The sequence below is a fragment of the Eumetopias jubatus genome, unplaced genomic scaffold, assembly GCF_037043125.1.
Source record: "Eumetopias jubatus isolate StellerSeaLion01/CBP00866 unplaced genomic scaffold, mEumJub1_p1.0 scaffold_7, whole genome shotgun sequence".
NCBI classification, from domain to species: domain Eukaryota; kingdom Metazoa; phylum Chordata; class Mammalia; order Carnivora; family Otariidae; genus Eumetopias; species Eumetopias jubatus.
In genome coordinates, this window is record NW_028274813.1 from 46703028 (window position 1) to 46824923 (window position 121896).

General features: G+C 42.6%; 2 protein-coding genes across 4 annotated transcripts; one reads left to right on the top strand and one right to left on the bottom strand.

Moving 5' to 3' along the window:
- Window positions 1-46617: 46617 nt before the first annotated feature.
- NID2 (nidogen 2) lies at window positions 46618-104662 on the top strand. 2 transcript variants are annotated; one of them, XM_028118566.2, is made up of 21 exons: window positions 46633-46872; window positions 47515-47823; window positions 55429-55661; window positions 60346-61067; window positions 70436-70585; window positions 71027-71272; window positions 72468-72668; window positions 73939-74169; window positions 82591-82734; window positions 83434-83562; window positions 84444-84587; window positions 91973-92092; window positions 92846-93076; window positions 96542-96763; window positions 97362-97531; window positions 99761-99890; window positions 100333-100504; window positions 101167-101324; window positions 102588-102711; window positions 103600-103712; window positions 103997-104662. In XM_028118566.2, the coding sequence occupies exons 1-21, from the start codon at window positions 46633-46635 to the stop codon at window positions 104005-104007; spliced, it is 4200 nt and encodes a 1399-aa protein (XP_027974367.1). In that variant the 3' UTR covers window positions 104008-104662. The 2 variants fall into 2 exon arrangements, with proteins under 2 accessions (XP_027974289.1, XP_027974367.1); XM_028118488.1 differs by lacking the exon at window positions 103997-104662 and having other exon boundaries at window positions 46618-46872; window positions 103600-103720.
- Window positions 104663-104769: 107 nt separating this feature from the next.
- On the bottom strand, window positions 104770-120834 carry RTRAF (RNA transcription, translation and transport factor). 2 transcript variants are annotated; one of them, XM_028118696.2, is made up of 8 exons: window positions 120667-120834; window positions 119009-119133; window positions 116030-116129; window positions 110735-110821; window positions 109753-109841; window positions 107485-107553; window positions 105204-105252; window positions 104770-105089 (listed from the first exon to the last, which is right to left on the bottom strand). In XM_028118696.2, the coding sequence occupies exons 1-8, from the start codon at window positions 120725-120727 to the stop codon at window positions 104935-104937; spliced, it is 735 nt and encodes a 244-aa protein (XP_027974497.1). In that variant the 5' UTR covers window positions 120728-120834; the 3' UTR covers window positions 104770-104934. The 2 variants fall into 2 exon arrangements, with proteins under 2 accessions (XP_027974497.1, XP_027974577.1); XM_028118776.2 differs by having other exon boundaries at window positions 105031-105105.
- Between the last annotated feature and the right edge of the window lie 1062 nt (window positions 120835-121896).

The window sequence follows — 121896 nt, forward strand, 5'->3', positions numbered from 1 at the left end:
TGTGCTCTCTCTCTCTCAATCACTCTATCTCTCAAATAAATAAATAAAATCTTTTTAAAAAAATAAAATAAAATAGGAAATGAGGAAATGAAGTAGTTACCTATCTGTGTGGACTTTCCCCACTCTAATGCAAGTATTTCCCCAAAATTGCTTTTATTTGGGAAAATAAAGAAATGTCTCAAAATTGTTCCTACTGTATAGAGTGTGCCAGTTTAGGAACGGACGGCAGTGTGAAGAAGGGGAAAGACAGGTTGGTTGCCCCAGAAGGAGGAAGCCGGGTTCTCATCCTTAAATGCTATTTTCATTGTTCCACTAACTTCGTTTCCTCCTACATACGTTCTTCCACTTCTTTAGTTCATTGTCTCCCTCATGAAGGTGGATTTTCTTGAGTACTTCCTATACCGTGGCTGTGGGCTCATCTGTGTGGTTGAGATTCCCAGTCAGATTCTCTGTCACATCTGTTTGCATGGTCTGCCTGGAAGAGAGGCCAGAGTTGTCCTGGTGACATGCTTGCATTCTGGTCTGCTTTCAGGAAGAGGGAGGGGAGGATGCGCCTCCTGGCAGGACACCTTACTGGTTTGTTAGAGGTTAGTGCTCACCACTCCCCACGAAGGTCATCGGCCACCTGCTGCTCCATCTCTGATCTGATGGAGTCTGGAGGCAGACACCCCATGACTGCTGCCTGGTTGCTGTCACTCTGACATCTATACCCTGTCTCTTGCCCAGGACCCCCTTCTGCCGCAAGTTTAGACAGCCTCCATGTGTATACCCCCTTGGTGGGATTCAACTTTTCTCAGCAGTCTCAGATGAGTCTTAACTACAGATTTCCCTTTCAGTCCAATCTTCTCAGTTTTTATTCCTTTTTCAAAAGGATTTTATTTTTAGGGGCGCCTGGGTGGCTCAGTCGGTTAAGCATCTGCCTTCAGCTCAGGTCATGATCCCAGGGTCCTGAGATCGAGCCCTGCCTGGGGCTCCCTGCTTGGCAGGAAGCCTGCTTCTCCCTCTCCCAGTCCCCCTGCTTGTGTTCCCTCTCTCACTGTGTCTCTCTCTGTGTCAAATAAATAAATAAAATCTTTTAAAAAAATAAAAAGGATTTTATTTTTAACTAATCTCTACACCCAACATGGGGCTCCAACTTACAATCCTGAGATCAAAAGTCCCATGCTCTACTGAATGAGCCACCCAAGGACCCCTCAAGTTTTGTTCTTTAAGTTATTTGTGACCAAAGTCTTATCTAGTTTTTAAGCACAATTATTTCTAGGAATTTGGAAGAAACTGCAACTTGTACTTGGTCCACCATTTTCAAATGGAAGTCTCTGTTCTGGGTAAACCACCCACGTATCTCAGAAGCCAATTTTTGACGGTCCCTGGGATTTGTGTTTATTCACCCATCTTTGCTGAAATGAGCAGAGGACATGCAAATTTGGTTAGAAAGCAGGAAAAATGTATTTTCTTAAAGCTGATTTCTTACTGATACTTCAATGGGAAGTTAGAAGTTTGTATCCAAAAGAGTATTTTTTGGTTATTGGGTCACTCAAAGTCAGAAACACAATGTCAGAAAAACATCTCTATTTGCCTTTTGGAGTTTGGAATTATATACTCTCCAAATGAGTGAATTTCAAGCCCCTGGAGCTGGCAGAGCGGCCTCCTCTAGACTGAGAAATGGTTTGGTTCCAGGCAGCTGGGGAATTTATGGACATCTGAATCCAATCCAACTGAGCAGGAGAGAAGCTTGGGGAGGAGCCAGCCAGGTGCACGACGAGATTAGGGCTACAGCTGGAGAGAGGGAATTCTATGAGGGGGAGGGTCAGCCTCAGGGGCTGAGTCATCTGTACAGAGAGGATTCCCAGGGCTCGGGAATTCTGGTTAGGCATCGGTGGTGAAATGAAATTTCGGCTTTGATCCTCTGGGAAGGGGCAGACCCTATTGAAAGAGATTCCCATCAGAGGCTACTCTCTATTTCATGGAAAAGGGAAAAAAAATTGCAAAGTCCTGAACAAAGAAAAAAAGGTTTTCATTTGCTTATTTGTTTAGAAGTGTTTTAGTCTATTCAGATACGATGTAAACAGAAGCAGGATTTAGTAAGTTAGTTAAGAAATCGTTGCTTTGTTTCCTTTCAAGAAACTGGATAAAAAGATTCAGGACCACCTGACCATTTTCTAAAATTTATACGAGTGTGGTCTGCAAAGGGTGGGAGCAGGATGTGGTGGAGAGAGGAGGGGACTTCCATGGAAGTACTAAATGTGGTGCTTGAACTTCAGGGCTCTCACTGGCAAGGACCTCTTTCAGGGCCCTGACAATGTGTTCACTTGGTCATATGCTTTTGTGAAATTTGCAAAAGTAAAACCAATGTCTCCTTCTACCCTGACTTCCCTCCATCACCGTTCTTTCATATCATGTGGCGGCTAAGGGTATTTCAGGATCTGACCAAAGGGGTGTCAAAGCAAAGATACAGTGAATTTGGTTCAGTGTGATGTATTTACATAGTTTGCAGGCACTTCCTGGTATAGTGATTTCCAGCTGTTTGTAGGAATTGCTTTCAGGAATGCTTTGTTTTTTGTTTTTGTTTTTTTTTTAATTGAGATATAACTCCTTTACCATGAATCTTTTAAAGCATATAATTCAGTTATTTTAGTATATTCACAAGGCTGTGCAACTGTCACAACTATTGGATTCTAGAACATTTTCAAACCCCATCCACCAAAGAAACCCCATAAGTCACTCTCCATTCTCTCCTTCCCCCACTGCCAGCCAGCTCCTGATCTCTGAATCCCCTCCTAATCTACTTTCTGTCTCTATGAATTTGCTTATTCTGAACATTTCATATAAATGAAATCATACAATATGTGGTCTTTTGTGTCTGGCTTTTTTTTTTTTTTTACTTAGCACAATGTTTTCAAGATTCATTCATGTTATAGCATGAATCAGTACTCTATTCATTTTTATGGCTAAATAATACTTCATTTTGTTCATTCATTCATCAATTGGTAGCCATTTTGGTTATTTCCAGTTATGCTCCTCCCGACCAAGGTGTGAACTCAGCTAACATAAAGCTCCAGGGCCGGTGGTGGTCTCAAACCAGGGAGATGGCAGGGTGCCGGATGTTGGAAGTGTGGAGGGTTGTGGAGAAACACTGAAATACAGGTCAGAAGCTATCATGTTAGAGGAATGACTAAATCTCTGTCTTCTCCATATAGAAGTGATACTACAAAATTATTGTCAAATAAAGAGGTTTTCAAAATTTTTGCAACCAAAAAATGTAGAAAGACATGGTACGTCAGGTAGTTAATTAAAAAAAAAAAAAATATATATATATATATATATATAGGATTTTGGTACATTTTTGTTGATGATCATTTTTTTCAAAACATGTGCTTTAACACTTTTAAAGTTTATATTTGTAATTTTGATTTCTTTTCTCAAAGCCCCTAAATCCTAAACTGTAAGCCCCTCAAAATCAGGATCCCCCTTGCCATTAAGCAATACTTTTAACTCCCTCGCTTTCTTTCTTTTTTTTTTCTTTTTTCTTCTTGGTAGTACTACTTCGAGGTGGCCAGGAGCTTGTGTGAGAGATTTCGTTCTAGGGAATGATATAGCAAGTTGCTCATTTTGTTGCTTCCCACCTTCTTCTTGTCCATTCTTTTCTTTTTCAGCTCAGGAACACTTTCAGGAAACACTAGCTCAGGCAATACCTTATTACCTCATTAAATATGCAATACCCTGAAGAGTTGCTGTGATTGATTGAATATTGTTCAGCAAATATTTACCTCTAGTCTCCCGCTGCTTTTGGGGCAGAGCCTACTTCCCCCGGCTTCCCTCGGTGGGCTTGGCCATGTGACTCGCTTTGGCCAATGGGATGTAGACAGAAGTCCACACGACAGTTCTGGGCCCCAGAAGCCCGGTTAGATCACATTGTGGAAGCCCGGGTCCTTCAGCGTGGGTCCTGCGAGAAGATACGCATAGAGACCTGCATCCTCCTGAATCAACGTTGAGCCTCAGAGGAACGCTGGAGACTGTGAGTGAGAAAGAAACATTTACCCTTGAGGCCCTGAGCTGGGGGTTATCTGAAACACACTGGAGCTACAGCAGGAGCTGACTAATACAGACGCACATTTCCAACCCGAACAGCAGAGCCAACATCGTTTCTCTCTCAAGAGGCAGCTGAGCTTGGTCCCAAAGCTCAAACTTCCGAGATCTCCAAGGCCGGTTCCCAGTACACCACCTTTCTAGGTTCCTAATTTAACATGCTTCCCCCTTTCAAGGAAATCCATTTCTGGGTTGAGGACCTGTCTCCTTATCTCCACCTCCCTTCAGCTATAATTTTAAGTACAAGTTATTTCATTATTTCTCCTCTCTGTAATAACATTTTTGTCACTTCCATTAAACTGCTTCTAAAAGCAGCCCACAGGACTTCTCCTGCCCTCTAATCTAGAGTTTCAGTTTGACACCCCAGTCAAAAATAAAGAAAACTCTGGAACTCTTTGATCAAGCAGTTGCACTTCTCCCAACGACTTGACCTGACGACCCCTGCGCACGGCAGTTCCCCAGGACTCCCCCAAAACCCACCTTCCCAAACACTGGCTTGTTATGCCTAAGTCCTCCAGGGCTCTTAGAACAGGCCTGAAAACAGGGCACATTCTCAAGGAGAAGCAAAAGAATGAATGAAAATGTGACTCCTGCCACGCACAGGGCTTGGCATCTCTAAGCACGAAGTGAAACTTGAATGGTCCCTTATAAGCTTAGCTGTTGCCTCTCCTCCCCCCGCCTCCTGGGCTGCACTGTTGCAGGAAAGCAGGGTGGAGGGACGTGATTCCTTTGGATTGGGTTTCACTGGGACAGGGACAAGGGGGTGGGGAGAGAGAGACTAGGCAGTGACATCAAAATGGCATCCTGTTTTACTGTCCAATTGACATGGTTGTCATTTTCTATGCTGGTGTCTTTAAGTCTTTTATCTACGTGTGATCTGTGGTGCTATTTATAAAAATCCCTTTAAGAACAATTAAAAGCTTAATTTAATGGCTGTAATATGTAGAAAGGAATGAGAAAAGGAAACTCCAGATCCTGAGAAATCTTCAAAAAAGATAAGCTCTGCCTGTACTACAGTGAAAAATAATGCTTTGAAATTTCCATTATAAGAGCATCCGTGCATATTAAAGAAAATTTAGAACACATGAAAGCACAAGTAGGAATCACCAAAGTCCCACCTTCCAGCCATGATGACTGCTTCCATTTTGGTTGGATTCTCCCTAAGGTCTGTTTGTGTGTGTGTGTGTGTGTGTGTGTGTGTGTGTGTGCATGCGTGTATTTATGCAAATGGTTAGCCTTTTGGCTAAAAAAAAAAATCTGGTATGTTTTATTTGGCCCATGCAATATATTTATAATCTAAGTTAGATTTTAACCTGCAAAACTGAAGAGATTTTTACATTAAATCCAGATTTAGTATTTTTCTTGAAAAATTGAACCTGGGGGCACCTGGGTGGCTCAGTGGGGTAAGTGTCCAACCCTTGATTTCGGCTCAGGTCATGATCTCAGGGTTGTGGGATTGAGCCCCATCTCACTCAGCGGAGAGTCTGCTTCTCTCCCTCTCTCTCTGCCCCTCCTCCCTACAAATAAATAAATAAATCTTAAAAAAAAAAAAAGAAATATTGAACCTGTATTTTCAAATGGCAGGAGCTGAGGAGAGTCACCTTCAAGTGGAACGCATGTTTGCCAATGTGCCATTGTCCCAATGCAGTTTCTTTGTTTGTTTGTTTGTTTGTTTATGCTGCCTATTTGGCTCCTGTTGGTATTTCAGTTTGATGCCCTTAATATTTTTTTAATCATTGCATTCATTTTGCATATGCAATTTTGTGTTCAGCCCTTTTCTTTTCTTTTTTTTTTTAAAGATTTTATTTATTTATTTGACAGAAAGAGACGGCGAGAGAGGGAACACAAGGAGGGGAGTGGGAGAGGGAGAAGCAGGCTTCCTGCGGAGCAGGGAGCCCAGATGCAGGGCTCGATCCCAGGACCCTGGGATCATGACCTGAGCCGAAGGCAGACGCTTAACGATGGAGCCACCCAGGCACCCCTCAGCCCTTTTCCCTAAGCATTCTATCACTAACCTTTCTCCCTGACTATTCCAGTACTGTACATGTTTTCTTCCTGATTATACTAGTGTGTATACAAGAGGAAATATCAAGTACATGAAAGTATGAAGAGTAAATTAACTATTATTTGGAATTTTTTTCTTTTTTTCCCCTATGTAAATATCCTTTTAAATAGTGGCAATCATACTGTACATACAATTTTGTGTCCATCTTTTTCACCTTTTCTTATAAACACTAACATTCCTCATCAACTACATGCAGCTTAGTTAACAATAGTCTTCCCCCATGGTTGGACATTTAGGTTTTCCTTTTTCTGTCATCATTATGTTATAATGAATATCTTTCTGCTGAAAACATTTTTCTCTATTGAGGATTCTTCTGCTAGGATATATTCCTAGAAATGGGCTGTGCAATTCAAGGGTAGAAACAATTTTAAGGCTCTTGATGTATGTTGTCAAATTGTATCCCAACAGGGCTATTCAAGTGTTCTGATTTGAACATGTACCTACATTATGTGAGACTTTGCTTCCTGACACCTTTAACAGCATCAAATATATATATGTATATATATTTAATATATAATGTATATATATGTTTATGTTTATATTATATATTCACTATTGATTTGATACAGAAACATAGTACCTTTTGTTTTTAATTTGCATTCTTCTTGTCCCCAAGAACCCAGCTTTGCCCTTTGGAAAGGGCAGAACACCAAGGAAAGGGTCTCCCTAATTCAAAGGGACAGCCATGGCACAGACATGACAATGGAGGTGGAAATGAGTGTTAGAGGCAGAGACCCAGAAGTCCCCAGCCAAGGTAGAAGAAGCCAGGAGCAGAGGCACCTGAGAGCAGAATGAGGCAAAGGAATGGAGACCACAAGAGTCGGCCCTGCAAAAACCAGGAAGGTTTAGACAGCTGCCTATGATGCAGACCTCATCGCTAAAGCCCCAAAGAGCTAACTCCACAGGATACAAGTTTTTTGTCTTCTCGTGTGTGGTGTTTTTAGGTCCAAAGGCCAAATGAGGCCAGTAGTCTGGGAGGCCACTTCACAGTTTTTACCACCGGTAATTTCCCCATTTCTTTATCTTTCTTCCCCGTTCATCCTGCCAGCTTGAAATTCCTCTTGAGAAGGGATTTCTCCAGAATTTACTGTCCCGAATCCAAATCATTTATTTAACTTACAGAAGCATGTAACTAAGCTAGAAATCAAGTACCTTGGACCTGGACTGGGAGGACTGAATTAAAATCGCTCAAGACGGGAAGAAGTCAACATGGCCAATCAGACTTTGGACCCACAGGTGACATCAGGAGTAGCCAGTGTTCACTGCCTGGAGCTATTTATTATTAATGTGGAGTCAAAAATCTTTTCATATATTTTGTCCTGTGAACACTTCATAAAGCTGAAGTTTGAAGGGAAATATGAAAATCTGAAACCTCATAGGAATAAATGAATATTCTTAGCTACAGTAATATGGAATTAAACTTGAAGGGAGCAGTTGTTTCTAGATTTTAATTTCAAATTTATTTCATCGAAGGCATTTTGATTAGTTTTTATCTCTAGTCTTTAGGATTTGATTCTAGTGACTTTACTGCCTGAGAAACTGAGAGTAGGGAGCATGAAATTTATCGGTGTCCCTAGCTCACAAAATGTTAATATAAGCATTGATCTCCACATCAGGGCCAACAAACCTTGCCAAACTCTGGCCTGTTTTTGTACAACTTGTGAGCTTAAGAATACTTTTTGTTTTTATTTTTTTATTTATTTATTTTAAGATTTTTATTCATTTATTTATTTGAGAGAGAAAGGAGCAGAGGGAGAGAGACAAGCAGACTCTGCGCTGAGCCCAGAGCCTGCCGCAGGACTCCATCCCAGGACCCTGGGATCATGACCTGAGCCAAAGGCAGATACTTAACTGACTGAGCCACCCAGGCGCCCCTTATTTTTAATTAACATATAATGTTATGTTAGTTTCAGCTGTACAATATAATGACTCAACAATTCTCTGCATTTCTCAGTGCTCATCACAAAAAGAGGACTCTTAATGTGCTTTATCTCTTTCGCCCATCCCCCCACCCACCTTTCCTCTGGCAACGTTTTGTTCTATTTTTCAGTCTAGGTTCTTTTGTATCTCTTTTCTTTGTCCGCTCATTTGTTTTGTTTCTTAAATTCCACATGTGAGTGAAATCATATGGTATTTGTCTTTGTCAGTCTGACTTATTCCACATACCATTATACCCTCTAGATCCATTCATGTTGTTTCAAATGGCAAGATCTCATTCCTTTTTGTGTCTGTGTAATATTTCATTATCTATATTTGTATCTAAATCTCTGTATATACACAGTACATCTTTATCCATTCATCTATGGATGCACACTTGGGTTGCTTTCATATCTTGGCTATTGTAAATAATGCTGCCATAAACATAGGGGTGCATCTATTTTTTAAAAATAGTATTTTCATTTTCTTTGGGTAAATATCCAGTGGGGGAATTACTGGGTCCTATGGTAATTCTATTTTTAATTTTTTGAGGAAACTTCATACTGCTTTCACAGTAGCTACACCAGTTTGCCTTCCCAACGGTGCATGAGGGTTCCTTTTACTTCACATCTTTGTCAACACTTGTTATTTCTTGTGCTTTTGATTTTAGCCATTCTGACAGATGTGAGGTGATATCTCATTGCAGTTTCAACTTGGATTTCCCTGACAATTAGTGTTGTTGGCCATCTCTTCATGTTGGCCATTTGTATGTCTTCCTTAGAAAAATATCTATTAGGGTCCTTTGCACTTTTTAAATTAATTAATTTTTTTTCTTCTGCACATTTTTAAATCAGAATATTTGTTGTTTTTTTTGATGTTGACTTGTATAAGTTCTTTATATATTTTGGATACTAACCCTTTATCAGATATATTTGTCATTTGCAAATATCTTCTCCCATTCAGTAGGTTGCCTTGTTGTTTCATTGATTGTTTCCTTTGCTGTGCAAATGTTTGTTATTTTGGTATAGTTCCAACAGCTTTATTTTGTTTTTGATTCCCTTGCCTGAGGAGACATATCTACAAAAATGTTTTTGTAGTTGATGTCAAAGAAATTACTGCCTTTTTTTTTTTTTTTCTAGGAGTTTATGGTTTCAGGTCTCACATGTAGGTCTTTAATCCTTCTTGTGTTTATTTTTATGTATGGTGTAAGAAAGTGGTTCAGTTTCATTCTTTTGCATGTAGCTGTCCACTTTTCCCAAGACATTCTGTTGAAGAGACTGAAGAGACTGTGTTTTCCCCATTATTTATTCTTGCCTCCTTTGTCATAGATTAATTGAATATATATGTTTAGTTTTATTTCTAGGCTCTCCTCTGTTCTATCGATCTATGAGTCTATTTTTGTGCCAGTACCCTGCTGATTTGATTACTACAGCTGTGTAGTATATTGTAAAATCTGGGATTGTGATACCTCCAGTTTTGTTCTTCTTTCTCAAGAGTGCTTTGGCTATTCAGGGTCTTTTGTGCTTCCATACAAATTTTAGGATTGTTTTAGTTTTATGAAAAATTCTGTTGGTATTTTGATAGGGATTGCACTGAATCTGTAGATTATCTTGGGTAGTGTGGACTTTTTAACAATACTAATTCTTCCAATCCATGAACATGGAATATCTTTCCATTTGTTTGTGTCATCTATAATTTCTTTCATCAGTGTTTTGTAGTTTTCAGAGCCCAGGTCTTTTATCTTGGTTAAGTTTATTCCTAGATATCTTATTATTTGTGGTGCAATTGTAAATGGGATCATTTTCTTAATTTATCTTTCTGCTACTTCATTATTAAAGAAATGCAACAGATTTCTATATATTAATTTTGTTTCCTCCAACTTCACTGAATTTGTTTATCAGTTCTAGTAGTTTTTTTTTGGTGGATTCTTTAGGATTTTCTGTATATAGTATCATGTCATCTTGAAAGAGTAAAAGTTTTACCTCTTCCTTACCAAGTTGGATGCCTTTTATTTCTTTTGGTTCCCTGATTGCTGTGGCTAGGACTTCCAGTACTATGTTGAATAAAAGTGGTGAGAGTGAACATCTTTGCCTTATTCCTGATCTTAGAGGAAAAGGTCTGTTTTTTACCACTAAATATGATGTTGGCTGTGGGGTTTTTCACAAATGGCCTTTATTATGTTTACATATGTTCCCTCTAAACCCACTTTGTTGAGGGTTTTTATCATGAATGGATGTTGTACTTTGTCAAATGCTTTTTCTGCATCTAATGAGATAATCATATGGTTTTTATGCTTTCTCTTGTTAATGGGATGTATCATATTGATTGATTTACAATATTGAACCACCCTTGCATCCCTGGAATAAATCCCACTAGATCATGGTGAATGATTTTTTAAATGTAGTGTTGAATTCAGTTTGCTGATATTTTGTTGAGGATTTTTACATTGATGTTCTTCAGAGATATTGGCAGTTTTCTTTTTTTGCAGTGTCTTTATCTGGTTTGGGTATCAGGATAATGCTGGTCTCACAGAATGAATTTAGAAGCTTTCCCTCCTTTTCTATTTTTTGGAATTGTTTGAGAAAAATAGATATTAATTCTTCTATAAATGTTTGGTAACATTCACCTGTGAAGCCATCTGGTCCTGAACTTCTATTTGTGCGTTGTTGGTTTTTTTTTTTTAACAATTTTATTTATTTATTTGAGAGAGAGAGAGAAAGAATGAGCAGAGGGAGGAACAGAGGGAGAGAGAGAGGAAGAAGCAGACTACCCACTAAGCAGGGAGCCAGATGCAAGGCTCAATCCCAGGACCCCAAGATCATGACCTGAGCCAAAGTCAGACACTTAACTGACTGAGCCACCCAGGTGCCCCTTGTTAGAGTTTTTTGATTACTGACTCAATTTCATTGCTAGTAGTCAGTCTGTTCAAGTTTTCTATTCCTTCCTGATTCAGTTTTGGAAGGTTATATGTTGCTCGGAAGTTACCCATTTTTTCTAGGTTGTCCACTTTGTTGGCATATAATTTTTCATAATATTCTGTTACAATCCTTTGTATTTCTGTGATGTCATTTCTGATTTTATTTGAGTCCCCTTTTTCTTTTTTCTTGATGAGTCTGGCTAAAGGTTTATCAATTTTGCTGATCTTTTCAAAGAACCAGTTCCTGGTTTCACTGATTTGTTCTATTGTTATTTTAGTCTCTATATCATTTATTTCTGCTCTAATCTTTATTATTTCCTTCCTTCCACTGGCTTTGGGCTTCGTTCTTTTTTTTTTTTTTTTTTTTTTAGCCCCTTTACGTGTAAGTTTAGGTTGTTTATTTGAGGTTTTTCTTTTTTCTTGAGGTAGGCCTGTATTGCTATAAACTGCCCTCTTAGAACAGCTTTGTTGCCTCCCAAAGATTTTAGACTGTTGTGTTTTCATTTTAATTTGTCTCCATGTATTTTTTTAATTTCCCCTCTGATTCATTTGTTTGCCCACTCATTGTTTAGTAGCATGTTCTTTAGTCTCCATGTATTTATGTTTTTTTCCAGATTTTTCTTGTGATTGATTTCTAGTTTCATACTGTTGTGGTTAGAAAAGATGCATGATATGATTTCAGTATTTTCAAACTTATTGAGACTTGTTTTATGGCTTAAAATGTGATTTATTCTGGAGACTATTCCATGTGCACTTGAAAAGAACGTGTATTCCATTCTTTGGATGAAATGTTCTGAATATATCTGTTAGGTCCATCTGATGATCTAATGTGTCATTCAAAGCCAGTATTTCCTCGTCGATTTTCTGTCTGGATAATGTATCCATTGATGTAAATGGGGTGTGAGAGTCCCCTACTAGTATTCTATTACTGTATGTTTCTTCCATACGTTTCTTAATAGTGGTTTTATTTTCCCTTCCTTTTATATACTTTTTCCTTCCTTTTTGCTCCCATGGTGGGTGCATAGATATTTACAGTTGTTATATCCTTTTGTTGTATTGTTCCCTTTATCATTGTGTAGTGTCCTTTGTCTCTTGTTAAAGTCTTTGTTTTAAAGTCTGTTTTGTCTGGCCAAAGTATTGCTACCTTGGTACCATGGCTTTCTTTTCACATTCATTTGCATGGTAAAGTTTTTCCATCCCTTCACTTTCAATCTGCATGTGTCTTTAGGTCTGAAGTGAGTCTCTTGTAGGCAGTGTATGGATGGGTCTTAGCTTTTTTATTCATTCCGTCACCCTATGTCTTTTGATTGGAGCATTTAGTCCATTTACATCAAAAGTTATTATTGATAGGTATGTACTTATTGTCATTTGTTAGTTGTTTTACAGTTGTTTTTGAGTTCTTTGTTCCTTTTTTCTCCTCTTGCTCTCTTCCCTTGCTTTTTGATGGCTTTCTTTACTGTTATGCTTGGATTCCTTTCTTTTTATTTTTTGTGTATCCATTATAGTTTTTTGATTTGTGGTTATCATTATGTTCATATATAACATGTTATGCATATAGCAGTCTATATTAAGTTGATGGTCGCTTAAGTTTGAACCCATTCTAAAAAGCACTTGTATTCCATCCCCCATGTTTTATGTATAGGATTCATACTTTACATCATTTTATTTTGTGAAAGCCTTAACTAAATTTTGTAGATATAATTGATTTACTGCTTTTGTGCTTTAACTCCCACACTGGTTTTACAAGTGATTAATCTACTACTTTTATTATATACTTGCTGTGAAATTTTATCCATTTCCTAATTTTCTTACTCCTGATTATGGCCTTTTCTTTCCATTCAAAGAATTCCCTTTAACATTTCTTATAAGGTTGGTTTAGTGATCATCAAGTCCTTTAATTTTGTTTGTCCGGGAAACTGTTGATCTCTCTTTCTATCCTGAATGATAACCTTGCTGGATAGAGTATTTGTAGTTGCAGGTTTTTTCCCTTTAGCACTTTGAATATATCATGCCCCTCTCTTCTGGCCTGCAAAATTTCTGCTAAAACCTTAGCTGATAGGCTTATGGAGTTACTTTGTATGTAAATGTTTTCTATTCTCTTGCTGCCTTTAAAATTCTCTCTTTTCACTACCATTTGCCATTTTAATTACTATGTGTCTTGGTGTGGACCTCATTGAGTTGATCTTGTTGGGAGTTCTCTGGGCCTCCTGGGTCTGGACGTCTGTTTTCCTTCCCCAGATTTGGAAAATTTTCAGCTATTATTTCTTCAAATAAATTTTCTGCCCCCTTCTCTCTCTTTTCTCTTTCTAGGATCCCTATAACATGAATATTATTATGTTTGATGATGATGCTGAGTTCCCTTAACCTAGTATCTTTTATTTATTTATTTATTTATTTATTTATTTATTTATTTATTTATTTATTTATTACTTTTTTTTATTTTGCTGTTTATCTGGACTTCCTTTCATTACCCTGTTTTCCAAGTCACTGATCCATTCTTTTGTCTCCTCTAATCTGCTATTGATTCCCTCTCGTGTATTTTTTATCTGTTATTGAGTTCTTCATCTCTTACTGGTTCTTTTTTATTTTTTCTATCTGTTTATTGAGGGTCTCACTGAGGTCCTCCACTTCTTTTTTCTCAAGTCCAGGGAATGTCTGTATAACCATTACTTTGAATTCTTTATCAGGCATATTGCCTATCTCCATTTCATTTAGCTCTTTTGCTGTGATTTTGTTCTGTTCTTTCAACTGGGACATATTCCTCTGTCTCCTCATTTTGTCTAAATCTGTGTTTATGTATTAGGAAAGTTAGCTATGTCTCCTGCTCTTGAAAGTCATGGCCTTATGAAGAAGAAGGCCCTGTAGCACAAGGCCCCCTGTTCACCAGGACCAGGCGCTTCAGGGGTGTTTCCTATATAGGCTGCATATGCCTTACTGTTGTTCTGAGTTGCACTTACCTTCAGTCCAGTCAGCTGCCATGGTCCACTTTGCCTGCTGTGGCTACACCAGGAAGGGTTTGGTCCTTTGTTGTTAAGGCCAGTCTGGGGTACTCTGGGTTTGTAGTTGGGCAGTGTCAGTTGTCAGACCAAAAGCCTGCCCTCAGCCCATTAACTGAGGCTGTTGTTACACCAACCTGTAGGGCACTCTCCCTGCATTGTCCTCTAAGAGGCTTTCACTGGTGGGTGCACCAGCAGTCAGACCAAATGCTTGCCCCAGTTCAGGGCTGCAGCTGCACTGATCTGCAGGTTCTCAATCTGTACTGCAGGTTATTATAAGGTTCAGCTCTTGGGACTATGGGTGCACTGGTATGTGTGGTTATCTTTCCCTCTCTCCAGTGTAGGAGTCACTATCGAGTGACACTGGTCCCTGCTGGGGTTGCTTACAGGGTGTGTTGGGGCAGCAGTGGATTTGGAGAGATGCCTATTAGTGGGGCAGGTTGGATGGGGTGGATCTGCAGGATAATGTGGGGGCGGGTTGCCTGGTGTTATAGAGATAGGTGGGGAGTGATCACACTGTTTCCCCTAAGTGTCCTGCTCTCTAGTCTGGGGGGATGGTGGTTGGTGGGGATATGAAAAGAAATGACACCAGCCAGTACTTTTGTTCTTGGAAAAATCTCCTAAATATTCCTGCCCCTCCAATGTGTGTTCTGAGATAGTAAATAAATCTCCTTCTCATAAACCCCAGGCACTTTTCAAACTGCTGCTTCTATGCTGTATCTGGAGGGGCTGTTTGTTATGCTAGCTCTTTAAGGGTAGGGACTCAGTTTTCTATCATTCTCCCGCTCTCCCTGAGCTAAGCCTGCTGATTATTTAAAGTACTCAGAGTTAAGCCCCACTGATTGTAAAAATTCACAAAATTAAGCCCCACTGGTTTTCAAAGGCAAAATGTTACAGGGAATTTCCAGTACAGGTCCCCTGAGCCTGGTGTGGCTGGTGTGGGGTCTGTTCTACTCCCTTCTTATGGTATCCCTCCTCTTTGTGATTAGACTTGCTAGGGGTTTGGTTCCCAACAGTGCCTCTGCCCCTCCTATCCTTTTTGATATATATATATGTATTTTAATATATATATTTATATATTTATTTTGATTATATTTATTTTTAATATTTTAACACTTTCCACACAAAGTGTTAATTCCCTAAAAGGAGTGCATCTTCCTTTTTTATGTGTCCTTTAAGTTCATAGTAATAGTTAACAAATGCTTCTTCAGTAAATGATGACTATCTATATATGTAATATTTATCAATGTATAAATAATATTGCTTAGAGTAGACTCAATTACTTTGGGCATCTAAGATTTATAAAGTATTTTATTTATTTATATTTCAATGGCTTTTCATAAGAATATATCATCTAGAGTACATACCTGTATATAAAATTAATAGAATATTTAAAGAAGATAGTAGACTTGTTTTTCTTTTTCCTTTTTCTGGTTTTATTGAAATGTAAATGACATGTAACATTGTATTAGTTTTAGGACTAGAGCATGATGATTTGATACGTGTATGTATTCTGAAATGATCACCACAATAAGTTTAGTTAATATCTATCACCTCACATAGTTATAATTTTTTTTCTTGTGATAAGAACTTTTAAGATCTACTCTATTAGCCACTTTCAAATACATGATACAGTTTGTTAACTTTAGTCATCATGCTATCTGCACTTTACATCCCCAGAACTTATACATCTTATACCTGGAAGTTTGCCTCTTTGGCCACCTTCATCCACCCCACCCACCCCCACCTCTGACAGCCACCAGTCTGTTTTCTATTTATAGGAGTTTGGTTCTTTTAGATTTTAGATGTAAGTGAGGTCATATAGTATTCATCTTTGTGAGCTATTTCACTTAGCATAATGCCCTCAAGATCTATCCATGTTGTAGCAAATGGCAGAACTTCCTTGTTTTTTTATGGCTCAATAATATGCCTCTGTGTGTGTGTGTGTGTGTGTGTGTGTACACCACATTTTCTTTATCTAATTCATTTGTCAATGGCCATTTATGTTGTTTCCATCTTGGCTAATAAAAATAATGCTGCAAGGAACAGGGGGATGCAGATATCTCTTCAACATAGTGATTTCATTTCCTTTGGATAAATACCCAGAAGTGGAGTTGCTGGATCATGTGATAGTTCTATTTTCAGTTTTTTTTGAGGATCCTTCATACTGTTTTCCATAGTGACTGCACCAATTTATATTCCCACCAAAAATGCAAAAGGATTCCCTTTTCTCCACATCTTGGTAATACTTACTATCTCTTGCCTTTTTGATGATGGCCATTCTGACAGGTGTGAGGTAATATCTCGTTGTGGTTTTGATTTGTATTTCCCTGATGATTAGTGAAGTTGAGTACCTTTTCATGTATCTGTTGGCCATCTGTATGTCTTCTTCAGAAAAATATCTATTCAGGGGCACCTGGGTGGCTCAGTCAGTTAAGTGGCCGACTCTTGGTTTCAGCTGAGGTCATGATCTTAGGGTCCTGGGATCGAGCCCTGCATCGGGCTCCATACTCAGAACAGAGTCTGTTAACATTTTTCTCTCCCTCTCCCTCTGCCTGTCCCCCTCCCCCTCACATGCACACGTGCTCTCTCTCTAAAATAAATAAATAAATCTTTAAAAAAATAAAAATGTCTGTTCAGTTCCTCTGCCCATTTTTTAATTGGATAGTTTGGGAGTTTTTTTGTTATTGAATTGTATGAGTTCTTTATATATTTCAGATATTAACCGCCTATAAGATATATAGCTAGCTCACAATATGTTAATATTTAAGTATTGATCTCCATATCAAGGCTACCAAACCTTGCCCAATCCTAGTCTGCTTTTGTACAGTCTATAAGCTAAGAATGATTTTAAAGTTTAAATGGTCAGAAGAAAATTGAAAGGAAAATAATATTTTATGACATGTGAAAATTATATGAAATTCAAATTTTAGTGTCCATAAAACAAGCTGTATTGGAACACAGTCATGCCCATCTGCTTATATATTGTCTGTGGCTGCTTTTGTGCTATAATGGCAGAGTGGAGTCATTGCAAGAGAGACTGTATGGCCTGCAAAACTGAAAGTATTCATCCTCAGGCCCTTTGCAGAGAAAGTTTGTAGACTCCTGTTCTAATGCATTTAGAGACATAGCCTTACACAATTGAATACCCTTACAGAGGGGTTCTGTCAATAGTAGAAGATATAAGAGAGGTGTCCCACATGCCTTGAAATGAAGTTTTGAACTTACGTTGGCTAAATTTGTAGTCCTGCTAAATCAGGCAGGAGGAGGAAAGAATTGTTAGTCAAATATCAGAAAAAGTATTAAAAATAAATATGATAAATGACTAAGTTGAAGTGGCCATCTAGGATCTAAAATGAAATGCTACAGGTACAAAATAAGGAAAACCTGAGGGTATGGCATTAACAATTTGATGAATGTTGTCAAATTATAGTGTTAAGTAGTAATGCCATATTCTCAAGAGAAGCAAACACAGGTAAGGTGCTTATAGGGGGTTAATATCTGAAATATATAAAGAACTCATACAATTCAAAGCAAACAATGACATGCTTATCAATTTGAGATCAGTACTTGACTCACGCCCTGGGGCTGCACTTTTTAGTGCTTTGGATCCCCTCACAACACACTCAGTCCATAAAGACTATTGACACATGACTTGATCTATATCAGGGTATCAATGTTGGATCTCCAAGTGCTAGAAAGACATGGGACTGATGGTTCTACAAAGATGATTTTAAAGTGGGGAGAAACAGATGTACGAAAAATGCTCAAATAATCTGGCATGTTTAAATGGGAATAAAGAAGGAGCAGCTTTAATGCTGTAGAGCAAGGACACTGTGAAAGAAAGGCTTGGTCTCTAATGCCCAGTCTTGCCACTTCTAGTCACGTACTTTAACCCAGCTAAACTTTTTTTATCTAAGTAATAGAAATAATATCTCCTTAAATGATTCTTTAAGGAATTAAGGAAGATAATATTAAAAGGGCTTTGTAAATTCTAAAACACAGACAGATGTGGGACAATGTTATTGCTAGGAAGCCAGGCTGTGATAATGACTATCCTTGAGTACTGATGAATTATTCTATACAGTTGTAAGGTTTGCACACTGCACAAAGGGTTGCAGCCAAGGAAGCCAATGGGGGCTGGCCAATCTGCTCTGGCTCAGGCAGAATTCATCAGTAAGAGGAGCACCTTTTTCTCATACCATGGCATCTTCGGCTCACCAGAATATATGCACCCATTCAGAGGATATATCTTTCCTCATTCATTCTCATGAAGGTGTAGTTTTTACATATTGATATATAGATATTCAGTAGCAGTGTATATTCTGACAGTATTTAAGGGGATAATGCTAGATAGTTGTTTTTCATCTCCTTAAGAGGAGATGGAATATTTGCTCAACTTGCAGCAACAAAGAGCTCAGCCAGGCAGAGAAGCTGCCTGTTGATCTAAATTAAGAGCTCAAACATTAGACCATGGGAGATGAGAATCGACTATTCATTTTTGCAAAATCTTTTAAGACAAAATAGAAAACCTTCCAAGTGTTTGCCTGACCCTCCTGGTTCTCTGATTCTCACATTATCCTGAGATTAAAAGACACGGAGCCTGCCTTATGCATTCCCTGTGCTTCACTTGCCAGAAAATAAAACTTTTTCTTAATGAGGTTTGCATTTATCAAACACCAGACTGTACTGCATGATGATAATAAGAAAAACAGAAAATATTTGAAAGTTTTTGGAATCTTTATAAATATCTTATGTCTGTGCATTTATCTTATTTACAATTTTTTTTCTGACATTTATTGATTCATTCAATGTTTAACCTATTCTGTAGAAATGTTTCCTGTATGATGCTTCTGCATTAGCAAGAAGCTGAGGGTAACAGTGAGCAATATCGTCTGTAGGCATCAGCAGCAATAATACTGTCTGCTCTGAGCCAGGAATCAAAATAAAAGCAAACAGGTAAGCTGTTTGCCTGAGCCAGATGTAGCTTTCAGTGATCCCAGCATGCTTTATTTCTCTTCCACTTTTGGAAATCCTGAGGAAGTTGTAGCTGAATCTTTCTGAATTGTTCTGCATCTTTATGCAGAGGACTCTTTGCTTTCAATATATTTTTGCAAAACAATGACCTTGTCATCCGTATAAATTTGTACCATAGAGGACCATCTGTTTTTTTCAGTGATAGCAAATGGCCCACAGCATAATACTGCTTAAAATGCATTCCGGGACTGAAGGGATGCTAGAACACTTTTGATATAGAATCTTTTACATTCTAAATGCCTTTCTAAAATTATATAATCTTTTATAACAACTCTGTGTGACACAGACAAATATGATCCTTGTTTAGTTTAGCAGAGGAGGAAACACATTTGGAAAGAAGTTAAATATTGGAATCAGAATCGTACAAGAAGTCATCAGCTAAATCAAGTTTGACCCATTAGTCTTTCTTTTTTTTTTAAAGATTTTATTTTTTATTTGACAGAGATAGATAGCGAGAGTAGGAACACAAGCGGGGGGAGTGGGAGAGGGAGAAGCAGGCTTCCCGCTGAGGAGGGAGCCCGATGCAAGGCTTGATCCCAGGATTCTGGGATCATGACCTGAGCCGAAGACAGACGCCTAACAACTGAGCCACCCAGGCACCCCTGACCCCATTACTCTTGTCAGGTTCTCTTTGGGCTACTGTCTTTGAATAACAAGCAGGAAAAAAGAAGCTTATTTTTGGCTATACTGGAAGATAATAAGCAGATACTACCACCAGATCACATTGGATGTTAAATTATATTAATCTAGTCAACCTCCTTGCTGCTGCCTTTTCCCATATCACAGGGCTTAAAAATTATTTTCAGAGGCCTTATGAGTAGAGCATGGGATAAAAAAGGAAGATCTTGACCTGCTTTTAATTGTTCTTCATTTCTCTAGACTTAAACGTGTAGGGGTTATTTTCATTCCATCATCAATCAATAAAACTCATTCAAGTTAAATGCATACCCTTGAGAAATTTACAATTGAGTCAAGGGGGCTGATTATACATATTCAAAATGGAAAATATAGGTGTAATCCTAGTGTCTAAAGCTGGTAAACACAACTGTGGTCCCATTGACATACATGTCCACATCTTGATGGCAGTCAATTACCAGAGGTTCAGTGTCTTACAGTGTCTTTCTCACCAAATAAATCTCGGGATTCCCAAGCCCCAGTCTTGGTTATTGAAGCAACAGTGGGTGACAAAGCCAAGGTTCTGAGCTCCTGGTTCTGACAGCCCCCAGAGGTGTTTCTGCTGATAGGGGAATACTGCTCGCTCTGCATGGCCACTGACAGGCTCTACATGTGGTCCCTACCAACATGCGGCTGGGCTGTTCTTCCAAGTGTTGAGAATACTATATTGTCCTCCATCAGTGCGGGAGAGGGATACCTATTTATTCAACAAGTTCTTATTGACCATCTATTACATGCCAGGCACTGTTACACCTAGGCGGAGGGTACAGTGGTGAAGAAGACAGAGTCCCTCTTCTCATGGAACTTATGTTTCCAATGGAAGAGAAAGACAATAAACAAACAAGGACACAATCTTGTCAAAGCAAACTCCTAAAGAATCAGTTTTCCTGAGGGACTTAGTCTCTTTTTGGTGCAGTGTCATCAGTAAAGAGCAGAACAAGGCAAACATATTTGAGGATAATTACAAATATAAAAAAAAATTGGAACCTGTTTTGCATTCGATTTTTAGTCAGTCTAGGCCTAATCAGGAGAGTAAGTCTCAAAGGATTAGTTTGCTTGGTTTTAATTAACCAAGTGACTATTATCCCCTTTGTTGATTGTTTTGTCTTTTTTGATCTATTTACCCAGTTCCAGAAAAATGCATTAAATATTATCAGGCAGCATCTTGGCTGACCAGGAAATAGACCAGGGCAATTTATTATTTAGGACTATTTTAGCCAATAAATTTAGACTAGCCTCTTAAGCAACTCAAGATTGAGTTCTCTTATTTTATATTGGGGGCTATCATCAGGCATAAATTATGAATCTCTGTTCAGGAATCTTTGTGTAAACCAACAAAATCTATATTGAACAACTCTTGGTAACTTATCATGTAAAGCTCTCAATAAAATGTGAGTAAATGAGGGGCGCCTGAGTGGCTCAGTCGTTAAGGTCATGATCCCATGGTCCTGGTATCAAGCCCCGTATCGGGCTCTCTGCTAGGTGGAACCCTGCTTCTCTCTCCCCCCGCCCCCCGCCCCCCCACGCTTGTGTTCCCTCTCTTGCTATCTCTCTGTCAAATAAATGAAATAAAAAGTCTTTTTAAAAAATGTGAGTAAATGATAGAATGGTTTTAAATGCTTGGAAAGACCAGATTATCATTTCCAAAAAACAGATGATATTTTAGTATGGTAAGGACAAAAATGCTGTTTTGTTATTCAGGAAGAATAGACTTAAGAGCATCGAGGTGCTTGTTTAATGAGAATATGTACTAATAACAATCTGATTGTAATTGGTCTAATTGTAGAGGACAAAATCCTAAGAGAGTCGGGGTGCTTGGGTGGCTCAGTCGTTAAGCATTCTGCCTTTGGCTCAAGTCATGTTCCCAGGGTTCTGGGATCGAGCCCCGCATCTGGCTCCCTGCTTGGCGGGAAGCCTGCTTCTCCCTCTCCCTCTGCCCTTGCTTGTGTTCCCTCTCTTGCCATCTCTCTCTCTGTCAAATAAATAAATAAAATCTTAAAAAAAAAATCCTAGGAGAGTTAAGAGAAAATCATGCAGTGATTCTTGCACAGTTTTATGGAAAAATAATTTGGACCAGTTTGCATAATTAGTCACATGTCCCTTATTTTCTAATATCCTTGCATCCCTTTGAAGCTCTGAAAAATATCAGTAACAACAGCCAATTGATGGGGATCTAGAATCCCACTGAAGTATAGAAATGTTTCAAAGTTAAAATGTATATATTTTAGTGAATTTTGATAGATTAAATTTAATATTTAGAAAGTTTGGTGGTCACTGCAATTCTTTGAGAAAGGCAAATTTAGTTCAGAGAATTCTATAGGAGAGGAAGTAGTTGAAAAGAGAGCAAAAGAGATTAACACAAAAGGAAGGAAATAAAGAAGAGACAATAAGTCTTAAACTCAATGATAAGTCCTTTGACCAATCATAGATATTCATCCAAAGGTGTTGAAAAGAAACTGTCTATACTTAATGTCACCTTTTTCATCCATAGAGGGTTGGGAAGTAAGCTAATGACTTCCAGAAGTTGTCTTGCTCCTGAAGGACTTTTAGTGAGGCTTGAGTCAGATATACAGTGGTCTAGACTTTAGGATACAAATGGAGGATTCTAAGTATGTTTACTGGCACACGTGTGTCTACAATATATGTCTTAGAACTTAAGAAAAGTCTTTGTGGTTAAGAGTACCTGAAATAGCCCTTTTTGGTGTAATTTTTTTTAAAGTAGGCTCTACACCCAACATGGGCCTTGAACTCAGGACTCTGAGATCAAGAGTTGCATGCTCTACCAACAGAACCAGCCAGGCACCCCAAAATGTATTGCATTGCATTTTTTAAAGTAGACTCCATGCCCAGCATGGAGCCCAATGTGGGGCTTGAACTCATGACCCCGAGATCAAGACCTGAGCTGAGATCAAGAGTTGGACACTTAACCGACTGTTCCACCCAGGTGCCCTGCATTTTTTTTTCTTAAGTAGGCTCTACACCCAACATGGGGCTTGAACTCAGTGTAGTTTTAAGGCTGACTTTCATTGGGGTCTGTTTGAATATACTTGGTCTCCTAAATCTATATCATGTAGTGATAAATTCAACTATGTACCTTTTGTAATGGCAGTTCACATCTGTTGGACCTATGACTACATATCTACCTGATCATATCTGACAAAACCAAACAGAATCTGCCAAGGGAAGAGTCAAGCTGAGTCTCACAGGGTTTTATGCAACAACTTTATTTACAATAGTTTTTACATTGCATATTTATGGAGGTTTTTGACAGATCCCATTAAAATGGAAAACTGGGGCACTTTTTGTTGTCAGGTACCGTTAGCTTATTTTATGTTCATAGAGTTTCAGGAAGGTTATGTCAATAATATATATTTCTTTAAATGTTTCTTCAAATATTTTAATTGAAAAGTAGATTTTTTAAAAATCATCCAGTTTTTCCTGGATTATGATAACTATATATGGCAAGACTTGATCATCTGTTGAGTCTGTCAGGTAAATTTTTTCCCACTCAGTTTTGTAAAATCTGAACCAGTTTGGCCCTGCCACTGTTGCTTGTGTGTGTGTGTGTTTTTTTAATGTGTAAGTATAAAAACTTAGAGATATGGTTTGGAAAGACATCAAGGGATGTGAGAAAATTTGGAATAGTATCTTTTAAGTGGAGAAAATTGTTATTTTTTTCTTTTTTTTTTATTGTGTTCAGTTAGCCAGCATATAGTACATCATTAGTTTTTTTATGTAGTGTTCAACAGTTCATTAGTTGTGTATAACAGCCAGTGCTCATCACAACACATGCCCTCCTTATTTGAGGAAGTCTGTTTTATTCAGAAATCAGATTGAACCACTGTATTTTAATGGTAGTAACACCAGCAAGGGGTGTTTGTATAATTGCAGAGTGGTCTATTTTCTTTTAGAATGGGCACCAGTCTGAATTACTGAGACTTCCTTTAGATATTAGATTGTTCCAATAAGTAGACATTAATTTATTTTTTAAGTTTTTAATTGGAGTTCCCAAAGAGGTTAGAAAACCCCCTTTTCTAGAACATGTCAAAATCATGCAAACCATCAGCTTAGACCTGTCTTAATTGTGGCACACTCATGTCAGAGCTATCTGAAGAGAATAAGCTATTGATAACAGAATATCTAGAATCTATTACTCATGCAGCACAAAGTATACATTGATTATTCGTATGATGGGAGCAATCACCAAATATATCATTGTCATGAGGGTTGAATATCAGTCAAATCAGAACAGAACATGCTTAGAGCAGCTCTTTGATGTCATGAGATTCTCTTATATTAGGAAGAGAATGGGGCATCTGGCTGACTCAGTTGGTAGAGCATGCAACTCTTGATCTCGGGGTTGTGAGTTTGAGCGCCACACTGGGTGTAGAGATTACTTAAAAAATTTTTTTAAAAATCTTTTAAAAAAAGGAAGGGAAGGTAGGGTTACTGGGTTTAGATCAAAGCAACGTTTAACTAGTGTGTTGGAAATAGACAACACAGGAATTTTTTTTTCAACACAAGAATTTAATAGGCGATAGATAATCAACTGGCCTAGAGTGTCGGTTATTGTTGGGTTGCCTGCAGCAGATAAACAAGGTGTATAGGCCTTAGATGACGGGTCAAGAGAAACATAAGCAATGGGCTTATGAAAAGTTCCTGGTTTGGAATAAGTACCCTTAAAATATAATCTTGTCCTTTATGCACAAATTGTTAGAAGGGTTTAGTATAAATCAAAATGTCCAAAGTAGGGAGTTAGTCTAGTTTTTGCTTAAGAAAGGAAAGGCTCATTTGGTATCTGGATCCAGAAAGCGAGCAATGACACAATTATTTCAGTCACTCGTATAGCTGATAGAGCTACTTAAAATATAAAGAGCATGAAACATCCCTTATTATTTTAGCATCACTCCTTTTATAAGGTGAGGGGATAAATCCTTTTAGTTACCTAGGGACCATATAGAAAATTTCAAAGATAGTTTAGGTGTAAAAGAATCTTCACAGAAGATTCATAAAATTTGAATTGGGGGTTTAAATTTAGGAAAGAGTCTCTATTATATCAAAAACTAGTGATGTACTATATGTTGGGTAATTGAATTTAAATTTAGAAAAAAAAAGGAGTCTATGCATTTAGGAATAATGATGAAGCACCTGTAGGATGATTTGGAGTGGAGAAGGCCTGAAGCCAAGGAGATTAGTTAGGAAATATTGCAATAGTCTAGCTATGAGGTAATGAGGACCTGAACAAGAGTCTGTCTTTGAGAATGGAAAGGAAGAGAATGATGTGCAGCAGAGAATGAAGTGAGAACTGGTAGGTCGTAGTGACTGCCTGAGAGAGAAGGCACAGGAGAAGCTGAAGATGAGAAGCTCCACCTAACTTTGATCCCAGGTCACTGGGAGAAAGAAGGGAACCCAAGACAGAAATGGGTTTAGAGTACAGTGGAGCTGAAATTTGAAAGGCAAGGGAAAAGGCAGGTGTAACCTTGTAAGGGAGGAGATAGAAGGAGAGTTATGTGTGTTTTCATTCATTCAACATTTCACCTTATTCCACTATAGATCTGAAACCACTTATAAAATTACATAGAGTACAAATAGATGAGAGAATTAGTGGGCGAGAGAAATAAACCCAGGAAGTATCAATCAGATGTGGTATGAGCACATAAGTTTGCATGCTAGAGCACTACAATGCATGTTACTAGGGTTATAGTGTAAATGTGGCTGTAGACTTCTTAAGGACCTGTGCAGGGACAGAGGCCGTACCAGTGGAGGATTTCTAGTATCCATGAAGACAAATCTACTGTTTGGTCGGAGCACAGCTTTTCCTGCTACTGACATATGAATATTTCCTTGTGTTCACAGAAAGAAGCACAGTGATGTAATAGATGATGTACTCTCACATTTAATCCCTACAGGGACTGATGATGGTGCAAATTTATTAATATATGAATGCTGCTGGCCTTCCCTTCTCCCTGCTCTTTAAAGAATGTTTTGGTTTTGCTCACTAAGCTGCTTCTCCCCCTCCACCAGTTGAAGACAGTTCTGCTTTTGCAGACTTTTTCCCTCTGGATTTTGTTGATGACTAATTGGGAGGAAAGGGAGAAAGATGGGAGCCAAGATATGTGTAAACTGAGATTGGGAGAGAAACCCTCTAAGGAGTTTTGGAGGAGTTTTGGCTTGAAGAAGCCATGAGGCATGAAAGAAACACAGGAGAACAAAATGTTGTGTTTTTTTTTTTAAAGATTTACTTATTTATTTTTAGAGACAGACAGAGAGAGAGAGAAAGAGAGAACAGAGGGAGGGGCAGAAGGAGAGGGAGAGAATCTGAAGCATGCTCCCCGCTGCGTGCGGAGCCTGATGAAGAGTTCAATGCCAGGACCCTGAGATCATGACCTGAGCGGGAATCAAGAGTAGGACGCTCAACCGACTGAGCCACCCAGGCGCCCCAAGAACACAAACATTGCTGTTGATTACGCATCGCCCTCATAGCGTTTGAGAAATATTAGTCAGGGATTGCTTCATTTAGAAATCTTAGTTGGTTGCTGCAGCTTTTTCTGTGGATGTTGGCACCACTCTGAGACTGATGGATGCGAGTCATGGTGTCATTATGGATCCACAAGGGGCTTCAGGTGGGATGGTGGACCCAGGTGCTGGACTGAAATCACCAATGCAGACAAGAGTCAAGAAACAGTTTCACTCTGATGGTTAGGCCAAGAGCACAGGTGGTCTTGAAACATTGGAACAGAAGCCAAACAAGACTTGATCCATACTGATTTGCAAACTAAGGGATAACGCAGTGGTGTGTGTTCACTTAACCCATGTTGTTTCATTAGAAATAAAATGAGGGGCGCCTGGGTGGCTCAGTCAGGCAAGTGTCCAACTTGTGATTCTGGCTCAGGTCATGATCTCAGGGGTTGTGAGGTAGAGCTCCTGATTGGGCTCCCTGCCTAGTGGGAAGTCGGCTTGAGAGTCTCTCCCTCTGCCCCTCCCCCCCATTCGCATGTGCATACTCTCTCGCTCAAATATTTTTTAAAAAAGAAATAAAATGAAAACAAAACAGGAAGTCTCAAGAAATGACTAACTTGAAATTGTTTTTTATGTCAATATATATGAATGCCTCCTTTTTAAAAGAGCTCCCAGAAGAGGTATAGGCCAGATTCACGTTCTGCGTGATTGTGATTGTTCCAGTAGCACATTTAATTATAGGACATTTCTTAGTGAGGGCTGCAAAAAGTGAGGGTTCCTAGCCTCTCCTTCATACTTCTGTTGCTCCCCAAAGAAAATTCTGGCTGTAGGTAGTGAGCTTTCTTCCTCCTGTCCTGTTGTCTAAGCAGTGTCCTGCCTTTAGTAGACCAGTGCTTCTGAGGCTTCATGATGAAAAATCAGTAGGACAGGGGGTAGGATGGTGAAGGACAGTGGGTAGGCAGGATAGGACAAATCCAGAATTTTCCTAGAGATTTAGGAGTAAAAGACTCAGTAGGAACTATAGAGTAAGATGGTTGATGACAGGTGGCATTTTTTTCCAGTAGCTTTATTAGTTTTTACAACTTCATTGAGATACAATTGACATCCAATAAACTGTACATATCTAAAGTGTACCATTTGATGAGTTTTGCTATGTGTAGATAGTCGTGAAATTATCATTACAATCAAGATAATGAACTTGTAAAAATAAAGAAAACCATAATGATCAAAAATGGAGTCAGGAAGCCCTGAAGGGGGAGCTCTCACCAACTACCATTCATACTCCAGCAGGAGGGGAAGAATTTCTCCTTGTCCAGCAATAGTCCAGCCAATGAGAAATTGCTACACTCAGCCAGTGAAGAGCCATTACCCGAACTCTTGGAAGCAGTCCCTCCTAACTTCCTCCTTTCTTCCGTAAAAGCAAGCCGGTCTCCCCGTTTTCCAGTCTTGCCTGTGTTTTGCCATAATTTGCTTGTCCCAAATTGCAATTCTCTGGTATTCCTAAATAAACTCATTTTGCAGCTAAAAGAGCTGGGTTTTTTTTTTTTTTTTTTTGGTCAACCAACATATAGATGACATTTTAGGAAATATTGCTACGACTGTGTATTAACTTTGCTCTGTTTAAGAAACACAAGTTAAGAGTCTCCATTATTTTTAAATTGCCTTTTGGCTGCTGGACTATGTTTCTTTGACTAGGACTCCACTCAGATTCTGGGCCATTGCTTCAGTGGGGTTACATATAATACAGAATTTATATGGCTGTTTGAGATTCTTCAGTTGAAAATAGAATTTAAAAATATAACTTTAAGGGAGGAGAGGAGGCCTAACAGTACAGCCATGTTTGCTGGACAGTCTGCTTGAGCTAAGGGCAAAATTTCTAATCTCCAGCAGAATGATAGATCATGTGCTTTTGTCAAGCTCCAATTTTGTAGTTGAACTTTGGATCCATCTCGGACCACAGAGAGTTGAAAGTTATAATATTTAGCAAAACTTGGAGTGGGGATATTCTGCGTTGCTAATTAAAACCAGATCCAAATGCTTTGACAATCAGTGGAGTCAAGGGTAAGATTATGATCCTCTTACTGAAATTAAGGAGCCTGACCAGGACAGTTGTTTGGACAGAACCGTGGCAGAATGGAACTCATCCTCAGGAAAAAATTCTGGGTCCACTCTAGCTTATAGATAAGCAGTCAAGACTCCAAGACTCTGAAGTTCTGTGGCATGTAACAGATCATTTTTAAATTGGAAAAATTTTTAAAGAAGATACTGTTAATTTCCCACCGAAGTCATAGAAAAATTTAAATTCCTATAGAAATTCTGATTTTAAACAGTGTGCCTCTCTGGTGTGCTCACCAGTATAAATTAATTGTAAGTTGCACAAAAGATACTTGAAAGTGAAAATGATACCTGGTTAGAGAGCATCATGAAGGCAAGGAGTCAGGAAGAGGGTATTGCTCTACAATCTCCTGGCTGGCTCTGTGACCTTGAACAAATGACAGTACGTCTTTGGATCTCTACTACCTCGTCTCTAACATGGACATAATACTTTACCTACCTGAAGGCAAGGCATAGGCCAGGTGCCTTGAAGCACCCATTAATTTCTGAGCATCAGTGATCTTGATTCCTTCTGTGTAGAATGAGAGCATTGAATGACATAATCTTTAATTTGTTCTTAATATGCTGTAATTCAGTTCTCGAGGCTTTTCAGAGAAATAGGGGCAGGAGGACTGTGAAGAGGACTGGGCAGGGAGAAAAGCCCAGCTCAGTCTCAATGATGAATGCTGACGTAAGCATACGGAACGATGAACAAGAGGGTTCTTAGTAGCACTTAGGGCCTAGCTAAGGTTGTGTGAACCCAGCCAGGCCCAGCAGCCTGAGATCATAGTGGGAAAAGCTGAGGACTGAAGAGACCCAGACGAGGCCGATTACACAGGGAAAGCTATGAGCCAGACCCTGGGGTCCAGCCTCTGCATGCGGAGAAGTGAATCCAGAAGCAGGTTGGTGTTCAAAGCAAGTGGACTGGAAGGGGTATTGCTCTGTGGAACTTTGGCTCAAGGTTAACCTAAAGAAGCAGAATTCGGAAAGTCAATTCAGAGAAAGAGACTTGAAGTTTAAGGTCTTGGCGGTGAAAAGCTGCTATCACTGAGTAGCCTGGGAAAATTGCACTTGGAGGAAAGTAAAAAAAAAAATATATATATATCTGTGCTCTAGGCACACGGTTAATAAGCTGTGAACCTCAGAAAAAGGATTTCACCCCTTGGAGTCCTATCACTAGAACAAGGTGAAATTCTTAGTCCTGTTTGTCTTTCTGGCTTCCATAGTAATGGGGCAAGGGTGGTACAGCTCATGGTTCACAATAAAGAAGCAGCTGTCCATAGACAATCTTGATTTTACCCTGCTATATATTACATGTTCCCAACGGTCCCTCCAGCGAAAGGAGGAGGTGGATGGCGGAGATAAAGAGGAAGTGGTAGAACTTCCCCAGAACACTGGAGGCCCTGCAAGGGACCATCCTTTCTACATCCTTCCTTCACCAGCTTCTAGGGTGTAACTTCCAGAACTCCACCAGTGCTCTTAAGTCATGTCTGCTCTCTCCTTTTCCTGCCCCACCCTGGCATGCCCTGGCAACAGAGTGAAAAATGAATGGATGACCATTCACCCAACTGCCCAACTGGACTGCCTTGAGTTATGGTGCCTCCACCAAAGGACATCAACAGGAGTGTGACAAGCTACTACTTTAATGATGTGGGAACTGAGAGGAAGGCTTGGGTGTAGACAGGAATCCAGCCCTGTGGTTGTCTGTATTATTCTACAGTATGGCGAGGGGAACCTCAGGTCCAGGTCCTTCATCTACATGCCTCTGAACCAAAGATTTTTATATACTGAATATTTATTTCTCTGGGCTCTGTGCATTTGGATATTTTGAAGCTTGTTACACCCAAATTTTTATCTTTTTTTTTTTTAAAAAAAAGAATAACAAAAAGGATGAGAGCTTTAAGATATTCTGAGGAGGAAGATTCTCTTGTTGGCATTATATCAAATTCTTTTCTCTGGGGGAGGCCTGGTGTTGGGGCAGGGTGGGGTGGGTTCAAAAGGGTTGTAACATATTCTGGCTTTGGGCCCAACATTGTTGAAAAATGCTCAGAGGAGACTCAGAGCACTTAGATGTTTGGCTTTAAAACTTTCTTTGTTTAGATGTTCAAATTTGTTTAAATATTTTCTGAAACAGAAACAATAAAAGAACTTGAATAGAAATTTTTTTTCCATGAAGCAAATTCTTTCCTGAATTAAACTAACAAGTTCACTCTAAAATCACATTCATGTCTTTATTAAGTATCATGCAAAAGAAGTGAAATATATATAGGATTTGGTAAGTTTTAAACTACTCGACTTTCCACAACAATAACAACCACTATCAATTTCTATTTGATGTTATGTCCTAGGTCCTTTTCGAAGTGTTTCACATACCTTATCTCACTTCTCAATAGTCTTTAAACTCAGTAGTACTATTCGCTTCACTTTAAGGGTCGGAAATCAGAGAATCGTGGCTCCAGGAACTTGCCTAGGGTACATTGGGAGCATCATAATTTAGGTTTGGGTGCCAACCTAGATTGATTTGACCTCCAAGCCTGGTCTCTGCCAGTGGTGTGCTGATGAACGTTCAACATCCAGCTCTCTGGTAAGGAGGGGAGGTCTGCCTTATAGTGCTTGCCAGTTTCCAGTAGTATAAATATTCACCTACCACATGTTCAAACTACCAAACGTTCAAGCCACCAACGTGACCTCACTGAACACAGAGTGGGGAAGAAATACACAAAACCAACTCTCGCTGCTCTCAGTTCTATCAGCTGCCCCCAGCACACCACAGCTTACCTTGTAGATTATGTTGTCATCAAATACATTTTAGAGCCTGGAGCAAACCCATGTCACTCACCATTGAGTGGCAAGGTCCGCAGTCTTCTTACTCCTCATATTCCCACACACTTACTCTTGTCGGGTGCTTTCTTGAGCCCTGCCCCTGGGCTCTTCACCTGGCCAAGCACTGCCATAAAGGCTTCCCACGCAATTTTCTCATCTGATTTTCTCTGTAGCGGTACATAGCTGTTGCTCTCCTTTCACAGAATGAGGAAACAGAGGCAAGGGTTTAAGTACCTCGGTGAAACTCATGTGAAAAGAATGTGAAGGAATTGAAGGGTCTGGATTGAGTTCACTTTAGCCAATGGATAGATGATGATCTCACATGTGTCCCTTGATCCGTCCTGGCTTTGATGATCTCATCTCTAAAATGATTGAATAGGCATCAACTGAGGCAATTTAAGTGAATGGCGTTAATCATCCAAATGTTTATATAATATTAAGTTTTGGTGTTGAAAAGACACTGCTGAACAAAACTTCCTTTTGATCACAACTTTTGAGCTTTCAGGGAAAATGTTAAAAATTGAGAATTAGAGGCACCTGGCTGGCTCAGTTGGTAGAGCATGCAACTCTTGATCTCAGGGTCATGAGCTCGAGCCCTACGTGGGGCGTGGAGCTTAAAATAAAAAACAAGTTGAGAATTAGATCAATTATTGTGTAATTTGGGTTTTGATGATAGAAAAAATGGTACATTATTTTTTAATCTTCGAGAGCTTTAAAGAATATGTCCAAAAAGAGTATTTTTAAATGGAACTAAAAAGTTGTGAATTTATGGATGAATATCTGGAATCAGTCTTCTCCAGGGGAACTTGATCCAGTTGTTTTATTCTGTGTCTTAGACCTTTTCGTTCTTGCTGATTTTAAAGTTAAGATAGAAAACCACCTGAACCTAGATGGACTAAACTGTTGTTCCAGGTCCCTTCTTAGGGCTGTCTCTAAATTCACTTTGCAGAGAAATGGTAAGTGAATCTAGACACAGGCTTATGAAAGTTTTCTCAGACATTGATACAGGCAAATCACAGGCAGTATCAAGACTTGATGCTTAAAGAATTAAATCCTCTACATTCCCTTTTGACCAGAAGGAATGTTGAGAAAGAAAAGTATAGCTCTGTTCCCTCACAGATGTGATAAAGTCTGAGCCTTGCAAAAGAGCTTAAGTAGTACAACTTGTGTAAGAAGAATTCTTTGGGTGCAGTTAGTATAAACAAAGGGTCCTTGGCATGAACAGAGAACTAAGCAGCTGCAAGAGATTTGCTTTAAAAACCAAAAGATTAAATACTCTTAGGAGAGAAAGAGAGGAAATACCCACTAAGGTCTCTGATATTTCCTTTTCCTTTCCTACTTCTGTATAGCCTTCTAGATTTAAATAATGCCTATCCGTGGTTAAAAAGACCAAAAGAATCTTCTACTTAAGAATGACCGTATTATCAGCATTTTCCCTTTATCTCTCTCAGCTTAAGCAAGCATAGGAGTCTAAGGTTAAGTCACAAGAAATAAATCATTTACATTCCCTTGCCACCATATCTATTCTCTATGAGATCATCAATGAAAGGATAGTGATAGTAAGTTTGACCCCCATGAGAATATTATGAGTAAGTGGGAGTGATTGATGCAGAAAGTAATTGCCTTGAAATGAAATAATTAAAAGTACATGCCAGAACCAGTTTATTATGGAAAACCCTGGTGAGCAATAATACAGTGTAATAAATTTCTTCGTAGTCTTGCTATTCCTTATGATACAGCAACTACTCATATGCCAAGTTTCTTAAGACATAAACATGAAATTGACTAGACTTTGTTTCTTATTTCCACACAATTCAACTGATCCCATCTTTCTAAAATAGTTCGTATTGTTGCAACATAATTCTCAGTTCAAAGCTGGGAAACGAGCAGTGTATAATTTCATCAGGAAGTTTGTACAACTTTAAAGTTTACTCGAATATACTAGAAAGATAATGGCTATTACATGGGAAGCATATGGAATTGTGAAAATGTGATTTTTTTTCTGTTTTATTAGAAAATATAATACATTAGATGATTGAATAAAGCATACAACTGAATGCCATGATGTGGAAGGTTAGTCAAGATTATCGTTAAGTGATAAAAGCAAGTTTTCAAACTGTACATTTAAATGCCACTGTTTTTGCACTTGTATGAAACTATACTATATACATAGTACAGCATATACATGGAAACTATATGGAGGAATATACAGCTAAGCTATTAATTGTAGCTATAAATAGAAAGTAAAATTATTTATTTTATTTTATCTTATTATGTTATGTTAGTCACCATACAATACATCATTAGTTTTTGATGTGGTGATCCACGCTTCATTGTTTTCATATAGCACCCAGTGCTCCAGGCAGTACGTGCCCTCCTTAATACCCATCACCGGGCTGACCCATCCCCCACCCCCCTCCCCTCTAGAACCCTCAGTTTGTTTCTCGGAGTCCATCGTCTCTCATGGTTCGTCTCCCCCTCCGATTTCCTCCCTTTCATTTTTCTCTTCCTTCTCCTGATGTCCTCCATGCTGTTCCTTATGTTCCACAAACAAGTGAAACCAGATGATAATTGACTTTCTCTGCTTGACTTACTTCACTTAGCATAATCTCCTCCAGTCCCAACCAGGTTCATGTAAAAGTTGGGTATTCATCCTTTCTGATGGCTGAGTCATATTCCATGGTATATATGGACCACATCTCTTCTTTATCCATTCGTCTGTTGAAGGACATCTCGGCTCTAGAAAGTAAAATTATTAAAGGAAACTTTGGTATTCGATATAACATTTCTGGAACATTTTAATTTTTTTAATAATAAGCATGTATATCGTGTTTGAAATCAGATAAAGTGTTTTTTATAAAATCTGTATATACAGCTGGCAAATAAGCATATGAAGAGCTGCTCAATATCATTCATAATTAAAGAAATACAAATTAAAACCACAATGAGCTACAATTACGCATCTATCATAATGGCTAAAGTGAGAAATTGTGGCAAAATCAAATGCTGGAGAGCATGCAGCAAAAAACAGATCATGGATACATTGCTAGTGGGAATGTAAAATGGTACAACCATTCTAGAAGACAGTTTGGCAATATCTTATAAAACTAAACATACACTTAGCATATGACTCAGTAGTTCCACTCTTAGGATAAAGGAAAGAAAAACTTATTTTCATGCAAACACCTGTACATGAATGTTTGTAGCTGTCTTATTCATAATCATCAACATCTGAAACGGCTGAGTGTCTTTCAGCTGGTGAATGGATAAACTGGTATGCCAATAAAATGAACTACTCCAGCAGTCAAAAGAAACAAGCTCTTAATATATGCAACAACATAAATGAATCTCAAATGCATTACACAGAGTAGAAGGAGTCCAACCCAGAGAGCTGTGTGATTCCATTTATATGACATTCTGGAAAAGGCACCACTGTGAGTGGTATCCAGGGATTAGGGGTGGGGTGAGGGACTTGGAAGCACTGGGCAGGGTGTTAGGGTGCTGCAACTGTTTGGTTTTTTTGTTTGCAGTGGCAGTTATATAACTCTAAGCATTTTCAAAACTCCTAAACTATACACCAAAAAGATGACTTTTATTATATGTAAATTTTTAAAAAATTTTAAATGCTATTTTAAAAAGATCTCATTAATGTTTTATTTTTATAAGTCCACAATTCTTGATTCATCCTATAAATTTTCTGGGTAGAATTAGGAGAAACTGCTTTTAAATGGACCAGGGTGCTTGCCAATTATAAATTAACTGTGATATTCTTGCTACTTGAGGAGAGATTGGGAGTTCAGGGCCATAGCTGGTAAACTCTCTGTATAAGTGCAAACTGTATGAAGTGTGGGTCAATACTCAGTCAGGAGTAGACTGTACAGATTGTGATGCTGTCCCTTAAGGCTTTAACCCCCTTTGCACTGGAGGGTTGCCTTGGCCACCCATCAGTTAGATGCAAAAAATCGTTGATCACATTTGTCTCAAATTCCTATGCTGCTCCTTCCTTTTACCCAAACCTCGAGTGAAGAAGGCCCTTGAGGGCCAGAACAAGCAAGGTTCTCTCCCCTCTAACGGTTTTGTGGATCCTACCTGCATATACTGCTTGGGCTCCAAAATCTATGTAATGCTTAGTGGGCAACATTAGAATAATCTTTAGCAGTTAGCATGGTATTTGGCAAAATAAAAGCACTGTTTCCAATTATATTTTCCCCTTAAGTTTGTGTGTCTTGTGGAGGGGCAACAAAAAAAATAAATAAATTTTTTAAAGGGGAAAAAGAAGAAAAAGGAGATAATAAAATAACAAAATCTGCCAGCCTAAGGCTAGAAGCCTGAGCTTTTCTTGGTCACATCCATTCTACAGCTCAGCCTAGAAAGGAAGCCTCCCCTTTTCACATGGTTTATTAATGAGTCAGGCTTGACAAATTTGGGTTTGTTAATAGAAGAGGCTGAAACAGATGGTTCCATATAAATAAGTCTTTAAAGTGGCACCCTAAGTAATGGTTATGATGCCCCAGATGTTCTTAATGAAGTGACCGCTTCACATAACAGCGTGCCCAAGTGTCTACACTGAAGGAAGTGCCCTACCCCAAATGCCTGTCTATCGTTTTATTTCCCTTCTTCTAATAGAACATCTCCTCCAGCCCCCATCAGAAAATAACAGTGGGACACTAGCTTGCTGCCTATTTGATTCTCTCTGGTATTCTGTTTACTGTGGCTCCCAGCTGCTTCAAGTAGGTGCTAAAAGGAGGTCTTTTTAGCCCAGAGCATCGAGTTAATGCTTCCTTATCTCAGTCAAGTGAACAGGGTCTTTGTCTTTGACAGGGTAACAGCCAGAAAGCTCAGGAAAGAGAGTCTCACTGCTGCTTGGAACTGATCTGAGAGAGGGTGCTTCTTCTGATCATCACTGTTTATGCCCGGCATGCCTGCGCTGGGGCCGCAAGGCCTGGAGCTCTGGCTCAGTGATTGCTAGCCTGGGAACTAGGCTTGATTTGTTCCTACTGGCGCTGTGATGTGTGAACAAGTAACCGTAACTTTCTGAGTCAGAGTTTTGTCACACTAAAACAAGGAGATTAGATGACAGGGTGTCCTGGCCCCCTGCCAGTTCTAAGAGACCATGAGTCTATGAAATAAGGGGAAAAAAGGAGATCAAATCAGTGGTGGGGCTCAAGGATACATAAGGCCTAGGATTCTTCCTGAATCATTAACTCCCCTGTGTAGGGGTTTATTACTCATTCAATATGTAGAATACCCAAAGTCAAGCGGCGGCAGTTGGAGACAAGTGACACTACGAGAGAAGGACAATTTGGAAAGATTGGGGATGTTTCTCAAGTTCTAGGGCACATGGCATAGTGATGTTAGATACTCAAGTTTTCGAGTCAGCCTGCCCAGGTTCAAGTGTTGGTCTCAGTACTTGGTAGCTGTGTATCCTTAGCCACATTTCTTTCTTTGGGCCTCTATACCTCAGACGTAAAAAGTGATAACAAAGGTATTCTCCTTAGAGAATTGCTCTGAGGATTAAATAAAATAATGCCTGCTGGCGTGGATCGTGACACATTTGAAGTCAGTTACCAACACCACTTCTGCTGCTGCAGCTACGTACAGTTTGTGTTGAATGACTCACTCCAGAATTCCACGGAGCAGCGGATGGGGTGGGGGAGGGATGACTGTGGTGGAGTGACTCAGGCACCAGACTTGGCCTCCAAAGTCGGGTTTTAGTTCAAGATAACACAGAGACCAAGAATGTGCCCACAAACAAATTCCATGGTATAAATTACGTTAGGCATGTACAGCTACTTTCTAGCTGGGTGACTTTGGCCATGTTGCCCAACCTCTCCGATCCTTGGTCTCCCCATGAGGGTACACTAATGCTTATCCCCCAAGGATGTTGGAAGGAGCTAGGTGAGGCAAGGTATGGGAAATCATACATTGCCAACCACAAACTGCTCTGCAAATGCAAGGATTCTTAGGAGCTACTGAGATTATGAATGAAAACTCAGGACAGAGGTCTTTCTCAGACAGATTGAGATGACTTGCAATTTTTTTGGATGACTCAGGGTTATCTTCCTGAACATCTATTACTGGCACAACGTACCTGCCTTTTGAGTTTTATCATTTTAACCTGCGTTCACACAGGCAACTTCCTCCTGTCCCCACTGAAAGGCACATAAGCTGTTTGTCCGCATCCTGACCCCATGCTTCGTTCTCATCGGCATCTTCCTTCACAGCTGCCATGGTCTGACCCCTGCTCCGGCTTCTTTTCTCTCATACCACATAGTTATTATTGGAAGCAGATGTAAGAATCATATCAGACATTCATCTCGAATGCTAGGTCAAGGGGAGCCTTTGAGTAAGGAAGGGGCGTATTCAGGCGTTTTAGAAAGCTTACCTAGCAACAGTTGATTTAACAGACTGGGAGATGGGGACTGGGGTCAGAACAGAGTCTTGTTATTTACTGACAAGGAAAGGTGGGAAGAGCCTGTACTTGAATGATGGCAGGCAGGAGCAGGAGGAGGGAAAGACTAAAGAGAGCAGGAGGCAAGCTGGCAAGGCTAGAGAACGTTATTCACTCAATAAATATTTACTGAACATTTACCCTGTGTCAGGGACTGCGCCAGGGAATACATCAGTAAGTAAAATAGGCAGAATCTTGATCTCTGTGAAATTATGGTCCATTCCACTTGTCAGGTAACTGGAGGTCAGCGAGAAGGGAAAGGGGGAAATCCAGCAGAGGGGACTGAGGTTTCCAGTTTGCGTATCTGGGGAAATGCTGGTGCAATTGACGGCAGTGGAAGGCAGGAGGAAGACTGGGTCAGTGTGAAAGATGACACATTCAGCGCTCAGCACAATGAACTTGAAGAATTGATATCTAATTAAAATGCTTTCGGGGCGCCTGGGTGGTTCAGTCGGAAGCATCTGCCTTCGGCTCAGGTCATGATCCCAGGGTCCTGCGATCGAGCCCCGCATTAGGCTCCCTGCTCGACGGGGAGCCTGCTTCTCCCTCTCCCACTCCCCCTGCTTGTGTTCCCTCTCTCGTTTTGTCTCTCTCTCTCTCTCTGTCAAATAAATAAATAAAATCTTTTTTAAAAAATGCTTTCCTAAAATGAAATGAGCTCTGGCTTCAACTCTTGGGTTTTGTGACTTGCACCAGGTGATGATCTATGTGGAGTGGTATAGTTTCTCTGTGTCTGATCAAAGAGACATTCAGATTGGGACTCATTCCTGGTCCCAAATTTTAGGAGACTTTTTTTTTTTTTGGAAACCTAATATGAGAAAATTCATTAACATAGACAGTAAGTATAGTTTTATAAAAAGATACTAAAATATATGTCAAGTTGACTTTTCCCATAAAGACTTTCTATGAAAGTTGAAAGCATAAAAGTAAGTCTTAACCCAGTCAAGGTAGTTTGTGGAGGCAGCAAGACAAAATAATCCAAGTACATTTATTTCTAATGACATAAGTTAATATAGGGATAGAATATAGAGAATATGTCCTGTAGGCTGTGTTTCAAATATCAGATGTGTCTAGGAAACTGTTGCCAAGGGTGGATTTTGGTTAATTTTTGGCCACATTCTCTGCCTGCTCCCTAATACAGCAATATTCACTGTGGCTCATCAAAAAGAAAGCTCTGTAGACCACAGATATATACCAACAGAGTTGACATGCTGCTGGGAAAATTTAGAACCCTTACTTTTTTTATTCTTTCCCAGGCCAGAGATCATTCTACTTCCTCACAGAGGTGGGCCACAGAGATGGTAAGATCATCGTTTTCTCCAAAAAAAAGTATAGTGAATCTGCTCATACTTCTAAAGGATTTGTTTAAACCTTACTGCTTTGTACCACAGCTATGGAAGAGACCATTTTATCTTGAAAAAAATACTAAGAGTAGGTTCAAACAATCAGTGACTTGTAAATAGGTTTTCCTTAGGTCAAAGCAGCCAGCATAAGCTATTTATAAGGAATCTGTAGAACAGTGGTTTTCAACCTTGGCTATATTTTGAATCACCTTGAGAACATTTAAACATACTGATTACCAAGTCCGACCCCCAGGAGCTCTGTTTTATTCGGTCTTTGAGAGAGAAAAAATTTCCCCGGTAATTCTCACGTGCAGCTATTGTTGAGAACTATAGCTGTAGGACACTGGGCTTGAGAGTAAGACTGTATCCCAAAGGGTCTTGCCAACATAAGGTGGCTGAAAAATAAGGTCCAAAAAGAGATACTTATTTACTATGACTGTGTGCTAAAATAGTGCTTTTCACTTTGATGTACTTCACTTTGGCAGTAGAAATGCACCCTGGCCAATTCATGGAGTATCTTTATCAGGTTACATGTCCACGGTAGAAACAAAACAACAAAAAAAGAGGGCAGCCATGGGGCATAACCCACTGTACATCATTTAGAACTTGAGAGTTTGTTCTCACTCATGCTAACCTTGGTAGTAGTATTACATTATAAAGAAACATGAGTAGTATCTGATATGGGCGTGCTACTGCTTGGGGAATCTATCAATACATTAATGGAATCAAGCACTGAGAAGATTTTGTAGCCTTCACATGTTTGTCTTTTCTTCATTTATTTGTTGTTTTTGTTATTTCTGATATTTATGCTTGGAAAATTGCTGGCTCATTTTAGTGCTCACGGTCATTCTGTATGACTTATGCACCAGGTTCCTGTCACCAGATGCATGGAACAAAACTTTACTTACATTTGGTGTGCCTGCTGGGGCCATCAGATCCTAGCTCAGCTACTGCTAGTTGTTAGAGCCTGAGCAAGTCAGTTAAAGCCTCAGAATCTCATTTTCCTTATCTTGTAGGGTTGTTGTAAGGATTGCAAATAATATATTACAGTGTCTGTTGCATAATAAATGCTCCATCAGTTATAGCTATTATTATCTCCAAATCTAGATTGCAAACTCATTAAGGGTATTGGGTCATATTTTCTCTATGAAATTTAGGTATTTATAATTCCCTAAACATGCATGAGATGGTTTTCAATAAAGATAACACAATTCCAACTTTATAAATGATAGGGAATATTAGAACGAATTACCTTTATCAGGCTTACAGAATTAAAGGTACTATCTATGAACATGTTACTGGGCAAAGTAACTGGTCTACCAGGGAATCAGATCCACAGTCTTCCAAGGTTAAAAGCTTGGGTGCTGGAGTCAGACCACCTGAGTTTGAATTCTGGTTTCAATTCTTGCTGGCTGAGTTTTTGATCAGGTTGCTTAATCCCTCTCCGCTCGTTTCTTCGTCTGCAAACTGGATATGTGGAATGGATTAATGAAATAATGTATATACAGTCCTTAACTAGAACCTGGTACAATATAGAGGTTCAGTTAAGGCTTGCTATTATTATCTTTGGCTTTATTAACATTGTTCTGACTCATGCACTAACTTCTAGAGGAAGGGACAATGGCCAGCAGGTCACATGCAATAGAAACGAGGTGACTCAATTTGGTAAGAAGCACAGGATGTCTAGGAAAGAAGCACAGATGAAGCCAAGGACAACAGCCTTTGGAAACACAATCACAGCCACTACCCAACGGAGACAGCGCACACTGAGGTCACTCTTGGGCAGTCACTCAACTCATTAGAAGTTGACCAGCCCTATTTATTCAACATTGTGTCAGAGAGTGGTGGGAGTATTTAAAGGAAGTGAAAAGTAGACCTTTTGAGGAACGTATAGTCTGGGTGGGGAGAGAAGTCTTTCTGAAGAAGATGGATGCTGATGTTAAGTGCTAACTTGTGAGGTTCAGCCTGTGCCCGCCAGGGAGTTACAAGAAGAGAGAGAACAATTTTGGCCTTTCCGTGCCATTCTTTCTAGAGGAAAATAATGCCGTTAACCATAATACCTTCAAATATAATTAGTAGTGAAGGTATCCTGGCTATCAACATAAAAGCCACATCTTTCAATTCCTTTTATTCCACAACAATCCAGAATATAACCAATATGTGAAAAATCAGGGAGTAAGTTATTCAGGAAAAAGTGTGGGCATTATGGAAGATTTCTTTTTATTTATTTAATTTGGGGGAAGATTTCTTTACAACACTTGTTCCCAATTCAGATCAACAGCGGTTTCCTAAACAGCCCAGAATGTTGTACCAGCTACTCTCCTAGACCTGTGATGTTTAGGATGAGGAAGATATGGTCCTGTCTTCAGGGCTGGTTTGCATTTTAGTGACCTATCCAGGCCTGTCTCTTTCTCTGTGCTCAGGCTTGTGGTAAAAATGATCTGAAATAGATGTACCGAGTCCATAAGAGTGCCTGAGAAGAAAAGAAGTCTAAAGTGTGCCATTATATGGAAACTACCCTGAGGCCCTTTTAACCAGTTGAAGGGACAGATATAAATAGACCACTTCGGTATTTTTGGTGAGGACACGAGGCGGGAGTGTGCCCAGGCGTTACAACCCTCAGAGCCTGCCAGAACTCTGGGAGGCTGCCCATGTGAAGTGATGTCTGAACTGAGTCCTGGAGGCAATGAGAGATCATCAGAAGATAAGAAGGGTGTTCCAGGCAAGGAACAGAATAAACAGGGCACACTGGAGTCAAGCTATCAGTGTGGATGGGGAACTACCAATAGTTCAGTTTTGCTAAAGGTCTAGCTAGGAAAGGGCAGGAGGTGACAGAGAGAGGCCACGCCTCAGGGCCTTTCCAGCTCACGGTTCAGCCTGCAGGTGAGGGAGGATCCACCTAAGGGTCCTAGACAGGAACATGTGGTGGTCAGATTTGTGTGTTAGACTGAGGTAGAGAGAGGAGTGAGCCAAGTATCAGGATTAGGTACTGCTGCGCATAACGTGGCTTACACCAACGTAGGTTTGTTTTCTCACCTCACACATAGTCTGGAGGGAGGCAGTTACTCACCGACTAAGACACACTCATCTCCTACCTGTCTTTTTGCTTTGCCAGGCTTTTGTCCTCAAAGTTGTCACTTTACGGTCAGAAGAGGATTGTCCAAGCTCAAACCAACACATCCACAGGTAAGGCAGCAAGAATGGAGAAGGATACAACCATCCCCAGAAATCACCGAGTTAAGAGCAAATCACCAGCCTTTCCGCACACTGCTAGTGGTTTGGCCGGGACTCCACTAGATGGTGACTCTAGCTGCAAGAGAACCCGAGAGAGCACCACTCATCTCCTTCCGTCTGTGGTGGATTCACACGAGGGAGGAGATTGGGAATATGAGTTGGGTAGCTAACCTATTGTTTCTGCCACAAAAGCCTAGTGGGTGAGAGCCTGACGAGGACCAGAAAGCAGGGCAATGGTAATCAAGAAGGAGTGGCTATTGCTGCCATCAGCAAACACTGAAAACTCAGAAATTCTGAGTAGTGGATCTAATTCTAGAAGTAGGTTTGATATGTCATCCCACCTGGGGAGGGATATAAATGAAAAGCTCAAGTGAAAGCCTACGGCTTGGGATATATTTGGAGGTCGTTAGAATGTAAAGGGATCCCACCAAATCTATCCCAAGCACTACTCAGAACTTCTAAGCAGTGCATGGTTTTTCTTAGGCCTAACAATTTCAATTAAGCCTAAGTCTGCGGAGATGTGCTAATTTGCACAGCCCTGTTTTTTTATCTACATGCTAATATACCCACCCTGGAATTTAATGGATAGTAAAGTTATGCAAAGAATCACTGTGCGCAACAAGAACCAGAACATTTTCTGCCAAGCCCACCTCCAGTACAAACACACACACATACCAGTCAGGGCTATACATAGAACTTGCTCTTGAATCCCCACCTCTATTTGTCACACTGTGGAGCAAATGTGTTTTCATTCTGTTGATTAAAATAACAGGAAGTATCATCATTCTTGAAGTCTCGGTATTTCTAACAGACATATAACCACACACACAAAAATATAACTGTGGAGACTCTTGACAAGGTCTATTGGCAAGGCGTCTGGTACCATTCCTGGCTTGGGATAAAAAGTTCTGTTCCTGAATCATCTGACCTCTCAACTAATGCTCGGAGCTACCATGCAGATGCAATCCAAGAGGACTAAGATGTCTACAGAGGTCCTCTTAGAACTGCCAACCCCAAAGGGGCCTCTGCCTCTTCAGCCAGTCTGGCAAGTCACGGAAATTCTACTCTGGGACTGGATACAAGAGAAGTATTTCCCCAGTATTTACTTTGACCGGGGAAATTACTATGACAGATTTTTTCTTTTCCTGAAGACACAGAGTGACGTTTTAAGGGAGAAACCACTGGGTGCCATGGTCTTTTAAAAATAATATTAGAATAAGAGCTCAAAGGAATGTCTGCTCAAGCACAACTGTCTATAGCCTCGTATTTCAAGAAGAATTCGGCCACTTTAAGCAGCTGGGGAGCCAGCACTGCTCATTTCAGCCCCTGCCCTATCGGATCTACTTCGTTGTACTCCGCGTCCGATTCGGAACTGGTGACACCCTCTCAGGGCGATAGCTCTTTTTGTTTGTTGTGCTGCTAAATCTGTGCTCCGTTGTGACGTGGCTGCTTTGTCAGATTATTGCTTCGTTTCCCCCCTCCCCCACCAGCTCAAGAGTTTCTTGAGGTCAGGGGTCACCCATTACACTCCACTGTGTCTTGCCGAGTTATGTTTGTCATGGTAAACTTGCAGGAAATAGTTGTTGGATGGATGAATGAAAGAATGACCCAAACTGGAAAACAGTGGAAGGGGAGCTGCTCTGTAGCCTGGTTAAAGAGGAGTCCAAAACTCAGGTCAGATTAGCAGGAAAGGTGGTGTCGGGGGAAAGAATGTTTCTTTTGTGTCAGCAGACATGGATCTTAGCCCCAGGCTGGTTTGCTTGCTTTCACTCATTCAACAAACATTTCTCTAGTTTCTCCGGATGAGCCAGGCAAGCATTGCGGCAGGCCCCGAGTAAGACAAAGTCCCTGCCCTCAAGGTGTGGCGGTAGGGGTGAGGGAGACATGGGGCAGTCAGGGATTAGGGGAGATACGGTGGGATTGGCAATATGATAACGGCACACACAGGACACATGGGGTTCTCAATCTGACTGTGGTTTCCAGGAAACTTCTGGAAAGAGAATGATTTTTTATTCAAGTGTTGAAGGATGAATGAGTGTTGGCTAGAGGCGACTGATTGGGAAAAGCATTATAGGTAGAGGGACTAGCATGTGAAGGTGTTCTACGCCATAAAATAGAAGGTTGCATTTGAGAACTAAAGTCGCAACTGAAACGGTAGCTGTGGCCAGAGCTGAAGTTAGAGAGGCAGGCTAGAACAGCCTTGCAAAGGACCTTGTGGCAATATGATTTACTGCTTCAGAGCAGAGGTTTAGAAATCAGACAGATTAGTTCAAATCTGAGTTCAAATCCCAGCTCTGGTACTTACAAGTCATGTAACTGACTGATTTTTTTTTTAATTCCTCTAAGTCTTGGTTTCCTTAGCACAGTGTCTAGCTGTATCACTTATCTATTGCTACATAAGAAATTATCCTAAACTATAATAGCTTAAAACAACACACATTTATTAAGTTCTCACAGTTCCTGTGGGTCCAGATCTGGTCTTCTGCTTCAGGGTCTCCCACAAGGCTGCAATCAAAGTGTCAGCCAGAGATGAGGTATTATCTCAAGACATGACTGGAGAAGGATCCATTTCCAAGCTCACTTACATGGTTATTGGCAGAATTCGGTGCCTGGCTGGCCATTGGCCAGAGCCGGCCCTTAGTTCCTTGCCATATGGGCCTCCCCAGCATAACAGCTTGCGTCATCAGTCAGTGACAGAGGGTCTGTGACCAAGACAGATGTAGCCTAATCACTGAAGTGACTTCTTGTCACTATTGCCACATTCTATAGGTTTCAAGTCACTAGACCAGCCCACACTCCAGGGAAGGGGATTATACAAGGGAATGAACACCATAAAACGGGGACCTTTGGGAGTCATTTTAAGCCACTAGCCTATCGCTGGTAGCTTATATTAGTAGCTGATAGCTTATATTACCACCACATAAATGTTAGCTTTTTAAAACTATGCTCAATTGAGAGACTGGGAAAACCTAGAGAAAGTCAGTGCAGGATTTTATATCAAAGAGTAACTTTAGGTGACCTTGGCTAGGTCAAATCACATCATGTCTTTGAGCCTTCATTTCTTCCCCAGTACAGCGAAAATACCTATCTCCCATAGAAATGAGAACATATATATGCAAACAAAAATACACTTTTGTAACAAGCATGCAACTCTTCACACTCGGAGGAAGCAAACTGCTTTGGGCCAGTTTTCCATTTTGTGCTGATACTGTGAGTCTCACAATCTGGTATCTTCAAAGTTTTCAGGGCTTGGCCCTGTGGGCCCAGAAGGGTTTGTGTTACTGGAATAAACACCCACAAAAAGAAATTTGTCTTTTGAACATCCCTTAAGGCATTTCCACAGGCTTGCTTTTTTTCCTTCTTTTTAAATACCTTTGCTTCCAAGGACCCCATGGGGGCTAGAGAGGGAAAACAGATGATCTGGGAAATTTCAAGCTCTTGATAATAAAAGCCGTAATAAAATCTCCTCTGGCTCCTGATGCTTCACAGAGGGGTTGTTGGTGGATGGGGTTCCCCCACATCTAGCAGCTGGTTTCCAGTCCCAGGGAGCGGCTCAGTTTACCACCCCCTTGCCCACCGCAAGGGCAGCCCCAATGCCCGCAAGGCAGCGGGTGAGAGACCCAAGGTACCCCCACCCTGGCGCCTCACCCATTTCCGCTTGGTGCCCAAATGGGATGCTTCATTCCATGCCCCGCATGGAGCCGATCATACACAGTAGTGTTTCATGGTCCTTCCAGGTCCCGTTTTCCCTGGGAAAGGTACACAGCGCTCTCTTGACCCAGACCCAGACCTGTGGGCATTTCGGCGGGTAGCCCAGTCTTCCCAGGCGGTAGTCTCTGGATGGGGGTCGGAACTTAGGAACTGGACACCCCCCCTCCCCCCAATCATTCCGGCTTCATACAAAAGCGCGCTTCTCGGCAGGGCGTCTCTGGGTGGAGCAAGGGAGCTGCGGCTGCGACAATGCCTCCAGAGCGAGGGGCGCCCGGGACCCCGCCACCACACCCTCGCCCTGCCAGCCTGGCGGGGCGCGTCGCGCCAGCCAGCACACGCCGCTGCGGGGTTCCCCCTTGGCGCTGAGGTCCTCTCCTGCCGCGTCGCTGCCCTCGGACTTCGCTGGCAGTTTGGTCCCGGGGGAGGGGCTCGCCGACCCCGCGGAGCAGTCCCCGCAGGAGGGCAGGAGCGAGCCCGGCCGCTCTCGGACTGCGGAGGCGGAGGCGGAGGCGGAGGCGGAGCAGCACTCCGGGCAGCCCTGGCCGGAGGCTTCTACCTCGCCTGCCCCGCCGCTCCGGCGACCGCTGCCTTAGAAAACTTTTAACAAGAACCAGATGTGGCCGCGGCTGTCGAACTTTCCCCGAGCCGGTGATTGGTCCCCGGCCGAGGGCCGCAGCCAGTCAGCGCGCTGGGAGGGCCCGGAGGCCCGGCAGGCCCGGGCGCCCGCGGGGATCCAGGTTGGAGGCTGGCGCGGCGCGGCTAGTGGGCTGGCGGGCCGGGCCGGGACGCGCTCTGCCGCCGGGCAGCCCAGGAGCCGAGCCAGCATGCGAGGGGACCGGGCAGCCCGGCGACTGGCGTTGCAATCGCTGCGGCCGCCGCCACTGCTGCTGCTGCTGCTGCTGCTGCTGCTGTCCCGGGCCGGGGCGCTGCACCCAGACGAGCTCTTCCCCTACGGGCAGTCGCGGGGGGACCAGCTCCTGCAGGAAGGCGACGACGAAAGCTCAGCCCCGGTGAAGCTGGCGAGTCCCCTGCGCTTCTACGAAGCCCAGTTCAGCTACCTCTACGTAAGTTCAGTCCCCGCTTGGTGTGGAAACCGGCAGAGTTCTCGCAGCTTCTTCCCACGGGCCGATGTAGTGTGGATCTCACCGAATCCCTGCCTTCCAAGGGGAGGAAATAGTCCTCACGCCGGGCTGTCCCCGAGCGCCCCTGGGGTGGGACGTGGCTCTGCAGCGATGCTGATGTCTGAGTTGCTTTTCTTTACCTCGAGAGGAAGAGCGAGAATTCAGACCCACACATTCGCAGCTACATAAGCGGCCCCGACAGAAAAGGAGGTGGGGATGCTGGGGCGGCCAGTGGGGTTTGCAGTAAGGACGGCGAGTAGGCTGTGCACGTCTGCAGAGCTAGTGCGTTCCCTCCTCGGACCCGGAGGTTTTCTCCAGCGTTGTGCGGGAAGTGAGAAGATACGTGAACCAGGAATTTTAGGGCTCCTGGACCTATCGCACCGCTCTGTGGAGTAGGGGTGGCGGGCGGCAAGCTGGCTGAAGTTGTGCTGGTCGCCCTGAATCGGGAATCGGGTTCCCAGCGGGTAGGAAAGGGGCAGCTTCAAGTCCCGGGCGGTTCCCTTCCCTCCATGCGTAGCCGGGTGGCCGCCCGAGGGCGTCCTGCCGCGTACGCGACCGTCACCTTTTGTCCCTCTCCTCCCACAGGTGGGCACCAACGGTATCATCTCCACTCAGGACTTCCCTAGGGAAACCCAGTACGTGGACGATGATTTCCCCACAGACTTTCCGGCCATTGCCCCCTTCCTGGCGGACATCGACACGAGCCGGGGCAGGGGCCAGGTCCTGTACCGTGAGGACACGTCCCTGGCGGTGCTGGGCCTGGCCGCCCGCTACGTGCGCGCAGGCTTCCCGCGCACCGCGGCGCACTTCACCCCCACCCACGCCTTCGTGGCCACCTGGGAGCAGGTGGGCGCCTACGAGGAGGCCAGCAGCCGGGTGCCGCCCTCAGGAGAGGTAACTGACCAGGGGTGCTTGGCCGCCGAGCCAATGGAGGGATGGGTTTGGAATTCTGGGCTGGAGCCCAGGGACTGGCTTGGAGTTTCTTCTGAGTCGGCTCTCGGGCTGAACCTGATGTATCCTTTGGTGGCACCAGGGCTGACGTGGCTTCGAAGTGAAGAAGGCTGTTTTCTCCAGGCCGTCCTCTAAGGATCTGAGAGATGGCCACTTCTAGCAAGGATCGGGTATGAGGGCCCCAGTGCAGATGCGGAAGGCCCTCAGAACACAAGGCAGTTCACTGTTTGGTTGTTTATTTTTAGAATCACCTCTAAGTATATGAGAATTATTTCTAATTATATGTTCATTGAAGGGAAAACATCAGCAAATACAGGCAATTTAAGAAAGAACACTCACTCATTTTCCTACCACTCAAAGATAATCCCTGTTAAACATTTTCATTTATATCTTCCAGAGGTTTTTTTCCTATTAATATCTGTATTTATCTGTCACTGTCTATTAACACTAATGGGTTCGCACTGCACATACTGTTTTGTAAACTTTTTTCACTCAGTAGTATATTGTGAATATGTTTCATTGCCACTCAATATGTTTCTACAACATCATTTATAATATCTGCATAATATTCCACCCAGTGAATTTACCACTGTGTCCAGTGGTCATTAAGGTTATTTCCAATTTTTTATCATTATAAATAATTTTGTGAAGCACTTTTTTTTTTTTTTTTTTAGCTAAATCTTTCCACATGTCCTTACTTGATATTCCAGGAAGTGGAACTGGTGGGCCAGAGAGGATCTACTTTATAAGGTTCTTGATAGCTTTTGCCAAATTGCCCTACAAACATCAGTTTACATGCTCCCTGGGTTAGAGGGGACTGTCCTCCATTTGTTTTATAGTCTCTACTTGAGAAAGTAAAACAACCCGAGCTCCCAGCCCTGTGGGCTTGGCAGCAACATTTAAAGAACTCCAAATGGACATCAGGTGGGACCAGGGTGGCTTGGCAAATGGTAACCTTCTTCATTCCTGGAGTAAGTAAGGGCTTCCTCCTGTGAAATAAGACCTGAATTTAAATTTCATACTCAGGGGCACCTGGGTGGCTCAGTCGGTTAAGCATCTGCCTTCGGCTCAGGTCATGATCCCAGGGTCCTGGGATCGAGTCCCACATCGGGCTCCCTGCTCGGCGGGAAGCCTGCTTCTCCCTCTCCCTCTGCCTGCGGCTCCCCCTGCTTATTCTCTCTCTCTCTCTCTCTCTCTCTCTCTCTCTCTCTCTCTCTCTCTCTCTGTCAAATAAACAAATAAAATCTTGAAAAAAAATTTCATACTCAAAGGGCTGAAACTCTTATAATTTATCTCTATTTCACTCATCATAGTGTTTCTTCGCTATAGAAAGATGGCACATATCCTCCCTGAAAGATTAAGCAGCTTACCCGCTCTCACTGAGTAGTTCAAGATGGTGGCCATTCTTGTTTTGTGTTCTGTAAGAGAAATAGTCCCAAAAGGCTATTCAAAGAAGATCTGGAAATAAAAGATATTTGAATTTTTTTTTTGACATTCATTTTTTGTCAGGCAGCATTTAGTTTTTGTCTTGAGTAATTTTTTTTACAGATGCGGGTTTGATATTTCAGTGATTCAGTTCATCAGAATACATTCAAGTCAAACAAATATATTGGCCTTCCTTTGTGTAGGGCATTGGGCTAGGTGGAGGGTTGGAGAAAGATGAATTATGTTGCATTCATTAATTCACTCATTCACTCATTTTTATATAAGGTTAAAAAAACTTATTTAAAATCGGGCGCCTGTGTGGCTCAGTGGTTAAGCAACCGACTCTTGTTTTCCCCTCAGGTCATGATCTCAGGGTCCTGAGATCAAGGCTGGTGTCAGGCTCCCTGCTCAGCAGGGAGTCTGCTTCCCTCTTGCTCCCTCTGCCCTGCGCCCCCCCCCCCGCCCCGCCCAGCTTGTGGGCTCTGAAGAGAATTCAGCTGCATTTGTCTTACTGTTTTAACAGAATAAGGATGAAGTTGAGTTGAGTGAGATGAATCGGAGATGAGCAGTTACACAGACATGCTGGGATGGTGAAATCACACTAGAGCTTTAAGATTCCATTTTTTTCACAGCTTATTTGAAACCAAAAATTATAAGACAGATACGGTGACTTTGTTAATTGCTGTTTCAATTTCATCTGTAGCATGGGAATACCACTCTTTCATCCAACTTTCAGGGTGGTTGTGAAGACCGTGACAATATAAAAACATTTTGAAAGAAGATCTGCATTATGAAAGGTTATCCAGTGACTTTGGAAGCAATGACTCAGCCTCATTCTTATTTCCTAACCTGTAAAATGGGGGAGCAATGCCTACCTTACAGGATTGTTGTCAGAATTAACTAAGGTGGCATTTTTAAGTAGGGGTCACTGTATTCTTTTAGACCTAGTGGGTGTGGATGCTCAGCCAATCTGTGCTCCTCCATGTTGGCTTGATAGGAAGATTCTGGTTTTTAAATTTCTCTATCTTGTAAGGACACTGATGTAAGGCCTTTGCATAAGGACCCTTTAAATACTAGGTTTTCTGAACTACAACTTCCGTCTGGTCTCTTTTGGGTGGGAAGTACAGGAGGATTTGTAGATTCCATCTCTCTTCTAGTTAAAATCGTTCTTCAGACATTGCCGTATGCTGAGTTGGCTTCAGAATTTGTTTCGTTTCGAAAGGAGATAGGGTTCTGTTTGGAGAGAGGATGTATTTTCAATTACCCACGTTGAAGGTTCTTCTGAATACTTTAAAGAGCCCTGTGATTTGAGTTCTTATTTTAATAATTCTTTCGAGATAGATTTTGGCAAACAGTAATCTGCCTTGCGTGAAGGGCTGTGTGAGTTCTTCGTGGCTTAAACCTTCACACACTAACCCTATGTTGCAAAGTTACTGGAAACTTGAAGATGTCAGCGGAATGGCATCTTTACCACTTAAAACTCTTTCGGTTGTTGCCCTTTCTCTCCATGGATATTCATGATGGGTATGACAGGATGTTGTATGTGATGTTGCAGGAATGGCAAAGTGTAACTACAACTAAAAAAAAAGTGAAGAAATATGGGGTGCCTCGGTGGCTCAGTTGGTTAAGTGTCCGACTCTTGATTTGGGCTCAGGTCTTGGTCTCAGGGTCGTGAGATCTGCTGTGTTGGGTGCCTTGGGCGTGGAGCCTGCTTAAGATTCTCTCCCTCCCCCTGGCTTGCCGGGGTGGGGGGCAGGGTGGTGCACTCGCTCTCTTAAAAAAAAAAAAAAAGAAGAACAAATAGTGTTTATCAGTTCAGTTAATCTGAGACTCCTCAGCTGTCATAGGTACTTTATCGGGCAAAGAAGTCATGGTATTGACCTTCAAAGAACTTGTTGACGGAGACATAAAGAGGACTAGTGTTTACTTCAGCTGTGGTTTTTGGGGGAGGGGGAGAATTGTTTTGTTGTTGTTTGACGGATGGGAGCTGTGGAGAACTGGGTCACACAAATCTGTGTGATATGGGAGATGTTTTTTTTATTTTTTTGACCTGGAATTTAAGTTGAGCCAAAAGGGCTGAAAGAATGGATCTTGAGAACAAGGCAGCAGGAGAAATTGTTCTGAGCAAGGCCTTGTCCTGGGAGCAGGCTGAGAGAGCTGAGGTAGGAGACATGGATGAGGGGAGTCGTGGAGCCTCAGTGTGGGGACTAAGGTGTGTTGACTTATTTCAAAGGACGACTGTTGTTGACGGAGGGGGGCAAATCCACAGAGAGGAGGAGAGGTAAAAGAAGGACTTTGTTGTAGCTTTTTGACTTCTGGAGCTCAGGTCCGGAAGAGGGGAGGTCTGGGGTCCATCTGAAGACGTCTAACCTGAGGCTAAAATATACTATGAAGCTGTACTGAATAGAGACATATATGGAAATTGGTTCATGAAATGCTTAAGTTTCGCTAAAGACTAAGTGTCAGGAAGGATGTTACCTTAGAGACTAGAGCACAGATCTTTGAATTTGGGGCAGGATCTGTAGGATTTAGGGCACACCAATGAATGAGAGAAGATCAGGCCTGTGACAGTGACCTACAGGGGCTGGGAGATGGGGAAGTGTATTAAGGAGTGGAGGTTAGTGCTCAACCCAAACCCTGGCGGCCAGAAGTCAGTGATATCACCACGGTGGAGAGTATGTGATCCCAAGGAAGACAGGAAAGAGAACTTTGTGAGCCCTGTAAGAGTCACCCTACTTCTTCATTTTCTCTGGAGGCAAACCCGTTTGGGACAAGGCTGGCACTCTTCTGTTTCTTCGCTACATGGCTGAAGTTAATTAAATGAATTGCAAATTTAGAAGCTTGTAGAGGGGCATGTTTTGTATCCATCAGCCTGGCTCTGCCGAGTGTCAGGTCAGCATTGCTTGGTGATGTCCCATACGTGAGAGGGAGAGTCGGAGCCTGCCTGGTTTCTGCTGACAACTCTGGCTTTTCTCTCTTTCGGATAACAGGATGGCAGAAACCTTGAAGCCAGGCAGCCCCTGGCCCTGATCCTTTCTGTGCTGTTCATCTTCCCATGGAGGCCCCTCTCTCCTCCCTGGGATCCTGAGGAAGTTGGGAACCGGTGACCCTTTTGTGGGGTTTGGCAGCCCATCTGAGGGTTTAAATTCAGAGACAGAGCATGTGTGGTTCTTGCAAAGGCGCTCGTCTCCAGGAATGTGAAGACCTTTCCGGTCTGGAAGCTAGTCGAGGAGTGCTTTGGGAGGAGGAGTCCTTCAGGACTTCGTGAAGTGTGCTCTTTAGCAGTTAGATGTAGAATTTTGTAGAGCCAAGGGAGAGAACTTTAAAAGTGATCATTTGGTGTGTGGGTGGTTTTTTTTAAACAGCCAAACTCTTTTGGCCTGGACTTTGGGATCATAAATTCTATCTAAAATCCTCCTTTTTGCCTATGTCAGTAGAGACAAGTAAATTAAATAAAGCCTTGCCACCTGCATAGTAAGTGCTTGGCTCAGGGATGGCATATAAAAGGCACTGAATAAATTTTCATCGAAATGAATTTATTGACTGACAGAATGAATAAAATAAAGTGCTAAATTCCCAGACTCCACAGTAAAAGCCAGACACTCCCCTTCACAGCTCTGTTTATTTTCTCCCTCCCCTCCTCCCCCATCCCCTTCAGTTCCCTCACAATCTGTGGGACCCCCCTCCTTATCTTAACAGAATTTCTCTAAACTTAGAACCAGGATTCTTCCTATCTTACATTTGTTGTAAGTAATCAATGCCAGGAGCTTTGAAAGCCCAGCTTGTTACATACAACAGGTCCTTTCTCTTTGCTCAAGTACTTTCCTTCCCCACCCCTCCCCCCCAGCTGAACTTTGTTGATTCTGACTAAAGGAGTACTCTGACGTTATGGAATCAACGTTAATCGATGATGTAGTATATATTATGTATAGACATGATGCAGAAGAGGCTTTGTTTACATTTGGCAGAAGTTATGGTTTCCTAGTTTGAGAAATTCTAGAAAACATCCTTTGCCTTTTGTTTCTGGAACAGGCACTTTGCTGATGAAACAATCAACAACTGCAAAAATAACAAATATACTGCCCCCCAACCCCCGCCATCTTGAAGTGTGTGAGCTTCAAGAAAGAAAGCAGGGGTGCCTGGCTGGCTTAGTCAGTAGAGCATGTCATTCTTGATCTCGGGGTTGTAAGGTCGAGTCCCATGTTGGGTGCAGAGATTACTTAAAAATAAATCTTTAAAAAAGGAAAAAAAGCGAAATAAGGTAAGTGTTTCTATATTAGCAAAAAGAAAGGTTGTGTGCTTTTTTTCCTTGAAAAGCATTTAACACCTGAATTAATTTGTGTTATCAGCCAAGTGTCAAAACTATACTTTGCAATTAAGCACTGAAAGGAAGAATAAACATTGGAAGAGTCTGAGCACCATATGGGGAAGGGCCCAGGACAGAACCAAATGCAGGACATTTTCCTGTTGTTTGCTATTTTATTTAGTAAGATGTGATGTTCTTCTCTGTGCCTACTTTTGCCTGTCTAGCAAAATGGAGAAATGATACCGTTTACCAGTAAATAATATTTCTAAGAGTCACATTATTTAGGAAGTAGTAGTATTTATAAATAGCTCCCAGTTCCCTACCAAATTATAAAAAGAGGGGGACTTAGAGAAGAGTTCTCAGGCTCCTAAATATAATACTTTTTTAAGATAAGGAAGTACCACTAACAGATCATATGGGGGTGTGGGTGGAGATAGCATTACGTAGGTAAAGGCAAAAACTATCTGGCTGAAAATACAAGAGTAAATTGAACTTTAAGGAGTGATTCTATGAGGGCCTGGGTGCTGAGTTTGCGGCTAATTCAGACTCCTGGTCTCTCACTCTGGTCTGCTTGGCTCCTCCTGTGTTTATGAACGTTCACAGGCCACCTCTGTGGGGACGCCTCCACACCTAAGCCTAACGTCTCACACGCCCTTCTCTGGCCTCCACTGTCTTCTCCACCAACTCTCCTAAATGCCAGCCACGGCTGTTCCCTTCTAAGTGTGAGAGTCTCCCTTCCTTCGGTCCCTTTTCCTTCGGCACCAAGCATAATGTCTAGCTTAGTAGGCACTTGGCTGAATTAAGGTGCAAGTGAATTATTAATAAGTGGAGTTTACAAACACTTAAACAGCTAACCAGGCAAAATGAGGTGGATGGTAACTGGAACGGTAACCAGAAACACCCGGTGTTATGGATGGTCAGAGAACAGAAATAAATCTACAGGGAATCATAGAATACCTCAGAAGGGCAGCATTAGAGGGTGAGGAGGGTTTCCTGGCACAGGGAAAAATGAGCAAAAATACAGAAGCATTAAAGTACATGGCACGGGGGGTGGGGGGGAATATGACATAGTCTGATGAGGATGCAGTGGATCTAAACCCGGGAGAAGAGTTTGGGGCAGTTATAAACCACCTTGAATGGGATGCTAAGGAGTAGTTGGGGTGGACTAGCAGTGCGGGGCATGGACTCTGGAGCGGGCTGGCCTGCCACCATGTACCAGCTACCTGACCTTAGGCAGATCTGTTAGCCCCCATGTCTTGTTTCCGGGTCTGTGAAAGGGGGGTTGGATAACTCAGGTGCTGGTGTGAAAAGGCAGATGAAAGAGAAAAGAGAGCAAGACTGTGAGAACAGTAAGGAGGCCTTTTGATCAGCCAATGGCTAACACCGTGCCTGCCCATAATAGGCGTTCAGTAAACAGGTGAATGAATGAATGAATGAATGAATGAATGATCCACATGAGTGCCCAGGGCAGTAAACTAGGGCAGCGGCTGTGGGAATATACAGGTTAATTTTGGACTTGCTCTTAGCTCTTAAAGAGGTTTGGATGAGAGAAGTTTGAAACCTTAAAAACATTATTTTTGTAACCTGTGGTTCTTACCTACGCATATTTCAAGTATTAAATGATAAAGGAGGATTATGATAATATGGCTTACACAATTACAACTTGAAGAGGAAATTAAAAAGAATAAAATATATAAAAGCAATTTGGAGGAGTTCTGAGAAGGGGGAAGACCCTTGTACTTTATGATGCTTTGCTTGCATTCTGTTTTTTCTTGTTTGTTTTATTAAGATTATTTCCTATTTTTTGTTTTTCATAGTTGAACACTTTCCAGGCAGTTTTGGCATCTGATGAGTCTGATACCTACGCCCTCTTTCTTTACCCTGCCAATGGCCTTCAGTTCTTTGGAACCCGCCCCAAGGAGTCTTACAACGTGCAGCTCGAGCTTCCCGCTCGGGTGGGCTTCTGCCGAGGGGAGATCGATGACCTGAAGAGAGAGGGACCCTATTTCAGCTTGACTAGCACTGAACAGTCTGTGAAAAATCTCTACCAGTAAGTAAGCCCTTCCCTGTCTGATGTAAGGACCCTTCGGAGCTACCCAAACTCGAGTAGCCATAAGACCATTAAATAATATCTTGGTGGCTTCTAAGGTCAGGTCAAAACCACACACCACATTAGACCCTGAGAGGAGCAAATTCACCAAAATATAAAAGACCCTTTATTCTTCCTGCCTTATTGGGTATAGATACCGGAAACAGAACAGTGTGTATATGTTTGCACAGCCACTGAGGCTTGCTATGAAAAACATTGCTCTTGGAGCCACATAAAAATATCCAGTAATATAACTGCCCAGAGTGAGATTTTTCCAGGTTAATCATTTCACAAGGAGATGTTGTGAATTAGTCTTTTAGACAGATACATGTTAAAAGTTAAATCAAGACTAGTGTAATTTGGGGAAAAGGGAAAACCAGACACATGGGTAGCATTTAAAGGTCTCAGGGTTTCTGTATGGCTTCATTAACTGAAACCATACTGGTTGGTTTTCCATGAGGTAGCCAGCACATTCCTGCGACCCATCAGAGGCTTACCCTGCTAGCATAATAATAAGCCCCTTTTGCTGTTTGTCAGTCCACATAGCGCCATATCTGGGTTAGCACCAGTTGAGATTTATTAATTTTAGGGCTTGTGAAAAAATATCTTTGCTTTTATTCCTTTCCCAAATCCTGGTCTAGAAGCCAGGCAGAATACATTGGTTACTTAGCCTTGCTTAACTGCTTCTCCCTTCCATTACATTATTCCTGGGCACTGGAAGCCCTTACACTTTTGCGTGCCATCTGCTTTGCTCAGCGGCCAGGGAGCAGGCCCTACCACCAAATATGGTTACCTAGAGCTGACATTTATTGAGAGCTTATTATTTGCCAAACACTGTGTAAAACACTTTCCAGAAGTTATCTTAATTAAAACTCACAAGAATCCTAGGAGGTAAGTTCTATTGTTTTCTCAATTTGACAAATGAGTTTAGGGAAGTTAAGTTGCCTGTGACCTCGAAGTTACTCAGTGGCAAAAATTCAAGCACAAGCCTGAGAACCCAAACTACTTCTTTTGTGCCGAAGCCTGGTCTCCTTTCCCAGTCTTAGGACCCACCTTGGGCATCTTTAGGTCTCCTTCCAGGCTGCCTTTAAGTCCAGGTGTGAGAAAACTGAGCTCCTTGCTTTCTCTCCTCTGGTTCCACTTTCCTCTTCCACTCTGGAGCCCCCAGATTCTCTACTCCTCAGACGTTATTGAGAGATCACAATGGGCCAAGCACTTGAAATACAAAGGTATCTGAGGCACAGGCCCCGCACATGAGCTGCCTGCACTCCGGTAGGGTGGACAGATGAACGGGTCACACACAGCACCCCCATGTACCTTCCTCCGTGCCTGGATCCGTTTATCTTTGATGCTTCCTAGATACCTCTGAGTTGCTTGACGAGGACAGAAGACATGGGACTGACAGAGGGATTTTTCCTTAGTATAACCCATGCTTATCATAAAAAAGAAAGCAGAATAATGCGAAGTAAAAGTACGAATTACCCACCATCACCACTTCAAGTGCTAGCCGGTATTTGTAGTCATTCTAGAATGCAAGAACTTTTTAAAACCAATATGGTTCTTTTGCTATACATGTGACATTTTCCCACTTATCACTTAGAGGTATCATTCAGGAAGATGTTTGTTTTATTATCTTAAGGCTACAAAACATCGTGTCATATTTATATACTATTAAGATAATAACTTATTGATGAACGTTTAACTTGTTTTTTTATTTTCTTTTTATAAATATCATTGCAGTAAACAGCATAACACACATTGGTCGGATTCTCATTTCCATGAAAGATAACTTCTTGAGAGTAGAATTGCCAAGAAAAGCTATACTTAGTCAAACATTTTGACAAACATGAACACACTGCCCTTCAGGAATGTCCAGTTTATGTTCTCACCAATAAGATAGAGCTGTGATCGGCAGCTTCTTTTCTTTTCAGTATTTGTGAATCTGGTTGGTGTCAAATGTTCATACTCTCACTCTTAATTTACTTGATTACTAGTGAAACCAAACACCTTTTCATATGTTTAATAGCCATTTATCTATCTTCGTGACTTCTCTGCCCCTGTCCTTTGCTGTTTTCTGTCCAGGTGTGTCCAAAGAGCTCTTATAAATAAGAAAAAAATATAGTGAGGAAATTAATCCTCTTATACGGTGTGAATAATTTTGTCTAGTCATTCATCTTTAAAGTTTCTTACCATCTACAAGCTGTAAGTTTAGGGTTGGCAAAGTTACTGCTCTTTTACGATTTTAGATCTTTGTTATTCTTGGGAAGGTCTTCTCTACCTCCAAATTGTAGAAATGTTCCCCAATTTGATCTTCTGTTTTACTTTTCACTATTTAAATTTTCAAAAGTACACAGAAGAGTGGAGGGAATAGCTGAATGAATGCCCAAAAGCTCAACACTTAGATTTAGAAGTTGTTGACATTTTGCCAATATTCATCATTTTTTTTGCTTAAGAATTTTAAAGTAAATTACCAACATCATGCTCATACGAAATACTAGATACTTCAGTGTGCATCTCTAAAGAATAAAGTTATTTTTCTAGTCAACAGAATCTTTGTCTTCCTCATATTTGTCTCATAATTGTAAGCTTAAAGGTAATAAATTATGTAATTCATAGTGGATTTGGCATAACTCCTCTTCTGGCAATTTAAATGTGAATCTACCCATTTGTATTTTTCGAGATTATACTTTTCTATCTCCTCGAAGACAAATTGTAATTACTGAGTACTAATTATGTGCAGAGCCTCATGCTAGGCATTTTATGTGGCTTTCTTACTTACTCCTCCTAACGACCCAGGGAGGAAGGCACTGTCATCCCATTTTGTAGCCTTGTTTTCCTTTCTAGAAAATAAATTCTATCACCAAGCTTTCCAGATGACCTCGGATTTTAGGATAAACTCAAATTGGTTACTTCTCCATCACGCATGATGACAAAAGCCAAGGTAGTGATTTATATTTCATTAGAAGGTTATATTACTTAGTTTCTTTCTGCCAGAATTTGTATTTTCCTACTCTTTGAAGCTTTAATAGTTTTCTCTAACCTCAAGAAGAAATTTCACAGCTGCAACACCGCTGATGTGATAATAAAGGCAGTATCTTCAGATCTTCAGGACTCTCTCTTTTTACTAAAGTGTTCCTTATTTGCTTGCCAAAAAACACCAACATTAAATCTAAGAACATACCAAGTATACATAGCATGTTGCACAAAGGATCATGGTTTTGCTTTCTCTGCTCCTCTTTCCCCAAAGTAACTATAATAGCAGCAGAAACAACTATATGCGTGCGCATGTGCACACACATACGAGAGAGAGAGGGAGGGAGAGGTGAAGAGAAGAAAGGAGGGAAAGGGACATTCTCAGAATTGTGTTGAAAAATACTACTGCTATAGGAATCCATGTGAATGTGATCAGTACCTACCCAAATCAGCAAAAGTCTCTTGTTCTTATAATGCTTGGATAAATTTCTTATTATCTTATTAGTCTTTAACTCTTACACTTCACTGACTGACTTTTGAGGAAATCCCAGATGGGGGACTTTGAGCCTGGTATTTTGCACATTACCAGAGAAGTATAGAAACTGGTGCATTCAAGCTAGCCAGACCCTTGTTTGTTCAAAGTTTATTTTTTTAATTTTTAGAAATCTTATATGTAGTTGTTCTCTTTAGAATGTATCATTGACTAAAATAATGCATCACTGGAACATTTGGAAGACTGAATGGGGTCCATGTTCTTTTCTAGTAAAGAAAATGCATGAGCTCTCTGGTTCCAGATGTTTCTGAACACCTCTCACCTATAGCCCATGGCATTTTGACTAAACTGCCTTTTTATATTCCCCTTAACTTTGTTCTGACTTGCTCAACATTTTTTAGACGTGGGCTTTTATTTTTCTTTGAGTTGTTTTTTTTTTTTTTTTTACATCAACTCGCCGTTGTATGTCACTTAGTTAATTGATTAATCCATGTGATTGAACAGGGAACTGTCTGTAACATTCTGTAGATCAATGATAATTCAGATGCTGATAATTCAGTATATTGGTTTTTTTGACATAATGTAGATGTTTGGAGCATGGGCTTTGGTGTCAGTGCTGAATTCAGGTCCAAGCTCTGCCAATTATTTGTTGTATGACCTTAAGAAGATTGGTTAGCCTCTCTAAACCTATTTTCTCCTCCGTAAAATTGGGCACGATCACTGCCCCTACCTTGCAGATTGTATCGAAGAACATTAAGCATTTGGTACATGACTAAGTCTCAGAAGTATGTTCTAGTCATTATTGTTTAAGTGTTTGGCAAAGGTTTTTAAGCATACATTTTCCTGAGTGTGTTAAAAGTAGAGAAAGTATAAAGTATTCCCACATTCCCTATTTGTTTTCAAATAACCAGATTTTAGACAAAACGTGAATTTTAGAGCAGATTTCTAATTTGATGGTCTAGCATTCTGAAACCTAATGTTAAATAAGAGGTAGTTTATGTCAAAATTCCAGTATACTCCTTTTAGTTAGCATGTAGGCCTGGTTTTTATTTGGTTTTATACTAGTGAAAACTCTGAATCTGATCTTAATAGCCTTTCAGTTTTATGATGAATTGCTCACTGTTGTGGGATGGTGGGTAAATGGACACTTGTGTCATGCACTGTTTCCTTTTAATTTAGACAGAGCAACGTGGGGGTTCCTGGAGTGTGGGCTTTTCATATCGGCAGCTCCTCCCCACTGGACAATATCAGGCCAGCCACCTTTGGAGGAGACCTTACCAAAGCCCACCCTTCACCTCCCCCGGAGCAGTCCTTCGGCCCTACGGCAGCCCCAGGAAGTGACTACAGTGAGGACAATCTGGATTATTATGATGAGAATGAGGGAGAAGTGGAATACTCCCCAAGTGAGCCAGAGGACGCCTGGGATGGCCACAGCAGGATTGATGTTTCCTTCCAGCCAAAAGCTGAGCCAAGACCTTTAGGAGGTGGGATATCTCCGTCGGAATCTGACCCAGCCTCCCCTTTGCCACAGCTGACCACTAGTGATCGGCCCCTCTACCCTGAAACCGAATCTGCCACCTTCGACCCTCAAGCCAAAGAGGGGAGAGCTCTGGGCGGGGTAGATGCCCCAGGTTTAAATGGCCCGGTCGAGTCTTGGGAACAGCGGGGGACCAGAGGCCCGGCTGCATCAGAGATAGAAGGAGATTTGCTGGGTCCTGCCCGGGGAGCCCCATCTCCCTACCCAGAGGGAGGGGCACCACCTTCAGAAGAGGATGTTCCTCCAGTCCATCCTGAGGGAAAGGCCGTTCTTCTAAATTACCCCGCGCCCGCTCACACTCCACTGCTGGGCCCGGGAAGGCAAGTGCTAGGCGTGGAGGATGTCATCGGTTCCAGCACTGAGGGTAAGTGCCTGACGAGACCGGGTGCTGGGGTTTCATTTTTAAAATGCTGATTTGCACAGAGTTGCGCTTTTTCTCTCAAGTGAGATGGCGCAACGTTTAGCAAAACGAAGATTGGAACAGACTTTTTAAACCTATGTTTCAGGAGATGGAGTATGTTTCCTTTGCCAGATAAATCTTGGCAGGCAAATTCTGTTGGAATCTCTTGACCATTAATAATGTTTTTTTACAAACGGGCCTCATGAAGCAAGTGCGGAAGAACTAGGCTGCTTGGGCCAGCTACGCTCTCGAGTGTAATGAAGTATTTCAGTTTGAAAGTTCAGCAAAGGTGAAACATTCTGAGGTTTCATATACATTACAGGGATGGAGGGGTTAAGGCTGTAGTTTTAAGTGGCTGGTTGTGCTGGCTCAGATGAACATTCCCGATTCGTTCTCTGTTATGGGACAACGCTTGTGCTCCCCTTGCTTAGAGATGCATCGGTGGTGTGTGGGAGCAGAGACCCACAGGGTAAGAAAGTTGCTAGCCACCTGTGTCTTGTCATTTCTGGTTCATGGCTGTGCAGCTGTGGTATTCACCTCCCTGGAGTCCCGTCCTCATTCCATGACTCACTGACCAGAGTGAGGGGCCAGAAAAGAAATGCCGGGAGGAGGCAGTGGTTAATTAATACAGACATGGAGCCATTTTGCCTTCTCCTCCCAGTTGAGACTTGTCACTTCAGTTCTTTCTTCCCGGTCAGGGATGTAAACACGTGAGTGGGAAACTGAGCAGGGATTCATTCCATTTGTTCCAGGGACTGCTCATCTGACCTCTAATAGGAGGAAAGGGGCCAGAGGTGAAAGCACTCTTCAGGACGTCTTTCCCCCTTCACCCCCCCCCCCCACCTACCTTTTCTGTTTCCCATTCTTTTGTAGTAAAGACATGTTGACCCAGCAAAGAGGGCCTTCTGTGTTCTTCTGCTGTGGTAGTGATCTGTAAGAATATGCTTGAAGAAGTGCTATTTTAGGAGGAAAGAAACTATTTTGTGATGAAAGTGGCATCGTGTCATGATTAGAGGGAGAGCACTGGTGTCAAAGTTAGGTTTGAATCCTAGCTGCCTCACTTGCTTGCACGCTCGCTTGCTGGGTGACCTGAGGCAACTCACGGAACCCCCAAGCCTCTCGGATTTCTCCTAAATTTGCTGAGGGGACTAAATGAGATAACAAAGTTCTCAGTGTCTGCACCGGTTGATCCTTTATAAATGGTGGCTGCTCTAATTATAGGAGATTTAAAGAGGTAGGAATGGGGTGGGGGATGGCTAGAGACTAGCCAAGAGGCTTGTTGAGTCACCGGGCCTTGATTTGTGCCAAAGGGCTACATTTCTGTCAGATCCAAGATGTGAATTTGATTGGAAGGCTTCAGAACCTTCACACCCTTCTGACAACCTCCTGACTTTTCAGTGAAAATTCCATATATCTAAAGAAAATGTAAAGCCAAGTATCAAAGATTTTTAGTCAAGGGATTTTGAAGTGAAGATGGAATCCTAAAATGGTCTTTTCGCTTGTGCTTTCCTGCCCTGGGAAGAGGTTGGAATATGAAGAAGCAGATTTGTGGAGTGCTTTATTAAAGAGTTCAGAAGAAGAGGCTGCACAGCCTGCTTTGAGCTCTGAGAGGTTGAGCTCACTGGAGTGACAGGGAGGAGGCTTAAGGAACGTTGAGAACAGAGACGGCAGCCATCATGCTTCTGGGGCATGAACTCTGATATTTAGCAGCTGCTGGAGGGCGTCCACTCCTGACGTCTTAGGGATGGCAGAATGCATATGAAAAAGCTGGTTAATACACTAAGACATTTTGAAAAAAATAACTGGACATTTTTGAACCTTGAAGGACAAAAAAAATCAGCAACCGCATGTTAGCACAGAGGGAAGACTTTAAAACCTGAAAGGAGAGAGGGAAAATGGGTGAGCTTCTGTTTTCACCTCAGGCTTTAGGAAGACTGCGTGGATTATGGAACCATGCAGTTGTTAGATACTTTTTTTTTTTCCAGATGAAACATTGGCACCCCAGAGGTCCGTCAGGCAGAAGTGGACTTCCTCTGGGACAGCTGGTGGGTGGGGGTGTCAGAGACGCACACAGAACATTGCCTACAAGGGCCCAGCCGTGAGCCATCCTGCCTGGCTGTTTCTACTGATGGCATGGAGAAGGAGGGATTTTGGTATTAGGTGGACTCGAGCTTGATTCCCAGCTCTGCTGTGTGGTTTGGGGTAAGATGTATACTCTGTTTGACCCTCATTTTCCCCAGCTATAACATGGAGGAAGTGTAGACCTCGTGAAGTAGCTGTGAGAACCAAAATTGAATATGGGAAGCTCCAAGCCCCATACTTTAATTTCCCTTTTCAACTTAGAAGTCATCTTGCCAAACAAAGATCTTAAGATTTAGCTAAAGAAACCCCAAATATCTCTCCCTTTCTTTTCAAAAATTTTTTTTGCCCTTAGGGACTCTTTTTACAGACTTTTCTTGTTGTTGAGAAATCTAGATTCTTTTCAGAACATGTGTACGCCACGCAAGAATGTCCCAACCACCCTCCAGTTCTGGCCTCAAGTGTATCATTCGCTTTGGTCTGTTTTCATAGAGCACAGAACCAGCCATGAAATGGAAATGCAAGCATCCTCAGTCTGAGGTGTCTTGTTTCTCCAGGGAGCTCCAGGAGCTTGTCGACAGCCCAGAAAGTTACGTGCGCACCTGCCACGTGTCCTCTGACCGAGGCACCAGTAGAAGTTTGGGCTGGCATTTCCTGCATTCCCACCGGGACACTCAGTGGGAACTTGCTTTAGTTTGTGCTGTGACGATCGCTCTTCTGAACTGCCTTATGAGGTAGATACTGTTAGTCTTCCCATGCTACAGAGGAAGAAACTGAAGCCTGGAAATACTGACTTGTCTGAGTAAGAGGCAAGGAAGCCATGGAAGGACTGGCCCCAGCTGTGAGCTGACCCATGTGTCCCTGCAGTTTGGGAAGTCTTCGTGGAGGAGGAGGGCCTTGAGCCAGCCCATGGGGTCAGAGTCTGAGTCCAGAGAGGGAAACTGAGGAAACAGTCCGCACAGAGGACTGACGTGTGGACATGGAAAGAGGGAGAGAGTCAAGGGGGCGGGTGAACGAGGTGAGGACGACAGCTGACCAGGACCACCTGTGTGGTGGGGAGCAGGGATGATGACTTCCAGAGCTCTTAGCCATCCTTACGCCTGCTGAGGTGGTGCTACAAGGAGCGGCATCCTGCCTCCAGCTGCATGGTGAGTTAGAAAGGGGGAGGGACACCTGGCTTTCAAAACCTCTTCATACTCCATTGTTGGATCCTCGTGTTTCTCCTTAGATGGCAGTCGAGCCAGGAAAGCCCAGGGTGTCACAGGGATTTCCCTGCGGCTTCTAGTCCCACCATACTTTTGGCTTTGGGAAAGGCTGCAGGAATGTGTTACTCAGGCGGCTTCCACCCCGCAATGGATTAGAGCAGGCTCTGCCTCCCCACCCCGCCTTCCAGACGAGAAAGCCTCTCTCCCGAGTACAGCTCCAGGTTGCTCGGGGTCTGTGAACACCAAGGCCTCCCATACCCGTGAAGACACCTGCATGGCAGAGCCTGCTGGCGTCATGGTCCTAATAACTATTTGCCCAGCCAGCATCACTGTACACTACACACAGACACACACACCAGGAATAAACATGAAAACGGGAGGAAAAAGCAAGCCACTGTTTTTCATTAGAAAGTTAGATGTGGTTTTTCTTACTAATCAATCATTCTTCAAGGCAGGGAGACTTGGGAAGATCTTTCCTGCAGTGAAAGTGTGGGTCCTTTTCTTTAGTAAAAGCTGTTAAAAGTAAAAGTCACTCCAGCTGCCAGGGGCAGCCCCACGCTGGACACCCTCCATCCCCTCTGTGCTCCCACACTGTGCCTGGAACACGCCCGCCTTCCCTTTTCCACGTGGCTGGGCCAGACCCTTAACAAAGGAGGGCAGGCCCAAGGCTGCAGACAGGTGCTTAAATGTTGCTGGCAAAATGAAGACTGAAGGACAGATCAAATCTGGTGCAGTTTTCCATTTTCATGAGTAACTCCCAAATAGGACAAATCCTTGGCCCTGCCTTTGCTTCTTTTATGTACCCATTTTTCTTTCTATTAAGGATATGAGAAGAGTAAAAAAGCATTAAATGGGAAAAAAAAAGATCTAAAAGTCCTCATGTAAAGACTGCTTTACCCGCTGTCTAACCACAGTTCACAGAGCCTTTGCAAACTCAGTGCTTCAAACCTGGCTGGCCTCCGCCCTCCTGCTGTGCCCTGAAAAGCCAGCAGACTTGTCTCTACTGTTTGAGTCTCTGTGACAGGTGCTCTCGGGCAGAGTGGGTCCCAGGAGGGTCTACGAAAGGTAGCCTCTGGGTAAATTCAGGAGAAAGGAGGCCATGGAAGAAAAAGGATTTCTCAGGGTGAGCTCTAGTTCACTTGCACCTGACTCACCTGGGGCCCTTCTTTTTAAAATGTGGATTTCCACACTCCTCCTCCACTGTCTGAACCAGAATCTGCATTTTTAAACCAGGTCCCCTGGTGATTCCAAAGGCCACACATGAGTACTGCCCCGTGTAATGGAAAAAGCATGGGATTTAGAGCCAGAAGGCCATTATCATGTCCATGGGCCTCTTTTTTCTCATCCATAAAATGGAGATAATATTTCTTTACCAGACTAGGGAGAAGTGTGTGAAAATACATCCAGAAGTCTGATGTGAAGAGGCATATCACTGAAAAAGAAAATTGCCACTTTGTTTTGGGATGAGCTCATCGCACGTCTCATCTAGCTGGGATTTCAGACACTGATTCTACGCCTTCAAGTAGTGCAGCATCTTTGGATCTCTCTGCATTTCCCATAGAAATTTGAGAGGGCCCATTGGCCAAAAGTCTGGCTTTTCTTGCCTGGGATTGATAGCTGCATGTGGGATCTGTTTCTAGGTACAGTTCTGCCTCTTCTTCAGGGAAGGGTCTGGCTTCTGGGCTTCCTCCACTAACGGATCTTCACGTTGCTTGCTTGTGGCTCTGGGCCCAAGTGGGCAATAAGCACTGAGTCCTGTCGCTCAGCCGGCCAGGAATGAATGTGAGAGCATTCTCTGAAATCCCACCACCCTAGGAGCTGCTGTCAGATGAAATTCATTAACTACGTTAACGAGCATTCCCTAGCTCAGAAATGGAAAGTTTACAAACGTCCTGAACATCTTCACCAGTGGGCGTAAGAACCACCAGGGCAGTGGCTCAGGTGCAGATACCGGGGATCCACCCCTAGAATGTGGATTGGTAGCGCTAAGGTGTGCCCTGGGAATTAATGTTTTTAACAGGCACCCCAGGTGATTCTGATGCAACAGTCCCCCCTCCGCAGCCCACGGAGAAATGCAGCTCTCCTTCTGCGTGGTTGAATGAGGCCCTGCTGAGGCTATAGGTCCTGTCAGAGGGGGCAGAGCTTCCCTGATGCCTCCAAGCCGTTGCTGGAACTGATCGCTCACAAACCTCCGCCACAGCGTCCCTGTCTCCGGAGATGGCAGTTCACCAAGATGTGAATATCACGTGGACTTCTCTTTCTCTCTGCTCTGTCTTCTCTCTCTCCCTCGCTCTCGCCTTCTCCCCCTTTCTGCTCCGATTCTCTGCTCCCTCCAAGCCATCAGCAAATCCTGTCTGCTCCATCTTCAAAATATTCTGTATCTGGGCCCTTCTTCTCCAACGGCACTTCCAGCGGCCAGGACACCCGCTTACTGGCTCATTCTCGAGGTATCGTAAGTCTGATGTCATCACTCTTCTGCTCCAGATGTCCCAGTGGCTCCCCTTCTCACTCAGACCGAAGCCCAGCTCCTTCCTGTGACCTGCAGGACCCTCTGCCAACCGGCCAGGACCTCCCCAGTCTTCTCCCGCTGCCCCTGCTCCTCTTGTGTCCTGCTGCCTCTGCCTCCAGGCCTCTGCTCCGAGGTCACCTTCTCCCAAGGTCTTTCCTGATCCCGCTGTTTAAAAGAGCGAAGTCCCCTCCCCTGTCAGCCCTCTTGACCTTCCCTGATTTAAGATTCCGTATAGCTCTTAACGACAACCTCTGTACTAAATCATTTACCTGTTGGTTCACTGCTGCCTAGGAGAATGTAAGCTTCGGGATAGAATGTTTGCCTGCTCTATCCCTAATTCCTAGATCAGAGCCAGGCTCATAGTGAGTGCTTCCATTATTTGTTGAGTTAACAAATGAAAGAAAAGCACAACAGGCGTTTACCTCTTTCCCCTGACAAGCTGATGTTGTAAGTTTTAAGTGTGTGCGTCTGCGAGCACACCTGTGTGAAGGCAGGCACGGAAAAGGGATCCTAAGGGGAGCCTGTGATGCCCCTGTTAGGAGCGAACCCATCTTCTTTCCCTGTGTAGTTGTCATGGGGCTGGAAGGCTGAGCTTCTGTTTGTGACCCGATAAGCTTCGTCCAGAGAATGCAATATCCCACAAAACTGCTTATGAATATCCCTGAGCAGCTTCCCAATAACCAGTAACCTGTTATGATTATAGTTTCAGTTGCCTAATGGCCTTTCACGCGAGCCTAACCACTGTTTTTTGTTGTGAGAAAAATGCAGTCCGTATGGCAATCAGCTCAAACTTTGGCACAGCTGCCTTTGTAAGTTGCAGGCTGCATCGCTGAGCTTCTCTCCGTTTGCCCATAGGAAAGCCATGCCTGTGCCTTTTAGTTAAATTAACCTAACTCTCCCTATCAGTGGTCTTCCTGCATTCCATCTCTCCCTGTTCCGATGACCCACTCTTGCAATGGGGACTGAGTGCAAGTCTTCACCAAATAACAAATACAGGGAATATAACACAAACCCACCATTTCTTTAATTCCAGAGAATAGTGTTTAGAGTTTGGTTTTATTTTTTACTCGACTTCACCTGAAAATGACTATCCTTTAGGCCTGTATCAGATTGCTTCTTTACCTTGGTACTCAGGGTACGTTCAGGAAAAATGTGACTTCTGGCAATGGAGGTGTGGAGGAGTGTCACCCTGATTCTAGGAGGGAACAGAGAGTGCATTTCTGCGGTTTGCACAGAGCCACGGGCACGGTTGACCTCTGGAGGTGGGGGGCACCCTGTTCTCCCCACACACCCACGTCCCTTCCCCCGCCTTGTTCTGGAGGTGAGTCCTGCCTGAGCACTTGCCCCTGGGTCAGGTCCTCCAGGCGCTGTTGCTTTACACTTAGCTGTTACCTTAGGGGCTGGAGACACCTGAGACTGACAAGTTACATTGGTTTCTTTTTTTTTTTTCATTGGTTTCTTTTTACTCAAACTGGATCCCCCTGGACTTCTTAAACCAATGGTAGACAGTGATGCATAGTTTTCTTCACAACAGTTTCTGTAATATCCACTCTGGGTTTTTTGGGGTGAGGGGGATGTGAGTTCTGTATCACTTTCCTATTTTAAAAAAAACATTCAGGGTTATGCCTAAATATCTATTTTTATCAAACTGAAATTTTTCAACTGTGTCATCAAGGTGCTCTCCTGACTTCATTCTCCCGCTGCTCCCAGACGTTCCACTGGAGACCGTATTACCTGTCCTGCCAACCCCTCAGCCTGCCGCTTTCTCAAGAACCCGTTAGCATCAGTCAGGGATTGTCCTACTGTCCAAAAGCTAATGCTCTTCCTGCGCTTTGCCCCCAGCGTGCCGTAAACCCCATCTGGATTGTCTCAGCACTCTCCTACCATTCGTTAGGCTTGATTTATAAAGTATGCCTCAAATCTGACCGGCTGAAGCCTATGCTGATCAACCTCAAGCACCTGATCAGATCCTTAACCCAGCTCTCTCGGTCTTAGTACTTGGGTTGCACTGGAGTACAGCTCCTAGGAATCTGGAGCCAGACCTCCTGGGTGTAAATCCCAACTCTGCTACCTACTGCCTCGATGACTTCAGGGAAGTCCCTTTAATCTGTGCTTCGCCTTGTTTATCTGCAGAACTGGAATAAAAAGGGCCCGTGCTTGCGTGCAAACTGAAAGCGTGAATAAATTTCATAGAGCAGTATCTGGCATAGAGGAAGCACTATTTAAATGTTAACTGTGTTCTGTTTTCACTGGTTGATAAGTCTCTGGCTGGGTGTTAACTTAACGTGGTGCTACATCTTCCCTCCCTCGGTTTCTTTTTCTGTTCTTCCCTGGAATCCTGTGTCCCTACCTGTTGATCTTTCCATTTCTTCCTTGCCCTCCGGTTTCCTCCTCCTCAGACCTAGATCTGGAGCATGGCTGCCAGCTAGGTTCACCCAGGGGTCGGGTATCTGTCTTCCTCGGGAGCTGACCCCTTGCAGCAGTCCAGCACTAGGCTTCTGTGCTGTCCCTGCTTGCCCCTTGTGCTCCCGGAGTCTCCCCCAACTGCTGCTCCCAGGGAGGTGGAGGCCAGGTGTGCACAGCCACTTTGCCTCCTGGCGGCCACGCTCAGGATTAGCATCATCCCTGGTGTCCTGAGAAAGCCCCCTCTTCTCCATTAGAGCCCCCCAGCCACGCCCCGCTCCCTTGGCCATTTCTTTTATGGACAATGGCATCTGCTCCAATTCCTCTGTTTCTTGGTAGTACAGATGGCCCTCTTTTTTTTTTTTTTTTTTTTAATGGGCCGAATAAGTGGGAGACAGAAGGAACCACTACTGGTCCACATGGGTCTCCCAGAAGAGCTGTGATTGTGGCCCCCTCTCTTATACTGCGTGGCAGTCTGCTTGTGCGATGCCCGCCACCAGAAACCCTTCAAAGGCACAGGGCAAACAAGAGCTGGCTCCCCTCTTCCCTCTCCTCCCTCACTCTCCATAGACTTTCCTTAGGGGGGGTTGTGTGTGCTCTTGCAGGCCCTTCTCACAAGAAAACCTACTTCCCTGGGCAGTGAGACAAGCTACAAGCTATTCTCTCTAGGTTCAGGGTCCCCCTAGAAGAGAAGAATGCTTGGACCCAAGACTGCATTCATTATTTCTCTCTTCAGTCTTCCTCTTGGGGTCGTTCCTTTCGGGTTGAGCCACATAAACCTGCTATTTGACCATTGTAGACCCACAGGACGGCAGTTTTGTGCAGTTCAGCCTAACATGTGCTTCCTGGTTGGCCTTTCTGTTCCTGCACTCACACCGGAGTGGTGCAGCCTCCTCCACCTTCCCCAGCTCTGCACTGAGACCAGATGGGAGCCGTCAGCAGTACTCCTTGCCAGAAGACCAAGCAAGTTAATTCCCTTGGGTTGAATGTTGTTCCTGTCTCTTAAACATCAAAAACCCATTTGTTTATTACCATCTAAGCCGATTTTATGGCGCAGATGTGGTGTCCATAATGAAGCTTGACAGCAACGATGCTGGAATCTGTCCTTTTAACGCAAGTTGGTTTCTGCTTTCCAGTCTTCACGTATAATGCTGCCAACAAGGAAACCTGTGAGGACCACCACGGACAGTGCTCCCGGCACGCCTTCTGCACTGACTACGCCACTGGCTTCTGCTGCCATTGCCAGTCCAGGTTTTACGGAAATGGGAAGCACTGTCTCCCAGAAGGTAAGGAGTGTGCACTTGACCGGGCTGGGGGCTGCGCCCTGTATGATTTTGCTGCTCGCTGGTTTGCGACTGGGGCTGTGAACTCTGCTTTACGGACCACGCATCTCCACTGCATGCATCCCAGCACTGGCCACTTGAAGGTGCTGGATAAATGTTTGAGAAATGAACACATTTGGGCTCCTTTCCCAATTTGAGGATTAGCCAGAAGGCTTTCGTCCTTTTTGCCAGCTCATTAGAGTCAAAGTGGATGGGAGAGTGGGAGGATGGGAGAAAAAAAATCGAAGACAGGTCTGTTTTGTACCTAGACAGTTAATCGGTCGGTTACGGAATCATGAGAATGGCCAAAGACTGAGTTTTGGGAATCGTGAGTGGAATGATTTTCCACGCGTCCATTGCCAACCTGGACGATGGACCTAGTCGACTGGATTTGCTGTCTTTCAGGGGTACCTCATCGGGTCAATGGGAAAGTGAGTGGCCACCTCCATGTGGGCCACACGTCCGTGCACTTCGAGGACGTGGACCTGCATGCTTACATTGTGGGCAATGATGGCAGAGCCTACACGGCCATCAGCCACATCCCTCAGCCCGCGGCCCAAGCCCTTCTCCCGCTCACACCAATCGGAGGCCTATTTGGCTGGCTCTTTGCTTTACAGAAACCAGGCTGGGAGAATGGCTTCAGCTTCACAGGTGAGTAGGATATTTGAAGGGGCCGCTGGTCACTGGCCATCACACTTTGGTCTTGATATTCCGTGAGTAAGGATTGGCTTGTTCCGTGTTCCAGAGCCTCAGGGGGTCTCGTTTTCTGTGGGGGTGGTAGTTGGGAATGGTTTGGTCTCACAGGACTGTTTTTGAAAGACTGATTCCTTCCACATGTTCTTCACATTGTCCTGAGGAATAGGATGATTCCCTTTGGAACATGTAGGTCCTTTCACCCGAATGGGTTGAAGCTTGTTTGTCAGGCTGTGTTTACTTGAGTTGTTAGGCGCAGATCTGTCAAATAGGGATGCACAAATGGTGATCACAGGGTATCTGGAGAGGAGTTTACTTCGTGAGTAAACTTCCTTCCTCCTCTCACCCCAACAACTCTGACCGATAATGGTACAGACCAGTCCTTCTCAGACTCTAACCTGCACACAGATCAACTGCAGCCCTTGTGAAAAGGCAGATTCTGGCTCTGTGGCCCCGGGGTGGGGTCTATGATTCTGTTTTCCTAGCAAGCTCCCCTGAGATGCTCATGCTGGTCTAAGGACCATGCTTTGATAGCAAGGGTGTAGAGGATACTTTGGGGCACTTTCCTCCTTACGTGCAAAGGCTTGTTTCCTACTGGATTTATCTTTATCACAGAGAAAGTACTGAGAGAAAAGTTCTTCCCCCCACCTTCAGCTATAGACTCAAGAGCTATTCTGGGGATCTTGTTTTTCGGCAAATTTTGAATAAAACAATCATCTTCTGCATAACTTAGTAAAAGTATGTGCCAAATGTTGTATGAGATGTATTCTGCTAAAGTATATTCATTATTTATCTGAAATTCAAATTTAACTGGGTGTCCTAAGGTTTTTTTTTTTTTTTTTGCTTGTTTGTTTTTTAAGTCTGGCAACCTTACAAAGAGAAGGGTCAAGATGTCCCCAGTAGCTTCTCACAGAAAACAAGCTGTTAGAAAGAGAAGCAGTGTGAAAGGAGGCAGGATGAAACCATACCGTTTAATAGAAAATTTGGGGAACTGATGAAATCAACAGCTAATAGTAGTTAGTCTTGGATATCAGATGATCTTCTTAGGCACCATCTCCAACAGCAGTAGAAATTAAGAAGTATGCACTGGTAATTATTACTGGAAGATGCTACCTCATCCTAGCTCTGTGCTAAATTCTTTCTTCCTCTCCAGGTGCTACCTTTACCCATGTTATGGAAGTTACTTTCCACCCAGGAGAAGAGAGGGTTCGAATCACTCAAACTGCCGAGGGACTTGACCCAGAGAACTATCTGAGCATTAAGACCAACATTCAGGGCCAGGTGCCCTACATCCCAGCAAATTTCACAGTCCACATAGCTCCCTACAAGGAGATTTACCACTACTCAGACTCAGGTATGTATAACCAGTTTTGACACCTATAACATGGGGATGGTACATATTTTGCGAGATATTTGTGAGGATGATGAGCTATTACATGGCATGTCCTTAGAACAGCGTGTGGTACATAAAAGGAGCTCAGTATCCTTTTTATTACTCTTATCAAATATATAGTATAAGTGAGAGAAGTGTTGGCTGCTGCATAAATGAATATCAGTGTCCCCATCCCAGTGTTAATGTAATGCCAGTGATAAGGTAAGAAACAGCAACCTTGTCTTTGGGGGTATGTAAGGGTTGTATGAGTACATACAGTTTTAAACCATCTGGACCACAGGAAAGTAGGGATTATTGGAATTTTTACTCGTTTCAGCCTGTTTTAAAATGAGATGCACAGCGTTGTAAAACGATTTGGAGTCAGAAGATAGGAATTCACATCACAGATTTGTAGTTGAAAATATATGGGGATAAGGTCACTTACCATCTGACAGCCTATTTTCTCCTCTTCAGAATGAGCATAAGAACACCTTTTCTCCTTGCTTTCCGTGGTTGACATGTGTCAATCCTGATGAGTTCTGGAAAACCACCCGAATGCAAGATGTTGGCTTAGTCACAGTTGCTGTCCTGCAGCAGAGTGGTTTGCTTGGAGCTGTGCCTTTCTTCCTTCTGTGGTGTGGGAGTTGGAAGCTGGGCAGGAGACGAAGGGAGGAGAACGGGTGGTGGAGACCCAGACAGTGAACAGAACCCTGGTCCAGGCTTCCCACTGCACGCTCAGACTGAGAAACAGCCCCTTCCTTTGCCCGAACCCTTCGGGCTTAAGTGCAGGGTGTTGGGAGCAGTCACGTCTATGTCCTCTAGAGCGTGGACTGGTTGAAAACTTGGGGTATAGAGTCAGGCTGACTTGTGTTCCAGTTCCAGCTCTATCACACGTTGGCCTCATGTCTTAGGCTACTTCTTGACCTCTGTAAGGCTCCCTGCACATGATCTCGGGGCTCACCTCGCTGGGATGAGGCATGAAGAAGGCCATGCTTATAGAGCGCCTGGCGTAGCTGGCACATGGTAGCAGAATTTATTCTTTGCTAATAATGACAGCAATGACAGCACTTTGGCTTTGCATCTACTCAGATTCCCGGAATTGCCTTGCGGGTTTTCCATATAAACTCAGGAATTTCCCAAGGGAACATGCTCCAGGCATTAGGTGAAAAACCCTACAGAAAAAATCGACCCTACATGAAACTCTCTAATATTTTAAACGTTTACCGGTTGGGCTGAATAATGTCTTTTGCAGCTGTGACCTCCACAAGTTCCAGAGACTACTCACTCACCTTTGGTGCCATCAACCAAACACGGTCCTACCGCATCTACCAGAACATCACTTACGAGGCCTGCAGGCACGCCCCCAGACACCCGGCCGTCCCCACCCCCCAGCAGCTGAATGTGGACCGGGTCTTTGCCTTGTACACGGATGAAGAAAGGGTGCTTAGATTTGCTGTGACCAATCAGATTGGCCCAGTTGAAGGTACATTTCCTTCTGTTGTTTTAGGCAAAAATTGAATCTAACATTGCTTCCTTTTTGAGTCACCTCAGAATGATTCACAGAGGTTCCTAAGGGTTACTGAGTGCCAGGCTCTGTGTTAGGTGCTGAGGGTAAGGATGAATAAAGCAGAGTCTTGTCTTAGAGATGGAGACAGAGGTAGAAATGGAACTTTTAGAACAGTGTCCCTGCCAAACAAAGGAATAGAGTACGATATGTGAAGCTGATCTGTAGTCAAACTCCGTATGTGTGCCAGTCTGTGTTGGGGAGACACCTGTGAACAGGTGAGGCCAAGTCAGGAGGGAAAATGATGCTGACAAGTATTTGTTACAATTGTGATGAGAACAGGGTGCTATGAGCCTAGCCTGGAGGTTCAGGGAAGAGGTCCCTAGAAAGTGACATTTTTAGCTAGAACTTAAAGGAGGGGAACGATTTCACCAAGTTAAGGTAAGACAAAGAGCCAGTGCCTGGAAAAACAAAAAGAACCGCATGTAAGAAAAACCCAGGTTAACATCATACTCAACGAGGAGAGACTGGATGCTTTCACTCTAAGATCAGGAATTCGACAAGGGTGTGTTCTTGCCGCTTCTGTTTAGCTCTGGATTGGAAGTTTTAGCCTGGGCAATTAGGCAAGACAATAAAAGGCATCCAGACTGGAGAGGAAGAAGTTCCCCTGTGATGTAATCTTATATGTAGAAAATCTAATTCATTAAACTATTAGAACTAATAAGTTCAGCAAAGTTGCAGGATATAATTTTTGTATTTTGATCTTGTATTTCTATATAGTAACAGTGAGCAAACTGAAAAGGAAATTTTAAATGATTCTGTTCCAAAAATGTTTAGGATTAAAAAAAATTTTTTAGTATAATTCTTTTACATTAAAACCTATAAGGCATTTTTGGAAAAAAAAAATTGAGACCTAAATAAAAAGAAAATTAGAAGACTGAATTCCATGTTTATGAATCAGAAGACTTAGTGTTAAAATGGCAGTGCTTCCTAAATTGATCTATAGATTCAACACAATCCTATTAGCTGGCTTTTTGGCAAAAACTGAGAAATTGATCCTAAAATTCAAGGAAATTTAAGGAACCCAGAATAGCCAAAACAATACTGAAAAAGAACAGAGTTGGAGGAATTCCACTTCCTGATTTCAAAACTTAAGAGTAATGAAGACCGTGTGTCCCTAGCATAAGAATGGATATACAGATCAATGGAATAGAAGCAAGAATCCAGAAATAAACACAAACACATTTACAGTCTGTTGGTTTTTGACATGGTTGCCAAAACAATTCAGTGAGGAGAGAGAATAGGTTTTTTAAACAAATGGTTCTGGAACAGCTGGATATCCACATTCTAAAGAATGATGAGGGACCCCTATCGCATACTATATACAAAAATTAACCGGGGGCGCCTGGGTGGCTCAGTCGTTAAGCGTCTGCCTTCGGCTTGGGTCATGATCCCAGGGTCCTGGGATCGAGCCCCACATCGGGCTCCCTGCTCAGCAGGAAGCCTGCTTCTCCCTCTCCCACTCCCCCTGCTTGTGTTCCCTCACTCGCTATCTCTCTCTCTGTCAAATAAAGAAATAAAATCTTAAAAAAAAATTAACCCAAAATGGGTCAAAGATGTTAATGTAATATAGCTAAAATTTTAGAAAAAATAAGGTATGAATTTTTGTGACTCTGCATTTGGCAATGGCTTCTTTAGAGGGGATACTAAAAGCATAAGCAACAAAGGAAAAAATTGGGTGTCATCAAAATTAAAAACTTGTGCTTTGGATGATATTATCAACAAAGTGAACATACAACCCACAGAATGAGATAAAATATTTGAAAATCCTATACTTTTTAAAAGATTTGATTTATCTATTTGAGAGAAAGAGAGCACAAGCAGGGGGAGCTGCAGAGGGAGAGGGAGAAGCAGATTCCCCGCTGAGCAGGGAGCCTGATGCAGGGCTCCATCCCAGGGCCCTGGGATCACGACCTGAGCCAAAAGCAGATGCTTAACCTACTGAGCCACCCAGGAGCCCCTGAAAATCCTTTATTTAATAAGAGACTTGTATCTAGAATATACGAAGAACTCTTACAACACAATAAAAAGATATTTGGATAGAACATTTGTCAGAAGATAAACACCCAAAGCACATGAGAAGATGCTCAATATCATTAGTTATCAGGGAAATGCAAACACAATCAAAACCATAATGATGCTACTTTACATGCATGTGGACAGCTACAATAAAAAACAGATAATAACAAGCATTGGTGAAGATGTGGAGAAACAAACCCTCATACACTGCTGGCAGGAGTATAAAATGGTATACCTACTGTGGAAAACAGTCCAGTTTCTCAAAGTTAAACACAGAGTTACCACTTGCGCAATTCTACTCCTAGCTATATAACCAAGAGAAATGAAAGTTTATGTCCCCACAAAAACTTGGACACAAATATTCATGGCAGCATTATTCAGAATAGCCAAAAGATAGGAACAACCCAAATGTCCAGCAGTTGATGAATGGATTTTTAAAATGTCCTATATCCATATAGCAGAATATTAGCAGCACATAAAAAAGGAATGAAATACTGATGGGAATGAATTTTGAAAATATGCTGAGTGAAGGTAACTAGTCACAAAGGACAACATTTTGATTCTATCTAATGGAATATCCAAAAGAGGCAAATCCACAAAAACAGTAGATTAGTGGTTGCGTCGGGCTGGGGCATAATAGGAGGGTAAGGCATGGATAGCCAAAGGGTGCAAGTTTCTTTTGTGGGGGGATTAAAATGTTTTAAAATTGATTGTGGTGATGGTTATGTAACTGTAAATATACTAAAAAACATTGAATTGTGTACTTTAGATGTGGGAATTATATGGTTTGTGAGTTCTATCTTAACTGGAAAAAAAAAATAATTGTAGGGGGGAAAAAAAACTAAAGCAGTGTTTCTCAAACTTCAGTTAGAATTAACCATACCTGTGAAGCTTGATAAACATGATGGTAAAAATGTTCTAGGCTTATGAAGCATTAAGGACGTGAGTAACCCGAAATACACATTGCTAAGCAAAAGACGCTGGTCTGAAAAAAGCTACCTTGGTGTGATTCCAACTACAGTTGACCCTTGAATGACATGGGTTTGAACTGGGCAGGTTTACTCATATGTGGGTTTTTTTTTTTTTTCAGTATAGTACTGAACATGTATTTTCTTAACATTTTCTTTAGCTTACTTTATTATAAGAATACAGTATGTAATATACAAAATATGTGTTATTGGTAAAGCTTTTGGTCAACAGTAGGCTACCAGTTTGGGGGGAGTCAAGAGTTATACAGATTTTCAGCTATGCAGGGGGTCAGCACCCCTACCCCCCGTGTTGTTCAAGGGTCAACTGTATATGACATTCTAGGAAAAGTGAAACTACAGAGAATAAAAAGATCCATGGTTAGCAGGAGTTCAGGGGGAGGGAGATGGGGTGAATGGGGAGAGCATGGGATTTTTAGGACAGTGAAGCTATTCACTGTAGATGTGGATACATCTACCGAAACCTACAACTGCATGACACAAAGAGTGAGCCCTAATGTAAACTAGAGATTTTAGGTAATACTATATCCATCTTGGTTTATCAGTTATAAATGTACCACACTAATACAAGAAGCTAATGAACTGCAAACTGGGGAAAGGGGAGGGTATGGAAACTTTACTTACTTCTCAGTTTTTCTGTAAACCTAAAACTGTTCTTTAAAAATCTTGATTAAAAAAATAAAAAATGTTTAGGTGAGCCAGAAGATGAGCTTGCAAAGTCCGGGAACCCTAGCAGGTAGGAAATTGTCAGATGGAAGGGACCTTTTATTTATTTTTTTAAAGATTTTATTTATTTGAGAGAGAGCAAGAACAGAGGGAGAGGGAGAAGCAGACTCCCCGCTGAGCAGGGAGCCCGATGCAGGGCTCGATCCCAGGATCCTGAGATCATGGCCTGACTGAGCCACCCAGGTTCCCCTTAAGGGACAGTTTAATTCTGAAAGCCAGTAGCTAGTGCTTTCCCCTAGAATGCGAGGGGCACAGGAGGAGAAAAGAGAGGGTCTCCCACACATGGCTCTATACTGATACTGCTGAGGCCGGAATTGGTGTCTCCGAGAGATGATTCTAGGACTCAGCATTGGAGAGGAGGGCTCCGGAAGCCTCCTCACGCTCAAGGTGCGACGGTCACTTCAGCAATATGATACCGAGATTAAGGCCAGAGGGCTGGACTCTTCAAGGATGCAGAGATGACTTGAAAGGAGAATCCAGAGTTTGCTGGTGCGGGGCGGGCGGGCAGTTTGGTTTTAGGAAACTTGCTTGGGGGTGCAGGCATTGGGAGCCCAAGGATTATAAGGTATTGAATTAATAGCATGAAAATGTCAGTTGATTTTAGAGAAACGTGTATCGGAAGAAGGGAAAAGATTATTGTCTCTTTCTCAAAAGATTTGAGCAAAAACAAAGGAAAACCTCCTTCTGCCCTTTGCTGGGTGTAAGGTGTCTGATGTGTAAAAACCAACGATTAGCGGAGGAGCCTCCCAGGCCAAGGAATCCTGCTCCGATTCTAGAAGTATGTGGGGAAAAGATAAATCTCTGGGTGTATTTTTCCTGGAGACCCACCAGATGGGAGTAACAGAAAGAATGCCAGTAAACTGTCAGGTACCAGGCTGCTAATTTGTCTTTAGAACTTTATGTGATTTTCCCTTCCACGCAAGTCACATCCTAACACTAGCAAAGGATGGTTTACTTGGTGCCAAGCCCTGTTCTGAGTACTTAGTCCCACACAATCCCCTGCCCAATAGGCCGATCATCAGCCCCCATTTTATAGAGACTTGCCCAGTCGCAGCTACAAAGTGACCAGCTGGGACCCAATCCCGGGCACCAGCTCCAGAGCCCACCTGGTCACCTCGCCTGGCCCTGCTTTCCCACATGGACTCCACTGGCCTCAGGACGCCTCAAAATTTGGGCCGAATTGCAAGAGGGAATGTGTGTTTTAACCCTTTGTGTCTGCACCCTGTTGCATCCACCCCTATAGAACACTGCAATACGGGTTACGCTCCCTGAATAGGAGAAAAACGGGGCAAAAGAAAACAAGTAACAAAATCCTTCCCCCACACCCCCTGCACCCCCCTCTCGCTGCCCTCCGTGCACAGTATTATCATCTTGAGTGTTTCCGTCTCTCCAGAGGGAATGACGGTCCGGCTGGAACGTCTGGGACACAGCATGGCCGCCCCAGTCGACGTGGGCGCGCCTGGCTTCCCAGGGCCGGTGAGGCCGTGCTGTCGGGGCTGCGTCCGCCCCGTGAGCCGTCAGAGCCTGGGGCCCGGCCCAGCCGCAGCCCCCGCACCTCGCCCAGTGTTTGCGCTTCAGCTGCGGGTCGGCAGTCTCTCCTGGGCTCCTAGAACCGGACCCCCTGGCGCCCACTTCAGGGCTCCTTCTGGCAAGTTGAGGAGACTGGGCAGAGGGCCACGCGGGGAAGCGGAACGGACTGTTCCTTGAAGGAAAACCGCTCTTCTCTTGATTAAATGAGTAAATTAGTTCCAGCTCTCCTGTCAGAGAGTCAGGCTGTTGGAGAGGGTGAGGGCGAACTAGAACTCGTCGTGAGGAGGATCCTGTTGTTCGTGCTGCGATAGGGGGAGAGCGAACATGCCAGAGAGCATGCATAGCTATGTGGTTTTAGGAATGTATTTTTAAAACAAGGGTTTTGGAAACCGAATTCCGTGAGCAGGGCCTGTGTTCAGAAGGACTCTACACTTGGTTTACTGCTCCGCTGCTGTCCTCTTGAAACTCTTAATTTTTGAGCGAGGGCTCCACATTTTCCTCTTGCACTGGGCTCTGAATTATGTGGCCTGCCAAGTCAGTGAAGCATATTTTAAATCAGTGTCCTGTAATTATGGACATTATTTTCCCCTTAGTTTCAGGTAGGCCAGGGTATCCCATCCAAGTCTGAAAGTCAGCTTTTGGACTGCATTTTTTGCGTGCCTAGCTGGGTGGTAAGCTTTTGACATCTCTGCATACTTACTAATCTTTGCCAGAACGTGCCACAGTGCAAATTGGATGCTGGAAAGTACGGAGCAAGAAGATTAAGCGTTAGTGTTTACAAATTAAATCATTTCAAAGCTCACTTCCCCCTTTGGCTGGGTAGGCCAGGCATTTTATACAGAATCTTCTCCTAAAATGGAGAAATAAGAATTGTCTTGAGTCAGGCCTTCAATGAGGATATGACTCTATTGTTCTTAACTATAACCATGCTGGGGACTGTCTCAGGAACTTGGTCTGTACAACTCTGTAACCCCAGGATTGTGTTTCCATCCTGTCCACCAGGAGATGCGGAGGGAAGAACGAGGAACGTGCAAGGGTGTCTGCTTGCTATTTGGAGCTAGGCTCACGTTGACATCCTTAAGTTCATCAGGTTTAAAAAGTGCCGGAGCCATTTGTTGGTCCTTTTTTCTTGGCAAAGATTCTGTAACCTTCTCCAGCCAGCATCATTGAAGCAATCCAAGGATAAATGCATGGACCTCCTTTTTTTCTTTTTAGGCCATAATATGGGAATAAGAATATTCCCCTGCAAGAGCACATGGTGGGGGTGTCTTCTAAGGCAATGGGAGGAATTTACCAGAATGCAGGGAGGTCCCTTTGGAGACTCAGCCAAGGCAGCCCAGTTCACAGCAGACTAACACAGAATAGTGGAAGGGTCCACGTGGGTAGTGGGGCAAGCTGTGGGGAGGTGTCTGGACATCCTGAAGGACAGGGAGGGAGTCCAGTCTGACACAGGTGACAGCAGCAAGCACTTGGGTCTAGACTAGGAGTTACATGGGCAAGGCCCAACTGTCTGAGGTAAGAGCGGTGAGGAGATGTGGGTGAGCTAAAGAGATGTGAGAGGGAACCTAGGAGGAAGTGGTACTAGGAAGTTAAGGTAGGCGGTACTGCCACTGTGTCCACTGATGCCAGGATGCTGGTCCCTGGAGCCGTGAGAGCGAGGCAGGACTTGGGGTGTGCTGAGCTGGCCGTCAAGACAGGCACTCCGGCATAGGCAGAAATCCAAGGCAGAAGCTCAAGTTATGACTTAGACGAAGCCCCATTGGTAGCTGGGATGGCTTGATGTGAAGCCTGGGAGGTTTGGGTGAAGCTCCTGAAACCTTTGAGATCTAAGATCAGAATTAATTCTAGGGACTGAGACAAAGCTGAAACCAAGTGAGGACGAGCAGGGGTCCCACCGAGGAGGAAGAAGGAACGTCGTCCCTAGGGACTGGGTAGGCCTGTCCACAGGGGGAGTTGCCTCTCATATATATCATGTCAGCGTTTCTTTATTTTCCTCAGTTTTAGCAGATATGATCATTATCTTTATTCCTGTTTTACACCCGAGGAATCAGAGGAGTGAATGGAACTGCCCAGTGAATGGATTCATTGTGTCTGGGGTCCTTTCCCACATCACATCTGTGCCCTAGGCTTAGCTAGCTTTATGAAGTTCCTTTGGTGGTGGCCGTAGCAAAGTGGCGGAAAGCCCAGACAGCCTGGCTCTTTACCCCTGCTCCGCCCACCTCTTCTGACTGGGTGACCTTTGCCAGGTCACTTGGCCTCTATGTGCTACAGTAAAAATGAAGACAGTAATACCTTCCTCACAAGTGCAGTCGTGAGGATTTAAAGGGATGGTATATATAAAAGGTTTTAGAACAGTGCCTGGCAAACAGGTTTGCAACAAGCATCACTACTGTGCTCTATCCAGAAACAAAACTTTTTAGGGAAGATTTCAGATGTTAAGCATCATCAATACCTAGTGGATGGATGGATCTGTGGCAAGGTTAATCCTAAAACGTAAATACTGCAAAAATCACCCCTCTTTAGTCTTCCAAACCTTAAAAAAGGCAAGATTTTCCCAGTAATTAAATTTTGACCTAGGAAATAGTGAATTTCAGTGAGAGACTGCCCAGTTTAGAGGCAGAAATTTGAGGTGTGAGTTCTTGCTGTACCGTTTCCTGGCTTTGTGAGCTGGGGCAATTTTTCCAGTGTCTCTCACTTATCTGTGAAAATTACCAATCATGGGTATGACAGCCCACCTCACAAAGTCATCCTGAGAATCACACGAGGTGATCGAGTGAGAGCGCTTTACGATCAAGTTATGCCATGTGATGTGTTCATTCCCTGAACACAAGCCTACTGTAAGCAAGAAAACGTTACTCGTCTGTAGGGTAGGCGAGAGGAGGCCGTTGTGGAATTTAATACTGCGACTTAAATAATCTAGCCCGGCTCGGGGTATTAAAAATTTAGCAAGGTCGCCAGGCGCGCCCCCAAACAGATGAATATGTGGGCCATCCCGAGGAGTCCTCAATCTCCCATCGGCGCCGTTCTCTGTAACAACCAGATTGTGCTTGTGTCATCTATTTCCTCTCTACTCATGCAGGGGACTCAGACCCCATCCGTGTGAATCCTTGCTACGATGGGAGACACACATGTGACACGAGGGCTCGTTGCCACCCAGGGGCAGGGGTAGACTACACCTGCGAGTGCGTCTCTGGGTATCAGGGAGACGGACGCAGTTGTGTGGGTAAGTTGTGTGCGCCCTGTTCGTTCGCGGGGTCCTCCAGCTCTGTGTTAACAGAAGACCAGTGCGTCTGCTTAAGGATCTCTACTGATGCACGAGACACGTTTAGCAGCTGTTAACCTAAATGCTCCTATTTCAATCCTAGAGCACACTGAGAGGATAGGTTGGAGGTGGGTATTTGGGGCTGGGACTGGGAAAAGAAGACATGTATTTGCAATTCCTGCATATTTCGAGTTCTCAAGTTTGGTCATTTTAACCCTGTAGTACTTCTTATATTTATGAAAACATGTTTTCTGGTTATCTTTAGGTTTCAGACCTTGTGTTCCTTTTACCCATGACATCCCCACAAGCGACAGAAATTTCTTTACATTTCTAAAAGAAAAATTGTTAGTGTGTTTTTCTTTTAAATGTTGAGTGGGTTTTATTTTTTACTGTTTAAAGAATTCTCAGAATATTCAAATATTTTCCCTGTGACTTATATACTTGAATGACTTGAGATAAAGATTATCTGAAGGTTATCCTGCAACATGCATTCACGTCTGATGCTTAGAAATACTACATTTTGACATATCCCCCCCACCCCCCACGAATTTATTTGTTCTGTTGGAGCATCATGGTAGTGAGAAAACATTGGGTTTTCAGACCTGCCACTTGGGGAACCGTTGATTTAAGCAGTGCTTTTCTGTCCTTATTTCTTCTTAGATGTAAATGAGTGTGCCACCGGCTTCCATCGCTGCGGCCCCAACTCTGTGTGTATCAACTTGCCGGGAAGCTACAGGTGTGAGTGCCGGAGTGGTTATGAGTTTGCAGATGACCAGCACACTTGCATCTGTGAGTGCTAAGGCGCTTCTCTTTTGGGCCAAAGTGGCGTTGAGCCTTGTTCTCTGATTCATTAATGTTTCCACTCTGACCTACAGAAGTTCTGCCATGTGGTTTTAGAAAACAGTTTACGTTGAAATAACCCGAAGCTGTGGATCAGTTCAGCCCTGTGTTGTGGTTTTCCTCTAAATAGATACTTTTGGTGTTGAGTTATTGAAAGGTGTTCACCCAGTTGGGATTCCCGTGTGTCTTGGTATTTGGCCCAATCATGTAGCAAGACTATGAACCTCTAATACCACCAGTTCTAGATAGAAGTAAAATATTTCTCAAATTTAAATGGAATGGATTATAATTCAAAGATGCTTGTTCCACATACCCAGGTATAGAATACCCTCTGTAATAAAGCTCTTTCTAGGGTAAAGAAAAAGACATCTTTGGACCTAAAAGTAGATCCAAAAGAACTAGGATTCCAGATTCATCCCATTGGTAGAGCCAGATGATAATAGAGAAAATACACTTTTTAACCCACTGAGATGAAAAAGTAGCCGTGATCATAGAAACTGTGTGTGTGTGTGTGTGTGTGTGTGTGTGTGTGTGTGTGTGTGTAGTTCTGGTGAGTTATAAACTTTAATCAAGGACTATTTTAATGACTGATCTCCATATCTAGTGTTTTAACAACAAACCCAAAGCAGCACTTCTCAAACTTTAATATGTATACAAACCATCTAGGGATCTTGTTTGAAGTCAGATTCTGATTTGCTGGCTCTGGGATGGGGCCTTTGAAGCCCTCAGATGTCCTGATGTTATTGGTGTGGAGATCACACTGTGAGGATCAAGTCTCACCCATTCGCAGGTCTGAACTCTTGGACGTCCTTGCCTTCTTCTCTTTTCAGTGATCACCCCACCTCCCAACCCCTGTGAGGATGGCAGTCATTCCTGTGCTCCTGCTGGCCAGGCCCGGTGCATTTACCATGGAGGCAGCACATTCAGCTGCGCCTGCCTGCCTGGTTACACGGGCAATGGGTCCCAGTGTACTGGTGAGTACCTTGTCAGCCTCAGTGACTCTGGAAAGTTGCCTTGGATGCAACACCCTCACATAGCCAGAACCTTTCTCAAAAGGACTTCTCCTTTGCTTGACTCACGCAGCCTTGGACTTGTCTAAAGAGCAAGAGAAAAGCTGTCCTTTGAGTCAAAAAGCAGAGCCAAGGGTGATTTCCCTTGGACTAGACTGTTGAGCATATATGGTTGTCCTTGGTGGAGACGTTCCTGGAGCACTAGGAAGCCACTGCCAGCTTGTAACCTCCTGTTCCTGGGAGCTAGTGTAGGCTGGAGGAACTTTGGGAAAGCCCACTCACCTGTTGGGAGGTCTCCATCCTTCAGTGTCTTTGGTTAATGGCTTAATCTGGCACTTCCAGTCATGCCTGACTTTTAGTTGCTATCCCGCTGGTCGAAGTGGCATTTGAAGCAATCTGTAAACATACATGCAATGCTTTCTCTCTAATTTTTTCCCTTCCTCCTCTCCGGGGAGAGAGAGAGAAAGAACTCTACCATTCTGAAAGAATAGTAACGCATACCTAAGCACTCACAGCTTTTCTCCCAGAATCTAAAGACGTTTATGATGGTTAAGGCTTGATACAGTATTTAATAAAATCACTAAACTGGAATGCGGACTGTTAAAATTTAACCTGGTTAAATAGTAATAATGATGCAAGACGTTGTTACTAAAGTAGATATAATTCTCTGGGTATATATGTACATGAAACCGGGATTAGTAGTACTTTAATACAGAGATTATTTAGCAAATCTGCATAACCCACTAAAGGTTTTCAAAATGTATCCAGTGACATGATGGAATTGAAACTCAATTTCATGCTGTCAGTAATACCCTCAAATTATGGTAAAATGAGACACTGGGAGAGAATGGTGGGGAGAGGGTCTGTTTGGAGATTATGAACCCGAAACACAGGCTTTCCCCCCTTCTCTTCAAATTGCTGCTTGCATTGGCCAGGCCACCCTACACCTGGGCACCCTGAGTTGATTTGCTAGAACAGCTGTGTAACTCCTGGGAGCTTTACAGGAGCTTAAATAGCACACCCCGCCCTCCTTTACCACATGTTGGCTTCTCATCTTCCTCCCACGTCGCCTCCCTTCGGTTTCCTTGGAGAGGCTGTCTGTGAACCAGCAGACGGAAGCCATATGTTATGGACAGAACAAATGTGTCCGGGCAGCCAGCCGTCCTCTCCTTCCCAGATGTGACTGGCCATTTGGTATTGTCTGAACTGTCTCTTTAATGTTTCCACGTCTGTTGTACAGAAGCTCTGCTGTAGGGTTTTCTTAAAAACACAGTTTATACTGAAATGACCCAAAGCAGTGGCTCAGTTCAGCCCTGTTTTCTTTTCTTTTTTTTTTTTCCCCTCCTAAAAACACCCCCCTGCTTTAGAGCTCAAGTGTTTCTCCAGTTAGACTGAGGTAGATTTGGAATTCACAGATGCTTCTCTCACTTGACCAGCCCAAGAGCTCCATCTGTTACAGGACTCTCCAGAGAGAGGGTAGCCTCCACAGGTGTGCGGGTCAAGGTGTGAGGTGCCCTAACTCCTCATTGTTCTGTTATTTCTCACAGTGGGAATAATATTTTTTCCACTCTCATGGAACTTTGTCATTCAGTTCTTTTTCTTTCTTTTTTTAAAGATTTTGAGAGAAAGAGTGTGTGCATGGGTGTGCATGGGTGGGGGGCAGAGGGAGAGGGAGAAGCAGGCTTCCTGCGGAGCAGGGAGCCCAATGCGGGGCTTGATCCCAGGACCCTGGGATCATGACCTGGGCCGAAGGCAGGTGCTTAACCAACCGAGCCACCCAGGTGCCCCTGTCATTCAGTTTCATTTAACACACTACTGGCTCTAAGAAATGAGACTACATGGAGAATCAAAATCTTGTCAGAATTTCATATTTAAATATCTGGCTGCTCGGGACAGCAGAGAGAGTGCTTTCAAGGTATTTAACTCCTCAGGTCTTTGGTTTAAAGCTAACAAGTTGAAATTAGTTGCAGCCTAGATGTGATGAGTGTTAATAATCAATGTTAATTGAGTTGATGTTTCTTGCCCTAATCCCTTCTGAATCATTCTCTTTTCCTTCTTTTAACTTCTACTTGTCCTGTAAGACTTTGATTACCTTTGGGGTCATATTAGGACCCTGAAACTGGCCATTTTTCCATGTTGAGGACTTTGGAATAATGCCATTCATTGTTATTACTGCCTTCTTGCTGATTTCTGCCATTTTTTAATTGTCCCTATTCAATCTCTTCTTCTCTACTTTTGGGATTTTCTCTGGAACCCACAAACTTGAAAACATGCCAAACCCATCAGTTGCCTCCCTAGTGTATTAGTTATCTATTGCTGCATAACAAATTACCCCCAAGTATGGCAGCTTAAAACAATACACATTTATTGTGTACAGGTCAAGGGCCGGAGAATGGCTTAGTTTGGTCCTCTGCTTTAAAGGATCCTACAAGGGGTGTGGTAGACTTGGGATCTCATCTAAAGGCCTAACTGGAGAAAGATCCTCACATGGTTACTGCAGGATTCAGTTCCTTGAAGACAGAGAGCCTCGGGTCCTTGCTAGCTGTTGCCAGGAGGTAACCTGCAGCTTCTTGACACATAGACCTTGAACAAGATAGCTTACTTCCTCAAAGCCAGTAGCAGAAATTCTGCGAGCAAAGTGGAAGTTAGATGCAAATTACTCAAGGGAAGGAGATTACACAAGGTTACAAATAGTAGGAGGGAGGGATCTTTGGGATTCCTTAGAGGCTGCCTCCCAAAATCAGTTGCCATTTAAGCTTTTCAGACTGGAAGAGTAGAAAATGAATAGTCATTTTCCTAAAGACCTATGCCATGCCTAAATCAGTCTGGGCTAATCATGAAGGCGACTTGGAGGATAAGTATGTTAAGAGTGTGTGTGTGTGTGTGTGTGTGTGTGTGTGTGTATGCGTATGCACATATTTAAAGGCATGCCACAGTGTGCATGTGTCTCTGACCACAGAGAGAGAGAGAAAAGAGCAAAATCGAGAAAAATAGAGATAAAGGCTCTATTTTGTGGAAAGCATGCATTCTTGAAGCACACGTATTTTTCTTTCCTCCATTAAAGTAGCAATAAAAGGGTGTGGGGGTTTGCTCTAGCCAGTTTGTCAAAAATTGAGTTCCCTGATCCGAAGGGGTACATGCATCCCAACGTTTATAGCAGCAATGTCCACAATAGCCAAACTGTGGAAAGAGCCAAGATGTCCATCAACAGATGAATGGATAAAGAAGATGTGGTATATATACACAATGGAATATTATGCAGCCGTCAAAAGGAATGAGATCTTGCCATTTGCAACAACGTGGATGGAACTGGAGGGTGTTATGCTGAGTGAAATGAGTCAGTCAGAGAAAGACATGTATCATATGACCTCACTGATATGAGGAATTCTTAATCTCAGGAAACAAACTGAGTGTTGCTGGAGTGGTGGGGGGTGGGAGGGATGGGGTGGCTGGGTGATAGACATCGGGTAGGGTATGTGCTATGGTGAGCGCTGTGAATTGTGCAAGACTGTTGAATCACAGATCTGTACTTCTGAAACAAATAATGCAACGTATGTTAAGAAAAAAGAAAAAGAAGAAGATAGCAGGAGGGGAAGAATGAAGGGGAGTAAGTCGGAGGGGGAGACGAACCATGAGAGACGATGGACTCTGAAAAACAAACGGAGGGTTCTAGAGGGGAGGAGGGTGGGGGGATGGGTTAGCCTGGTGATGGGTACTAAAGAGGGCACGTTCTGCGTGGAGCCCTGGGTGTTATGCACAAACAATGAATCATGGAACACTACATCAAAAACTAATGATGTATGGTGATTAACATAATAAATGGAAAAAAAAAACTGAGTTCCCTGGAGAGACTGGACTTGGCTTTGGGCTCTTAGTCTAGTCTGAGTCACCAGCAGGAATTACTTTTACCAGAGTAGAGTTAAATCTTTTCCAGCTTCCCTCAATCAACCCCGGTTTCAACGGTTTCAGGGTTGATTTCAACCTTGTATTGGAGTGAGCCAATGTCTCTCAGGCCTGTTGGTCCTCCTAGATCTTGGTGACTTTGCTAGATGCAAAAGCAGATTGTCTTGAGTTAGGATCTTTCCAGGGAGGAGCAAGTGTGAGTTGAACAGGTGGGATGTCACTCAGAGCCCTGACTGCTCAGGAGGGACATGAGAAGAGGCACGTGGAGTAGTCTTTCTCAGGTCTCCTGTTCTAAGAATGGAGAGGTTAGGTAAGGTATGGTAAAGTCTGTGCAGCTGCAGGAAAAGAGAGCAGGGCTTGAAAGGAAGGAGTCTCTTACACTCACGGGTCCCAGAGAGAGGGTCACCGCATACCACACGGGGGCACAACCAGTCAGGTGCTTGATTCAATAGGTGGGGAATGAGAACTTGTGGGTGGAAGCCTTTACTGGGGTCTGGAAATTTCACTGGATGGTTTGGAAGCAAAGGGGGTGGGGTGGGATGGGTTGGGGGGAGCCAGAATCTGGTAATCCGGTGATTGGATTTGTTTCAAAGGGACTTCACCTGGTTTTGGGTGTGGGCAGAAGGAGGGCAGTGAGAAGAGTGTTGAAACACCAAAGTATGAATTCAAAATGGAGAATTTTAACACATTTTCCATACAGTTTTTTTTTTTTTTACCAGTTTAATAGGTAATAGAATGGAGAATTATGCTGAGATGGAGCCATGTTTCATCATCTGAATAGCAAAGGAGCTCTACTATGCCTTAAACTTTGTTGTCTTGACCTCAGTGTCCTGACAGCTCCTAAAGACCCCTGACATTGATAAGCATCAATGGCAGCTCCCTCCCCCAGTGGTACAACAAGGAGTTTCTCCCTTGCCAAGGGGCTGAAAGTCTTTATGCTTTCTGTCCTGACACTTGACATCCTGTGACATAGGGAGGAGCTCCCCTTCTTTACTCAAAAGCTCCAGTTCCCGCCAAACCCCCACACAGTGTTAGCACTCCTGAGGAGGAGTCATAGCCTGCTCTGAGCTCAGGCCCTGGAGTGGCTGACAGGCTTGTTTTCTGTCACCCTGGGAGGTCTGTCTTTTAAGGAGGCATCAAGGACTGTGCTTCGGGGAGACTTAACCTCCTCCAGCCCTTAGGGGATGGGGGCTCCTCACTTGTAATGCTTTCCATCTCCCAGTTGGTCATCTATACCCATTACTAACCCCCGCCCCTGCAACGCTCGTATCTGTGGGGAGGATCCCTGCTCTTTCACTCTGATCAGAATTCCTAGGCCATAGGCTTTCTGAACATGAGTTAACTTGGTAGTTCTGGGGCGTCCCCTCTCTCTGAGTTCAAAAATAATCTCAAGAAACTGATCCCTGGGTTCTAGAATTAGGCCCTGTGTCTCAGGAATTCCTGCTTCCTGTCATTGCCTGGGGTTCCTGTTAGCCTGAGAAGTACTTTTAGCATATGTATTATGAATAGCTTTAACTTCCTGCATTTACTTTCCTGCTGGATGTTCATTTTTACAGCTTTGGTTTCACAGCGTTTTGCAGGCCCAGGGAGCTGGGTCGCCACCAGCTTCATCCCGCTAGGTACTGGGGTTGTCCTTCTGAAGAGACAGCCAAACTCAGGGATAATTAAATACGACAATAGAGAACCCATATTGATTAGATCAGAGATAGGGTTTTTGTTGTGCTTGGTTTTGTTTGGTTTCTTTTGGTTAACTGAGGAGCTAACCAGAAAACCTGGTTTGTTTCTGACTTTGCGGATGAATGTATAACTACTTTCCCACCTTTGTAGGTGGACAGGAAGGTAACCGGGGAGGCCAGCTGCTCATCTGGGCAGAGCCTCTCTGGGTGGCATTGAACTTGGTTGTGTCAAGCATTCAGGATTCTTTTGGACTTAAGGGAAATCATTTATTTCGACCAAACTTTCCCAAGACTGAGGACACACAGAATGTGAATTTGCTAATTACAGTGTCAGAGATTCCTCTCCTGTGAACAGACATCTGGGTTTCACATCCAGCATGTCCGCTCACCAGCACCTGGGAGAGGAGCTGAGCCATGGCAAAGGGGCTCGGTGAGAGCATGGTCCTAACAAGGCTGGTACCGACAGCCCTAGAGCAGATTTCACCGGGTGCATGGGAGGCTGGGCGAGGAGCCACCTCTGTCCCCAGCTGATTCACGTCACATTCAGGCCGTCTCTCCGGCATCCTGGGTTCTATGTGTCTGCTGCGGGCTGTAGCAAATGGATGCAATTCACTTCTGGGACTTCTAGGTTTCACACTGATCATCGCAACCCACATTTTTTCCTATTCACACTTTTTAAATCATTTTTGGGGTATCTTTGTGGAGGCGACTGCTTTCTTTTATTTTCAGTTGAGACTTGATCAGACCTACACCCTTTATCTTCCTTTTACTCTGGAAGACTTCCTGTCTTTGCAGATTGCTTAATCATTGGCCATTGCTTTTGTTTTATGCATTTTTTTTAAGAATTCTTTTTTAAATTTTGAAGTAATCTCTACACCCAGCGTGGGGCTCGAACTCACAGCTCCGAGATCAAGAGTCCTATGCTCCACCGGGCACCCCTGGCCATTGGTTTTAATAGTTTGACCCTCAGAGGTTTTTTGTGGGGAGAGGGAGGAGAGCCTTGCTAATGTCGGCACATTCTGATTGCAGTAAATAAAAGGACTATAAACTGGCATTTGAAGTTCCAGGATGTTGCAGTTTTGAGAATTATGAAAATCTTCTGGTATTGTGTGGAGGGGGGGTGCTGAATTGTTGACAATGATAAGCCTAACAAATTTAGATTTTTTTATGTGTTGTTTCAAAACTACTGATATTTTTCTTACACCTATTTCTTCTAAAGGTAGAAAGTAGAGAAAATTTCTGATTGATTGGGCATTGTAGATAGTAGGACCCTGATTGCATGAGACTGAACGTGCTTCTACCTTAGTTGAAAAAGCCCTGGAAGCCTCTTCCGGCTGCTTTGCATCTGCATCTCCATGCTAGAGGGACAGCCTAGCCAGCAGGGCAAGAACAAAGCCATTGTTACACACATTCACTGCTGCAGGACGGAAAGGAAGTGAATGATTTACAGTCTAAAGGCTAGTTCAAAGGTGATGACTTCCTGGAATTCACTGTGGATGAAAGATGCTCTAGAAATACACTGCAGGATATTTTTTTTCTGGAAGTAACCACACTGCACATTCTTAACTCCCATCACCCTCAACTTTGTACATTAAGCTTGCCTTTAGCTGTCGTCATAGTCCTGCTCATGTCCAGAGGTCTTCTGAGGTTGACCCCTTGCCACTGACCCACGTGTACTAAGGCCGTGTAGTAGCCCCAGTTGTGTGCAGTGAAGTCACGCCGTTCCCTCCTCCCTCCCCCACCCCCTCATCCCTGTTCCTGCCTCCGCAGATGTCGATGAGTGCTCGGAAAACAGATGTCACCCCTCGGCTACCTGCTACAATACCCCTGGTTCTTTCTCCTGCCGATGCCACCCTGGCTACCATGGGGATGGACTTCAGTGCACACCAGGTAAGGTTTGGAGAGCCAGACAAGGCACAGAAAACCCTGACTCCTTCAGTGCGATTTTTCTACGGCCTTCAGTCCCCTCCTATTGCAGACCAGGGCTTCTCCTGTTCCCTCTAGCTGCCTAGTTTGTTACTGAGAGCTCACTGGTTATTAGCGTTCTGGGAGGCCAGGAGTATGACCCATCTGTTGCCCTACCTAGCGTCCCACCCGTTGTGGTCAGCTCCCTTTGTGATGGGCTTTGCCTCAGTAAGTGTGATTGAGATAAAGTACTGAGATCAAGCTTACTAAACAGGAGCCGTATGCACTAGTGAGTTGGTAGTCAGCCCCCATGACTGTTCTAGGAGGTCTTGGCCAGCACGGTGCAATCTAGTGATTGCCATTGACTCGGAGCTTCTCAAGACTTAAATTCTGGACTTCAGGGGCTGAACAGAGTTTTACTTATTTTCTCCCAAGTCTCTTGGGATGTTTGGACAGAAGCCATGGTGGTTCTTCATTTTACCCAGACAGCAGTGGGGAGTCAGCTCAGGACAGGGTGAACTGTGAGAATTAGGGAGATAGTGACAGAACTAAAAGAATCCGGGAGTTCAAAATCTCAGTACCTTGCTATTTTTCCCCATGCAATGCTATTGTCCAAGTACATGAAGGGAAAAACAAAAAACCCCTTGGATAGGAGCTTTGAAGTTAGCTGGTAAAAGTGGATGGGTTGCCGTGTCTTTTATTCCTCCTTTGTACATCTCTTTACCCCGGCCTCGGAAGACCCCTCCTCAGGGCTGAAACCCTGTGAACAGCAGCAGCGCCACACGCAGGCTCAGCACGCCTCTACCGGCAGCCGGCTGCACATTCCTCAGTGCGATGAGCAGGGTCGCTTCCTGCCACTGCAGTGTCACGGCATGACCGGCTTCTGCTGGTGCGTGGACCCCGACGGCCGCGAAGTCCCCGGCACGCGGACTCCCCCGGGCTCCATGCCGCCGCACTGCGGACCACCAGGTGAGCCAGTCAGGGAAGAGAACCGCTTCCAGCCTCGGCCTGGGGCTCGAGAAGCAGAACCGTGCTGACTCGGGGGGGGGGGGGGGGGGGGCAGATGATCACCCCTGCCCAGACCAAGCAGACCCTGGGCCGATGTCCGCCCTGTCATCGGCTCCTTCCTCCTAGGAACACTGGAATGGTCTGTGCACACCTGTGTGCACGTTGCTGTGACAGGGACGGATGGAGGTACACGTGATCACTGCCGCACGCTGGACTGTGGCCTCACGCTTGTCCAGGACAAGCCTGGAAGTGGAGACTGAGCGTGTAGGTCAGGCTGAGGCCACTGCCCTGCATCTGTTACAGCGGCTTCGGGAGGTCTTGGAGTGAGATGATCTTGCCAGACGGGCCTTTCGTCCAAAAGGAAGGCTGCCTGCCCATATTCCTATTCCTTTGCTCCACCTTCCGACTTGCAGCAAACAGTATGAGGGCCGTTTTAGTACTGATAGGAAGAACAGGTAGGACACCTGGGGGTGGGTCTAGCTGGTTTGCTCTAAGCCGATCGCCCCAGCTGTCTCCAGCCAGGCCTGGCATGTGGATGGGGAACATGCCAGGCCACCTGCCCCGGCCACCGTCAGAAGAGGTGCAGGAACCTGTTGTGTTAGCCCATGCGGCCAGAGATGCTCACAGTGAACTCATCTGTTACTCTCTGAGCGAGCACTCCCCGTCTGGGTGGGGCCTGGCGGTCAAGTGCTCACGTTTCATGCCAGGGCGGACTTGTGTTCCTTGCTGAGTTGTTCAGAGTGGGCAGAACTTTATTATGAAGAACATAGGACTGATTTGATACCATTTTAGACAAAATAATTCCTAAACCATGAGCTTGCTATTCAGAGGTCCATTTTTACTACTGACAAAGATAAATACTAATTTTGGCTTTTCACATATAAGAGTAAGAAGAGCCGGAGAGTTACCACCAGTTTTGATCCCTTCAATAATATCGTTATGGCCAGCACATTAGTGCTTCTAAGATGCATATAGGTAAAAATTGGTAATGCTTGATTCCGATGTATGTCCCTGTTTCCACAGTGACACTGCTAGTTCCTCTCTGTCCCTATTTTTAGGAAAAGATTTTGTAGGTCCCAAAAAAAAAAAAAAAAAAACCCACCCATAAAAATCCTGTTTCACTCCTGTCTACTCTTTAAAAAGTCTCGGTTCTAACTCCATCTGGGATTTAAAGAAATCAGATGGTTGGGACACGCCTTAGGGAACGGTTCAGAGTTCTGTTACACTTACTAAGACAAGCCTGTGTTAAGGACAGTGATTCAGAAGGAAGCCAAGAGAATGAGAAGTTAACGACCAAAGGAGGGACATGTTCTCTTGTGCAGACTCTTTCTCCATGGCCCAGACTTCTCTCTTGGTACTGGATGGGCCTTGGCTGCCATTTCTGACTAGTCTCTGCATTAATGGGGTTTGCTTGAAGGGAGGGAAAACACTCTGTGTCCAAGATTTCAAAATATTTAAAAACCCTGCCAACCAAAAACAGAAAAGAGCAAAATCTGTGGTTGAATTAAGAAGGAGCTCCAAATAGTAAGGAACGAGAGGGAGGCACACATATCAGTGATGTGAGGTGCCCATTTCCCAGAAGCTGGGTGTGCTGTGTGTCTGCATTCCAGACAAAGAGCTTTGCCTTATTGGGTGGTCCTCTGAACCAAGAACGTACCCTCCGGGTTTGCAGTGTGGGCCTGGGGTAGTGTTGGGAGCTTCTGCAGGGAATCCCACCTTGAGATGGATGGCTAGTGGTTTGAGGAAGCGACATTTCCCCATCTGGGGTCTTTGAGACACACCTGGGGAAGGAAGTGCGAGACTCCTTCTCCATGAGGTCTTAAAAAGAGCTTGGCTTTCCAAGGGTCATGAGCTATAGAGATGACCTGAAAAGCATCCACTTCCCCCAAACCCGATGAGTCTTGTAGTTGAGCTAGTTGGGTTTGAACTCTGAGGATTTTATTTACCACCCTCCCGCTTTCCTAGAGGTACCCTTTGGTACTAGAACCAAAGTGTAACGTTTCCAACTTTGTTCTTTGAAGCCATTGGAGGTTTTGACCAAAGGAGTGCCATGAAATGATTGTTTTAAAGGGACCCTTCCTGGCTGCTGGTAGTTTACACTGGGGGGCAGGAAAGGGAGGGAAAGCCACGGAACGAGTAAGAAAGCTTTGGTAATAATCCTAGCAGGAGACCATGGGGCTTGGACCAGGCTGATAGGGGTGGATGAGGTGAGAAGTGAAGATTTTCTGAATGTGTTTTGAAGGGATGGCTGACATTTTCTGACCTATCAGATGTGGAAAGCGAGAGAAAGGAATCAAGGATGATTAGGCCTGAACAATGGAAAGTGGAGGTGCTGTTTACTGATAGGGAAAAGTCTAGGGCAGAGCAGCTTTGATGGTGGAAAGGAGGGGCCCCGTTTTTGTTCTGAGATGGATGTTAAACATCCAGGTGGTGGTATCGAGTAGGTACTTGGCTGTATGATTCTACAGACCACAGGCTTTCAGTTGCAAGAATTAAAAAAGAAGCACCTTCTACTTGAGTTCCTTTAGATAAGCCTATGCTAGATGAGTGGACGAGTTATTTAAACATCCTGCAGCAGAGTCCCTGCAGACCAAGAACCGCTATGTTTACAACAGAGTGACAGCCCTTTGGAAGCAAGGCTGGGAGAAAACAGAGAAACCACTCTGCAAGAGCACGCAGGAGGTTGAGCCTGGTGGGGAGCTGGGAGGGGTAGCAGAGAGGGGAGGATGCTGGAGAAGGGAGGGGGCAGAGCTACATGGCGGGAAGCTGGAGCCTGCCGAAATAAAGGTTCAGCTCTGAGCCAAACGGCTTTCAGGCACTGGAGTGTCTAACGGTCAGTATGGAGTTGTTGGCCACCACCTCTGCTGTGCTCACGGATGCTAATTACAGCAAGTCTTACTGCATATAGTTTTCCAGTGAGCAGACACTGAGGGCCACATCAATAGAGCACTCAGGGAGTTTCTAAAACACATGGCCAGTCTCAGGATTGCCCTTGGGGTGTTAGGTCCTGGAGCTTGAACCAAGTGGGAAAGAATAAATATTACCTTTAATTATCGTGTAGGCCACTGAGTTCCCGATGAGGGTCCCCACCGAGTGCTCTGTTAGCAGAGGCTCTGGGCCCAGGCGGAGTGGTCCCCGTGGGCCTCTCGGCCTGAGCATGCCTTGCACCCCTGATCTGACCTCCTCTTGCTACCGATGTGGCTGGGCCTTGATGACAAATCCTCTTGGCCCAGGAGTCTTACTTTCTCTGGATTCCTGTGGAGAGCTTCATAGAGCACTTTACTGCTTTGGTTCAGTGTCTCGGGGCCCGGCCGAGGCCTTGCTGGCAGCACGAGGTGGAGGGAGGCCAGGTGTGGGGAACTTCAGCTACATGCTATATTCTGTCCTTGGCTCACCATCAAAAGCTTTTTGTCCCCATCTGCTCAGAGCCCACCCAGAGGCCCCGGACCGTCTGTGAGCGCTGGAGGGAAAACCTGCTGGAGCACTACGGTGGCACACCCAGGGACGACCAGTATGTGCCCCAGTGTGATGACCTGGGCCACTTCATCCCCCTGCAGTGCCACGGGACGAGTGACTTCTGCTGGTGCGTGGACAAAGATGGCAGAGAAGTGCAGGGCACCCGCTCGCAGCCAGGCACCACCCCTGCCTGTAAGCACCCAGGGACCGCCCCCATTCACCGCATCTGCTCGGAGGGTTTGCTGGAGGGCAACTGCCAGCTCTGGGTGAAGGTGGGGAAATGGGGGGTCCCCAAGGCCAGTGAAAGAAGTCACTAATATGCCATGTTGATTGGTAATCTGGTCTACCCGAGATCCCAATTTGGATTTCATGCTTGGTTTTGTCATTAGCAGTTTCTGTAATTAGAACATCTGGAACTCAGCTCAATGTGCAGTTACCCCTCCTCCCCAGCCCAGGGTGAAAGGAGACACGTGTCACCCTGGGGGCCCAAAGAAAAGCGGACACAATACTGGCTAGTTTCTTTCCCTTAAAAAGAAAAAATCTTTTGCTTTGTTCTGAGGGGAAATGTTTTGTTGTCTTCCTCCCTAGTAATTGGCAGTGTTTTACATAATCCTTGGGAAGAAAAAAACCCTAGAAATTAGAATTTCCTTTAAGGAACATCTGGAACACATCTGTCTAGGGTAAAAACCTTTTCATGTTTTTGGAGGTTCTGTGTGGAAAGTTAACTTCTTCCCCTCTCCCCACCTACCCTTGTTGCCTTTCCTCTGTTCTTCGTACTTTCCCATGGCAGGTATCCCCACGGTTGCTCCGCCCACAGTCCGGCCCGTGCCGCGGCCTGACGTGACCCCTCCGTCTGTGGGCACCTTCCTGCTCTATGCCCAGGGCCAGCAGATCGGTCACTTGCCCCTCAACGGAACCAGGCTTCAGAAGGACATGGCCAAGACCCTGCTGTCACTGCATGTAAAGTGGATTTCTGCCGTGGGGGCGGGGCTGCACAGGGCTTTCAGATCTGGGCAAGGGCCGGAGGTAGAGGGAGGTCCTGGAGGGTTTCTGGGCTGGACTCCGACTTCCTGAGTCTGACACTGCTCTCACAGGAAGTGGGGGCACTGCTGCCGGGAGTTCTATCTGACCCAGGCTTTCTCCAGTGGTTCATGGGGTTTTGGATAAGTGGAAATGGAGTTTCAGATCTGTCAGGATACTGAGGCAGTATGGTGATCCAAGGCAAAAATGACAGAACCTTAACCCGTCTCTAGGGTGCTCTCCATGCCAGACTCTCCAGAGGGTCCAGGAGGACCAGCGAAAGGGAGTGGTTTCTGTGGTCAGTTAAGAATCCCAAGTGGAAATAAATTAATGACTGCATCATTGTTGCAGCCCCCTCCCCTCCCATTCCGGTTCTGTGGATCAGTCTCTTCTCTCTTTCACAGAAGATCTGGGTGGAGGGGGAATGCTGGGAAAGGAGTTGACAAGCTTTCCCTACATGCCTGTTGCTTCCTGCACCAGCAGCATCCCTACTGTCAAGGCACTCCATTTTGGGGGAGGGATTTCTTCCCTAAAATGGAGAAAAGAGAAGGGAGTTCACCAGAAAGGCACTGCCACTTATAAAGGAAAGCCATCTGATTCCATTTCTAAACCTCATGCAGCAGGTACTTGCTCATCTAGGATAAAGAACAGTACAGTGTCCGTGTTTGCCTTTACTTTTGTTAATGAACTAATGCCTTACCAGATTCCAAAGAAAGTGCAGAAGCAGCCAGTATTCAGAGGAAGATGTTTTTTCTTAAGATTTAGGTTTTGTAGTCGTGTTGGCAAACACTAGCAAGCTGTTGTGTAAGTTTCTCTAAAAGATGTAGAAACTAAGAAATTGTCAACACCTCAGTCTAACCACCCAGCCAAGTCTGACGGCTGTACCGCATTTCTGAACTTGCCTCTCCTAGGGCAAGCTGGCGGTGCTGCTAGTGGGACTGAAAGAGAATGGAACATGGGTTCTAAGCACATCTTTGGGGAAATTTACTTAAAATGATTTATTCTTCCAAGAAACTTTGAAGTCAATACTTGGGTTAACAGATCCCATGATTCCCTAGGTCAACGGAAACGGACATGGATGTGCATTCCTGCCTGAGACAGAGGACTTCTACTTTTCAAGTGAAACTATACTTTGACCTTCAGATCCTTCCATATATACTGCCCACTTTTTCACAGGAGCCAAATCCGGCTTTGTTCAGTATTTTTTATATTGACTCTGCTCCCAGAGGCATGTCAAGCCAGCCCCAGAAGGCTCTGTTAGGCAAGCCAGGAACTGGTGTGATCTCAGGGACAGCCAGATGGCCCCTAGATGTTGGCTTTGCACATCTGTTCAGTTTCTCAGACCAGGAGTCTGAGTTGGAAATTGAATGAAGCAAGTACTGTGCAGAGTTTTGCAAAGAAATATCACAGACTCAGCATTAAAAAAAAAAAAAAAAAATTATTTTATTTAGCAATGAAGAAGGGAAGACCTTCCTAGCCAGAGGTTTGGTGACCACCAGTCTCCAGTTCCTTAACCCATCCAACTGGAGACTTTTACTTACGCGTACAACCAAAAAGTTTACTTTGTAGTAGGGAGAGAGATGGGGTGAGGGATGACACCTCGGGGGAAAGACTATATTCACAGGGGGAGGGGAATAGATTTTGTCATTATATGTTGGTGAATTTTAGAAAGGCTGTTCAAAAGTGCAGATACCATTTGGAAGGAATAACATATTTTTTTGCCCAGTAAAATATTAAGAACTTACTTTGCTAATGATGTTTGTCCTTTAATCATTAAAGGGGCTGGTTTTCCATGAGATCATTTTAGTAGTGCTGGCATTAGTAGCGATTAGGCACTTGCTATAGACTAATGACTGATTAGGACACTGTGGAAGAATTTATGGTGTTAATTTTTAGAGCAGCACTATAAAATACATACTGTTATCTTCATTTTGCGAATGAGCAAACCCAGGCATAGAGAGGTTAAGTCGCACAGCTAGTCGGCAGCTAAGCCTGGCCGGGCCCCCAGAAGTCCGCCTCCAGGCCCACTTGTGTAACCACGCTGCTTAGCTGCCCCTAAGACTACGTTACGGGGTGTTCACTACAGCCATGCGAGAGGCGGCTGAGCGCGAGCTCCAGGGAACCGCAAGGAGTCCTAATTCTTCCAATTTCATGTTTTGTTCCACAAAGGGCTCCATAGTTGTGGGAATTGACTATGACTGCCGCGAGAGGATGGTGTACTGGACAGATGTTGCTGGACGGACAATCAGCCGTGCCAGTCTGGAACCAGGAGCAGAGCCTGAGATGATCATCAACTCAGGTCAGAGACTTCCTCCAGAAGACCCCTTTGTATTTCATCTGACTCTACTAAGTGCAAAAGGGGAGGTCAGGTGCCATACGAGTCACTTCACTGAGTGGTACCAGTACCATGCCAGCCCCGCCCCTCTGTAAACACACATTCATAGGTAAGAAACGAGGAGGTGATTCTTACTGAGAAACAGGGCTCCCAAGAGAACTCAGGGTGGCCACAGCTGACGCTGCCTGGCCCCGCACTGTGAATATGCCTGGTGCCATCAGGCCGGTGTGTTTGTCTAGAGGAGAACCAGAGGTGGCAGAACAAGTTCCTCTGTTAACCTGCTCCTTGCAACTGAGAGCCTCTCAGGACTTTCATTTTTAAACTTTTCAAACCTAGAATCTCTCTCCACTTCAAGTTCCCTTTTCATATCGCAAATGCTCCAGTCCTGCCACTGTTCTATTTCCAGGTCTGATAAGCCCCGAAGGACTTGCCATCGACCACTTCCGTCGAACAATGTACTGGACGGACAGTGGCCTGGACAAGATAGAGAGGGCCAGGCTGGACGGCTCTGAGCGCCAAGCCCTCTTCCACACGGACCTGGTGAATCCTCGGGCCATTGCTGTGGATCCAATCCAAGGGTCAGCTGGGCTTCCTGATTCCCCTGCCTCCTGTAGATCTTAATTTGAAGCCCTTGGATTTTAAATGCCATGTGGGGAGGGTCAGAACAAGAGCCTAAAAGCTCCAATGTGTGAATTTAACAGTATATAGGATCTACTGGGTGTAGACACTGTTCTAGGCAAAGACAAGGTCCATTCTTTCATGACTGCTTGCCCTTCCCCACACAAGCACTTGGTATACTTTTTAAAGTAAAAAGAAATTTTACCTACTGTTGAAACTGACAAACTTAGTAAGTGAACAAAAGGTTTTCTTTTTTTTGCCAGTATTAGGACATTTTTAAATATCTGTTGCTTTACTAGTCAGGCTGGTATGCTGAGGACATTCTAGGAGGAAGGAAGGTAGTAAACTAATGAATAAACTAGAAAATTATTAAGACTGTGGTACAACACACAGAATTCAGAGACTATGTGAGAGGGACTGGGGACTGATGCGGATCAGATGATCAGGCCAGGCTGCCTAACACTTAACCTGGAATGAGGCGGGTCTCCTTCAGCAGTGCATTAGGAAATCCTAGTGTTGAAATCCTAGGTTTATCTTCATTAAATGGTGAAAGCAACCAAAACTCTGAAACCGACACTTATTTCTTGGACTGCATTTTCACTATATTTAATTTATCCCACAGCAACTTGTACTGGACGGACTGGAATCGAGAAGCTCCCAAAATTGAAACATCTTCTTTAGAAGGAGAAAACAGAAGAATTCTGGTGAATAAAGACATTGGACTGCCTAATGGTTTAACCTTTGATCCCTTCTCCAAACTGCTCTGCTGGGCAGACGCAGGTATTACTGATGGCAGTGAACACACAGCACTTCATTACCCTAAGGGCCGTTCTCTACCTCAGAGTTTACAACAAAACCAGATCCCATCATGTAGAGCTTTTGGCTTAAATTTTTAACAGTATAGCACAGAACTTACTCCTTTTAGTAGGTGTATAAACTGTTAAAGAACACTTTGTATTGATACTTATAATCCTTCCTGGGGTTTTGCGGGGGGGGGTGGTCTGTGAATTAGGTGGTAATTTGAGGGCTAGTACTATGTCCAACTCATTTTTATAATGCTTGCCCTTCCCCCACACAAGCACTTGGTATATTTTTTAAAGTAAAAAGAAATTTTACTTACTGTTGGAACTGACAAACTTAGTAAGTGAACAAAAGTTTTGTTTTGTTTTTTTTTTTGCCAGTATTAGGACATTTTTAAATATCTGTTGCTTTACCAGTCAGTAGGCTAGTATGCTGAGAACATTCTTTGGAAAGTGATGTGGCAAGTAGTAAGTTCGGGTTGCCAATACCCAAGTTCCCTCTTTCTGTAGTGTGATTTCCTTATCAGAACAATTTGAAAAGATGCTATATATGTCTACTTACATACTAAAGAGTACAAAAAGGTCCATTCTTAATTTATAATCTAATAAAAAGGACTAAAATGCAGATGAGTCATTATAATCCAGTTGGTCCAAAACAAGTTACCTTTTTTTTTTTTAAGTTACATTTTTAAAAACTATTTGAAATTTAAAGCCAGGTTCCATAAGAAACTTGTTTAGGTACTGCAAAATTTTGAAGACTGCTTCTTTTACACTGAAAAACATGAGCCATGTTACCATTTTAGCTACTTTTAATTCCTATCTAGGAAATAACAGGTCTTTAAAAAATATTTAAGGATTTTAGTTAAAAAGCATTATACATTGCTTATGAAGGGCAAGTATTTATCTAGATGTTATGTTTACAATTTACGAGGTGACACTTGAAATTAATTAGAACAAAGTTTATCTCTAATGTCCTACTTTGGGAGAAAAAAATGCAATCCTGTCTTCCAAGAAAGGATCAAGAGTCTAAATTCTAAAAACTAGACTGCTATTAAACAAACTGAAGAGTGATAATAGGAAAATTTTAGTTTCTAATTTGTATCACTGTATATAATTAAAGCGTCTTATTTCCTATTTTACCTTTGTTTCCTTTCAGAAGGCTTCTACCTGCCACAATTTTTGGCAAAGTTTTCTTTTCTCATGGTATGAAAGATCTCATTTTCCCTCTCTGGTGTTTTAAAAGGAACCAAAAAACTGGAGTGTACACTACCTGATGGGACTGGACGTCGCGTCATTCAGAACAACCTCAACTACCCCTTCAGTATTGTCAGTTATGCAGATCACTTCTACCACACAGACTGGAGGAGGTGAGCCTGACACACCCTGGCCAAGCCTGAAAAGGCAAACTAGTCTGGAAGACATACCACCGTTTATGACCTTTTACCTAATGTCACTAATGACTTTAGTAATTAAGCTTTTCACTGAAGTTTTCATTATGTCTTAATTAGTAGATAACATTGTTCAAGCGTTACTGCTCTTAAAATCATACTTAATGGTATTGCTCACACGCTGCTCAAAAGTGGCAGAACTGATACTAAACTATCCAAAAAAGGAAGTACATTAATCTAAATCTGATCTTCAGAGAATAAAAGACTATACTTCAGTGGTACCATGAGCTCTATTAGCTGTGTGATTTAAATTGATTTTTAAAAAAATGACATTATGGACATATTAGTTGTCCACCTGGGAGAAGGAAAAGTACTGTAATTTAGACTAGTTCTCCAAGGAGGAACATTAAAAACATATCTAGATGTCTAAGCCCTTCTACCCCATCCCTTGCAGTCTTGATTTAATTGGTCTGGCAGGAGGCCCAGGCATCAGTATTTTACTAGATCCTCAATTTGTTCAAGGGTTGAGAAGCACTGATTTGCACAAGTGGTTCTCAAAATTTTAGGGTGGCATCAGAATCATTCCAAGGGATTGTTAAAACAGAGTGCCAGGTCCCATCCCATAATTCCTGATTCAGTAGGTCTGAGCTGAGGCCCAAGAATTTGCATTTCTAGCAAGTTCCCACATGATGCTGGTCTGGGGACCACTTTGAGAACCAGCGATAGAGAAAATCTTTGAATCTAAATAAGTCAAAACACATTTGGTTAAATTAAAAAAATACATTCTAGAAGGCTAGCTAGCTACTGAAAGTGACTTCTCTTTCCCACCTTAAATCCTATGAATTTACTCTTCCTTTCTGTTACCAGGGATGGTGTCATATCAGTAAACAGAGACAGCGGCCAGTTTGCTGATGAGTATCTCCCAGAGCAGCGATCTCATCTCTATGGGATAACTGCAGTCTATCCCTACTGCCCAACAGGTAAATAAAATGCTCAGGCTGCTCCTTTGGACCAGGGTAGAGAAGGCTGTATCTGGTAACCAATTACCTCTGGCCCAAATACGGCTGCCACTGAGAGCCACTTTGAATGGAAAAGTTAATGGCCAACACATAGGGTACTAATGATTGTTCACCCCTAAGTCTAGTCTACCTAGCTTAACTATACACATAAAAGGTCAGCCTATTAGGATATCTCCCCTTAACCGTACTTGCTGTTGCAACTGGTTATAAAATATTCACCCCGTTCCTTCCACCTCTCCTCACAGGAAGAAAGTAAATATGGCATCACAAAGGACTTGGGAGTTTACAATCAGAATCTGGACCCTAAAGAACACTTACTGCAAACAAAGGTGAAGAAAGTGAAAAAGGAATTGGACTTACAAGATGAACACTTTCAGGACAAAAAGACTATAAAACTTGTGAAAAGTTTATACCTCAATCTTTACTACTGTATTCTGGAAAAGCAAGTTACCCCAAGTTTTAAAAAGTAACAATTTTAACTGCTGCTGATTAAAGCAATTTTTTTATAAACATTTCTATCATATTTAAAAGGTTAAGTTCATTCAACTAAGAACCAATTAGAGTATGTGACAACCCTAAATCTAATTTTTTAAATCTAATTTTCTGGCCAAGAAATCAAGCAAGGTTATCCATGTAAAGACAGACACAATCCTAAAGACCCTAAGCCTTGACCTGGAGAAGGCTATGCACAGCTGGTGGGGAAAAACAACTTATTTATAGTTTTCCAGCGAAAGTTCTAAGTTTGGTTTTTTGTTTTTACCTCTGCATCACTGCATTTCTATTTATATTAAAAGGTGCTAGACTGTTTCAATTTGTATCTTCTCATTCTGTAAGTCCCTCTATAGTTACCCACAGAAGTTACTACATTTATAAATACCAAAGATGTAACAATTCTCAAATTTTCTAGATTACTCCAATAAAATATTTTGTTTTCCTATGATTTGAGTATCTGTATTGTCTCTGTAACAAAGCTGGGGGTCGGCATTATAGATACATAAACATAACAGTCAAAAAAAAATCCATTTCCTGAACTTTATTAAAGAAAAAGCAATGATGGTAAATCTCGAGAACAATTTTCTAGGATTCTTCCTTGAAAATGTGACATTTGATTTCCAAACACATGCCAGAGCGTAAATGGTTCCCAACTGTACTAAGTAGGTGAGAAGCTGAAATCCTAAAATGTTCATCTTCCAACTTTCCCCAGTCTGTGGTCTGTCTTTGGATCAGCAATAATTGCCTGAACAGCTACTATGGCTTCATTAATTTTTGTCTGTAGCTCTCTGAGCTCTTCTATATGCAGCAATCGCAGAATTTGAGCAGCTTCATTAAGAACTGCATCTATTTCATAAGAAAACTGCGTTAAATCAGTATTCAAGACCATTTACTTGCCCATGTCTCCCCCAAATATTCACCTAGTCTCTAAAAAGTTTGAATTCAAACAAAATCACTCACCTCCTGTGTCAAAACCAAGAATATGTTTGTCTAAAGCAACAGGCAAGCCCTTAAAAAAAAAAAAGACAAAATAAAACTTTATAGTTAAGAATCATGTTCTGTTCTCATCTGTAACTGAATTAAGCTAGCTATTCTGTTAGCCCTTTGAGCTGCAGTGGCAAGGGGGTGGAGAATTCTCTCTCTAGATTTGCTTTTTGATGAGTGCAAGAATGGCCCCTGCATGTAGTGGGAAGCTAGTTCCATCACTCATTCCCTCCTTTAAGACTACGCATATAAAACAGTAGCTCCTTTGACGGCTAGGCTCTGTCGCGGCTGCTATGGAAGGGCGACTGAGCGGGGCTGCTCTGTCCTCTTTCAGCTACAGTAAAGCAGCAGAGTACAGGGCAATGGAATAGGATTACATCAAATTGTCTTTATACAAAATCTAAAACATCTATTACCTTTTTTTCAGCTAACATGATTACGAGATTACCTATATATAATTTAACTTTCACTAAGAGTTCATTTGGAAGTTACTCTGAAATCTAGGAAACGGAACAGGTTCTAAAGCATTTAATTAACCCGCCAGCAGCTCTCCAGAGGTACGCCAAAGATGGTGACCATGATGCCGAACTCTACGGAGTTCACAGTAACAACAAGAAAAGGCAGTCTAAACTCTGCTGATCGTATACTGTATAAAATCTACACTTTCAATGTTACAAAATGCTAAGCTGTCACTACTCAGTTCTTGCCTAATCTATTAATGCAAATCTACCTAGGCTCCAACTGCTTTCAAATACTACATTATGTAATGAAGAAATAAACGGGTATGTAAATTCAGCAATCAAAGCTAACAAGTAGAATTGCACTGAGTGGCTTTCTATGTCAGTCTTGTTTTCATTTTATTTGCCAACAGACCACCAAGGAACAGCTACCCCTAAAGATCCTGACCAAATGCTAATTATGGTTATAAACAAGAACACTAACTGTAAGAACTTCTCCTCTGTATTACTATAGAGCATGGTACCTTGAGATGATCTAAACTTAAGACTTGGAGCACTGAAAATAAAATTTTACTTTGCAAACAAGAGCAAAAAGATCTGGCTATGCCCTTATTTACACTGCCTTCAAACCTAAGGCATAGTTTTGCTGAATGAATGAATGAATGATTTTATTATGCCAGAACAATTTACTGACTGTTCTACAGTGTGGGTGAAAGAAGCTGATCTTTAATCCAACTTCCAGTGGCCTGATTCATACATAATTAATAAGCAATAAGAGCCTTTAAAACAAACAGTGTCTTTCAGGGGGGACTACACTGCCCTGGCATTAATAATCTTTTCACACTGCTGGGCCCTGCTAAAGATGAGATCAGAGGACAAAAGACACTGGGGAATTAGGGGAGACAAAAAAGGACCAGAATCAAGAATGTCCCTTGTGCCCAAGGCACTCACTGCGGTATCTATGCACAATAAGAAGCGCTATCAGACACCCGCAGCTGCTGCTGCTAACCCCTGAGGACATTCTGTGCACTGTCCAGACAGTCAGTGAGACTCGACGGAGTATTTGGATTTCTAGTGCACTTCATCTAAAATATCGCAGAATTAAGGGAAAAATAGTTACGGTGTGTAGTTTCTGCAGCCCACAAAGCAGGACTGAAAGAGGACAGGTACAGTCTAATATAGCCTCTACGCCCCTACCCCTTCACGTGGGGTGGTCAACTAGCTCATGCAGGCCTTCACACAAAGACCTCTGTCCCCAACTACCGTAAGAGCACTTGGCTCTTCAATCAGACTGCCTGAACTCAACCACTTACCAGCTAGGTGGCCTGAGGTAAGTTACTTTCTCATAAATGATACTAGGAAATGTGAATAAAATGAGAACAGATTTCTCTGAAGAAACAAAAGAGAAAGGACAGGATTTAAGTCAAAAGAAGGAAATTAGTAAGAAAGACAACGTGTGTTCTATTTTCCAGCAATGAGTCAAAATAACCCAGTAAATTTTACAAGGTAAATTCTCTTAAATAAACCACTGGGCATGTGCAGTGGTTTGTGCTGGTAGACTGTGGATGGGCTATTGATAGCTGCTTTAAGGTGTGAAGTGAGATAAGTTTTTCACTCAAAAATGGCTACAATTTGCTTAAGAACCAAATTCAATCCCACTGAAATAAGCTACCCTTTCTCTGGGCAGTTCTAACAAAGAATGGTTATCTTAAGCAGATACATACAAAATTTAAACTCATGACAATACCAGAAGAAACTTTCATTAATAATTTAAAATTTATTTAAAAAATAACGCATACCTCTTTCGTTTGATTTGCTTTAGCAACTGCATCCTGGGTCAGGCGCTCCTGGACCAAAATGCGAATTGCCTAAGAAACGCAAAAATAGTTTTTTGACTTTTTATTGGCTGTTCATCTTTTCTGCTCTGAGTCTAGAGAATAAGGATACCCGGTTTGATGAAGTTAGAATCACCTAGTTCATTAACAAAATTCACCAGTAAATTAAAAACAAAACTGCTAATAGAATGAAAGTTTTCATTTTAATACTTTATAATGTGGAAAGATGCTCACAACAATTAAAAACATTTTTTGGAATAGGTAATTTATACGCACGAAAAAAATTTTTTAAACAAAGGATACGTGGTTTTAAAAAAAAAAAAAAAGGGTCTCCTTCCTACCCAAGCCTCAACCATCCCTCCAGACAATCACTGGAACCAGATTACTATGTATCCTTACTAGGATTCTATTATATTACAAGCATGCTCAAGTATAAATGCACACACATGTGCAAATTTGACACAAAGGGTAGCATATCATACACACTATCCTTAATTTTTTTTCACTTAATTATAGTAAAATGTTTTCAGATCTCTCATACGACACACTGTTTTTCTTCATCACCAAGGCATTTTATTATGGCAGACACAAGTGCATTCATGCACACTCAAAAAATAAGATTTTTTAAATGGAATTTTAATTAGTGGATAACAATTGTAACTCAAGTGCAAAAACTTGAAAAATTATTACTAGAACCAAATGCTACATTTAAAAAAGAACCATTAAACCAGTCTTTAATAGGAGTCACAAATTTATTAATCAGTTCAGTTGCCCAATAGTCAGTACATTGATTCTCACACGTGGCAAATTATCAAGATGTTTTCCATGCTGTCGTGGATTGTTTGAATGCTACTTAAAATAACTCCAAACATGCAGCTTACAATTTTATAAAGCTTTTGATTATTGCTGATTTATACTTTTTTCCTTTGGGGTTTTAAAGTCTAACAAAAGTAACCCAAATATGCTAGTCTATTTGTCTTCTCACTCAGTTTATGATTAAAGGTGACACGACCACTGCACAACTGTTCCAAAGCAATATACATAACTGCCTGAGCAAGGAACAAGCCTCTGAAAGAGCTAAATTTCAATAAAAACAACTTTTTGTCTCTTTTTAAGAAGTTTTTATTCATTTAAGTAATCTCTACGCCCAACGTGAGGCTCAAACTCATGACCCTGAGAGATCAAGAGTCACATGTTCTACCAACTCCCAACTTTTTGTCTCTTGGCATCCAATCTGAGTTGAGAAAATCTGAGTTAACATGCAGACTCAGTATAGAGAATTATAATAATCTAGAAACAGTTTTTCTCATGTTACAACTATCATTTAGTACATACGATCCTAAAAAGAGTAGGATAAGTTATGGCTAATCTCTGGTGGGTAGAATGGAATTTAACTATTAAATTTACTGCAAAGTAGATTAAGGTAATTTACATGTATAAGGTATAGTCAAACGCTCTTCAATTTCTCATAAAATCAGTAATAATTTCTAAGTCTGGAATCTTTTAATTATCTTAAATACTACTCCTTCCCCCCCATCCTGGCCCACTGTACTATCACAATTACGTTACACAATCTTCTGAAGTAGGAGTATACTTTTCCTCTTAGAAATAAGATATCTCGTTCAGATCACTGGGTTACCTTAAGTATAGGTATGAACTGAGTGGCCCATGTAGGATGGAGCACTAGGAAAACAAAAACATTCAGTCCTCAAAGAGATTTTGACCAAATCCACCATGACTCATATGGCATTTTCTATTATCTTAGTAAATACAGATCACAAATCTTTAAAAGGATTGACTAAATATAAGTAGGAAGATAATAGATTCTGCTAATAGAATGAAAGTTTTGGTCAGAGGGCCTAGATTAAAATCTGGCTCTCTCATTTTCTGTGTCATTTTGGACATTATTCTCTTTAGGTCTCAATTTCTTCATATTAAAATGAAAGGATCGCAGCATCTACCTTCACTACCTCCAGGACTGCTGGGAGGACTGAATGAAATCATCTTTGCCAAGGACTGAGCACAGTAGCAGGCACAAAGTAAACACGCTTTCATATTGGTTATTAGATGATCTAAAACAGATGGAATCATGAAATCTGCTTTAAGTCCCACACTCTTCCACATTTCAGTCATTTAGCCATACATCTACATACCAAACATAGGTACTTTTTAGAAAATGAGGTTTTTCTTCTACATACAGTTACTGTCAAGAATCAAGAATACGAAACTAACCTTAAGCATTACCAGGTAATCATCATGACGCTGAATCTGAAGAAGGTTAGCCAAAGCCATTACACCAGCCTTAAAATCAGGATTATTTACTATAAAAGATTAAAAATGGATACTTATAGCTCTGCAAGCATGTAATTACAGACATATATATAAGCATATAAACCTACAAAAAAAGTTTTAATTTTTCTAACAAAAAAAATCTCTTTGTTTTTAAAACTGCTGCTAAGAGCAGTGTAGGGACACTGACAACTAGGTAAGCTGATCAGATCAATGGGTTCCCTATTGATAAGCCAGCCACACTGAGCAAACCAACAACTATGTTAACTCACGTAAGGATTGTGCTGTAACTTTTCCTGCAAGGCACATTTATGTAGCAATTTTAAGTAATATTTCTTCCCAAAGCTATTAATTTTAAACTGGACCCCTTCAATGGACAATTTTCCCAAAACCTTTTCTCTAAGCAGCAACAGTCTGTCTAAGCAGCATATTAATTCATAAGGGTAAGGAGCTTATTAATTCATAAAAGTAACTTGTAAATTATAGGTCACAATGAATCTGTCATGAAACAGTAACTTAATTATAATAGAATTAGAAACTTTATACTTTTAAAAAGAGAATACTTAAAGGCATCTAGAAGCGAAAATGATGAAAAATTTTACCACTTGTCTCATGTCATTAGATTAGAAAAAATATTTTATGCATTCAATCAATGCATAAGGCAAACAATCACTGATTAAATACAAATCAAAACCCCCAAATCAGTATGAAGAGATCAAAAAGCATTCTAACACATACTCAGCTATAAGAGGAGGAAGAAAACATCTTGTAAATGATAACAAAAAAAAAACCAGAGATTAAAACATCAACATAAAGCACTCTTAATTTACTAAAACCAAAGAAACCCAGGCTTCCTCATTTTAGGAAATAAAGAACATTTAAGGGACCAAAAAAATTGATTATTTTTATGCACTTACATACTTACCATCCAAGTTGATCAATGGCTCTGCATTTTTAGCTGCATTGTCGGCATTTTTTGTATTATCAGGTACCAAGTCCTTGTATTTTTCAGCTATAAACAGAAGCAAAAATACAATTTGTAGAACTGTACCTTAAGGTAAAATAAACATTGCTTATTTACTGAAGTTACCTGAGCCAAACTGATAAGACTAAGATAACTCATCCAAAGTTATTTTGTGCTATTAAAAAATCCATCAGAAGACAATGTGACTGTAGCTTTCTGATTAAGCTAAAATGATTACCGAAATATCTATACAAATATCTCTTCAATATCATTTGCAAAAGTAAGACATTTCAAACACCATCTAAGTTTGAGGAGAGAGGGTGTGCATTTACAGCTTGCTCAGAAACTTAGCAGGGGTAAAGAGTGGGAGGAAGGTAGGTATAGGTTACATGAGATTCAATACAAATTCACTAAAAAGTTTCTTTCCAAATCTTTTGAATGCCATATATGGAATCCAAAAACCTTGCCTTCTAAAAAAATCAGCACTTCAAATACACCATCATATATAAACCTAAAATAATTCTATGGAGACCTGAAACTTAGAATTCCAAAGGCAGGTTTTATTATTTTTACTTGAGAAATACTTAACAATACTTAAAAAGACTTTACAAATGTTAAGTATTTAATAATAATTTACTAAAAGTAATGCCCAAAATGCAATCTTTGGTTACAGTGTTTCTGTGATTTGTAACTGAAACAGAAGGGAAAATAAAAGCGTTAAACTTTAAGTCAGACAGGGGTTAGCTTAAAGGAGTTCCCACTGGCCAAATCAGAACAGTGTAAACATCAAAATATACAACAACAAAAAAACCATTATGCCCACTGAGTAAAATAAGAATACACATACCTACACTAATTTAAACAAATAAATTGGAGAGAAGGAAAAGTTCCTCTTCACAGTAAAAAGCCAACAAATAAATGTAGACTGAATGATGAAATTAGAAAAACACCTCTAGCAACCATCATCAACAAAGTAATTGACTCAGGCAAGAATAATCAAATGGAAGCTAAAGGTAAAGTTTGAGGAGCAGAAGCATACTGACATCATCTCAAAGCATCTCCCCACAAGATACATATTTATTACAGAGGGGGAAATATTAACTTTACAGTGGAGAAACCTTATCAAAGTGATCAGAACAACATGACCAGTAACAGGGCACATCACTAACTTAAAAGAACACATTACTTCTGTGTTATTCTTAACAAAAGTACAAACCTTGAATCTACTTATGAAGAAACATCAAACAAACCCAAGCTGAGAGACATTCTATAAATGTCAACATAAAGAAGCACAAATAATGACTGAGTAAATGTTCCAGATGATAGGAGGCTAAAGAAATATAATAACTGAATGAAACACATGATCCAGGATTGCTTTTTTTTGCTTTTATAAAGAACATTATTGAGACAACTGGTGAAATGTGAATAACAGCTATATATAACCGTTCTGAGTCAGTACTTTATTCTAATTATGTGAGACTTTTTTTTTTTGGAAATATGCACTGAAGGGGAAAAGAATCATTCACAACTTATTATCAAATGGTTGAGGAAAAAATTACATATATGTATATGTGTACATAGACAATAAGGCAAATGAAATAAAATGTTAACATTTGCAAAATATGGAAATGTAAAAATTCTTTGTGCTATTTTGCAATTTCTGTAAATCTGAAATTATGTCAAAGAATTTAAAAGAAAAACATTTAAGTCAGATTTTAATCACCTTAATTGACAAGCTAATGAAAGGATTCAAAAAGTGTTAAGGCACAGATAATAAAAATCCACAATGGTTTCATCAAATAATACAAAATTCAAATACCTTAAAAGTCAAGAAGAATGCAACATATTAATGTAAAAGAAAAGAGCAACAGCACCTCCTACTGATAAGGGACAGTATTACTACTTTAAACCTTTTTCCAAAAAATTAAACAAAAACTTGTCTTCTAGTTTAAACTTTTAATACGCTTTTGATACTACCTACTTTTAAACTATAATTCACCTAAAGTTTCACATAAAATTCAATTATAATTTTTCAATATAAAACAATTTACCATATTTCAGATACAAACTCAGATACAAAAACCCACTTTTTGGGTTTTGTTCCCCACTAAAAAAGATCATGCTATCACTGATAGATAAATGTACTTAAGAGCTACAGGCAACTGTAGGGACACACAATCATATGGCATCTACTGTTCTTGGTACCTAGGTAACCTAAATTGCAGTATTATAAAAAAAGTACAAGTAAAATTAAAAAAGGGTAAAACAGAAGTAAACTGAGATGTGACAACAATTTTATTTGGGAATAGCTGAAAAACACTTTGGAAAAGCTGGAGAAAATTTTGTTGCAAATTAACAGAGTTTCTGCCAACTCAGACCACAACAGATAAAGATTTTGCTAAAGACCCTAAAAATCAACTAATGCTACCAAGGCTTATGATTACATTTATTTATTAAAGGAAGAGAATCACAAGTATTTTCTTTCTAAACTAAAATTGAAAGTAAAGAAAGCCTTAGAGTTTTCCTTAAGATTTCTGCCATGAGGCTTCTGAAATTTAAGTCTGAGAAACCAGCAAAAAACACTGGTTGATGCTCCGTATCAGTATACATAAACATTCATACACTATATTCACCAAACATTTATTAAAGATGATAAGCACATCTACTGTGGCAGTAAAATCATGACTGGTCCCCTGCCTCCCCAAACCCCCAGCCCCAAGATGTCCATTGTCCCAATTCCTGGAACCTACGATTATGTTACGTTACATGGCAAAACGGACTCTGCATGTGTGATTAAATTAAGGACCTTGAAATGGGGGGGGAGGGGGCTTATATTCAGGTGGGCTCAATATAATCACAGTATCCTTACAAGAGGCATGAAGAGCAGAGTCAGAGAGGATGTAACAACAGAAGCAGAGTCCCAAGAGAGATTTGAAGATGCTATGCTATAAATCTGAAGATAAACGAGCCAGAGATAAGGAATGCAGGCTGCCTCTAGAAGGCAAAGAAGACAAAGAAATGGATCTTCCCATAAGGCCTCCAAAAGGAACCACTTTAGTCCAGTAGGACAGATGTTGGACTTCTGACCTCCAAAACTGTAAAAAAAATTGTGTCTTAAGTCACTGAATTTGGTGGTAATTTGTTACAGCATCAATAATAAATAGAGGTACTACATAGGAAACAATGAGGCAAGTAAGGCATATAAAGCAAAATGCAAAGTGATGAATGACACAAAAAGTATACAAGGCATAGAGTTAAAACCTATGAAAGTTGAGAAAAAATATTATTGTTGCTAGGTGGCATTTAAGCTGGATCTTACAAGGATAGATAGAATTTCGATGTGTAGAGATAGACTGACATGGCATAATGGCCAAGGAAAAGTGTAAGCAAAGAAATCTAGGGGAGAAAAAAAGATGTAAACAGGAAACAGCACTCTATATATAGTCTGGCTGGGATGTCAAGTATGTGAATACTGGTTAGATACCAGTATTCAAAGGCCTTGAATACCAGGCCAAAGGACCTGGAGCTCCTTCTGTAGAAAAAGGAAAAGCAATGGTGTTTCTGAATATATAATAAGAGCTGTTCTTTGAAGGCAAAGCGTAACATTTTAAAACATTTATGTTTCGGGTGCCTGGGTGGCTCAGATGGTTGGGCGTCTGCCTTCGGCTCAGGTCACGATCCCAGAGTCCTGGGATCGAGTCCCACATCGGGCTCCCTGCTCCTTGGGAGCCTGCTTCTCCCTCTGCCTCTCTGTCTCTCATGAATAAATAAATAAAATCTTTAAAAAAAAAAAAAATTTATGTTTCAAAAAGTAAGCCTGGTGGGCCTTGAGGATGAAAATAGAGGATGACGCTAACTAACAGGAGATGAGTTTGAAAGATACTACAATAATTTCAGCAGAAAATGACAAAGAGCCTGAACCAGGGTGATAGCAGTGGGAATAAAGAAGAAAAGGTACAATGGACATCGGAAAAGATGGATGGTGACAGAATGGGAGGAAAAAGGAGAAGACAAAAAGGCTTCAAAAGAGGTGCCTGGTGGTTAAGCATCTGACTCTTGGGTTTTGTTTTGTTTTTTTATAAAGATTTTACTTATTTATTTGACAGAGAGAGACACAGCGAGAGAGGGAACACAAGCAGGGGGAGTGGGAGAGAGAGAAGCAGGCTTCCCGGTGAGCAGCGAGCCCGATGCAGGGATCCATCCCAGGACCCTGGGATCATGACCTGAGCTGAAGGTAGACACTTAACGACTGAGCCACTCTTGGGTTTCAGCTCAGGTCACCATCTCATGGGTCCTGAGACTGAGCCGCCTTGGGCTCCACACTCAGCAGGGAGTCTGCTTGAGGTTCCTTCCCTCTGTCCCTCCCCCAACCCCCGACTTTGTGTGCACACATGCATGCCCTCTCTAAAATAAATAAACCTTAAAAAAAAAAAGGCTTCAAAAGCAGAAGACGAAAAGGACTGGAAGTGACAGCCCCATAGACGAGAACATAAAACTCAGAGGATACAGGTAAGATAATTGGATTTGCATTTAGACATTGGCAGGCCTTTCAAAATCAAATGGTCTAATGAGAGGAAACACAAGTTAACTGGATTTTTTTTTTTAACTATAGGTACTAATTTTTTTTTTTTTTTACTACAGGTACTAATATTCAAAAGTTTCCGATAATATAAGTATCTATAATAAAACAACACAAAGCATAAATAAGAAACATATTTTGGCCTATAGTACCTATTGGCATTAAATGTATGCTTCAGTCTCTTGTGAAATTACCTGCTGCAACCAACACTCTGAAATCCTTATCAATTCTGGGGCTCTAACAATTTAACCCAGAAGGCTAAGGTACAGACTGTGAAAGATACAATTTACCAACGTAATGTTGCTTTGTGAGAAGACAATTACCAGGAGACACCATTCTCAAATTCTAAAAGAAAAATCTAAATACCAATGAAAAACAGTTGCTTTTCATGTTTTATGATAAAAGACTATAATTTTTGAAAAGAAAACTCTTTCCTAGACAATTTGGGAGTTACCGGGGGGTGAGAGCTGGACACAGAAGGATGGTTACAAAAGCACACTTTTTAATAGATGCTAAAAGGGAAATGAGGATATATAAAACTTATTTACAACGAACCCAAGGTAAAACAATGTAAGACAAAAAAACTCAAACTGGTAAGTTCCCTACATTTTAACACTCCTTTTGCCCCCGCCTTTCCTCTCCCTCTCTTTAAAACACACGTTCCCCACAAAACATACCATTATCTCCATATTCAAGTCTAACAGCTAAACCAAGAAGCCAGTCAATTGCTTCTTGTCGCTCTTGAATCTTGAAAGGACAGTTAACATCTTTGAGATACTGTGAAGAAAAAAATATCTCGTTTCATTATTACTATAACATCAGAGAATGAAAAAAATGGTAGAGTTGAAAGAGATCTTAGTTTGGAGCTCTAAGAATATAACAACATTTACATTACTAAACTGTTGATGCAATTATATAATCCAAAAGAAGGAAACATTTAAATGTACCACTTAAAGAATGTATTTCCATCATGCTTTTGGAAATTTTTACTTTTGCAGATTCCAGGAAGGGTGCCACTGTTCTAAAACAACTTCCTTATTTTACAGATGAGGAAAAAAGGCATAGATAGTTAACACTTGCCAATATTTACACAACTTAGATCTGGGACTTAAACCTAAAACTTTCTGATTTCAGGTCTGAAAACACATGGAACAATTAAAAAAAAAAAACTTTAAAAAGAAGAATATACAAATAAACCAATTATTATCTAAACTTTAGCTTTCACAATATGGAAATGCCACTGAATAGAGTAAACCATGTGACATACATGTAGAATGTAACCAAGTATTTTAGATGATTGCCAGAAGCTGTATATCCAAGTGACCACTGTCCTTCAAATGGGTCTCTTAGGAGCTGAAAATCTCATTCCAGGAACAATGCTATTAGTCAAAACTTGTGCAACTCCCCTTTGGAAATCCTTTTGGGCCTAATTAATAAATCAGTACTTTTCAGCTGTAACTCATTTTCTAACCAAAAATTTTATACCCCTGCTTTAAAGAAAACACTTCATTCACAAGATTTGGTCATGATGCAAAAAACAAATCTAACTTCGAAGTATAAAAAAATTACCAATATTAAAGATATTCAAAATATGTCTCATGATCTAAAAGTAATTCAAAAAGTTATCAATATGCTTTAAACAATGACATCATCATTCCAAAGAGACCAACTTAAAAGATAATGTCTGTTTGGATTGTTTATTTAAGTTATCCTACTTTACTGTCACTTCTAGGTGTTTTTCAGTAGAAAACTTTTTATATTCTTCAAATACCCTTCTGTGAAACTATGTGTTGTCTTGTTACACGAATGGGTCATGAGATGTGATATAAACAAATATAAAATCCTAACAACATATTTCCAAGTCTTAAACATACCAAAAATTTCAAAACAAACAAAACTTTTTAAGAGCTAAAGAAAATAATCCAGTAGTAGCAATAATGGTAGTACAGGCAGGGGGAAATAATAAAGCATATAGCACTTGCTATAGGCCAAGCATAGCTCTATATCACTCATTAACAATACATTCCACTGTTCTGACATAGGAACCACTGCTATCCCATTTCCTGATGACAACACTGAGACACAGAAAGCTTAGTAAAACTTGCCTGTGGTCATAGAGCTAGTGTGGAACTTACACATTTCCCTAATTTATAAAGTCTCTGATTCTAAACAGAAAGTACCTGATCACTTTGCAGCAAATAAAAAGTCACTTTTCATATTTTTAAAGGAAAATATCTTACTCTTCAAAGTAATATAGCTAATTTAAATGTTTAATGTAAATAATGATGCTGGAGGGCGCCTGGGTGGCTCAGATGGTTAAGCGTCTGCCTTCGGCTCAGGTCATGATCCCAGGGTCCTGGGATCGAGTCCCTCATCGGGCTCCCTGCTCCTTGGGAGCCTGCTTCTCCCTCTGCTTCTCTCTCTCTCTCTGTCTCTCATGAATAAATAAAAAATCTTTAAAAAAAAAAAAATGATGCTGGAAAATGTGATTTTTATTCTACTTTGAAAACAATTCCCTTTTCTGCAAAACTGTTACTACAGTTACACTAAGTCAACAGGAAAATTAGTCCAGCCACAAAAATAAGATATATACACGGACCTTTTCAGGATTATTTATATTGTGCACAACAATGGACATCTGTGTACGTTAAACCACAAACAAGAAATAATCTTAGTTTTGAAGCACGTCAGTGTCTTTCTTTAACAAAGTAAGTGTGGGGGCGCCTGGGTGGCTCAGTCGTTAAGCGTCTGCCCTCGGCTCAGGTCATGATCCCAGAGTCCTGGGATCAAGCCCCACCATCGGGCTCCTGCTCAGTGGGAAGCCTGCTTCTCCCTCTCCCACTCCCCCGGCTTGTGTTCCCTCTCTCTCGCTGTGTCTCTGTCAAATAAATAAATAAAATCTTAAAAAAAAAAAAAAAAGTGTGTTACTGCTACCTTTTGGTCTAAGGAAAAAATCTGATTTTGGCCACCTTTACCATTTATAGAATACATGTCACCGTTTATTTAAGAAATCTCAGTGTTTTCAGACAAAACTTTCTAACACTGAAGCCCTGTAAAAGATAATATGATTTGGGGCGCCTGGGTGGCTCAGTTGTTAAGCGTCTGCCTTCGGCTCAGGTCATGATCCCAGGGTCCTGGGATCGAGCCCCGCATCGGGCTCCCGCTCCGTGGGAAGCCTGCTTCTCCCTCTCCCACTCCCCCTGCTTGTGTTCCCTCTCTCGCTGTCTCTCCCTGTCAAATAAATTAAAAAAAAAAAAAAAAAAAGATAATGTGATTTGCTTTAAAAACAAAAATAAAAAAATTAAATCCCTGAAATCCAGCTTTTCTAACACCGATCATTATTTTTACTTATTTTAAAAGAACAAAGTAAGTATGTATGTATTTATTTAACAGAGAGAGAGACACAGCAAGAGAGGGAACACAAGCGGGGGCGGGGGGGGGGGGAGGAGAGGGAGAAGCAGGCTTCCTGAGGAGCAGCGAGCCCGGTGCAGGGCTCGATCCCAGTACCCTGGGATCATGACCTGGGCTGAAGGCAGATGCTTAAGGACTGAGCCACCCAGGCGCCCCAGAACAAAGTAATTTTAAGCTTAACTGTCAACACATAATTGTTAGAAAAGCTCTCTGTACTACTTTTATTTAACTTTCTAATTCATTACCTTTTCAAAGAACTTGGGCCAGTCACTGCTGTGGATGTTTCTTAAATTACCTCTATCTTCAATCTTGTAGTGTCTGATTTTCTGGTCTTCAAGCCAAACAATAAAGTTTCTAAATTCTGTTTCATCTGCAACAAAAATATCTCATAAATTACTAGAAGCACTAGATAAAAACACTTTCTCCTTACAAATAAAAGGTCTCGTGGATTTTTTAAAAAACTCAAATAGTAAATTAACTGAGATGCTTGAAGTAGGAGTTGAAAAGTGCAGGTTTTGGATGAACAGATTAACAAATGTTCTGTTCAAATTCTGGCCTGCATTCATATTCTAGCTACAGACACTCAGTGGTTGTGTGAACTTGGGCTTATCACCTTAAATTTTTGTGCCTCAGTCTGAGTTACAAAATGAGCGTAATAATAGGACTTATCTCTTGGGGTTGTTATGAAGATAAAATAAATATAAAAACAGTGTCTGGCACAGAGTTTTGCTATTAAATGTGTTGGTTATTATTCCAGTTCCTTTGCGGGGGAGAATGAGGGAGAACTGGGCAAAGTAAAATTTATAGCAAAGTACAAGAAACTAAATGACAACACAGTAGAAGCTACCATTGTCACTTACTGTCCTAAGTACATACATGAGAAAAGTTCATTCATTTCATTTAATCCTCCCACAGCTTTCTGAGGAAGGTAATATCCCCAATTTACACACGAGAAAACTGAAGTCCAAAGATTCAAATCTAGATCGAAGCTCTGTTGCCACTGACCCTTTTTTTCTTCTTCTCCAAGAGATCAACAAAACACCCTTATACTGCTCAGAAATAATTTTCAATTTCAAATTCAGGCTTCCATTATGAAGTCTTGAGAATTATACAATGGTCTTAGTACCCTGAGTTGTATGGGATCACTTTCAAACTTATTAGTCTACCACAGGCCAAAAACTCTGGAAGAAATGAGTAGTGGTGGGTAGTAACTGAATAACACGGGTAGCAATGTTAATGCATTTTAAAATTTTAATGCTGGGAAATCCCAAATACCTTTCCATCTACAATTCAATAGCCCTGATCACCTATTAACTTTTTTGCACGACTCCACAAGCCTGTTACCGTGCGTGCTTACCCCAAAACTGTCGGTCCTGGACTTAACTGTGCACTCTCTTGATTTCAAACTGCTGGGTGGGCTCCGACTGCACCCCCCCTCGCAGTCACCCCTTAGTTCCTGGCGGCCAGTGAACTAGTCTTCAAGTTACTCAGCACATTCCTCAGATTTCAGCAATGTGCTTAAAATATCGCCCAATTACCCGGGCAGATAGAGCGAAGAGCTAAGTAAGAACGCGAATACTCTCTCGTGTGCTAAGGGTGAGGGTGAGGGTGAGGGTGAGGGTGAGGGTGGGGGGTGGGGGTGGAGACTGAAGTTTAGCAAGTGCACAAAGTGGCAATGCCCAGGCAGGAGTGGGTGAGGAGACTCCGAAGCCAAGCACGGGCGGCGGAAAACAGGTGCTTGGCGGCCAAGAAAAGAGGGGCCAGGGGCCAGGGCACCCCCCCGCCGCCCCCGGGGGGAAACAAGGCCGCGGAGGATCCCCGTGGGAAGCCCAGGTGGGGGCGTTGAGGAAGCGGCCGCCGGCGGGGTCACAGATGCGCGGCCGGCCTCGGACCGCCGCCTCACCTTTGCAATTGAAGCCAGCCGGGTTGTGGTAGTCGAGGGCCGTCAGCTTGCGTCGGAACATGGTCCCCGCGTCTCGCTCTGGTCCCCCGGGTTCGGCCGGGAGAGGACAGGCGAGGAAGAGCGGGCGGCGCAGGCACCGGCGACGCGGCGAAAGGGCGGGCAGGCGCCGGGACGCTCCGAAATGACGGCGGCCCTCGCCAATCGGGGCTTAGGAACGGCGGAGCCGGCGAATACCCACCAATCGCGGCTCCGGCTGGGGAGGCGGGGCCACGTCGGGGCACGTCGACGCTCAAATAAACTTTATTGTCAGCTTCCTGGTTGTACAATAGGCAGAAAGCGGCTGGGAAGCCAGTAAATCTCGTTTTCCGAGCCAAGTTTCCTCTTTTTTTTGCTTGCCTTCTTGATAGAGCAGGCAGAGAATAGTAAATGTAGAATTTCTATTAGCCATTCCTCTCATTGGGCCATAGAAGTACTGTTTAGTTGTTCATTCATTCATTATATGCCTCCCACATAATAGGTGCTCTTTTTTAAAAAAAGATTATTTATTTGAGAGAGCGCGCGTGCGAGAGAGCATGAGCGAGCATGAACAGGGGAGAGGGGGAAGCAGACTCCCCACTGAGCAGGGAGTCCCACTCTTGACTGGATCCCAGGACTCTGGGATCATGACCTGAGCTGAAGGCAGCTGTTTAACCGACTGAGCCACCCAGGTGCCCAACAGGTGCTCTTGTTACACTGCTAATTCAAAGACTTTTAGCAAGGTCCCTTTCAGACTAGTTGGGAGACACCCACAAGTAAACATACAACTGTAACACTGTGATCATTCCAGACATCACCACCAGCTGCGGAATCTCTGACGCCAGAAACTGGGAGCCATCCTTTACTACCTCTCACCCCCTGTCATAGCATCCCATAGATCATCCATTCCTGCTGTTCTCTCATGTTTCAGATCCCTCACCTCCTCCCAGCCCACTGATGCTACCTCAAATCAGGCCTTCATCATTTTTGCTTACTCCACTGATCAGATTTCTTAAGGTCAGTCTTGCCTTCTCCAGTCCGTTCCCTCCCACTCCCTACAGCAACCATAGTGCCTTTCTAAAACAAAAATCTGTTTATAATATTTTAATGGTTAGTATCTTTAATGGTTAGTATCTTTGGGTGATTCCCTGTTGCCTTTTGGAAATAGTCAAAACTTACTGTATTTAAGACTGATTGAGTCCCCGTTTTCAGACA

What these genes read in the sequence shown, in the direction of transcription:
- RTRAF (XM_028118696.2), bottom strand. Translation starts at nt 120,727, where the DNA reads ATGTTCCGACGCAAGCTGACGGCCCTCGACTACCACAACCCGGCTGGC. An exon ending in GGCCCAAGTTCTTTGAAAAG is followed by an intron (nt 116,130 to 119,008) that starts GTAATGAATTAG and finishes TTTTCTTCACAG; the next exon opens with TATCTCAAAGATGTTAACTG. An exon ending in ACTTGAATATGGAGATAATG is followed by an intron (nt 110,822 to 116,029) that starts GTATGTTTTGTG and finishes TTCTGTTTATAG; the next exon opens with CTGAAAAATACAAGGACTTG.
- NID2 (XM_028118566.2), top strand. Translation starts at nt 46,633, where the DNA reads ATGCGAGGGGACCGGGCAGCCCGGCGACTGGCGTTGCAATCGCTGCGG. An exon ending in TCTGTGAAAAATCTCTACCA is followed by an intron (nt 55,662 to 60,345) that starts GTAAGTAAGCCC and finishes CTTTTAATTTAG; the next exon opens with ACAGAGCAACGTGGGGGTTC. An exon ending in TCAGATTGGCCCAGTTGAAG is followed by an intron (nt 74,170 to 82,590) that starts GTACATTTCCTT and finishes CTACTCATGCAG; the next exon opens with GGGACTCAGACCCCATCCGT.